The sequence below is a fragment of the Pavona decussata genome, unplaced genomic scaffold (genome assembly GCF_977016875.1).
Source record: "Pavona decussata unplaced genomic scaffold, jaPavDecu1.1 SCAFFOLD_376, whole genome shotgun sequence".
In the NCBI taxonomy this organism is placed as follows: Eukaryota; Metazoa; Cnidaria; class Anthozoa; order Scleractinia; family Agariciidae; genus Pavona; species Pavona decussata.
Window position 1 is genome coordinate 230,714 of NW_028145751.1, and position 143,307 is coordinate 374,020.

General features: G+C 38.6%; 8 protein-coding genes, 3 long non-coding RNA genes and 3 other non-coding genes across 17 annotated transcripts in view; 6 read left to right on the plus strand and 8 right to left on the minus strand.

Annotated features, from left to right (window-relative positions):
* The window catches only part of LOC146452195 (dolichyl pyrophosphate Man9GlcNAc2 alpha-1,3-glucosyltransferase-like), a 20,770-nt gene extending 10,843 nt beyond the window's left edge, over positions 1–9,927 (plus strand). The window contains exons 11-15 of the mRNA XM_085098103.1: positions 1,012–1,096; positions 3,962–4,032; positions 5,458–5,526; positions 6,640–6,763; positions 8,268–9,927. Coding sequence (XP_084954229.1) covers positions 1,012–1,096; positions 3,962–4,032; positions 5,458–5,526; positions 6,640–6,763; positions 8,268–8,474 — 556 coding nt within the window. The 3' untranslated portion in view covers positions 8,475–9,927. The remainder of the gene's footprint in view (positions 1–1,011; positions 1,097–3,961; positions 4,033–5,457; positions 5,527–6,639; positions 6,764–8,267) is intronic.
* Positions 1–18,467, plus strand: part of LOC146452191 (uncharacterized) — a 91,063-nt gene extending 72,596 nt beyond the window's left edge. The window contains exons 2-3 of the long non-coding RNA XR_014859807.1: positions 17,463–17,947; positions 18,352–18,467. This is a non-coding gene — a long non-coding RNA (uncharacterized LOC146452191). The remainder of the gene's footprint in view (positions 1–17,462; positions 17,948–18,351) is intronic.
* Trnaa-cgc (transfer RNA alanine (anticodon CGC)) lies at positions 783–855 on the minus strand. The gene has a single exon. It is a non-coding gene; the product is annotated as a tRNA-Ala (tRNA).
* Positions 8,884–11,236, minus strand: LOC146452197 (uncharacterized). The gene is made up of 3 exons (XR_014859805.1): positions 11,092–11,236; positions 10,376–10,926; positions 8,884–9,600 (listed from the first exon to the last, which is right to left on the minus strand). It is a non-coding gene; the product is annotated as an uncharacterized LOC146452197 (long non-coding RNA).
* Positions 18,468–54,325: 35,858 nt separating the features above from the next.
* Positions 54,326–80,679, minus strand: LOC146452198 (uncharacterized). The gene is made up of 4 exons (XM_085098116.1): positions 80,283–80,679; positions 57,589–57,799; positions 56,695–56,748; positions 54,326–54,464 (listed from the first exon to the last, which is right to left on the minus strand). Exons 2-4 carry the CDS (start codon positions 57,780–57,782, stop codon positions 54,383–54,385), a joined length of 330 nt encoding a protein of 109 aa, XP_084954242.1. The 5' UTR covers positions 57,783–57,799; positions 80,283–80,679; the 3' UTR covers positions 54,326–54,382.
* LOC146452199 (uncharacterized) lies at positions 75,969–82,815 on the minus strand. The gene is made up of 5 exons (XM_085098117.1): positions 82,780–82,815; positions 80,686–80,775; positions 80,051–80,247; positions 77,902–77,957; positions 75,969–76,128 (listed from the first exon to the last, which is right to left on the minus strand). Exons 2-4 carry the CDS (start codon positions 80,768–80,770, stop codon positions 77,913–77,915), a joined length of 327 nt encoding a protein of 108 aa, XP_084954243.1. The 5' UTR covers positions 80,771–80,775; positions 82,780–82,815; the 3' UTR covers positions 75,969–76,128; positions 77,902–77,912.
* Positions 82,816–84,135: 1,320 nt separating this feature from the next.
* On the minus strand, positions 84,136–85,442 carry LOC146452200 (uncharacterized). Its single transcript, XR_014859806.1, has 2 exons — positions 84,281–85,442; positions 84,136–84,166 (listed from the first exon to the last, which is right to left on the minus strand). It is a non-coding gene; the product is annotated as an uncharacterized LOC146452200 (long non-coding RNA).
* A 7,043-nt stretch (positions 85,443–92,485) lies between these two features.
* LOC146452201 (apoptotic protease-activating factor 1-like) lies at positions 92,486–98,206 on the minus strand. 2 transcript variants are annotated; one of them, XM_085098099.1, is made up of 2 exons: positions 94,791–98,206; positions 92,486–94,434 (listed from the first exon to the last, which is right to left on the minus strand). In XM_085098099.1, the coding sequence occupies exon 1, from the start codon at positions 98,054–98,056 to the stop codon at positions 96,698–96,700; it is 1,359 nt and encodes a 452-aa protein (XP_084954225.1). In that variant the 5' UTR covers positions 98,057–98,206; the 3' UTR covers positions 92,486–94,434; positions 94,791–96,697. The 2 variants fall into 2 exon arrangements, with proteins under 2 accessions (XP_084954225.1, XP_084954226.1); XM_085098100.1 differs by having other exon boundaries at positions 92,486–92,730; positions 92,812–98,206.
* A 2,647-nt stretch (positions 98,207–100,853) lies between these two features.
* Positions 100,854–119,106, plus strand: LOC146452202 (uncharacterized). 2 transcript variants are annotated; one of them, XM_085098096.1, is made up of 16 exons: positions 100,854–100,901; positions 101,000–101,038; positions 101,218–101,294; positions 102,733–102,810; positions 104,444–104,516; positions 105,626–105,682; positions 107,831–107,920; positions 108,144–108,233; positions 108,418–108,452; positions 109,184–109,338; positions 110,047–110,110; positions 111,120–111,216; positions 111,850–112,049; positions 113,088–113,211; positions 114,992–115,131; positions 117,222–119,106. In XM_085098096.1, exons 1-16 carry the CDS (start codon positions 100,889–100,891, stop codon positions 117,516–117,518), a joined length of 1,629 nt encoding a protein of 542 aa, XP_084954222.1. In that variant the 5' UTR covers positions 100,854–100,888; the 3' UTR covers positions 117,519–119,106. The 2 variants fall into 2 exon arrangements, with proteins under 2 accessions (XP_084954222.1, XP_084954223.1); XM_085098097.1 differs by having other exon boundaries at positions 100,886–100,901; positions 101,245–101,294.
* A 5,250-nt stretch (positions 119,107–124,356) lies between these two features.
* Positions 124,357–133,979, plus strand: LOC146452203 (retinol dehydrogenase 8-like). 2 transcript variants are annotated; one of them, XM_085098093.1, is made up of 4 exons: positions 124,357–124,497; positions 126,919–127,210; positions 131,453–131,726; positions 133,390–133,979. In XM_085098093.1, the coding sequence occupies exons 2-4, from the start codon at positions 126,946–126,948 to the stop codon at positions 133,742–133,744; spliced, it is 894 nt and encodes a 297-aa protein (XP_084954219.1). In that variant the 5' UTR covers positions 124,357–124,497; positions 126,919–126,945; the 3' UTR covers positions 133,745–133,979. The 2 variants fall into 2 exon arrangements, with proteins under 2 accessions (XP_084954219.1, XP_084954218.1); XM_085098092.1 differs by lacking the exon at positions 124,357–124,497 and having other exon boundaries at positions 126,825–127,210.
* Positions 131,827–131,899, minus strand: Trnap-ggg (transfer RNA proline (anticodon GGG)). Its single transcript has one exon. It is a non-coding gene; the product is annotated as a tRNA-Pro (tRNA).
* Positions 133,980–135,312: 1,333 nt separating the features above from the next.
* LOC146452205 (retinol dehydrogenase 8-like) lies at positions 135,313–141,067 on the plus strand. Its single transcript, XM_085098095.1, has 3 exons — positions 135,313–135,641; positions 138,541–138,814; positions 140,478–141,067. The coding sequence occupies exons 1-3, from the start codon at positions 135,377–135,379 to the stop codon at positions 140,830–140,832; spliced, it is 894 nt and encodes a 297-aa protein (XP_084954221.1). The 5' UTR covers positions 135,313–135,376; the 3' UTR covers positions 140,833–141,067.
* Positions 138,915–138,987, minus strand: Trnap-ggg (transfer RNA proline (anticodon GGG)). The gene has a single exon. It is a non-coding gene; the product is annotated as a tRNA-Pro (tRNA).
* Positions 141,068–142,400: 1,333 nt separating the features above from the next.
* LOC146452207 (retinol dehydrogenase 8-like) overlaps positions 142,401–143,307 on the plus strand; it is a 5,755-nt gene continuing 4,848 nt past the window's right edge. Inside the window, exon 1 of the mRNA XM_085098094.1 lies at positions 142,401–142,729. Within this exon, the coding sequence (XP_084954220.1) occupies positions 142,465–142,729 (265 nt within the window). The 5' untranslated portion in view covers positions 142,401–142,464. The remainder of the gene's footprint in view (positions 142,730–143,307) is intronic.

The following is a 143,307-nucleotide window of genomic DNA, read 5'->3' on the forward strand; positions in this document are numbered from 1 at the left end:
GGGCGGTTGATAATATTGTTAAAACTGCGTAGCGTCTTATTCAGGTGATACAAAAGGTTTTGGTATTTTTGAACGCTATTAAGTTCGGTTTATGTTCACCGACGTTTCGGCAGTGCTGCCTTCTTCAGGGTGGCAAGTTGAAAGTCACTTTCCTATGGGTGGTGCCTACTAATATAGGGATATTTTTGCGCAGTTTAAAACTATTCGGAGAAAACAGAACTTAGCAAGTGCTCTTGGTATCCAAAAAGAAAATTTGGGGTAACCATGCATTTTTCAGAGTTAACAAAGCTTCGATTTGAAAAAAAAAAGTCATACATTGCTTTGTATTTTACTGTTTTTTAGAATAATTGTTACTTCATTATCTCTAAAAAATGCGTGGTTGCCCCCAATTTTCTTTCTGGATTCCAGTAACCCTTTTTAAGATCTGCTTCTTCCGCATAGTCAAATGTTATGCAAAAAGTCTTGATGTTTTGTAAACTAGTAATAATCAAAGATTAGGGAGTGCGTTCGATGATCTCGATCCCAGGCTTTCTCTCCTTTGCCAAGTTGATGATGATGTCATCCGCCCCTGCAAAATCTGCGGGGGATGCCAGATATGTGCCCCAAGATCCATTCATTTGTTGATTGATTGTCTCATTAAATCTCGACTCCAGTCTGTGTTAGGAGTATTAGGAGTGCGTTCTTTCTTCGTCAAATGAAATTATAACTATTAAATAGAGGAAAGATCTTCGCAGTTATTTACGCAACTTAAGCAGTTGCGAAAAGAAAGCCTGAAAAAATTCAGGCTTGAACGGGATTCGATCCCATGACCTCTGCGATGCGGATGCAGTGCTCTACCAACTGAGCTATCAAGCCAACTGGGAGCTGGTCATATTGTGAGTTCGTAATATACCCGTGAAGGATGATATGAATAAATTAATGTGAATATATGAAACACACCCGCAGTTCAAATGTATGTTTCATATATTCACATTAATTTATGCAATGATAACTATTGATTATTCTCCACAGCACCTGGTCGACACTGACTGCTTGTTTACCTTCCTCGCTGAATCTCTTTAAGAATCCATCAAAAGACCGCTTTGTCTTGGCTCTGGTAAGGCAGTAATGTTGACAGGCCTCATGTACCTGTTCTAAGGCTCTAGCCTTCAGCTGCATTATGTTAAGGGGAGGGTTTCACATTTCAGCGCTTGTGCATGAATCATAATGCTTTTTTCTCTTTCTTATCAACTTTATGGCCTTAAAAATCCCACTCACATGTACTTCAGTAATCACATTCTATAATTAATCCAAGCAAAATGACTGATGACCAAAATTCACAGAAAATGCTAGTGGATTGTACTCATATTGTCGATATGGAATTTAGCGTTGACCCGTAGGATTTATTCCACGGTTGATGTGTTTACAGTTATTTGCATGCGAAATAACGCAATCATATGAAAAAATTACCACCCGAGTTACCTATTTCTCTTGCTAAAGGTTCATAAACAACGAATTAAATTAAACAGGCTTGGGTCATAGCGAGCAAAGGCGAAAAAGTGTTTTGATTCATGGACATGCGCAGAATCGTGAACCCCTCCCTTTAAAGGGGCACTGCGATTTTGCCGTATTTTGGTCAAAACTTCTCCACTTTTGACAAAGAACCTTTTTTCTAACGTGAAATTGCTATTAAAGCACCAGGAAGAAAATATTACGGGATTTCTCCAAGGAAGAACAAGCTATAAACAAGTTTTAGCGACTTCTCTACAATGCACAGGAAGAACTTGAAAAAACTGGCCAATTTTTTCAAGTTACAATACATTTCCATCCAAGCCATCCTTAGCCAAACATAATTAATACTAGTTTCTGTGCACCAGTAGGGTTATTGTTAACAAAATTGAACCATTATTTTGACGATTCCATAGATTAAAATATGGTTTTTGGCCATTAAAAGTGACACAAAAAATAGGTGACACTGCCTCTTTAAGAAGTAGGAGCATTTGTTCTATTGTTTGGTCTTTTGTTCTCTCAACCAATTATGTGATGGTGTAGGTCACCCCAGTACTGTGTCTCCTCGATTAATGCCATCCTGGATCTATGGGCGATATCGATACTATTATTCTATTGCCGGTTTTCAATGTCACGCCATTGCCGTGTGCGTGAAAAAAAAATTGAAACCATTCCATGAATGAAGTCAAGAAATTGACATGTTATAGATGATAAGTAAATAAGAAACCTGTCCAAGTGTCAGGTCTGTGCGGTATTCCGTACTCGAGTTATTTGACAAAATGTTTCACACAAATTTATAGAGCTTAGTATGGAGACGCCACATGGCGGCCGGAAATAGGAAAAAACATCTGGAGTTCACTTTTGCCAGAAAAGAGGTTTGCTTTCCCTTGTGAATTTTTCTCCTCAAACTTAAATTGTTTAAAATGCTGAAAATCACCCGAAGAGGCATTTTTAAGTTACGGAACAGCTCTGTCACCGCCGTCCTCTTGATGTCACTCACGATGAAAACTCGGAATTTGAAACTGTTCTATTTTCAAAAGGAAGTACGACATCGGGCTTAGAAATTGTGAAAAGACATATTTTTAGGTAATCTTTCCTTGAATGAAAGTAACAATTTTGTAGGCCTCCCGGTTTTGAATTCTAGAATTTGGTGACGTTACGTGAAAACCAAGAATATTAATGATAGTGAGTCTCCGTGAAAACTATCGATATTCCCGAGAAATATCGTTTTTCTCGATATCTTTCGATACTGATCACATGACACTTGAAGCAAGAAGTGGAGAAATAATGGAGGTATTTTGAAGTGGGTGACACAGGCATACTCGGAAAAGGAAAATCCGAGTTCTCCCAACAGCAGTTGAACCTATAGGCGAATCTTTGTTTACACTTTTTGCCTCATTAACATATGCTTATCACTATCTGATGACGCCAATAAAATAAAAACTCTGAATATTGAAAGGGCATAACAATTTCAGTTTTTTCTGAAAATTTGAGCCTAATACATCGAATGGTTTCGGAGAAATTCTCTTCTAAAATCTCGAAATTTTACAGAGAATGTATGGCTCATTAACTTTTTTGCCACCCAGCAATTTCGCAGTTTTGATGGCTGATATTTCCTTCAATATTGCTTACAAAGAGCTGAAAATTGCACAAATTGCTCAACTTCATCAGCTCTTTCGACTTTTGCATTTAGTACATATATACGGCCACGGCTTCTATGAGTTAAGTCGTAATGCTAATGAGGAAAAATGTAAACAATGACGTCAGCAAAGATTTGCCTATTCCTGACCTTTCCATTAACAGTTCCACAAGTCTCCCATAGCTCAATGGTGGAGCGCACAAACTCTTGCTCCTAGCAGTATGCAGGATGATTGTGACAACCATCCTGCATACTGCCAGTGTTTACCCGATAGTGAAAATCCACCTTTAAGCTGGTTCACACTAGCGACATAATGGTGCGACAGAGAAAGGTACCAAAGTTTACCACGCACGCGCATAGCCAGTGTTTTGCTAATTAAAACTATTGCTTTCTGACGTTCTCGTTGTTTTGTTTTGCTTAAGCAAGAACGACGGCGACGGCAACGACAACGTCGCAAAACAATAGGTTTAATGAGCAAAAACAATCGCTCTGCAAGTGCGTTTTACACTTTTTTACCATTTTTGCAAAAGTTGAGCGAGTTGAAATATTCGCGAAGTAGCACAAATGAAAAAGAGATATCTTTTCGGGTGACGTTTTCGTTGCCGTTGCCGTCGTCGTGGCTTAAGCTCCCTATTATTTCTGCGTAAGGTCCTATTGTAAGAAGACTTTAAAAGGGATTAATGAACTCATTTTTGAATTCTCCATTGTTTTTTTTTTGTTTGGTGCACATGTCAAAACAACGTTCAGGCTTGTGAAGTGCAAGTGTTAAAGTTTTATTTAATTAACTCCTGGCTTAATGACTCAAGTGTTGGTTGTCTTTATGCACAATTTTAGGTCAATTCATCAATGGCTTTCTTCATTTTCTCGTATCAAGTCCACGAAAAGTCAATCCTTTTAGCGGCACTGTAAGTATCACTATGCTGGTTATTTTTTTAATTGTCGTGAATGGGTAACACATCCAGGCCTCGTATCTTAGGTAACGTCCATATTGGTCCAAGACTTTGCCGCTTACCTCTGATTTTTCAGTGTTGCATGAGACGGCACGGAGTATTAAACTTTTCATTTATCCCATGAAGAAAGAAGTCTTCGACATGGTTAAATCCTCCAAAAAGTTCCAGTTATCCAGCATTTGAACATCTGCTTGGTTGTTCGAAACACGGCTAATGTTAATTCCAATGATAGATCAAAATAATAAACTCTTCAGTGTATGTTAAAGTGCTAAAGTGAATCTATGAATTTCCCACCGAGCGTTAGCCTCAGGAAATGGTTTGCCGCAAGCACTATGAATACAAATGATAGATCAGAGAATGAGCTCTGCTGTGTATGTTAAAGCGCTGAAGTGAACCCATGAATTTCCAACTGAACGTTAGCCTTAGTAAGGAAGTGGGAGATTGCAAGAGGTAGAGAAAAAATCTTTGATCTCGCCGGGAATCGAACCTATGGTCTCCATATTGATGATCCGTTTGTCTATCGACTGAGCTACTTGGCGGTAATTACGGCAATGTGAATGTGAAGGTTGCAAATGAATGTTGTGTCGCTAGCTGTAAGGACTCAAATGATAGATAGAGAATTAAGTCTGCAGTATATGTTGAAGCGCTAAAGTTAAGCCATACATTTCGGTGTTTAATTCGAGTTTACACAGTATATACACGGACCCTGTCACTTCTTCCCTTTGAGAAGGGTGGGGTGGGGGGGAGGGGGGAGAATCGTTGGTGGGGAGTTGAGAGGCCTCCGCGTTCCTCTCGTCTCCTTACCCCTCTCCCTTCACCTTGTTGGTATGGGTTTTGACACTCTCACCAAACTAATGGTGTTTAACCTATGAAGTAAAAAACTTCTTGTTCTAATATGATAGTTTATTATTTTCTAATTCTTAAAATGTAGGTTTTAGGCGGTAAAACATTCAGAACGCGAAATAAATCGAACCGAAAGTCTTAAATTTGGCGCCTAAAAGTGTCTCCATCTTGCTCGCGGCCAAAACGATGTATTACAAAGCTGTGACGTAGGAAGTACTTCAGAAGTAAAAAGTAAACAACTCTTCGAGGCATTTGCTACCTTATCAGCATTGTCCTGAGCAAAGACTCGTTCCCAGTCCATGGGATACGATTTAGTGAATTTTGAAGTTCTTTGGAGGGCTAAAAACGTCGGTTTTAGTTGATTTTGTCAAATTTCTTTTGTCATTTCGTAATCAGAACACAACAAGCTTTAAAAAGAGGAAAAAAAATTTTACTTCGTAGGCACTTAAAGTTGTAATCCACAAGCGTTTGCATTTGCCGACTTTACATCCGGCTGGTGTAGATTAACTTCCTTCCTTTACGTTGCTTTTTCTTTAGTCCTGTATGTCTGTTACTTCATTACAAGCCCTTTGAGTGTACGTGGTTCTTAGTTATCTCCACATTCAGGTTTGTTACCTTAGTACGTTAATTTTTGGTTCAATAGTTGCATGAATTAATTAAGGAAGAGAGAAAAGAGGGAGGGAGGTGGTGAAGGAAGGAAGAAAACAAGGAAAAAAAGAGGAAGGGAAGGAAAGAAGGAGGGAGGTAGAGGCAGGGTAGGAAGCAACGAAGCAAGTAAGAAGAAGGTGGGTAGGGAAGGTGGGAAGGAGGAAGGCGGTGAAAGAAGGAAGGAATCAAGGAAGAATGGAGGAAGGGAAGGAAAGAAGGAAGGAGGTAGAGGCAGGGTAAGACACAACGAAGCAAGTAAGAAGAAGGTGGGTAGGGAAGGTAGGAAGGAGGGAGAGAGGTGGAGGAAGGGAATCGAGCTAGCAAGGAAGAAGGGAGGGAAGGAAGGTAAGAAGAATGTAGGGAGGGAGGTGGAGGAAGGGAATCGAGCTAGCAAGGAAGAAGGTAGGGAGGGAAGGTAAGAAGGAAGGAGGGAGGAAGGTGGAGGCATGGAAGGAAGGATGGAGGGAGGTGGAGGCAAGGAATCGAGCAAAACGTTGTTTAGACTGTGTTGCGCACTTGGTGGATAAAAATAGCGGTAAGTTGTATTCTAGCGCAAAATTTAAAATAAAATACCAATTTTATTTTGCGCTAGAATACAACTTACCACTATTTTTAAGGAATCGAGCAAGCAAGGAAGAAGGGAGGGAAGGAAGCAACAAGGAAGGAAGGAGGGAGGTGGAGGCAGTGAAGGAAGAAAGGAAGCAAGCAAGGAAGCAGAGAGGGAAGAAAGAAGGAAGGAGGGAGGGAGGGAGGTGGAGGTAGGGAAGGAAGGAATCAAGCAAGAAAGTCAAGGAAGGTAGCAAGGAAGGAAGGGATGAAGCAAGCAAGGAATGAATCTTTTGGAGTTTAATGTTTGCTTTGTGACTTTCCCGTAGATGATTCAAATATTTTATTCAATTCACTGCCTAGAACTTCAAGTTTAACTCGCTTCAAAACTGGCATCTCAAAGATTACATGCAATGACCAACAGTAGCTGTAAAATTTGTGTAAATCATCTAAAGGGTAGGATTGTTTCCTCGTTTAAGCTTTATCAAATGCGCATTCATTTGATTGACCGTTTATTTTTCTCAGCATGTGGCCTTTACTATTGAAGGATGGTCTGGCTCTGCCTTACGTTTCCTGTATGCTTCTGTTCTATGCTGTTGTTTATCATGTCTTTGAACTGCAGAAGGTCAAGCCGTTGAAGCAGATTTTGGTAATTAAAACGTTTTGTTTGATAGGACGGTTTTCAACTAAGTATTCAAAGTAAATTTCACTCAACGAAAATATATGTTGGCTACTTTACAGCGGTTACCAATAACACGCGACCTACGGCATTTAAAAGAGTCGGATAAAGTTGCGTTTTGGTGGACGTCAATAAAAAAAGCCGTTAAAATTATTTTGATTTCTGACAAGATTTCAAGGTTACCCGGCAAGAAACTAAGAATTTTACCTTGCTAAGAGGAAGTAAACTTTATTTAAATTGATTCTCAAGCCAGATCAATGGAAAATAGAAGGTATTTTTGAATTAACAATTTCAGTTTTCACTGCACGTGATAATTCACTCACTTGCACGCATCGCTGATTTAATTATCAGGTGTAGCGATTTCAAATGTTTCATAAAAAAATACGGCTTCGTCTAAACAATGCCCATTTTTTTTAGATGACCTGGCTTGGAAATGAACTTTCATAAAGTTTACCATCCGTCAGCGGATAAAACTGTCAATTTCTTGGTTCTGTTGCCTTCAAATGGTCTCAGAATTCAAAATAATTTCAACGGCTTTGCTATGATTGACGTCCACCAAAACACAACTTTATCGGAGTCTTTTGAAGGCGATGGTCGCGTGCTATTGGTAACCGCTGTAAAAGACAAGACTCTTAAGTATGACCGTGGTTTTTCATTGCCTGGCCTATACACCCTGATAAAGGAGAATAGGCCGGAACAACAGGCCTTTAGTGTGCTGTCAACTTCCAGCTTATTATAGGAAATTAACAATGCACGTTGACAACGCGAAGAAAATTTTACGTTACACTAAATTAACGCGAATTTTTCAAAAGTTAGGTTAACATGCATTAAATTAACGCGAATTTTTCGATAAGCATTTTGCTTTGTTTACTGCGATTTTCATAATTCTGTAAACTCGCACTTTATATTTCTGAATGCCAAACTGCGTTTTAGCTTCCGTCAAGACAAGTGCACGGATGTTTCTAAGATTTTTGTAAAGAAAGTTTGGTTTTAAAGCCTAACTAGACCCTATCAATTCAAAAGATAGTGACTCTGAAGAGCCAGTAGAGGAGTCATGAACTAATAAGGTTTTGTAATGAAATAAAGGTGCTTTAAAATAACAATGTTGTAAAATAGCGTGCATTAAATTTACATCGACATTATTAAGATACGAATTTTGTAAAATCGCGTTAATAAAGTGCATTGTTAATTTCCTATAACAAGGTAATTAGCTTGTTGCCCGGCAATCCCTGCTCTTTAACCCAAACTCATTCCTATTTTCTCTGTCAATCTTCTCCACGTTCCTCTTGGTCTGTCTTTTCTTCTTTCTGCTGGTGTCCAACACAATTCTATGTTGCTGTCATCTGAGATCTCCTAACATAGAACACATATTTGACGTATTTCGAGCTGTAATATCCATTATTCTGGTGGTTCGTATCTGACTAGGCACCTTTAAAATTACAAATACGCCTTTTTTCTTTTCTCTTTTTTGTAGTTTCTCCTATCACTGCTGGGATGCCTGTGCTTGCACACTAGTTCTGCTGTGGTCCAGCCTCCCAGCCGGTACCCAGACCTCTGGCCGGTATTCATATCACTCTATTCGTGCACGCATTTTTTAGGATTTCTCTGTTACTTTAATTACCTTCAGTTCACCTTGCCATACACTGCAAGGCCTATTGCAGTTAAAGAAAAGAACTCCTGAGTACAAGAAAATTTACGGCAACTGATGAGCAATTTATGTAATATTTAAAACACAAGCAGCAGTGTTTTATCGGGATTTAAAACCACAAAGGCCCGGCCGAGTGGTTTTAGACTCGATAATACACGTGCTGCGAGTTTTTTGAACGGCTTCAAAAACGTTCCTGGAAAAGCGTGTGTCAAGAGAGTTCATAACAATGATGCTTTTGTGAACGTTGAAAATTAGCATACGAGAAAAACATAAACACCGTATACTAATAAGGAGAAGGTTTTATCGGGTTTTAAAACCACTGCACGTGATGTTTTATCGACCATTTGATAGGTCAATAGGCTTATGAATTATTAATGAGTTTTTGAAGAGTTGTTTTGTGCAACGTAGACATTATTGAATTGATCTGAAAAGGGAATTTGGCTTTATTTTGATCCCATCCACACGTATCCCTTTCCGATCGTTTTTATTTGAAAAAAAAAAAAGGACTTTCGTTCAAGGCCAAGCTTTGGTCCACAAGCCATCAACAGAAAACACAGTGGAAAATAGTGTGGAAGAAACACGAACGATAATGTTTGATGTTTGAGACTGCGGTCACGTTCTAGAAGGAGAGCTGAGTTAAGACATCCAATAACACTGTTCTGAAGAAAGCCACACATTGAAACTCCAGTGCATTTACAAATTGTTACAAAACTACTTCAATCACGACTATTAATATTCTTGGTGTTAGAGGAGAATTTCTTGTAGAATAAAAGGTAGTTTAACTTCACCACTTCGTTGACCAGGACTTAAGTCTTTTGGGACAGATTCACTCCATAACTCCAAGAGTATCAAATATTGACAATGACGCTTTGAGGTGAGGTAGAACATCCAAAGATGTTTTCTTTGAGGTCCGTTCGGGATTTGAGGATATAATATGACGTGGTAATTACGTAATGATTGCGAAATGGCGGCCATCTTGCATTTCTGGATTTTCCTTAAACTATAGCAATAAAGACAAATGACTTATAAATTATTAAGGCCCAAATCCAAGGCCTTTTCTTGTGTTTGCTTCCTGTTAGTAATGTTTATAACCAGCTTTAAGGCATCAGGACAAGACAACTCCACTGCAGACGCACGGAAGGCCAAACGACCAATGTTTCTGATTGATATAATACTTTATTGAAGATAATACTTTATTGAACACTCCCCAGAGGGGCTTTTCGGTGATAAATACAACATGTTTAAAATGAAAATAAGGTAAATTAATATATATACATATAAGAACGATACATAAAAGGTAGAAAATTACTAATTAAGTTTATAAATACCTGAGTGTCCCGCAATATATGCTTAAGTTTACGCTTAAAAACCTCATGATTTTCACTAAGTTTAAGATCTTTATCTAAGCTGTTCTATAAACTGACAGCTCTGTACTGGAAGGACCGCTGACCGGTAGCTGTTCTGAATAAAGGGATATTCAACTGTTGTGAATTTCGTGTCACGCGACCGGAAGCTTGGCCCCTGGTAACTAGCTTGGATCTAAGGTAAAAGTTTAACGGGAAAATTTCCGTTAGCTGCGTTGCACTTGTACTTATAGAAAGGGACAGGTAAAATATAGTTCTCGAAGACGAGTGTTCAGTGCCAATATGTAGAAATTATTCCAGACGTTTCGGGCTTAGCCCTTCATCAGTGGAAAAAGATTTACGTTAAAAAGCTGGCTTGCGCTATGAAGTCAAATTTAAAGTTGTAAGGTGCGCGCGCTATGTGGATCTAAGGTAGTCAGGGGCGCAACCCGTCATACATTTGAAAGTAAAAACAGCGTCTCTTAGGTAAAGTTGCTGTGTTACAGTTAGCCAGCGTAACTCCCGTAGCACTGGAGTAATGTGATCGAATTTTCTCTTTCCACTTATTATTTGGGCGGCAAAGTTCTGTACATGTTTGATATCTCACACATTTCCCCTTAACATCCGCAAATATTGAAGCGCGGTGATGCGCGATCCCGTAACGGGCACAATGGTAACCGAAGTTTTTTGCAAACTACCTTGGCAAAAGGTTTCCAATTTTTAAAGATTTTCAAAGCGCGTAGAATTTAATTAATTCGATGGAAAAGATTTTTCACAAATTGCGGGTTTGAACAGATTTTACACACGTAAAGAAACCAATTTTTTCAGGTTTCCATCTTCTGGAGCACGTAACTCTTGTACATTCGTGTAACTGCTTTTTCACAATCCTATTAATTTGCAGATTGAAGTTTCACAAATTGTCTCCTATGGGGGACTCACTAGCCTGCATCGCAGACAAACTGCGACGCTGGCTTGAGCCTTACCAATCTGTCTCAAGCTCTGCATAATTCCTAAGTAAACCGGAATGAAAAATCGTCGCGGGAATTAGTATTCCTATGCGTACCTAAAAAAAGGGTACGATTTGCGTACATGTGGCTAGTGCTGTATGCACGCGCTGCGGGCCTGTTTGTTACCAACACTCACTCACTCACTCACTCACTCACTCACTCACTCACTCACTCACTCACTCACTCACTCACTCACTCACTCACTCACTCACTCACTCACTCACTCACTCACTCACTCACTCACTCACTCACTCACTCACTCACTCACTCACTCACTCACTCACTCACTCACTCACTCACTCAACTCACTCACTCACTCACTCACTGTGAGTGAGTGAAATTAAAATTGGAGCCAAGGAACTGAACTCTCAATAATATTAGATGTCTTACGAAAAGGCAAATTTGGGGTTAAATTTTTTTTACCCCTACCCCCCCCCCCCCCCTCTCTCTCTCTCTCTCCCCCCACTTTTCTTCTCCTGCTACTGTCATTCTGTCCAATTTTTTTTTCGGTTTGGCTTCATTATCATTACTCGTTTTGCAGGACCTTAAGAAACTTGTGCTTTGACGAAGTCAATACGATTTTCATCCACACTGAATACGTGTTTGTTTATAATGCTCTTTATTTTTTATCAGCACATTTCATTCATTAGCATTTGTCATTACTCTAGTCATGCATTGCATTTAACTTTGCTTGTTTATTTTAAACGTGCTGTATCCGTCACAAATGAAAATCGTGGTTTTCTCTTCTTTTGCGAGGATTTCCTGAAAAAAAAAATCAATCACTGCCATCAGCATCACTTTTTGTCAAGCATTTTATCTGAACTCTCCGAGATTACTTAGATGATCAAACCACTGGACTTATACCTCTGAACGCGCAGAATCATGGAATCTATACCGAGCGTCTATTTAATGCGAAAAGTTTTCATTTGATGTTGAGATTGGAAACGAGATTCTTTTTTTTTTTTTATTCGTGTGTCGCTTCGGTCTAGAAAGGTTAAGATCCGTCCCTGCTAATGCATTACATTAGTCTTTGCTTTCTTCATTGGAAACGAGATTTGTCATCCTTCATTGTGTGATTTCGCTTCAGTTTAGAAAGCTTAAGACTTAAAGGTTCGTCTCTGGCTTAAACTTTTGAGGTTACTTTAATCGTTCATTCTTGTCTCTAGCTATCAACAGTCATTTTTATTTGAGGATAGCCCTTTCCTTTTTCCCTTTACATGGAAGCTTCTCAGAAAACAACTAATACATTGTAATATTTAATCCAATTTCTATACCTCATTTCATGCAATCATGAGATGTTTAGTGTATATATTATTGGTTGCATATAGTTTCACCTTGGGTTTATAAAAAAATGTTGAGTAAACAATTTCATTATGACGTCGTGCCTGGATTGCTGTTCATAGAGGTTTTTTTTTTTTAGAATCTTCTTCAAATGAACTAAGAAGCAATTCAAAATCAAATAGATTTTTAGATATGAGCTATAAGATATTTAGTGATATATTGCGATTCCAGTCAATCTACTTCACATGTGACCAGTATTTCCGAGAATAAAATGAACATTTGAATTCCTTTTTGTAATGTCCGACATTAGAATGAAATTGGAACATTTCTATGGATACCTTTCCGAAAAAGACGCATTAACTGCAAAAAAAGGGGGAAAAATTCAAAATACTGGGGATCAATACTTATTTTTAAAATACTTAATGCTGCAATGTAAAGAAAAATTCAGAACTTCATACCATCGATAAACTAGAGAAATTTCTATGGGAATCAATAATAAATAAACTAAACTAAACTAAATCTGTTTATATTAATGAGAACTTAACTAACTATAGGCGTGAACTGTTCGCTAAAGTAAGAAAAGTTAAAAAGATCAACAACTGGCATAGCGCCTGGACCACTGACGGCAAAATTTTCGTCAGGAAGTCCCAAAGCGATCAAGTACATAGAGTATATGAAGTCGAAGATTTGGACAATATTCGTTAGGTTATAATCAAATATTTTTCTTTCCCACCCTCTCCCACATCTGAAATCTCGCTGGCGATGTTCAAAACTGACATGTAAATTTCAAAAGTACGGGTCACGCGGTGTCGTAGATTGACTGTAATTGCTGCCTTAATATACTACATTAATTACCGCATTAGAACTTACAGCTTTAGACCACGAAACGTAAATTTCGTAGTCTTCAGTCCTGTTGCTAATTCCGTTTCGTTGATCACGAGGATATAAATTTCAAGGAAGTTAGCCTGTTAATTCTAATATAAGATAGCTATTGTTTAAAAGTGAGGAAGCCTGACTGTTTTAAGCCTCGTGGTTTCTTTCAGGTTTTCTCGCCATTTATTTTCTTTCGTCAATTTTCATCATTTTTTTTTTCCATATGAAATTGTGGTATATGGCAAAATAAATTTTGTATTGTATTGTATTGTATTGTATTGTATTGTATTGTATTGTAGTAGTTAAACCTCGAGCAAAGTAACTGGACCTACGATCATTACGAACTTACGAACTAACCTGATCCCCGGATCAGCAACAAAAGCGCAAGTAGCTCCTGGCTAACTCAGCCTGGAAAAATCAGAATCGATACCAGATGAATTAAGTTAGCTCACACAATATACAGGTTCCATCCTGAGAAAAAGATACCCACTCACCCTATTTATTCTAGCTATAACGTTAAAACACATTGGGCCAATATTTTTCAAGTTTCAATCCATACCGGCGTACTCTGTCTCTGGCCAGAGGCACTAATCTAATCGACCGTTTTATTGCACTGGGGTGATAATTTATAACAAACTTGACAATTATTTCGTTGTTTCTGCTGACAGACAAACATTTTTTGGTTTTGAAATGACAGCAAATTGTCATGATACTACCCCTTTAAAATTTGCGGGCAGAAAATACCTCCGGCTTCGCAGACTGCAAATTTGAATCAACGAAACACATCCCGTCTAACTCTTTTGCTCACTGGAGGTCAATAATTAATTTAGAACAGTGTTGTTGTTATGATGTAAAGTATATGAAATAATTCATATATGAACTGCGGATATAGATGAAAGTGAGAAGTGATCATCGCAGAGAATTTTCCAATTTATGCAATTGGAAATTGGAAGCCTGAAAAAAATTCAGGCTTCAACGGGATTCGAACCCGTGACCTCCGCGTTACCGGTGCGATGCTCTACCAACTGAGCTATGAAGCCACACATTGGGAGCAAGGTCAATTGTAGGTTCCCATTTTCCCGTGAGAGGAGTGAAACGATGTAAAGTATATGAAATAATTCATATATGAACTGCGGATATAGATGAAAGTGAAAAGTGATCATCGCAGTGAATTTTCCAATTTATGCAATTGGAAATTGGAAGCCTGAAAAAAATTCAGGCTTCAACGGGATTCGAACCCGTGACCTCTGCGTTACCGGTGCGATGCTCTACCAACTGAGCTATGAAGCCACACATTGGGAGCACGGTCAATTGTAGGTTCCCATTTTCCCGTGGGAGGAGTGAAACGATGTAAAGTATATGAAATAATTCATATATGAACTGCGGATATAGAAGTGATCATCGCGATGATCACTGACTTCTCACTTTCATCTATATCCGCAGTTCATATATGAATTATTTCATATACTTTACATCGTTTCACTCCTCCCACGGGAAAATGGGAACCTACAATTGACCTTGCTCCCAATGTGTGGCTTCATAGCTCAGTTGGTAGAGCATCGCACCGGTAACGCTGAGGTCACGGGTTCGAATCCCGTTGAAGCCTGAATTTTTTTCAGGCTTCCAATTTCCAATTGCATAAATTGGAAAATTCACTGCGATGATCACTTCTCACTTTCAGTGTTGTTGTTGTTGGTTTTTTTCTTTTTGGAAATTCACAAGTTTGCTTCTGAATAAGGGATAGGTGTTTGGTATCGTTAAAAAACTGATTAGCTCTCAAACTATTAACTATCGTCACCAAAATTATGATTGACCGCATAAAAACACGCAAATCGTTACTTGAGGATGAAGTTCCCAATCCGTATGTTATTAAAAGGCACAGAAAGGCATGGTGTATACTCAAAAAAATCAACCAGCATTTGACTTTTTATCCTAGTTTTTATAGGCTTTCACTGATTATCAATAGATTGGCGAAGGTACAATGTAATGTTCAATGCTACAAATTTGTATGTTGATACGTACGTGACGTCCACCTTCCGTGTTTTCACTTATAATTTCTTCTTTATTGCATACTTTATGACAGCATTTCTCATCGACGATAGAAGGTAGCATAGCTTTAGCATTGGAGCAATAATCCCTTTTCTTGACCAGGAAGCCGTTGGCATCCTTGCTGTCCAAAAGGTGGTCCTCTGCGCCTGTTTAGACATGCATGTTAATTAATGAACTAAACAGTGAGCTTTTCTCCGTGCTTTACTTTTCTTTTACAAGCAGAAAGCTCACATTTCTCATTTTCTCGCCAACAGTTTTCCCCACATCCATTTGGTCTTGGAGGGAAATGTACGTATTTTTCATGTTAATAGTAACCGCACCATGGCTCCTCAAATGTTGGCATTTCCCGCTTCGTCAGGCTTAATTTCAGCAGGAAAGTTAAAGCTTTATAAGATTTGTTTTTACTGAATCACACTTTTTTTACCTTATTTTGTAATCTCGTGAACGAGAAAGGGACACCATAAAACCGCTCATCAGCCCACCACATTTACAGAAGCAGGTCTAACGTAGAAGTATGCTTCAAATTTCTTTGATATGTGCTCTCTTCCTGTCCATAAACATTTCTTTGCTTACCTTTTTCCTTGTTCATGGCCAAGCAACTGTTGAATACCGCAAAAATCACCAGAATTAAGATCACCATCTTCAGTTTGGATTCCATCAGTCCTAAAAGAAATATCAAAGGAAGCCTGTAAATAATCTTTTGATCAGTTGTGAACAGAGAATACCTTTAAAATTCACAAAAATAAGCTATTTAATTAGTATTCTTATGAAAATTTAGACTGGATTTTGAACTGGTTGTCAAATGTCTTTCAATCAAATCCCTCTTCACGGCTCTCTGGGAACTTAAAGATTAAGATAAAGTAAAAAAGAGAAGACTGAGTAAGATGATATGCATGCATCACGGACGGTGAGTGAACTCGCTCTGTCTCGAAGAATTAAGAGGAAATGTTGGAAACCAAACACCAAAACTGAGTCATCAACCACTTGCTGAATGCCTGGTCCGCTCAGTATCAAAAAAGGTTTCCCTTATTGATTAATGTTCAAGCAATTAAGCATCAACCAGGCGGCTATTTTAAGATAGTTCCCGTTAAAAACGTTAAATATAGTTTTTGTTTGAACCCGATAAGTAATCCCCCAAAATGACAGGTTTTTTCCAGTAATAAATACAGCGACGACTTCAAAGATCATTTTCATCCAAGTGCAGTTAAAAAAAGACAGTTCAGTCTTCTATAGCCTCGAATTTGTTTTATGCTTGTGGTTTATCAAATCAGGTTAGCAAAATGAAGTGTTTTGATGCTATTGAACGCTACGAAACGCCGAAGGGAACTCAAGTCGTATAAGTTTAAAGAAATTGAAACCACTTGGGAAATTTGCATAATCAGAAAAGGTCTTGACACTAATTCAAATTGCTTGACTTCAACTAGAATTTCAAGCCTCTTCCTAAGTGGTTTACGGGAAATTTTAGTCTAGTCGAAAACATTTACTTGACAGAAAATTAAAGAAAATTTTTTACCAACCGTCGATTAGATTACTTCAGAAATGAATAACTTGCCTTGTCGACAACACATAAACATTACACCCTGCTTCTCGAAACTATTCACTATTCGATTTATTGGTGAGCGATGGCATAAAATTAACATTTGTGTATCGAGATAATGTTAAATCACTGTTTTAACTTCTACACTTTTTTAAAGGGTTGAGTTAAGGCAATGTGTATTTGACGGCTCGTGACTGTATTTCTGGGAAAGCGAGAAGCCTTTTCAGTTTTAATAATGCTTTTTAAAATATATCCGAAAGTCTTTAATAATTTTTAAAGATATATCTCATCTAATCTTTTTGGTGAGTGCAAAGTAATGTCCTGTTTTGCTCACAATACAACTTGATAGCTATCAATGAATACACGTTTCAAAGGAAATATATCTACAACCTTAAAAACTAAACCGAGAATACTCAATTGTCTTTTTCTCCTCGTACCACTCGTGACGCATTGATATTCTTTAAAGAAGAAGATTTCTGAGGCAAAGGACAACGAAAGTACTGCTTGCAGTCGGTTTAATTGTGACAAATCGTCCTCAGGTTAGTTTCTCCCTATACCAATTTTGCAAACCCCACACTCTTTGTCTCTTGTTACCAACCAAAGCTTTTTGATTCTACCACTGAGGTACTTTGAGGGAAGCGAAACTTGTTTTATCACTTGAGCTACGTCCTTTGTCCACGTATATGATCTCTTGATACTTGATAAGACGAAGGATAAGACGAAAGGAAATTGCTTGCGCAATTCTCTTTTACTTTTATAATTTATTAAAACAGCATTTAGGTTACTAAATGTGTGACACTCTCACAGATAGCGATGGTTCTTAAAGGGGAAGTATCACAAAAATTTGCTGTCATTTCGAAACCCAAAAATGTTTGACTTTTAGCAGAAACAAGAAAATAATTGTCAAGTTTGTTAAAAATTATCACCTCAGTACAATAAAACTGTCGATTAGTGCCTCTGGCCAGAGACAGGGTAGGCTGCTTTCGATTGAAACTTGAAAAATATTAAGCTAATGTTTTTCAAGTTCTCGCAGTTTTGTTTCCAAAATGCGTTAGAACAGATCACAAGTTGTTTCTTTCAAGAATTGAGTTGATTTCGTTCCTCTCGTCATTCTAGAAATATTTGGCAGGTGATTGAAGGTCTTATTTCATCATTTTTAACAAAAGATACCAAAAACCCCATGATACTTCCCCTTTAAGACGAAACTTTTTTGGCTGAGTAAAGGAAGCCCTCGGTTGCAAAGTTGGTTGCGAGATGGATGATAATTTAACGAGTTTTTATTTCAGCCCTTGTTCCAACTTTTTCCACAGATAGTAATGTCCAGGGAACGACTTAGAATGCACGCTGGCAAGGAGATTGAAATAAACCGCGACTCTCGCAACCCATGTTTCACTTAATAAGTTAAACTACGTTGAAGTGCAAATCTCTTTTTTTCATCAAATGTACGCAAGACCCCAAGAATGCTTCGTTAAGCGTTCTTGCTTCTCTAGTTTTGTGTTGTTTTGTTGGTTTCATCATTTATTAGTCATATCTGGTGGCCGTAAAACAGCATTTCGGCCACAAAATGTATGTGACTCTCACAGAAAGCAATGGCTTTTAAGCTGGAACATATTGTGCTGAGTAAAGGAAGCACTCTGTTTCAAACTAGGTTGCAAGATGGATGATCATTGCAAGATGGATGATCATGATACCTTAAAGAGTTATTATTTCAGCTCTTGCTCAAACCTAATTCACAGATAGCAATGTCCAGGGAACGACTTAGAATGCACGCTAGCAAGGAGATTGAAATAGACCGCGACTCTCGAAACCCATGTTTCAAGTGCTTACGTAACTGATATTAAAAGTAAACTCACGTGAAAAAGACTATCTTCTTAAATCCGTTCTCTTTCCCGATTAGACAAAATATATTGCACAACTGCTCGATTGTTAGACATTATTTTTTTTATAGTAACTTACCTTTTTGTCCGTCCTTTCTCCTCAAGGTATTCGCGATCAATGGTATAATTTCACGAAAACAAACTATAAAATTTGTTAACGTGTGATAATGGAAACTGGATTTCAAAAACTGATAACGAGGTTGTCAAAAACCTTTCAATCAGGTTCTTTTTATTGAGTTCAAAAGAGGAATAAATTTAAAATAGAATCGTTTGCCGAAAAATATGTCCACGAGAGGAAAACTTCCCTTCGATGCAACAAATAACCCCGCTTTGTGAAAAGGCTGTTAAATCCCCTTAAACAAGTTAACAGGATAAGTCAAAAACTAAAAAATTTGTTGTAAACGTGTGATAATTCTGGATTTCAAAAACTGATAACGATGGTGATAAAATACCTTTCAATCTAGCTCTTTTTGTGAGTTCAAAGTAGGAATAAATTTAAAAAAGAATCGCTTGCCGAAAAAAATGTCCGCAAGAGGAAAGCTTCCACTTTGATGCAGCAAATAATCTGGCTTTGTGAAAAGGCTGTTAAATCCCCTTAAACAAGTTAACAGGATAAGTTAAAAACGTTACAAAAACTATAATTCGATGGATTTAACTGTGCGCAACAATTAATGTTCTGTTTTCCTCACAATACAATTTGATAGCTATCAATGAATACATATTTCAAAAAAAAAAAAAAGAAGGTTGCTTGGCTTTTTTGAAGACTGTTAAGAGGTGCAGCGTATTTGCTTATTTAAAAAACAAACCGCGGTAGATATCTCTACAACTTTGAAAACTAGACCGAGAATGTTCAATTGGCTTTTATTCTTGGTACCACTCATGACTCATTAATATTCTGTAAAGCATGAAGGGGATTTTCTGCAGCAAAGGACAACGAAAGTGCTTGCAGTCGATTAAATTGTGACAAATAGCTTCCCCCAGTTTAGTGTCTAGCTGTACCAAATTTTCAACGCCACACTTTTTGTCTCGTTACCAACCAAAGCTTTTTGATGCTACCATTGAGGTGCGTTTTCGAGAAGCGGAACTTGTTGTATCACTTGTGCTACGTTTATGGTACACGTTTAAGATCCCCTGATACTTGATAACACAAATGGAAATTGCTCGCGCAATTTTTTTTTGTCATCAAATGTACCCAAGATCGTAAGAATGCTTTGTTAAGCGTTCTTACTTCTCTAGTTTTGTGTTGTTTTGGAGGTTTCATAATTTATTAGTCAAATTTTGTCGCGGTAAAACAGCATTTAGGTCACAAAATGTGTGAGACTCTCACAGATTGGGATGGCTCTTAACCTGGAACGTATTTGGCTGAGTAAAGGAAGCACTCGGTTGCAAACGAGGTTGCAAGATGGATGATACCTTAACGACTTTTTGCCTTTTTCAAACCTTATTCACAGATAGCAATGCCCAGGGAACGACTTAGAATGCACGCTAGAAAAGAGATTGTAATAAACTGCGACTTTCGAAACCCATGTTTCACTTAATAAGTTAAAATTCGTTAAGGTGCCTGTCTAACTTGTATCAAAAGTATACTCACGTGAAAAAGATTACTTCCTTAAATCCGTTCTCTTTCCCGATAAGAGAAAGTAAATTGCACAACTGCTTGATTGGTAGAGAATATTTTTTCATAGTAACTTACCCTCTTGTCCTTCCTTTCTCTTCAAGGTATTGGTAATCAATGGTATAATTTCATGAAAACAAGCTATTAAACTGGATTTTAAAAAGTGATAACGAGGTTGTCAAAAAAACCTTTCAATCAAGTTCTTTTTATTGAGTTCAAAATAGGAATAAATTTAAAATAAAACAGTTTGCCGAAAAATATGTTCACGAGAAGAAAACTTCCCTTTGGGATAGCAAATCACCCCGCTTTCTGAAAAGGCTGCTAAATTCTCTTCAACAAGTTAACATCATCAGTTAAAAACGTTGCAAAAGCTATAACCTATGGATTAAACTGTGCGCAACAATTAATGTCCTGTTTTCCTCACAATACAACGTGATAGCTATCAATGAATACACGTTAAAAAATAAAAATAATTAAATAGTTGCTTGATCTTTTTTGAAGTCTTTTTAGAGTTGCAGCATATTTGCTTATGTAAAGAAAAAACCGCGATAGATATCCTTACAACCTTAAAAACTAAACCGAGAATGCTAATTTGGCTTTTACTCCTCGTACCACTTACGATGCATTGATCTTTTGTATAGAATAAAACGGATTTTTTGCAGCAAAGGACAACAAAAGTGCTTGCAGTCGGTTTAATTGCGACCAATCGTTTCTCTCAGTTTAGTGTCTAGCTATACCAACTTTTCAAACGCCACACTTTTTGTCTCTTGTTACCAACCAAAGCTTTTTGATGCTACCACTGAGGTGAGTTTTCGAGAAGCGGAACTTGTTTTATCACTGGTGCTACGTTCATTGTACACGTATACGATCTCTTGATACTTGAAACACAAATGGAAATTGCTCGCACGATTCGAATTCTCTTTTTGTCATCAAATGTACGCAAGATCGCAAGAATGCTTTGTGAAGCGTTCTTAATTCTCTAGTTTTGGAGGTTTCATAATTTATTAGTCATATTTTGTCGAAGTAAAACGGCATTTAGGTCACAAAATGTATGTGACTCTTACAGAAAGGGATGGCTCTTAAGCTGGAACGTCTTAAATTTTTGGCTGAGCAAAAGAAGCACTCTGTTGCAAACTAGGTTGCAAGGTGGATGATACCTTAAAGATATTTTATTTCAGCCCTTGTTCAAACTTTATTTACAGACAGTAATGTCCAGGGAACGACTTAAAATGCTCGCTAGCAAGGAGATTGAAATAAACTGCGACTCTCAAAACCCATGCTTCACTTAAGAAGTTAAAATACGTTAAAGTGCTTACCTAACTGGTATCAAAAGTAAACTCACGTGAAAAAGACTATCTTCTTAAATCCGTTCTCTTTCCCGATTAGACAAAATATATTGCACAACTGATCGATTGTTAGACAATATTTTTTTATAGCAACTTACCTTCTTGTCCGTCCTTTCTCTTCAACGTATTGGCGATCAATGGTATAATTTCACGAAAACAAACTATAAATTTCTTAACGTGTGATAATTGAAACTGGATTTCAAAAACTGATAACGAGGTTGTCAAAAAACTTTTCAATCAGGTTGTTTTTATTGAGTTCAAAACAGGAATAAATTTAAAATAGAATCGTTTGCCGAAAAATATGTCCATGAGAGAAAATCTCGCCTTTGATGCAGCAACTGACCCAGCTTTGTGAAAAGGCCGTTAAATCGCCGTTAAACAAGTTAACAGCGTCAGTTAAAAAGCGTTACAAAAACTACAATTCTATGGATTTAACTGGCGCAACAATTAACGTCCATTTTTCTCACAATACAACTTGATAGCTATTAATGAATACACGTTTCAAAAAAAACTAAATGATTGCTTGAATTTTTTCGAAGACTTTTCAAAGGTGCAGCATATTTGCCTATTTAAAGAACAAACCGCAGTAGATATCTCTACAACCTTGAAAACTAAACCGAAAATGCTAAATTGGCTTTTTCTCCTCGCACCATTCACGACGTATTGATATTTTTTAAAGAATAAAACGGATCTTCTTCAACAAAGGACAACGAAAGTGCTTGCAGTTAGTTTAATTGTGATAAATCGCTTCTCTCAGTTTAGTGTCTAGCTATACCAAATTTTCTCTCTTATTTTGTCTCTTATTGTGTACCAAAGCTTTTTGATGCTACCACTGAGGTGAATTCCGAGAAACGAAACTTGTTTTATCACTTGCGCTACGTTCATTGTAGACGTATAAGATCCTATGATACTTGATAACACAAATGGAAATTGCTCGCGCAATTCTCTTTTTTTCATCAAATGTACGCAAGATCGCAAGAATGCTTTGTTAAGCGTCCTTACTTCTCTAGTTTTCTGTTGTTTTGGAGGTTTCATAATTTATTAGTCATATATTGTTGAAGTAAAACAGCATTTAGGGCACAAAATGTATGAGATTCGCACAGATAGCGATGGCTCTTAAGCTGGAACGTCTTTGGCTGAGTAAAAGAAACACTCTGTTGCAAACTAAGTTGCAAGATGGATGATATCTTAACGAGTTTTTATTTCAGCCCTTGTTCAAACTTAATTTATTTACAGATAGTAATGTCCAGGGAACGACTTAGAATGCACGCTAGCAAGGACATTGAAATAAACCGCGACTTTTAAAACCCATGTTTCACTTAAGAAGTTAAAATACGTTTAAGTGCTTATCTAACTTATATCAAGAGTAAACTCACCTAAAAAAGCTACTTTCTTAAATCTGTTCTCTTTCCCGATGAGAAAAAATAAATTGCACAACTGCTCGATTGTTAGAGAATATTTTTTCTTAGTAATTTACCTTTTTGTCCGTCGTTTCTCTTCAAGGTATTTGTTATCAATAGTATAATTTCATGAAAACAAACTATTAAATTTGTTGTGGTGTGATAATTTAAACTGATAACGAGGTTGTCAAAATACCTTTCAATCAAGTTCTTTTTGGTGAGTTGAAAACAGGAATAACTTTAAAATAACTTGTTTGCCGAAAAATATGTCCACGAGAAGAAACAAAGTGTTAAATTGGTTGACGTGCGATGATTTAAACTGGATTTCAATGGTTTCAATGATTTCTGGTTTTCCTCTCAATCAAACGGATTTAACTGTGCGCAACCGGCAATTAATGTCCTGTTTTCCTTGCAATACAACTTAAGAGCGCCTGTCCGTAAAAATCAAACATATCGCGGCTAACTTTAACGGCTGCCCGCAGTGCAAGATAGACTAAGAGCATGTGAAAGCGCCGACATTTTTTGTCATTCTAGCAGCGATCAGATGTAATATTTTCTTGCACTGTAAACCAAGAAATACTTCACAAATGACTTAGCCGTCAAAGAAGATGCCGTCTTGATGAAATGCGCCGAAAGTTGATCAAAGATTTGTATTCGACTAGTGTCATTGGGTTGCGTGGTGTACATCGGACAAACAGCCTGCTCAAACTTATGCGACGAACGACCAGAGAATGGTGCTAAAATGGCCTTTGGACCTGTCTTTTACAACATATTTGAAGGTTAGAACATTTCGAAATGTTTTTCTATGTGCTTATTTTAAGCCAATATAGGTCAAGACATGTGCACGGACTAACATGATGTCTGACCCGCAACTTCAAAGTTTACCGCGAAGGGTCAAATATTTGCATTTTTTACGGACTTTGAAAAGCTCTCAATCCGCTCTTAATCATTTGTCCAAAGAACCACCAGAAGCTTAATCGATTCGAAGCTTTCGCACATGGTGAAAATTAATTTTATTCACGAAGTACTTTTACTGCAGTGAATTGTATGCCTTCGAAATTAAATTATTTCATATACACCGAACGACGCAATATTTCCTAAAATCATTTCAACAGATATTTAAAGATTGGAAAAAAAAAATATTTGAGTGTTTTGAAAGCAGTGGAATGATTTGTTTTCGCACGCGAGGCTCTCAAACCACTGTAATTATTTAGTGCCTCAAATGACGAATTTCACGGATTTTCGTTATTTGCATTTTTCTTTGAAATAAAAGGATATTTGCTTCTTTTAAGAAGAAACCGCGGTAGATTTATCAACAGAAAACTGAATCGAGAATGTTCAATTGGCTTTGTTTCCTCGTACCACTCATGACGCACTGATATTCTTTAAAGCATGAAGAGGATATTCTGCGGCAAAGGACAACGAAAATGCTTGCAGTCGGTTTAATTGTGACAAAGCACCTTCCTCACTTTAGTGTTAAGCTATACAGATTTTGCAAATGCCACACTTTTTGTCTCTTGTTACCAACCAAAGCTTTTTGATGCTGCTACTGAGGTGAGTTTGAGGGAAGCGAGGCTTGTTTTACCACTTGTGCAACGTTCATTGTACACGTATAAGATTCTTGATAAGACGAATAGAAATTGCTCGAGCAATTCTCTTTTTTTTATCAAATGTACGCAAGATCGCAAGAATGCTTTGCTAAGCGTTCTGACTTGTCTAGTTTTGTGTTGTTTTGGAGGTTTCATAATTTATTAGTCATATTTTGTTGCAGTAAAACAGCATTTAGGTCACAAGATGTATTAGAGTCTCACAGATAGCGATGGTTGTTAAGCCGGAACGTCTTTGACTGAGTAAAGGAAACACTAGGTTGCAAACTAGGTTGCAGGATGGATGACAATTTAACGACTTTATTTCAGCCCTTGTTCAAACTTTATTCACAGATAGTAATGTCCAGGGAACGACTCAGAATGCACGCTAGCAAGGAGATTAAAATAAACCGCGACTCTCGATACCAATGTTTCACTAAATAAGTTAAAATACGTTGAAGTGCTTATCTAACTTATATCAAGAGTAAACTCACCTAAAAAAGCTACCTTCTTAAATCTGTTCTCTTTCCCGATTGGACAAAATGAATTGCACAACTACTCAACTGTTAGAGAATATTTTTTTATAGCAACTTATCTTCTTGTCCGTTGCTTCTCTTCAGTGTACTCGTGATCAATGGTGTAATTTCATGAAAACAAACTTCAATTTGTTAACGTGTAATAATTAAAACTGGATTTCAAAAACTGATAACGTGGTTGTCAAAATACCTGTCAATCAAGTTCTCTTTCTTGAGTTCAAAATAGGAATAAATTTAAAATAGAATAGTGTGCCGAAAAATATGTCCACGAGAGGAAAAACTTCCTTTTGATACAGCAAATGACCTCGCTTTATGAAAAGGCTGTTAAATCCCCTTAAACAAGTAAACAGCATCAGTTAAAAACGTTGCAAAACCTGAAATTCCGGGGATCTATGGATTTAACTGTGCGCACCGAATGAATTAATGTGCTGTTTTCCTCACAATACAATTTGATAGCTATCAATGACTACACGTTTCAAAAAAATAAAAAATAAAAATAAATGGCTGCTTGCATTTTTTTCGAAGTCTTTTCAGAGGTTCAGCATATTTGCGGTAGATTTATCTACAACCTTGAAATCTAAATGGAGAATGCTCATCTGGCTTTTTTTTTCGTACCACTCATGCCGCATTGATGTTCTATAAAGCATGAAGAGGATTTTCTTCTGCAAAGGACAAAGAAAGTGCTTGCAGTCCGTTTAATTGTGACAAAGCACCTCCCTCAGTTTAGTGTTAAGCTATACCAATTTTGCAAACGCCACACTTTTTTAAATCAATGGTATAATTTCACGAAAACAAACTATTCTATTTGTTAACGTGTGATAATTTAAACTGGATTTCAAAACCTGATAACGTGGTTGTCAAAATACCTTTCAATCAAGTTCTCTTTGTTGAGTTAAAAAAGGAATAAATTTAAAATAGAATAGTTTGCCGAAAATGTCAACGAGAGGAAAACTTCCCTTTGATACAGCAAATGACCCCGCTTTATGAAAAGGCTGCCAAATCCCCTTAAACGTCTATCAGTATCCTATTGGCTGGCTGTCTCTGGCTGGCTGGCTGGATGGATGGATCTGAGTGAGGCTGTTTAGGCCTCTAGCAAATACGTGCTAATATGCAGGGAAAGAAACCAAAAAAATATGTCTATATGTAATTAAGTGAAAGAGTTGACCAAACTTGCTGATTGCCTGGTCCGCTCAGTATCAGAAGAAATTTTACTTATAAATTAGATGGTCGCGCATTCAAGTATCAACGAGGCGGCTCTTTTTGTTGGGATATTCCCGTTGAACACCTTTAGTATAAAGTGTTGTGTGTCAAAATGACAGCTGTTAAGTGGAAGTAAATACAGCGACGGCTCACAAAATGGCCAACTGCCCTCATTTAGCTCCTAATGTAGATAAAAAAAAACTCAGTGTCCTTTAGCCACGAATCTGTTTAATGCTTGTGTGTTATCATACCAGTTTAGCAAAATGAGAAGGGTCTTTTGGCTATTCAGTGCTACAAAATGCCGAAGGCAAGTGTGAGTTTCAAGAAATTTAAACCACGTGGAAAATTTGCATCATCTGAGAAGTGCCTAGCACGAATTCACTTATGCTTGACGTGAGCCTCCACCCGACGTAGTGTACAGAATATTGTGTCTAGTCGAAGACATTTCTTCTGTCTAGACCAAGATGATGCGTTTCATCGACGGTTGATCTAGCTGAGTTTCTGAATTATGTGAAGTTTCAAATGTCGGCACTGTCATATTCGGGACATAGGAGTAGATAGGAATTAGGGGTTGAGCGTACGGGAGGTAAGGGAGGTATGACGTCACAATAGCCCAGGAGGGTGACATCATCCCAAAACAATGGTATAACGGGAGGTAAGGGAGGTATGACGTCACAATAGCCCAGGAGGGTGACATCATCCCAAAACAATGGTATAACGGGAGGTTAGGGAGGTAGGACGTCACAATAGCCCCCGGGTTGACATCATCAAAAAGCGATGACATCATCTAAAAATAGTATAGTGACATTATTGGGGTGGAGGAGTATTTTGCTCTCATTATAAAACGATGATCTCATGGTTTAAAAATAGAATAGTCATAAAATAGTTATTAAAACTTTCCCGCTATGAAGTAGGAAACACAAACTATAATGGCTTCCAAGCAGTTATTTACCATCAGTGAGTTTAAATCATTCGCTAAGCCTCGGTCACTGGTGGTTTGAAATTTTTTTGCTCCACGGAAGATGAATGCCCTTTGGCCTTGCGTAAGCCTACACTTGGGTAGTGTGAGGTCATTATTTTGCCTGGTGTTCCTTTGGTGAATTTTTGAACGGTGTTGAAATCGTTTTTTAAAGATAACCGGGAGTTAGGTTGTTCATTCATTTGTATACAGTAGTCTATTTTCATTGTCCGTAAGCGTATGAAAAAGCGATTACTGCCAAGCACATAATTCACGAATTGTGAGTTTCAGTAGTAATCATACATTTTCAGTGATTCTATTTTGGATGAATTTGATCGAGATTATGTGATTTTGTTGGTTATAAAAGATGAAATCATACCTCAGACATCGGACGCGTGTTACGATTCACGCACCGTTACTTAAGCTATTATGTTAATTAAGTTGAGCTTTGTCGAGGATTAAACAGTAAAAACAGTCTTTTGTTGTCTTTGTTTATGAATAAGAATATTACGGTTGATCGATTCCTGGCTGCTTAAATTAATTTGCATGTTATGTTTGGCGCGCACTGAAAAAAACACACGCTCAGAATTTACTGAAAATTCTTTATTTAAATCGTTCAACAATTCAAGTACAAAGCAAAGTTCTTATGACAGCGTTAATCATCTTTATCCTCTTCATCGCTAGGGGGATAGAATGTCATTTTTGATGTCCTTTCATCCTTGTGTGTGATCGCTCCACAATCATAACATCGACGGAGAGATTCCTTGGCGTGCTTTCGTTCAAGAGGAATCTTGTAATCACATATTGGGCAAACTTTACAGTTATCTTCCCAAAAGTACTTAGGACATTTCATGACTACGGTATCATATCCATGTGAACTGTTGCAGTGTCGGCACGGATCATGAACTTTTGCCTGAGCTATCGTTGAATTTTCAATTGAGTCGCTACTATTCTCGGCCTCTTCTTCTTCCCAATCACTTTCCAGGCCGCTGTTATGAGACTGTTCAGGTTGGCTATTTTCAGAACTGGTTTCCTCTTCTTCACTGATGTCCGACAAGTTTTCATCATTAGCCTCATTACCTGATTCGTCCTCTTTATCCTGGTATCCTCTTTCTTTTTCTAACAAATCGCTTAGAAGTTTTTTATTTTTGATCAGTCGCTTATTCACTCCGAGCTCTGCCAGTCCATCTAGGAAAGTATTGAGCGCACGGGGTTTGGCGACATCTTCGTTATGAGGGAGTAAAACATACTCGACCAGCTCTGAGATGTTTGTTACTGGTATTGCGCGCTGGTTTCGGAGTAACAGTCCACTAGGTGTCCAGAACAAGATATTTTTAGAAGTAGCCATACTATGCAATAGCTCAGAAGCGTGCTTTCTGGAAACGGCATTGGAAAGGTCGTTCAAGACATCTTTTATCCGGGGTTCTTCATGGTCACTTTCCTCATCAGAGGTTGAGTAATCCTCCATTTCACTTTCCTTCTCTTTATCCCAATCCATCTTTCTCTTCATATTGACCAGCATTCGTTTAAAGAGAGACACAAATGACCAAATTTCAGAATCCACGGTCTCTTTTATAACATAAGATACCCCAAGCTACTAATTGCAGGGGTCAGTAATTCTTGAATAAACCCACTGCCCTCTTGCACAAAGATGCGTTTCTTTGTCTTGTAAGGAACATTTCGCTGAGCAAGATTTAGAAGAGCATCCTTATGCGAACGCAATATGGCCCTAACTTCTTCAGACACTGGTATGTTTTCTGTAAGTACATTATAAATAACTTGCAATAACGCATGCAACTGTTGTGGAGTAGCTGTTGTCAAGAGAAAATGACGCTGCTTGGAAGGGCAATCAGAAAGGAGCTGAAGGAAACCCCGGTTGTTCTTTACAACGCGAGACATGATCATGGAATGAGTTTAAGAAAGTAAGTTCCCCTTTTATTGTGTAGGATGTGGGGGAAGTAATAGACTTGAGGAGAAGGAGGAGGTGCTGGAGGGAAAACAATAGAAATGAGGTGGTGGAGTTAAAACAATAGAAACGTGGTGGTGGAGGTGGGGGCGGTGGTGGTGGTGGAGGGAAAACAATAGAAACGTGGTGGTGGTGGTGGTGGAGTTAAAACAATAGAAATGTGAAAGTGGTGGTGGAGGAGTTAAAACAATAGCAACGTGGTGGTGGAGGTGGGGGCGGTGGCGGTGGTGGAGGGAAAACAATAGAAATGTGGTGGTGGTGGTGGTGGAGTTAAAACAATAAAAACGTGGTGATGGAGGAGGGGCGGTGGCGGTGGTGGAGGAAAACAATAGAAATGTGGTGGTGGAGGTGGGGGTGGTGGCGAAAACAATAGGGGTTAATTCTATATAAATGTGACGCATTCGACGTTTTTTCAATTTACGTTAAGTCTTTGCCAAAATGACATGAGTTGGTTCTGTTCCTTCTGCGAAAAATCCTTTAGTAGAAAAGATAGTATGCAAAGACACGTGATGTCTAAACACCGCAATGCTGGTTTCACTCCTTTCAGAGCTATGCCGTTTTCTGTAGAAAGTGTCAGCGGTTTCAATTTGTACATCCGTTTACTTGTATGGTTGCTGGGATGACCGGATCAGGAAAGACTGTCTGGGTAAAATCTTTGTTGCCACAGGCTCAAAGAGCAATCAACCTACCACCAGAGAGAATTGTTTGGTGCTATTCGCAGTGGCAGCCCGCTTATCTACAATTGATGGCAATAATGCCAAACATAGAATTTATCAGAGGTATTCCTTCCAATCTAGAGCATGACTCCTATTTTGACATCCACCAACGCAACTTAATGGTGATCGATGATCAGATGGCTGATGCCGGTGAAGACAAGCGAATCGTCAACCTGTTTACAAGAGGATCCCATCATCGCAACCTAAGCATAATTTACATCGTGCAGAACTTATTTCATCAAGGAAAAGGCAGTCGAAGTATCAGCTTAAACAGTCACTACTTAGTCCTTTTCAAGAACCCCCGGGATAAACTTCAAGTTCTGACCCTGGCTAGGCAAATGTATCCCAGGCACACCGATTTCTTTATTAATCACTATGAGCAGGCCGTACAGAGACACTTTGGTTATCTCCTAGTAGATCTTAAAACCACCACTCAAGACAACTGCAGATTGCGAACGAACGTTCTACCTGGCGAAGAACGATTTGATAACGTAGCGGTACCGGACAATATCTCGCAGGAACTACCGCAGTACCTCAAACAACAGAACGTAATGACTCCCCCAGTAGTTCCAGTAATGCAGAAATTACAAGATTCAATGGATGGTCTTCTCTCACGATCAGACCTTGGAGATGACAAAAGAGCAAAGCATTACATGCAGCTGCAAAACAAGTATTTGACGTTTAAACAACAGTTGAATTCCAGACTCAAAGAATCAAATCCACGCTACTCTGAAGAACAGAGACAAATTTCTAGCAATCTTATGCCAGATCAAGAACCAGTGACTGCACAGGCAGCCGCTGTCCAAACATGCAAATTAATTTAAGCAGCCAGGAATCGATCAACAGTAATATTCTTATTCATAAACAAAGACAACAAAAGACTGTTTTTACTGTTTAATCCTCGACAAAGCTCAACTTAATTAACATAAGAGCTTAAGTAACGGTGCGTGAATCGTAACACGCGTCCGATGTCTGAGGTATGATTTCATCTTTTATAACCAACAAAATCACATAATCTCGATCAAATTCATCCAAAATAGAATCACTGAAAATGTATGATTACTACTGAAACTCACAATTCGTGAATTATGTGCTTGGCAGTAATCGCTTTTTCATACGCTTACGGACAATGAAAATAGACTACTGTATACAAATGAATGAACAACCTAACTCCCGGTTATCTTTAAAAAACGATTTCAACACCGTTCAAAAATTCACCAAAGGAACACCAGGCAAAATTAATGACCTCACACTACCCAAGTGTAGGCTTGCGAAAGGCCAAAGGGCATTCATCTTCCGTGGAGCAAAAAAATTTCAAACCACCAGTGACCGAGGCTTAGCGAATGATTTAAACTCACTGATGGTAAATAACTGCTTGGAAGCCATTATAGTTTGTGTTTCCTACTTCATAGCGGGAAAGTTTTAATAACTATTTTATGACTATTCTATTTTTAAACCATGAGATCATCGTTTTATAATGAGAGCAAAATACTCCTCCACCCCAATGATGTCACTATACTATTTTTAGATGATGTCATCGCTTTTTGATGATGTCAACCCGGGGGCTATTGTGACGTCCTACCTCCCTAACCTCCCGTTATACCATTGTTTTGGGATGATGTCACCCTCCTGGGCTATTGTGACGTCATACCTCCCTTACCTCCCGTTATACCATTGTTTTCGGATGATGTCACCCTCCTGGGCTATTGTGACGTCATACCTCCCTTACCTCCCGTACGCTCAACTCCTAATTCCTATCTACTCATAGGTTAGAAGTATTTTCATTTTGGAAAAGCACATTGTTTTGCTTCGTTCATAACAATATCTTTGGGACTTTTTTCGCCTATGGTGCTGGGGGGAGGGAGTGAAACAGGTGGCCTTAGGTGATTGTCAAGAATTGAATTATCGCCCTCTTGGTTTGTAATGGAGAGAGAAATCTGGAGAGAGTGCTAAAACTACCGAGGGGTTCCTTGTCAGGGTAGTTATATCACCAAGATGGCTGTAGTTCGATCGAAATATACGTCTCTGTACATCAAACGAGTAAATAGGGGACTGTAAACAGTCTATTCTACAGCGTCGCTCTTTCTTCTCTTTCTTTCATTTTTATTTTTTGTTGGGTTACGTTTCTATAATTTTTTTCTTTACTTTTGTGTTCAAAACGAGCGTAATATTAAGTGGCAGTCTTCCTAAGTTCCTCATAACCCAAATTAGTCCCAAAATAGATATGCTTTGAATCTTGCATGTGAATTACATTTACCCAGTTACTTGAAAAACCCTTCTCGTTTGGGCTCTAAATGTATTCTTCCTAAGTTTCCAGGGATCTCTTAGTGGGCCAAAAAAAAGTGGGACATGTTCCTCCGAATTAAGATTGTCAAAAGGTGCAGAGAGGAGAATTGATCTTTTCCGATTAGAGTTGTTCATTTACCCCTCTGAATTTTATACAACATTGCTTTTTTACTGCAATATTGTACAAAAATTAAGCAGTAGCCACATGCAGTCATAGACTGCCTGTTAATCCATTCGGTTTCATAATTATTACACGTTTTGCGGGACCTTTAGAAGCTTGTTCTTTGACAAATTCAAGACGATTTTCATTCACACTGAATAATGCGCTACCCTTTTTATCAGTACTTTTCATTTTTTTTCATTTGTCATTACTTCAGTTATGCATTTCATTTCATTTTGCTTGTTTATTTTCAATTTGCTGTAGCCTTCAGAAATGAGAAACGTGGTTTGTTCTTCTTTTGGCAGGATTTCCTGCAAAAAAGTAATAATAAATGCCATCAGCATCTAGTAGGGCAAAGCAGTTTATCTGGACTCTCCGAGTTACTAATACCGCACGATATCATAATCTGATCAAACTAATAGACTTCTACCTCTGAACGCGCAGCATCATAGGATCTATTGAAGCCCCTAATTGCCGGAAGTAATGTACCGAGCGTTGATTTGTTTTCCTTTATTCGTGTGTCGCTTCAGTTTATAAAGGTAAAGATTTTAAGGTTCGTCTCGAAAGCTCTGGCTTAAACTTTTGAAGTTAACTTGACCGCTCATTCTTGCATGCCCCTAGCAATCAACAGTCGCTTTTATGTAAGGATAACCCTTTCTTTTTCCCATTAAGTAACATTTTGACGTGGAAACTTCTCGAGAAACATGAGAGCACTGGAATTTTTAATACAATTTATCATCCATTGATGAGACATTTAGTGGATATCTTATGGGTTGTGTAGTTTCACCTTGGTTTGGATTTGCCGTGTCTTGCTAACCGCACGACTTTAACACCTGCACAGATTGCGGACCTCTTGGATTTCGTTCTAAGATCCACATACTTCCAGTGTGATGGATTAATTTATGAGCAACAAGAGGGAGCAGCCATGGGTAGCCCAGTATCAGCTGTCATAGCTAACCTCTACATGGAGGATTTTGAAGAACAAGCTTTGCCTTCTACGCCTTGTGTGCCTAAGATTTGGAAACGCTATGTGGATGACACCTTTACCATCTTGAGTCGAGACAAAGTTGACATTTTCTTGCAACACTTCAATAGTCAACAACCAACGATCCGCTTCACTATGGAAACTAAGACCAACAACACCATACCCTTTCTTGACACGTTGGTAACTAGAGATTGGGATGGCTACCTCTCTACCAGTGTTTACAGAAAGCCTACACACACTGACCAATACCTAGCGTATGATTCACACCACCCGCAATATGTAAAACGCAGTATTGTCAAGTGCCTGTACGATAGATCGAAACACCTCATAACTAAACCATCAGTTATCTGGCAAGAAAAGAAACACCTCTCATCAGTTCTTGTTTCTAACGGTTATCCGTTTTCGTTTGTGAAAAACATTACGAAAACAAACAAACAAACAGCCACAAAAGAACCTGCGCCTGAAATTTAATCTACTGCGGTGCTACCATACGTCAAAGGGTTATCAGAGGCTCTTCGCCGTTGCCTACAACAGCAAGGTATACGGACAGTTTTCAGATCTGACACAACACTTAGATCACACCTAGTGCGACCTAAGGACACTGTCGACCCTGCAAAACAAGACGGAGTATTCTACAAGATTCCCTGTGAGTGTGGCAAGGTCTATATTGGAGAGACGGGAGGATCTATGCATGAAAGGATTAAGGAACACGATAGAGACATACGGCTTCCTCGAACCCAATCCTCCGCCGTTTCAGAACACAGCAATGCGACGGGCCACTATCCGCTCTGGGATGAGGTTAAGTTTATTGACCGAGACCCACATTGGTACACCCGTAGGGTTAAAGAGGCTATTCACATTAGACTTCACCCTGACAACATCAATAGGGATAATGGAATTGAAATTCCGGAAGCGTGGATGCCAACGATCAAACAACACAGCAGCCGATCGGTACCGAGGCGGACGGCCGAGGGAACAATTTTTAGTCTGAACGACAAGGATCGAAATCCTCCAATCAACAACAGCCTAAGAGAAGATCGAAACGCACCAATCAACACAAACTAAGTCGCCTGATGAAGACCAGCAGTATAGCGGTCGAAACGTCGCGATCCACATGTTTGTGACTCAATCGTGAGACAAACAATTAACTCATCTATCGTTTTAAACCACGATGACAAACACCTTTCATAATAATAATCATGATAATAATAATAATAATAATAATGATGATGATGATGATGATGATGGTGATGATGATGATGATGATGATGATGATGATGATGATAATAATAATAATGAGCTCCGGCATTAAAATAGACTTTTTTTAAGAGAGCCGCACTTTGAAACTCCAGGGCATTTACAAAATGTTACAAAACCACTTCAATCATGACTGTTAATACTCTTGGTGTTAGAGAAGAATGTCTTGTAGAACAAAAGGTAGTTTAATTTCACCACTTCGTTGACCAGAACTTAAGTCTTTTGGGACAAATACACTCCATATCTCCAAGAGTATCAAATGTTGACAATGACGCTTTGGGGTGAGGTAGTACATCCAAAGATGTTTCCTTTGAGGTTCGTTTGGGATTTAAGAACATTATATGATGTGGTAATTACGTCATGATTGCGAAACGACGGCCATCTTGGATTTCTGGATTTCTCCTAAACTTTAGCAATAAAGACAAATGACTTATAAGTTATTAAGGCCCAAATCCAAGGCCTCTTCTAATGTGTTGCTTCCTGTTAATAACATTTATAACCAGCTTTAAGGCATCAGTAGAAGACAACTCCACTGCAGACGCACGGAAGGCCAAATGACCAATATTTCTGATTGATATCTCACACATTACCCCTTAACGCCCGCAAATATTGACGCTGCGGTATTACGAACGCTCATGCGCAAGCCCGTGACCGGCACAGTGGCAACCGAAGTAGTTGTAAACTACCTTGGAAAAAGGATTCCAATTTTGAAAGATTTTCAATGCGCGTAGAATTTACTTAATTCGATGAAACAGATTTTTAAAAAACTGGGGGTTTGAACAGATTTTACACACGTAAAGAAACCAATTTTTTCAGGTTTCCATCACCTGGAGCACGTAACTCCTGCAGATTCGTGTTTTCAGAGACCTATTGATTTGCAGACTGAGGTTCCAACAAATTGTCTCATGCTTGACTCTTAGTTGCCTGCGTCGTAGACGGACTTTAACCCCCAGTAATAACCGGTTATTGCCGGGAGTTATTGTCTGTCTGCAACAAGGCTTACGCCTTGCCAGCCTGTCTTAAGCTCTACGCAATTCCTTTGTGAACCAGAATGAAAATTTTTGCAGAAGTAGTATTCCTACACGTATCTAAAAAAAGGGTACGCATTGCGTACATGTGGGTAGTGCTGTATGCACGCGCTGCGGACCTTTTTGTTTACCAACACTCAAGGGGTGTTTACATGTGAAAACTCGCCCCGGTGCGAGTTTGATACCGATATGACATTTTGATTTTATACTGACTGTTTACATGAATGGACACTTCATTTCGACTGACGGGATTAAGACGCCCAGGTGACGCCATATTGGATTGGATGTCGAAGACTGCGCATGTGCTACCCGTTCCAGACTCCCAGGAGAGTGATTTCATGACGGAGCAAACAGCCGTACCGCGTTTATATGACATCGGAACGAGTTTTCATACTGGAATGAAAATGTCGCCCCGGTACAGTTACCGGGGTGAACTCGCACCGGTATGACTCGCTTCGCTATGAGATTTTGTGCTGGTATCATGTAAACGAATACAGAGCCACAAGAGGGAACTGGAGTGAACTCGCACCGGAATGAAAGTCATGTAAACACTCACTCACTCACTCACTCACTCACTCACTCACTTACTCACGCACTAAGAGTGAGTAAAATTGAAATTGGGGCCAAGGAGCTGAACTCTCAATAATATTACATGTCTTTCGAAAAGGCAAATTTTGGGTACAAAAACATAATTTTACCCCTAACCCTTAAACCCCGCCCCCGCCCCCTCCTCCCCGCTATTCTTCTCCTGCTACTGTGCTTCAGTGCAATGTTTTTTTTTTCTTGGATTTAGCTTTATTATTATTACTCGTTTTGCGGGACCTTAAGAAACTTGTGCTTTGATGAAGTCAATACGATTTTCATTCACACTGAATACGTGTTCATTTATAATGCACTTTATTTTTAATCAGCACTTTTCATTTATTAGCATTTGTCATTACTCCGGTTATGCATTACATTTATCTTTGCTTGATTATTTTAAACGGGCTGTAGCTGTCACAAATGAGGATCGTGGTTTTCTCTTCTTTTGCGAGGATTTTCCTAAAAAAAAAATCAATAACTGTCATCAGCATCACTTTTTGTAAAGCATTTTATCTGGAGTCTCCGAGTTTACTTAGATGATCAAACGACTGGACTTCTACCTCTGAACGCGCAGAATCATGGAATCAATACCGAGCGTCTATTTAAGGCGAAAAGTTTTCATTTGATGACGAGATTGGAAACGAGATTCTTCTTTTTTTTATTCGTGTGTCGCTTCAGTTTAGAAAGGTTAAGATCCGTCTCTGACTAATGCATTTTACTTCGCTTGCATCATTGGAAACGAGATTTGTCATCCGTCATTGTGTGATTTCGCTTCAGTTTAGAAAGGTTAAGATTTTAAGGTTTGTCTCTGGCTTAAACTTTTGAGGTTACTTTAACCGTTCATTCTTGTCTCTAGCTATTAACAGTCGCTTTTATGTGAAGATTACCTCTTCTTTTTCCCTTTATATGGAAGCTTCTCGGAAAACAACTGCAGCGTTGTAATATTTGATCCAATATATACATCATTTCGTCCATTCATGAGATGTTTAGTGTATTGAATATGGGTTGCATAGTTTCACCTTGGATTCCACTTAAAAAAAATGTTGCGTAAACAATTTCATGATGACGTTGTGCCTGGATTGTTGTTCATAGAGTTTTTTGTTCAGAATCTTCTTCAGCTGAACTTAGAAGCATTTCAAAATCGAACAGACTTTTTGATATGAGCTGTAAGATATTTAGTGATATATTGCGATTCCAGTCAATCTACTTCACACGTGACCAGTATTTCTGAGAATGAAATGAACATTTGAATTCCTCTTTGTAATGTCCGACATTAGAATGAAATTGGAACATTTCTCTGGAAATCTTTAAAAAAGAAAAAAAAAATCAAAATACTAGAAGCAATATTTATTTTTGAAATACTTAATGCTGCAATGTAAAGAAAAATTCATAACTTCATACCATCAATAAACTAGAGAAATTTCTAAGGGAACTCTGAAATCTCGATGGGGATGTTCAAAACTGACATGTAAATTTCAAAAATACCGGTCACGCGGGGACGTAGATTGACTGTAATTGCTGCCTTAATATAATACATTAATTACCACATTAGAACAGCTTTAGACCACGAAACATGAATTTCGTGGTCCTAAGTCCTGTTGCTAATTTCGTTTCGTTAATGACGAGGATATCAATTTTCGAGACAGTTAGCCTGTTAATATTTGGACATGCAATAGTTAAACCGCGAGCAAAGTAACTGGACCTACGATCATTACGAACTTACGAACTAACCTGATCCCAGGCTCAGCAACATTCGCGCATGAACTTGTTGTAAACGTCAACAGCCTGGAATAATCAGAAGCAATACCTGATTAATTTAAGTGTGCTCACACAATATACAGGTTCCATCTTGAGATGATACCTTAAGTTGGATACCCTTTCCCCTCCCTTCCCTTTCTCTTCCTCCTTTTCTAGCAGTCTGTAGTAGTGAAATAGGTCTTATCACGGTTTTCGACGCCATTTTGACGAGTAGGCAAACAGGCTTGAAATAACAGTGTTTGTATGGAAATCCGATGTCAAATAATTTTCATAAAACATCGCTTCTGAAAAAATCATGAATTGGAAACTTTTGGCACTAGGAAAAGAATTTTAAGGAAAAAATTGGAGGGATGTATCTTTGCCAGAAAGCGTCCAGTCGTGTTTTGAATTTTCCATATACTTCTCTATGTTTTTTTTCCCGCGAACTATTTTTAGAAGCAGTTCACGGCTGGTCGGCTATACAGACAAATGCATGGAAAGTTCAAGACGCGACTGGACGCTTTCTGGCACAGCTACATCCTTTTAATTTTTTTCTTAAAATCCTTTTCCTAGCGCCAAAAGTTTCCAATTCATGAATTTTTCAGAAGCGATGTTTTATGAAAATTATTTGACATCGGATTTCCATACAAACACTATTATTTCAAGCCTGTTCGCCTACTCGTCAAAATGGCGTCGAAAACCGTGATAAGGCCTATCGTGGGATAAATAAGAGACTAAGTGACTGGAGAGCATAGAACTTGTCTAAAAGTTTGCCGTGTTAAAGGATAAGTTCTTGTCTTTCTATGAAACAATGTTTCTTTTTGTTTGACCGGAGTGCATTTAAAAGTCTTCTCCTAAACTCACACGCAAACAGATGGTATCAATAAATTCAACTTACAGTCTTCTGAGTCTCGGTATAATAACCCCGGTTAAAAATTCCCATGCGGCCATTTAAGTTGGCTAAATATAAATTTGGTGCACGCCTCAACACATTCTATTTATACTCGACGCATATTTCTTCGTCACCACCGGTGTTTCAGTAACAAAAGCCTTTTCATGCTAGAAGCATGAAACTAGTCTTAGTTTATTATGAGAAAGTTCCTTTAATACATATTTTGCACACACTTTCGCATTAGCAAACCAGGATAAAAGGACGGTGGGGTAGTCATAGGGAAGGCAGGAATAATATTTTACAGTCGAAAAAGCGCGAAGACATGGAAGAGGCAAAGTCAACAAAAGGGGAGGTAGTGTTGGAATAAAAGGTAATGAAATGCGGTAAATTTAGGCACCCCTCCCCCCTCCTTCTTATCATCCGCTCTCCCCCCAGTCCCTCGGAAATGTCTTTGGTATCAAATTTACCTATTAAGGTGTCCGAAAATGGTCCATTTGTGGTTAAATAGTGGATGTTCGATAAAAATGACGTCAGTGTAATATTTTCATGTTATTCTCACTCGTGGTCACTCGTGGTCATTCGGGGTCACTCGTGTGTACTTTTAGACACGATCAAACATTCAATGTGCGGGACGCGCGTATAAAAAATGAGCGTTGATAAGTAACAGTTCTACTTCGCTTAGGCATATAAGTAATAGCATTGCTGCTCTATGACCTAGTAGATCTCGTTAATTGTCTGGTCACAGGCAGAACTTCACTGCCAATGAAAACTAATTAAATTATTAACAGCTTTGTAGAAGAAAAGACTAAATCTAAAAATTCATGCCTGTTCGTGTGCTGTGATTGGCGGATTTCGATCTAGTTTGTCGGTTTCTGCATTTTTGTGCTCAGTCGGTTGTCGCCGTACTATATGATTGACGGCCGTAAAACACGCAATTTGTTACTTGAGGATGAAGTTCCCAATCCGTTTGTTATTGAAAGGCACAGTAAAGCATGGTGAATACTCAGAAAAATCAAACCAGCATTTGACTTTCTATCCTAGTTTGTATAGGCTTTCACTGATCATCAATAGATTATCTAAGGTACAATGTAATGTTAAAGGCTACAAATATGTATGTTGATACGTACAGTACTATCACCAGTACCCGAGTATTCACCAATTTCTTCAACATCGCATCCTTCAATACAGCATTCCTCAGTGATGTCATATCGTAGAGAAATCCCACGAAGAGTAGAACAAAAAAAACTGTCAGTTTTCTTGACCAGGAAGCCGTTGGCCTGCTTGTTGTCCAAAAGGTGGTCCTCCGCGCCTGTTTAGACATGCATGTTAATTAATGAACTAAAGAGAGAGCTTTTCTCCGTGCTTTTCTTTTCTTAGCAGAAAGCTCACATTTCTCATTTTCTCGCCAACAGTATTCCCCACACTCATTTGGGTTTGGAGGGAAATGTACGTATTTTCCATGTAAATAGTAACCGCACCATGGTTCCTCAAACGTAGACATTTCCCACTTGATCAGGCTTAATTTCAGCAGGAAAGTTAAAGCTTTATAAGATTTGTTTTTGCTAAATCACACTTCTTTCACCTTATTTTGTAATCTCGTAAACTAGAAAGGGACACCATAAAACCGCTCATCAGCCCACCACATTTACAGAAGCAGGTCTGAAATTGAAAACTATGCCTTAAATTTCTTTGATATGTACTGTCTTCCTGTCCATAAACATTTCTTTGCTTACCTTTTTCCTTGTTCATGGCCCAGCAACTGTTGAATACCGCAAAAATCACCAGAATTAAGATCACCATCTTCAGTTTGGATTCCATCAGTCTTAAAGAAATATTAAAGGGAGCCTGTAAATAATCTTTCGATCAGTTGTGAACAGAGAATACCTTTAAAATTAAAAAAAAAGAAAAGAAATAAGCTATTTAATTAGTATCCTTATGAAAATTTGGACTGGATTTTGAACTGATAACGAGGCTGTCAACTGTCTTTCAATTAAACCCCTCTCCATGGCTTTCTGGGAACTTAAAGATAAAGTAAGAAAAAGAAGACTGAGGCAGATGATATGCATGCATCACGGACGGCGTTTGAACTCGCTCCGTCTCAAAGAAGAGGAAATGCTCTAAACCAAACACCACAACTGAGGCGGCGACAAATGCCTGTTTCGCTCAGTATCAAAACAGGTTTACTTATCAATAAACGTTCAAGCAATAAAGCATCAACCAGGCGGCTATTTTGGGATAGTTCCCGTTAAAAACGTTAAATATAGGTTTTGTGTGGACCCGATAAGTAATCCCCCAAAATGACAGGTTTCTACAATAATAAATACAGCGACGACTTCAAAGATCATTTTCTTCCCAGTGTTGTTACAAAAAGACGTTTTAGTCTTCTTTAGCCTCGAATTTGTTTAATGCTTGTGATTTACCAAATCAGGTTAGCAAAATGAATGGTTTTGGTGTTATTGAACGCTACGAAACGCCGAAGGGAACTCAGTAAGTTTTAAGAAATTGAAACCACGTTGAAAATTTGCATAATTTGAAAAGGGCTTGACACTAATTCAAATTACTTGATTTAAACTACAGAATTTCAAGCTTCTTCCTAAATGGTTTACGGGAAATTTTAGTCTAGTCGAAGACATTTACTTGACAGAAAATTAAAGAAAATTTTGTGCCGACCGTCGATAAGATTACTTCAGAAATAAAAAAACTTACCTTGTCGACAAAACATAAACATTACACCCTGCTTGTCGAAACTGATGATTATATTCATTCCATTTATTGGTGAGCGATGGCATAAAATTAACATTTGTGTATCGAGATAATGTTAAATCACTGTTTTAACTTCTACACTTTTTTAAAGGGTTGAGTTAAGGCAATGTGTATTTGACGGCTCGTGACTGTATTTCTGGAAGAGCGAGAACGCTTTTTCAGTTTTAATAATGCTTTTTAAAATATATCGCAAAGTCTTTAATAATTTTTAAAGATATATCTCATCTAATCTTTTAAGTGAGTTCAAAAAAATGTCCTGTTTTTCGCACAATACAACTTGATAGCTATCAATGAATACACGTTTCAAAGGAAATATATCTACAACCTTAATTAAAAAGTAAACCAAGAATGCTCAATTGTCTTTTTCTCCTCATACCATTCATGACGCATTGATATTCTTTAAAGAAAAAGATTTCTGAAGCAAAGGACAACGAAAGTGCTTGCAGTCGGTTTAATTGTGACAAATCGTCCTCAGTTTAGTGTCTCCCTATACCAATTTTGCAAACCCCACACTCTTTGTCTCTTGTTACCAACCAAAGCTTTTTGATTCTACCACTGAGGTAGTTTGAGGCCGGAAGCGAAACTTGTTTTATCACTTGAGCTACGTCCTTTGTCCACGTATATGATCTCTTGATACTTGATAAGACGAAGGATAAGACGAAAGGAAAATGCTTGCGCAATTCTCTTTTACTTTTATAATTTATTAGTCATATTTTGACGCGGTAAAACAACATTTAGGTTACTAAATGAGTGACACTCTCACAGATAGCGATGGTTCTTAAAGGGGAAGTATCACGAAAATTTGCTGTCATTTCAAAACCCAAAAATGTTTGACTGTTAGCAGAAACAAGAAAATAATTGTCAAGTTTGTTAAAAAATTATCACCTGAGAACAATAAAACTGTCGATTAGTGCATCTGGCCAGAGACAGGGTAGGCTACTTTCGATTGAAACTTGAAAAATATTATGCAAATGTTTTTCAAGTTCTCGCAGTTTTGTTTCCAAAATGCGTTAGAACAGATCACAAGTTGTTCCTTTCAAGAATTGAGTTGATTTCGTTCCTTTCGTCATTCTAGAAATATTTGGCAGGTGATTGAAGGTCTTATTTCATCATTTTTAACAAAAGATACCTAAAACCCCATGATACTTCCCCTTTAAGACGAAACTTTTTTGGCTGAGTAAAGGAAGCCCTCGGTTGCAAAGTTGGTTGCGAGATGGATGATAATTTAACGAGTTTTTATTTCAGCCCTTGTTCAAACTTTTTCCACAGATAGTAATGTCCAGGGAACGACTTAGAATGCACGCTAGCAAGGAGATTGAAATAAACCGCGACTCTCGGAACCCATGTTTCACTTAATAATTTAAAATACGTTGAAGATGCAAGACCGCAAGACCGCAAGAATGCTTTGTTAAGCGTTCTTACTTCTCTAGTTTTGTGTTGTTTTGTTGGTTTCATCATTTATTAGTCATATCTGGTGGCCGTAAAACAGCATTCCGGTCACAAAATGTATGTGACTCTCACAGAAAGCAATGGCTCTTAAGCTGGAAGGTATTTTGCTGAGTAAAGGAAGCACTCTGTTGCAAACTAGGTTGCAAGATGGATGATCATTGCATGATGGATGATCATGATACCTTAAAGAGTTTTTATTTTAGCTCTTGTTCAAACCTTATTCACAGATAGCCTATGTCCAGGGAAGACTTAGAATGCACGCTAGCAAGAAGATTAAAATAAACCGCGACTCTCAAAACCCACGTTTCACTTAATAAGTTAAAATACGTTGAAGTGCTTACCTAACTGGTATTAAAACTAAACTCACGTGAAAAAGACTATCTTCTTTAAATCCGTTCTGTTTCCCGATTAGACAAAATATATTGCACAACTGCTCAAATTTTTCACAGTGACTTACCTTCTTGCCCGTCGTTTCCCTTAAAGGAATTCGTGATCAATGGTATAATTGCACGAAAACAAACTATAAAATTTGTTAACGTGTGATAATTTTAACTGGATTTCAAAAACTGATAACGAGGTTGTCAAAAACCTTTCAATCAGTTTCTTTTAATTGAGTTCAAAACAGGAATAAATTTAAAATAGAATCGTTTGCAGAAAAATATGTCCACGAGAGGAAAACTTCCCTCCGATGCAACAAATAACCCCGCTTTGTGAAAAGGCTGTTAAATCCCCTTAAACAAGTTAACAGGATAAGTCAAAAACTATAAAAATTGTTGTAAACGTGTGATAATTCTGGATTTCAAAAACTGATAACGATGGTGATAAAATACCTTTCAATCTAGCTCTTTTTTGTGAGTTAGAAGTAGGAATAAATTTAAAAAAAGAATCGCTTGCCAATAAAAATGTCCACAAGAGGAAAACTTCCACTTTGATGCAGCAAATAATCCGGCTTCGTGAAAAGGCTGTTAAATCCCCTTAAACAAGTTAACAGGATAAGTTAAAAACGTTACAAAAACTATAATTCGATGGATTTAACTGTGCGCAACAATTAATGTTCTGTTTTCCTCACAATACAATTTGATAGCTATCAATGAATACATATTTCAAAAAAAAGGAAGGTTGCTTGGCTTTTTTGAAGACTGTTAAGAGGTGCAGCGTATTTGCTTATTTAAAAAACAAACAGCGGTAGATATCTCTACAACTTTGAAAACTAGACCGAGAATGTTCAATTGGCTTTTTTTCTTGGTACCACTCATGACTCATTAATATTCTGTAAAGCATGAAGGGGATTTTCTGCAGCAAAGGACAACGAAAGTGCTTGCAGTCGGTTAAATTGTGACAAATTGTTTCCCCCAGTTTAGTGTTTAGCTGTACCAAATTTTCAAACGCCACACTTTTTGTCTCTTGTTACCAACCAAAGCTTTTTAATGCTACCACTGATTTGCGTTTTCGAGAAGCGGAACTTGTTTTATCACTTGTGCTACGTTAATGGTACACGTATAAGATCCCCTGATACTTGATAACACAAATGGAAATTGCTCGCGCAATTTTTGTTTTGTCATCAAATGTACGCAAGATCGCAAGAATGCTTTGTTAGGCGTTCTTACTTCTCTAGTTTTGTGTTGTTTTGGAAGTTTCATAATTTATTAGTCAAATTTTGTCGCGGTAAAACAGCATTTAGGTCACAAAATTTGTGAGACTCTCACAGATAGCGACGGCTCTTAACCTGGAACGTATTTGGCTGAGTACAGGAAGCACTCGGTTGCAAACTGGGTTGCAAGATGGATGATACCATAACGAGTTTTTATTTCAGCTCTTGTTCAAGCCTTATTCACAGTTGGTAATGTCCCGGGATCGACTTAGAATGCACGCTGGTAAGAAGATTGAAATAAACCGCGACTCTCGAAACCCATGTTTCACTTAATAAGTTAAAATACGTTTAAGTGCTTTTATAAAATATTTGAGATAGTACGCGCGCTCTCATTGGTCGATAGGTGTGTTTAGATGAGAGTATGTAAACACGGTTGTGACGTCGCGCTTTCTGTGTCTCCCGGCACAATTTGAAAACATTTCAAAGCTTTCGCAAGACTCGCAAAGTAATTTCAAGTACAACTGTTAAGGAAATGGTGAAAAATTTCCCAAAATTTTGATCGGGGTTTGCCTATCTCCTCCCCCCTGAACCCGAAGGAAAAAAAGCAAAAGAAAGAAGAACCACAGCGCTTTGCCTGCCTCGCTAGACGACCTCGTCGAGGGAGCTCAAGTGAAGACGACAAAATATGCAACAAATACGCAGTAAACGTTTTTCAAGGTAATTTTTGCATCTGAGTACCACAATAAAATTCCTTAAAAGACATTCTTTATTCAGAACATGTACACGAAAACGAACACAAAACTATATGCTACAGACTATAAATGTTTCAAATCAAACTTTGTACGGCCGGTTGCGGTGTCTTGGCTGTCAAATTTGTATAAAATCTATTTTCTCTGAGACTTTCTCAGCGTAATAATCTACTGTTACGATTACTATTACCAGCAACAACTTCACAGTCTGGATCCGCTGCTTGTGCTATGATTCCTAAACAGCAAAACTTCACAAGGCACGATGAGCGACTCGACTTCTCGGCCATCTCAGGCTGCCACATCGGGCAAGTTCACGTAACTTTCAAGAGCGACCATGCACAGTGACATTCATTTTCAGCTTAAATAAACTCCTCATCTTGAAGTTCTTTCCTTACAGAATCGTATATTTTGAACATTTCTTCTAGTTTTCACCGAATGTTCGGTATTTTTCTGTAAGATTTACGAGAATTCAAAGCTGAAATCGCCGTCATCCACACGGGGCTCGCTGACGTTTGCCACAAATTTCTGCTTGATTTTGACTTTTATAACGCAAATTTTGATTGGTTCATGTGTTGTCGGATGCGCGTTTTCATTGGCTAGTAGCAAAAATGATTGTCCAGAGCCTGTACTGAGAACATCTATTTCAACCAAGAAATAAATAAACAAAATTTCCCTCCCTCGTGTTTAGATAAGGCTATGTAAACACGGAAAAAGTCCTCTATTGCTTAAATATCAAGAGTAAACTCACCTAAAAAAGCTACTTTCTTAAATCTGTTCTCGTTCCCGATAAGAAAAAAAAAATTCACAACTGCTTGATTGTTAGAGAATATTTTTTCTTAATAACTTACCTTTTGTCCGTCGTTTCTCTTCAAGGTATTTGTTATCAATAGTATAATTTCATGAAAACAAGCTATTAAATTTGTTGTGGTGTGATAATTTAAACTGATAACGAGGTTGTCAAAATACCTTTCAATCAAGTTCTTTTTGGTGAGTTGAAAACAGGAATAAATTTAAAATAGACTTGTTTGCCGAAAAATATGTCCACGAGAGGAAACAAAGTGTTAAATTTGTTGACGTGTGATGATTTAAACTGGATTTCAATGGTTGCAATGATTTCTGGTTTTCCTCTCAATCAAACGGATTTAACTGTGCGCAACCAACAATTAATGTCCTGTTTTCCTTGGAATACAACTTAAGAGCGCCTGTCCGTAAAAATCAAACATATCGCGGCTAACTTTAACGGCTGCCCGCAATGCAAGATAGACTAAGAGCATTTGAAAGCGCCGACATTTTTTGTCATTTTAGCAGCGATCAGATGTAATATTTTCTTGCACTGTAAACCAAGAAATACTTCACAAATGACTTAGCCGTCGAAGAAGATGCCGTCTTGATGAAATGCGCCGAAAGTTGATCAAAGATTTGTATTCGACTAGTGTTATTAGTTTGCGTGGTGTACATCGGACAATCAGCCGGATCAAACTTATGCGACGAACGACCAGAGAATGGTGCTAAAATGGCCTTTGGACCTGTCTTTTACAACATATTTGAAGGTTAGAACATTTCGAAATGTTTTTCTATGTGCTTATTTCAAGGCAATATATTTCAAGACATGTGCACGGACTAACATGATGTCTGACCCGCAACTTCAAAGTTTACCGCGAAGGGTCAAATATTTGCATTTTTTACGGACTTTGAAAAGCATTCAATCCGCTCTTAATCATTTGTCCAAAGAAATTTTTTACAGGAATCTATAGACCATCCTTCTAACGTTCAACCACCAGAAGCTTAATCGATTTGAAGGTTTCGCACATGGCGAAAATTAATTTTATTTACGAAGCACTTTTACTGCAGTGAATTGTATGCCTTCGAAATTAAATTATTTCATATAAACAGAACGACGCAATATTTCGAAAATCATTCCAACAGATATTTAAAGATTGTAAAAAAAAATATTTGAATGTTTTAAAAGCGGTGGAATGATTTGTTTTCGCACGCGAGGCTCTCAAACCAGTGTAATAATTTAGTGGCTCAAATGACGAATTTCACGGATTTTCGTTGTTTGCATTTTTCTTTGAAATAAAAGGATATTTCACCGAAAAAAACTATACAATAAAAAATAAAGAATTGGCTGCTTGGATTTTTTTAAAATTCTTTTCAGAGGTGCAGAATATTTGCTTCTTTTAAGAAAAAACCGCGGTAGATTTATCTACAGCTTTGAAAACTGAATCGAGAATGCTCAATTGGCTTTGTTTCCTCGTACCACTCACGACGCACTGATATTCTTTAAAGCATGAACAGGATATTCTGCAGCAAAGGACAACGAAAATGCTTGCAGTCCGTTTAATTGTGACAAAGTACCTCCCTCAGTTTAGTGTTAAGCTATACCAATTTTGCAAATGCCACACTTTTTGTCTCTTGTTACCAACCAAAGCTTTTTGATGCTGCTACTGAGGTGAGTTTGAGGGAAGCGAGACTTGTTTTATCACTTGTGCAACGTTCATTGTACACGTATAAGATTCTTGGTAAGACGAATGGAAATTGCTTGCGCAATTCTCTTTTTTTCGTCAAATGTACGCAAGATCGCAAGAATGCTTTGCTAAGCGTTCTGACTTGTCTAGTTTTGTGTTGTTTTGGAGGTTTCATAATTTATTAGTCATATTTTGTTGCAGTAAAACAGCATTTAGGTCACAAAATATATTAGTCTCACAGTTAGCGATGGTTGTTAAGCTGGAACGTCTTTGGCTGAGTAAAGGAAACACTAGGTTGCAAACTAGGTTGCAGGATGGATGGTAATTTAACGACTTTATTTCAGCCCTTGTTTAAACTTTATTCACAGATAGTAATATCTAGGGAACGACTTAGAATGCACGCTAGCAAGGAGATTAAAATAAACCGCGACTCTCGATACCAATGTTTCACTAAATAAGTTAAAATACGTTGAAGTGCTTATCTAACTTATATCAAGAGTAAACTCACCTAAAAAAGCTACCTTCTTAAATCCGTTCTCTTTCCCGATTGGACAAAATGAATTGCACAACTGCTCAACTGTTAGAGAATGTTTTTTATAGTAACTTACCTTCTTGTCCGTTGCTTCTCTTCAATGTACTCGTGATCAATGGTGTAATTTCATGAAAACAAACTTCAATTTGTTAACGTGTGATAATTTAATCTGGATTTCAAAAACTGATAACGTGGTTGTCAAAATACCTTTCAATCAAGTTTTCTTTGTTGAGTTCAAAATAGGAATAAATTTAAAATAGAATAGTTTGCGAAAAATATGTCCACGAGAGGAAAACTTCCCTTTGATACAGCAAATGACCCCGCTTTATGAAAAGGCCGTTAAATCCCCTTAAACATGTAAGCAGTATCAGTTAAAAACGTTTCAAAACCTGTAATTCCGGGGATCCATGGATTTAACTGTGCGCACCGAATGAATTAATGTGCTGTTTTCCTCACAATACAATTTGATAGCTATCAATGAATACACGCTTCAAAAAAATAAAAAATAAAAATAAATGGCTGCTTGGATTTTTTTCGAAGTCTTTTCAGAGGTTCAGCATATTTGCGGTAGATTTATCTACAACCTTGAAATCTAAATGGAGAATGCTCATCTGACTTTTTTCCTCGTACCACTCATGCCGCATTGATGTTCTATAAAGCATGAAGAGGATTTTCTTCTGCAAAGGACTAAGAAAGTGCTTGCAGTCCGTTTAATCGTGACAAAGCACCTCCCTCAGTTTAGTGTTAAGCTATACCAATTTTGCAAACGCCACACTTTTTTAAATCAATGGTATAATTTCACGAAAACAAACTATTCAATTTGTTAAGGTGTGATAATTTAAACTGGATTTCAAAAACTGATAACGTGGTTGTCAAAATACCTTTCAATCAAGTTCTCTTTGTTGAGTTCAAGAAAGGAATAAATTTAAAATAGAATAGTTTGCCGAAAATGTCCACGAGAGGAAAACTTCCCTTTGATACAGCAAATGACCCCGCTTTATGAAAAGGCTGCTAAATCCCGTTAAACGTCTATCAGTATCCTATTGGCTGGCTGTCTCTGGCTGGCTGGATGGATGGATGGATCTGAGTGACGCTGTTTAGGCCTTTAGCAAAATACGTCCTAATGTGCAGAGAAAGAAACAAAAAAAATATGTCTATATGTAATTAAGTGAAAGAGTTGACCAAACTTGCTGATTGCCTGGTCCGCTCAGTATCAGAAGAAATTTTACTTATAAATTAGATGGTCGCGCATTCAAGTATCAACGAGGCAGCTCTTTTTGTTGCGATATTCTCGTTGAACACGTTTAGTATAAAGTGTTGTGTGTCAAAATGACAGCTGTTAAGTGAAGGTAAATACAGCGACGGCTCACAAAATGGCCAACTGCCCTCATTTAGCTCCTAATGTAGACAAAAAAACTCAGTGTCCTTTAGCCACGAATTTGTTTAATGCTTGTGTGTTATCATACCAGTTTAGCAAAATGAGAAGGGTCTTTGGGCTATTCAGTGCTACAAAATGCCGAAGGCAACTGTGAGTTTCAAGAAATTGAAACCACGTGGAAAATTTGCATCATCTGAGAAGTGCCTGGCACGAATTCACTTATGCTTGACGTGAGCTCGGATATGATCCTCCACCCGACGTAGTGTACAGAATATTGTGTCTAGTCGAAGACATTTCTTCTGTCTAGACCAAGATGATGCGTTTCATCGACGGTTGATCTAGCTGAGTTTCTGAATTATGTGAAGTTTCAAATGTCGGCACTGCTATATTCGGGACATAGGTTAGAAGTATTTTCATTTTGGAAAAGCACATTGTTTTGCTTCGTTCATAACAATATCTTTGGGACTTTTTTCGCCTTTGGTGCTGGGGGGAGGGAGTGGAACAGGTGGCCTTAGGTGATTGTCAAGAATTGAATTATTGCCCTCTTGGTTTGTAATGGAGAGAGAAATCTGGAGAGAGTGCTAAAACTACCGAGGGGGCCCTTGTCAGGGTAGTTATATCACCAAGATGGCTGTAGTTCGATCGAAATGTACGTCTCTGTACATCAAACGAGTAAAAAGGGGACTGTAAACAGTCTATTCTACAGCGTCGCTATTTCTTCTCTTTCTTTCTTTTAATTTTTTTCTTCACTTTTGTGTTCAAAACGAGCGTAATATTAAGTGGCAGTCTTCCTAAGTTCCTCATAACCCAAATTAGTCCCAAAATAGATATGCTTCGAATCTTGCATGTGAATTACACTTTACCCAGTTACTTCAAAAACCCTTCTCGTTTGGGTTCTAAATGTATTCTTCCTAAGTTTCCAGGGGTCTCTTAGTGGGCCAAAAAAAGTGGGACATTTTCCTCCGAATTAAGATTGGCAAAAGGTGCAGAGAGGAGAATTGATCTTTTCCAATTAGAGTTGTTCATTTACCCCTATGAATTTTATACAACATTGCCTTTTTACTGCTATATTGTACAAAAATTAAGCAGTAGCCACATGCAGTCATAGACTAGCTTTTATTCCATTCAGTTTCATAATTATTACACGTTTTGCGGGACCTTTAGAAGCTTGTTCTTTGACAAATTCAAGACGATTTTCATTTACACTGAATAATGGGCTACCCTTTTTATCAGTACTTTTCATTTTTTTCATTTGTCATTACTTCAGTTATGCATTTCATTTCATTTTGCTTGTTTATTTTCAATTTGCTGTAGCCTACAGAAATGAGAAGCGTGGTTTGTTCTTCTTTTGGCAGGATTTCCTGCAAAAAAGTAATAATAAATGCCACCAGCATCTAGTAAGGCAAAGTAGTTTATCTGGATTCTCCGAGTTACTAATACCGCACGATATCATAATCTGATCAAACCAATAGACTTCTACCTCTGAACGCGCAGCATCATAGGATCTATTGAAGCCCCTAATTGCCGGAAGTAATATACCGAGCGTTGATTTGTTTTCCTTTATTTGTGTGTCGCTTCAGTTTATAAAGGTAAAGATTTTAAGGTTCGTCTCGAAAACTCTGGCTTAGACTTTTGAAGTTAACTTGACCGCTCATTCTTGCATGCCCCTAGCTATCAACAGTCGCTTTTATGTAAGGATAACCCTTTCTTTTTCCCATTAAGTAACATTGTGACGTGGAAACTTCTCGAGAAACATGAGAGCACTGGAATTTTTAATACAATTTATCATCCATTGATGAGACATTTAGTGGATATCTTATGGGTTGTGTAGTTTCGCCTTGGTTTGGATTTGGGCCTTAAGGCTGACCCGTGTCTTGCTAACCGCACGACTTTAACACCTGGATAGATTGCAGGACCTCTTGGATTTCGTTCTAAGATCCACATACTTCCAGTATGATGGATTAATTTATGAGCAACAAGAGGGAGCAGCCATGGGTAGCCCAGTATCCGCTGTCATTGCTAACCTCTACATGGAGGATTTTGAAGAACAAGCTTTGACTTCTACGCCTTGTATGCCTAAGATTTGGAAACACTATGTGGATGACACCTTTACCATCTCTACAACAGCAAGGCAAGACGGAGTAGTCTACAAGATTCCCAGTGAGTGTGGCAAGGTCTATATTGGAGAGACGGGAAGATCTATGCATAAAAGGATTAAGGAACACGATAGAGACATACGGCTTGCTCGAACCCAATCCTCCGCCGTTTCAGAACACAGCAATGGGACGGGCCACTATCCGCTCTGGGATGAGGTTAAGTTTATTGACCGAGACCCACATTGGTACACCCGTAGGGTTAAAGATGCTATTCACATTAGACTTCACCCTGACAACATCAATAGGGATAATAGAATTGAAATTCCGGAAGCGTGGATGCGGACGATCAAACAACACAGCAGCCGATCGGTACCAAGGTGGACGGCCGAGGGAACAATTTCTAGTCTGAACGACGAGGATCGCAATCCTCCAATCAACAACAGCCTAAAAGTAGATCGAAACGCACCAATCAACACAAACCAAGGTGCTACTTATACTGTCACGCATACAGTCGACACCATCGCCTGATGAGGACCAGCAGTATAGCGGTCGAAACGTCGCGATCCACATCTTTGTGACTCAATCGTGAGAAAAACGATGAACTCATCTATCGTTTTAAACCACGATGACAAACACCTTTCATAATAATAAAAATGATAATAATAATAATAATAATAATAATAATAATAATAATAATAATAATAATAATAATAATAATAATAATGAGTTCCGGCATTAAATGAGACTTTTTTTTAAGAGAGCTGCACTTTGAAACTCCAGGGCATTTACAAAATGTTACAAAACTACTTCAATCATAACTGTTAATACTCTTGGTGTTAGAGAAGAATTTCTTGTAGAACAAAAGGTAGTTTAATTTCACCATTTCGTTGACCAGAACTTAAGTCTTTTGGGACAAATCAACTCCATATCTCCAAGAGGATCAAATATTGACAATGACGCTTTGGGGTGAGGTAGTACATCCAAAGATGTTTCCTTTGAGGTTCGTTTGGGATTTGAGGACGTTATATGATGTTGTAATTACGTCATGATTGCAAAACGACGGCCATCTTGGATTTCTGGGTTCCCCCTAAACTTTAGCAATAAAGACAAATGACTTATAAACTATTAAGGCTCAAATCCAAGGCCTCTTCTTGTGTTGCTTCCTGTTAATAACATTTATAACCAGCTTTAAGGCATCAGGAGAAGACAACTCCACTGCAGACGCACGGAAGGCCAAATGACCAATATTTCTGATTGATATCTCACACATTACCCCTTAACGTTAACGCCCACAAATATTGACGCGCGGTATTACGAGAACGCTTACGCGCATGCCCGTAACCGGCACAGTGGCAACCGAAGTAGTTGCAAACTACCTTGGAAAAAGGATTCCAATTTTGAAAGATTTTCAAAGCGCGTAGAATTTACTTAATTCGATGGAAAAGATTTTTCAAAAACTGGGGATTTAAACAGATTTTACACACGTACAGAAACCAATTTTTTCAGGTTTCCATCACCTGGAGCACGTAACTGCTGCAAATTCGTGTAACGGCGTTTTCGGAGACCTATTAATTTGCAGATTGAAGTTCCAACAAATTGTCTCATACGGGACTCTTAGTTGCCTGCGTCGCAGACGGACTTTAACCCCCAGTAATAACCGGTTATTGCCGGGAGTCATTGTCTGTCTGCGACAAGGCTTACGCCTTGCCAGCCTGTCTTAAGCTCTACGCAATTCCTATGTGAACCAGAATGAAAATTTTTGCAGAAGTAGTATTCCTACTCGTATCTAAAAAAAAGGGTACGCATTGCGTACATGTGGGTAGTGCTGTATGCACACGCTGCGGACCTATTTGTTTACCAACACCCAAGGGGTGTTTACATGTGAAAACTCGCCCCGGTGCGAGTTTGATACTGATATGACATTTTGATTTCATACCGACTGTTTACATGAATGGACACTTCCTTTCGACTGACGTGATTGTGACGCCCAGGTGACGCCATATTGGATTGGATGTCGAAGACTGCGCATGCGCTACACGTTCCAGACTCCCAGGAGAGTGATTTCATGACGATTCGAACAGCCGTACCGCGTTTATATGACATCGGAACGAGTTTTCATACTGGAATGAAAATGTCGCCCCGGTAAAGTTACCGGAGTGAACTCGCACCGGTATGACTCGCTCCGGTATGAGATTTTGTGCTGGTATTATGTAAACGAATACAGAGCCACAAGAGGGAACTAGAGTGAGCTCGCACCGGAATGAAAGTCGCGCCGGTATCATGTAAACACCCCCTCACTCACTCACTCACTCACTCACTTACTCACGCACTACCAGTGAGTAAAATTGAAATCGGAGCCGAGGAACTGAGCCCTCAATAATATTAAATGTCTTTCGAAAAGGCAAATTTTGGGTACAAAAACATAATTTTACCCCTAGTCCTTAAACCCCGCCCCCGCCCCCGCCCCCTCCTCCCCGCTATTTATCTTCTGCTACTGTGCTTCAGTGCAATGTTTTTTTTTTCTTGGATTTGGCTTTATTATGATTACTCGTTTTGGAGGACCTGAAGAAACTTGTGCTTTGATGAAGTCAATACGATTTTCATTCACACTGAACACGTGTTCATTTATAATGCACTTTAATTTTATCAGCACATTTTATTTATTAGCATTTGTCATTACTCTAGTCATGCATTACATTTAACTTTGCTTGTTTATTTTAAACGTGCTGTATCCGTCACAAATGAAAATCGTGGTTTTCTCTTCTTTTGCGAGGATTTTCCTGAAAAAAAAAAATCAATAACTGTCATCAGCATCACTTTTTGTAAAGCTTTTTATCTGAACTCTCCGAGATTACTTAGATGATCAAACCACTGGATTTCTACCTCTGAACGCGAAGAATTATGGAATCTATACCGAGCGTCTATTTAAAGCGAAAAGTTTTCATTTGATGATAAGATTGGAAACGAAACTCTTCTTCTTTTAAGTCGAACTTAATTACATCTCAAGTAAGAAAGTAGATTTTCGTGGTCAACGGCTGTTGTTTTTACTCAACAAGATTCAAAATGGTGGGAAAGATGAATTCTGACATGGAAGAGCTTGTTTGGTAAAATAATGAAGACAGGCCAAACACGGCTCCTATTGGTCGAGATGGGAAGAATATGACCTTCAAAGCTAATTTGCTCTCACGAGTACGTCTTTCAAAGATCCCCCTTTTCTGTACGAAAGTAGGGAAAGGTCATTGTAGCTCTCTCTTAGCAGAGGCTGATTTTCTATCAAGTGCCATTTACTCATCTGAATTGTTTTAGGTTAGTCACAGAAGGGCGATATTCCGTAACAAACGGCAAAATGTCTTTGCGCGTTTTTGTTTTTGTTTTTGTTTTTGTTTTGTAGTGCCGACATTCTTTCGCGGAAGTGGACTTCTGAAAGAGTTTTATCAAGAGACTATGTTTGGTTTTATCTATAAGGTTATCGGGGTAATCTCTGTTGCGTAATCTCTGTTTGAATAGAGTAATGTTTTCTTCAAATGTTGTTTTTGAAGATTTTGTTCTGAGAAGTCTTAAGGCTTCGCCTTAGTTATAGCCTGTATAAGAAAGTTTCTGTCGGTTTGAAGTGCGTGTGCACATCAAGATTAGGTTCTTTTTTATTATAACCTTTCGCATCTCAGACGGGTATATTTAGTTGTTTCGCAACAAGAAGAACAAGCACATTCCTCTTTTCCCGCCAACTTGTTCAGAATGAAGTCCTTTGCACATGCCAAGTCGATGGAACGCTCAGACCTCTGGGATAGATATGATTTATATAATTTATACGTAACGTATGCATTTTGTTCGGCACATGTAAAAGTTCGATTAAAATCGAAGTCGAACTTTTGCCGTTCTATTCGACTGGTGCAGTCGAATAGAACGGCGGGTCGATCCTAATTGATCCATACATCGATCTTTACATGCGCCGAACCAAATGATTAGGTTCGGCTCATGTAAAGTTCGACGTACGAACTGGGCCTAAGGTGTATTAAATATGGGTTGCATAGTTTCACCCTGGATTCCACTTTTAAAAAAAATGTTGCGTAAACAATTTTATGATGACGTTGTGCCTGGATTGTTGTTCATAGAGTTGTTTGTTCAGAATCTTCTTCAGCTGAACTTAGAAGCATTTCAAAATCGAACAGACTTTTTGATATGAGCCGTAAGATATTTAGTGATATATTGCGATTCCAGTCAATCTACTTCACACGTGACCAGTATTTCTGAGAATGAAATGAACATTTGAATTCCTCTTTGTAATGTCCGACATTAGAATGAAATTGGAACATTTCTCAGGAAATCTTAACAAAAAAAAAATTAAATTACTGGGAGCAATATTTATTTTTGAAATACTTAATGCTGCAATGTAAAGAAAAATTCGTAACTTCATACCATCAATAAACTAGAGAAATTTCTACGGGAACTCTGAAATCTCGCTGGCGATGTTCAAAACTGACATGTAAACTTCAAAAATACCGGTCACGCGGTGACGTAGATTGACTGTAATTGCTGCCTTGATATACTACATTATATAAGTACGTAAATTATGATCATCCGGGTGAGTGTAGTCCTGAGAAGGACTGTTTGTGGTGACTTTGACTGACGTTTCGACAACCTGAGCGGAAGTCATCTTCAGAGTCAAGTGAATTGTGGAACGTCAGTAGGTGGTATATACGTCTCTGGTTGTTAACCTGATTGGTCAACGAAGTCCAGATGTTATTGGTCGTTTGTCAGTAAGCCGTGATGTTATTGGCTGTGAAGACAGTAAAAAGTGATTAATTAAGTGATACATTAATTACCACATTAGAACAGCTTTAGACGACGAAACATGAATTTCGTGGTCTTAAGTCCTGTTGCTAATTTCGTTTCGTTGATGACGAGGATATCAATTTTCGAGACAGTTAGCCTGTTAATATTTGGACATGTAATAGTTAAACCTCGAGCAAAGTAACTGGACCTACAATCATTACGAACTTACGAACTAACCTGATCCCAGGCTCAGCAACATTCGCGCATAAACTTGTTGTAAAAGTCAACAGCCTGGAATAATCAGAAGCAATACCTGATGAATTAAATGTGCTCACACAATATACAGGTTCCGTCTTGTAAAGTTTAAAAAAGAAAAACCCACTCCCCCCCCCTTTCCCTTTCTCTTCTTCCTGTTCTAGCAGTCTGTAGTAGTGAAATCGTGGGAAAAATAAGAGACCAAGTAACTGGAGAGCATAAAACTTGTCTAAAAGTGGATGTTTGATAAAAATGACGTCATTATGACGTCAGTATAATATTTTCATGTTATTCTCACTCGTGGTCATTCGTGGTCACTCGCGGTCATTCGTGGTCACTCGTGTGTACTTTTAGACACGATCAAATATTCAATGTGAGGGACGCGCGTATGAAAAATGAGCGTTGATAAGTAACAGTTCTACTTCGCTTAGGAATATAAGTAATAGCATTGCTGTTCTATGACCTAGTAGATCTCGTTAATTGTCTGGTCACAGGCAGATCTTCACTATCAATGAAAACTAATTAAATTATTAACAGCTTTGTAGACGAAAAGACTAAATCCAAAAATTCATGCCAGTTCGTGTGCTGTGATTGGGGGAATTCGATCTAGTTTGTCGGTTTTTGTATTTTTGTTCTCAGTCGGTTGTCGCCGTATCATATGATTGACGGCAGTAAAACACGCAAATCGGTACTTGAGGATGAAGTTCCCAATCTGTATGTTATTGAAAGGCACAGTAAGGCATGGTGAATACTCAAAAAAATCAAACTAGCATTTGACTTTCTATCCTAGTTTGTATAGGCTTTCACTGATAATCAATAGATTAGCTAAGGTACAATGTAATGTTAAAGGCTACAAATATGTATGTTGATACGTACAAGACTACCCCTAGTACTCGAGTCTTCAGCCATTTCCTCAACATCGCATCCTTCAATACAACATTCCTCAGTGATGCTATATTGTACAGAACGCCCACGAATACGGTAACAAAAAACAGTTTGAGTTTTCTTGACCAGGAAGCCGTTGGCCTGCTTGTTGTCCAAAAGGTGGTCCTCCGCGCCTGTTTAGACATGCATGTTAGTTAATGAACTAAAGAGAGAGCTTTTCTCCGTGCTTTTCTTTTCTTAGCAGAAAGCTCACATTTCTCATTTTCTCGCCAACAGTATTCCCCACACCCATTTGGGTTTGGAGGGAAATGTACGCATTTTCCATGTAAATAGTAACCGCACCATGGTTCCTCAAATGTAGACATATCCCACTTGATCAGACTTAATTTCAGCAAAGTTAAAGCTTTATAAGATTTGTTTTCGCTGAATCACACTTCTTTCTCCCAATTTTGTAATCTCGTAAACTAGAAAGGGACACCATAAAACCGCTCATCAGCCCACCACATTTACAGAAGCAGGTCTGAAATTGAAAACTATGTTTTAGATTTCTTTGATATGTACTGTCTTCCTGTCCATAAACATTTCTTTGCTTACCTTTTTCCTTGTTCATGGCCCAGCAACTGTTGAATACCACAAAAATCACCAGAATTAAGATCACCATCTTCAGTTTGGATTCCATCAGTCTTAAAGAAATATTAAAGGGAGCCTGTAAATAATCTTTTGATCAGTTGTGAACAGAGAATACCTTTAAAATTAAAAAAAAAGAAAAGAAATAAGCTATTTAATTAGTATCCTTATGAAAATTTGGACTGGATTTTGAACTGATAACGAGGCTGTCAAATGTCTTTCAATCAAACCCCTCTTCATGGCTTTCTGGGAACTTAAAGATAAACTAAGAAAAAGAAGACTGAGGCAGATGATATGCATGCATCACGGACGGCGATTGAACTCGCTCCGTCTCGAAGAAGAGGAAATGGTCTAAACCAAACACCACAACTGAGTCATAAATGCCTGTTTCGCTCAGTATCAAAAAAGGTTTTACTTATCAATAAACGTTCAAGCAATAAAGCATCAACCAGGCGGCTATTTTGGGATAGTTCCCGTTAAAAACGTTAAATATAGGTTTTGTGTGGACCCCCCAAAATGACAGCTTTCTACAATAATAAATACAGCGACGACTTCAAAGATCATTTTCTTCCCAGTGTTGTTACAAAAAGAGGTTTTAGTCTTCTTTAGCCTCGAATTTGTTTAATGCTTGTGATTTACCAAATCAGGTTAGCAAAATGAATGGTTTTGGTGTAATTGAACGCTACGAAACGCCGAAGGGAACTCAGTAAGTTTTAAGAAATTGAAACCACGTTGAACATTTGCATAATTTGAAAAGGGCTTGACACTAATTCAAATTACTTGATTTAAACTACAGAATTTCAAGCTTCTTCCTAAATGGTTTACGGGAAATTTTAGTCTAGTCGAAGACATTTACTTGACAGAAAATTAAAGAAAATTTTGTGCCTACCGTCGATAAGATTACTTCAGAAATAAAAAAAACTTACCTTGTCGACAAAACATAAACATTACACCCTGCTTGTCGAAATTGATGATTATATTCATTCCATTTATTGGTGAGCGATGGCATAAAATTAACATTTGTGTATCGAGATAATGTTAAGTCACTGTTTTAACTTCTACACTTTTTTAAAGGGTTGAGTTAAGGCAATGTGTATTTGACGTTTCGTGACTGTTTTTCTGGAAGAGCGAGAACGCTTTTTCAGTCTTAATAATGCTTTTTAAAATATATCGGAAAGTCTTTAATAATTTTTAAAGATATATCTCATCTAATCTTTTAAGTGAGTTCAAAAAAAATGTCCTGTTTTTCTCATAATACAACTTGATAGCTATCAATGAATACACGTTTCAAAGGAAATGTATCTAAAACCTTAATTAAAAACTAAACCGAGAATGCTCAATTGTCTTTTTCTCCTCGTACCATTCATTACGCATTGATATTCTTTAAAGAAGAAGATTTCTAAAGCAAAGGACAACGAAAGTTCTTGCAGTCGGTTTAATCGTGACAAATCGTCCTCAGTTTAGTGTCTCCCTATACCAATTTTGCAAACCCCCACTCTTTGTCTCTTGTTACCAACCAAAGCTTTTTAATTCTACCACTGAGGTAGTTTGAGGCCGGAAGCGAAACTTGTTTTATCACTTGAGCTACGTCCTTTGTCCACGTTTATGATCTCTTGATACTTGATAAGACCAAGGATAAGACGAAAGGAAATTGCTTGCGCAATTCTCTTTTACTTTTATAATTTATTAGTCATATTTTGACGCGGTAAAACAACATTTAGGTTACTAAATGTGTGACACTCTCACAGATAGCGATGGTTCTTAAAGGGGAAGTATCACAAAAATTTGCTGTCATTTCAAAACCCAAAAATGTTTGACTGTTAGCAGAAACAAGAAAATAATTGTCAAGTTTGTAAAAAAATTATCACCTGAGTACAATAAAACTGTCGATTAGTGCCTCTGGCCAGAGACAGGGTAGGCTACTTTCGATTGAAACTTGAAAAATATTATGCAAATGTTTTTCAAGTTCTCGCAGTTTTGTTTCCAAAATGCGTTAGAACAGATCACAAGTTGTTTCTTTCAAGAATTGAGTTGATTTCGTTCCTCTCGTCATTCTAGAAATATTTGGCAGGTGATTGAAGGTCTTATTTCATCATTTTTAACAAAAGATACCAAAAACCCCATCATACTTCCCCTTTAAGACGAAACTTTTTTGGCTGAGTAAAGGAAGCCCTCGGTTGCAAAGTACGTTGCGAGATGGATGATAATTAAACGAGTTTTTATTTCAGCCCTTGTTCAAACTTTTTCCACAGATAGTAATGTCCAGGGAACGACTTAGAATGCACGCTAGCAAGGAGATTGAAATAAACCGCGACTCTCGCAACCCATGTTTCACTTAATAAGTTAAAATACGTTGAAGTGCAATTCTCTTTTTTTCATCAAATGTACGCAAGACCGCAAGAATGCTTTGTTAAGCGTTCTTACTTCTCTAGTTTTGTGTTGTTTTGTTGATTTCATCATTTATTAGTCATATCTGGTGGCCGTAAAACAGCATTTCGGTCACAAAATGTATGTGACTCTCACAGAAAGCAATGGCTCTTAAGCTGGAAGGTATTTTGCTGAGTAAAGGAAGCACTCTGTTGCAAACTAGGTTGCAAGATGGATGATCATTGCATGATGGATGATCATGATACCTTAAAGAGTTTTTATTTTAGCTCTTGTTCAAACCTTATTCACAGATAGCCTATGTCCAGGGGACGACTTAGAATGCACGCTAGCAAGAAGATTAAAATAAACCGCGACTCTCGAAACCCACGTTTCACTTAATAAGTTAAAATACGTTGAAGTGCTTACCTAACTGGTATTAAAAGTAAACTCACGTGAAAAAGACTATCTTCTTAAATCCGTTCTCTTTCCCGAATAGACAAAATATATTGCACAACTGCTCAAATTTTTCACAGTGACTTACCTTGTTGCCCGTCGTTTCCCTTCAAGGAATTCGCGATCAATGGTATAATTTCACGAAAACAAACTATAAAATTTGTTAACGTGTGATAATTTTAACTGGATTTCAAAAACTGATAACGAGGTTGTCAAAAACCTTTCAATCAGGTTCTTTTAATTGAGTTCAAAACAGGAATAAATTTAAAATAGAATCGTTTGCCGAAAAATATGTCCACGAGAGGAAAACTTCCCTTCGATGCAACAAATAACCCCGCTTTGTGAAAAGGCTGTTAAATCCCCTTAAACAAGTTAACAGGATAAGTCAAAAACTATAAAAATTGTTGTAAACGTGTGATAATTCTGGATTTCAAAAACTGATAACGATGGTGATAAAATACCTTTCAATCTAGCTCTTTTTTGTGAGTTCACAGTAGGAATAAATTTAAAAAAGAATCGCTTGCCAATAAAAACTTCCACTTTGATGCAGCAAATAATCCGGCTTTGTGAAAAGGCTGTTAAATCCCCTTAAACAAGTTAACAGGATAAGTTAAAAACGTTACAAAAACTATATAATTCGATGGATTTAACTGTGCGCAACAATTAATGTTCTGTTTTCCTCACAATACAATTTGATAGCTATCAATGAATACATATTTCAAAAAAAAAAGAAGGTTGCTTGGCTATTTTGAAGACTGTTAAGAGGTGCAGCGTATTTGCTTATTTAAAAAACAAACCGCGGTAGATATCTCTACAACTTTGAAAACTAGACTGAGAATGCTCAATTGGCTTTTATTCTTGGTACCACTCATGACGCATTAATATTCTGTAAAGCATGAAGGGGATTTTCTGCAGCAAAGGACAACGAAAGTGCTTGCAGTCGGTTAAATTATGACAAATTGTTTCCCCCATTTTAGTGTTTAGCTGTACCAAATTTTCAAACGCCACACTTTTTGTCTCTTGTTACCAACCAAAGCTTTTTTTATGCTACCACTGAGGTGCGTTTTCGAGAAGCGGAACTTGTTTTATCACTTGTGCTACGTTAATGGTACACGTATAAGATCCCCTGATACTTGATAACACAAATGGAAATTGCTCGCGCAATTTTTTTTTGTCATCAAATGTACCCAAGATCGCAAGAATGCTTTGTTAAGCGTTCTTACTTCTCTAGTTTTGTGTTGTTTTGGAAGTTTCATAATTTATTAGTCAAATTTTGTCGCGGTAAAACAGCATTTAGGTCACAAAATTTGTGAGACTCTCACAGATAGCGATGGCTCTTAAGCAGGAACGTATTTGGCTGAGTAAAGGAAGCACTCGGTTGCAAACGAGGTTGCAAGATGGATGATACCTTAACGACTTTTTGCCTTGTTCAAACCTTATTCACAGATAGCAATGCCCAGGGAACGACTTAGAGTGCACGCTAGGAAAGAGATTGAATAAACTGCGACTTTCGAAACCCAAGTTTCACTTAATAAGTTAAAATTCGTTAAGGTGCCTATCTAACTTGTATCAAAAGTATACTCACGTTAAAAAGATTACTTTCTTGAATCCGCTCCCTTTCCCGATTAAAGAAAGTAAATTGCACAACTGCTTGATTGGTAGAGAATATTTTTTCATAGTAACTTACCTTCTTGTCCTTCGTTTCTCTTCAAGGTATTTGTAATCAATGGTATAATTTCATGAAAACAAGCTATTAAACTGGATTTTAAAACGTGATAACGAGGTTGTCAAAAAACCTTTCAATCAAGTTCTTTTTATTGAGTTCAAAATAGGAATAAATTCAAAATAAAACAGTTTGCCGAAAAATATGTCCACGAGAGGAAAACTTCCCTTTGGTACAGCAAATCACCCTGCTTTCTGAAAAGGCTGCTAAATCCCCTTCAACAAGTTAAGATCATCAGTTAAAAACGTTGCAAAAACTATAACCTATGGATTTAACTGTGCGCAACAATTAATGTCCTGTTTTCCTCACAATACAACGTGATAGCTTTCAATGAATACACGTTTAAAAATAAAAATAATTAAATGGTTGCTTGGATCTTCTTTGAAGTCTTTTTAGAGTTACAGCATATTCGCTTATTTAATGAAAAAACCGCGATAGATATCCTTACAACCTTAAAAACTAAACCGAGAATGCTAATTTGGCTTTTACTCCTCGTACCACTTACGATGCATTGATCTTTTGTATAGAATAAAACGGATTTTTCGCAGCAAAGGTCAACAAAAGTGCCAGCAGTCGGTTTAATTGTGACCAATCGCTTCTCCCACTTTAGTGTCTAGCTATACCAACTTTTCAAACGCCACACTTTTTGTCTCTTGTTACCAACCAAAGCTTTTTGATGCTACCACTGAGGTGAGTTTTCGAGAAGCGGAACTTGTTTTATCACAGGTGCTACGTTCATTGTACACGTATACGATCTCTTGATACTTGAAACACAAATGGAAATTGCTCGCCCGATTCGAACTCTCTTTTTGTCATCAAATGTACGCAAGATCGCAAGAATGCTTTGTGAAGCGTTCTTAATTCTCAAGTTTGTGTTGCTTTTGAGGTTTCATAATTTATTAGTCATATTTTGTTGCAGTAAAACAGCATTTAGGTCACAAAATGTATTAGAGTCTCACAGATAGCGATGGTTGTTAAGCCGGAACGTCTTTGGCTGAGTAAAGGAAAAACTAGGTTGCAAACTAGGTTGCAGGATGGATGATAATCTAACGACTTTATTTCAGCCATTGCTCAAACTTTATTCACAGATAGTAATGTCCAGGAAACGACTTAGAATGCACGCTAGCAAGAAAATTGAAATAAACCGCGACTCTCCTTAAAATACGTTGAAGTGCTTACCTAACTGGTATTAAAAGTAAACTCACGTGAAAAAGACTATCTTCTTAAATCCGTTCTCTTTCCCGATTAGACAAAATATATTGCACAACTGCTCGATTGTTAGACAATATTTTTTTTTATAGTAACTTACCTTCTTGTCCGTCGTTTCTCTTCAAGGTATTCGGGATCAATGGTATAATTTCCCAAAGACAAACTATAAATTTGTTAACGTGTGATAATTTAAACTTGATTTCAAAAACTGATAACGAGGTTGTCAAAAAACCTTTCAATCAGGTTCTTGTTGTTGAGTTCAAAACAGGAATAAATTTAAAATAGAATCGTTTGCCGAAAAATAAGTCCACGAGAGAAAATCTCGCTTTTGATGCAGTAACTGACCCCGCTTTGTGAAAAGGCTGTTAAATCGCCTTTCAACAAGTTAACAGCGTCAGTTAAAAAGCGTTACAAAAACTATAGTTCTATGGATTTAACTGTGCGCAACAATTAACGTCCTGTTTTCTCACAATACAACTTGATAGCTGTTAATGAATACACGTTTCAAAAAAAAAATAAATAAAAGATTGCTTGAATTTTTTCGAAGACTTTTCAAAGGTGCACCATATTTGCTTATTTAAAGAACAAACCGCGGAAGATATCTCTACAACCTTGAAAACTAAACCGAAAATGCTAATTAAAATTGGCTTTTTCTCCTCGTACCACTCACGACGTATTGATATTTTTTAAAGAATAAATAGAAATTTCCGTAACAAAGGACAACGAAAAAGGTTGCAGTCGGTTTAATTGTGACAAATCGCTTCCCTCAGTTTAGTGTCTAGCTATACCAATTTTTCAAACGCCACACTTTTTGTCTCTTCTTATTAACCAAAGCTTTTTCATGCTACCACTAAGGTGAATTTCCTTGAAGCGAAACTTGTTTCATCACTTGAGCTACGTTCATTGTAGACGTATAAGATCCTCTGATACTTGATAACACAAACGGAAATTGCTCGCACAATTCTCTTTTTTTTTCATCAAGTGTACGCAAGATCGCAAGAATGCTTTTTTAAGCGTTCTTCAGTTACTTCTCTAGTTTTCTGTTGCTTTGGAGGTTTTATAATTTATTAGGTCACAAAATGTGTGAGACTCTCACAAATAGCGATGGCTCTTAAGCTGAAACGTATTTGGCTGAGTACAGGAAGCACTCGGTTGCAAACTTGGTTGCAAGATGGATGATACCTTAACGAGTTTTTATTTCAGCTCTTGTTGAAACCTTATTCACAGATAGCAATGTCCAGGGATCGACTTAGAATGCACGGTAGCAAGAAGATTGAAATAAACCGCGACTCTTGAAACCCATATTTCACTTAATAAGTTAAAATACGTTAAAGTGTTTATATCAAGAGTAAACTCACCTAAAAAAGCTACTTTCTTAAATCTGTTCTCTTTCCCGATAAGAAAAAATAAATTGCACAACTGCTCGATTGTTAGAGAATATTTTTTCTTAGTAACTAACCTTTTTGTCCGTCGTTTCTCTTCAAGGTATTTGTTATCAATAGTATAATTTCATGAAAACAAGCTATGAAATTTGTTGTGGTGTGATAATTTAAACTGATAACGAGGTCGTCAAAATACCTTCCAATCAAGTTCTTTTTGGTGAGTTGAAAACAGGAATAAATTTAAAATAGACTTGTTTGCCGAAAAATATGTCCACGAGAGGAAACAAAGTGTTAAATTTGTTGACGTGGGATAATTTAAACTGGATTTCAATGGTTTCAATGATTTCTGGTTTTCCTCTCAATCAAACGGATTTAACTGTGCGCAACCGGCAATTAATGTCCTGTTTTTCTTGCAATACAACTTAAGAGCGCCTGTCCGTAAAAATCAAACATATCGCGGCTAACTTTAACGGCTGCCCGCAATGCAAGATAGACTAAGAGCATGTGAAAGCGCCGACATGTTTTGTCATTCTAGCAGCGATCAGATGTAATATTTTCTTGCACTGTAAACCAAGAAATAATTCACAAATGACTTAGCCGTCGAAGAAGATGCCGTCTTGATGAAATGCGCCGAAAGTTGATCAAAGATTTGTATTCGACTAGTGTCATTCGTTTGCGTGGTGTACATCGGACCAACAGCCGGCTCAAACTTATGCGACGAACGACCAGAGAATGGTGCTAAAATGGCCTTTGGACCTGTCTTTTACAACATATTATAAGGTTAGAACATTTCGAAATGTTTTTCTATGTGCTTATTTTAAGCCAATATAAGTCAAGACATGTGCACGGACTGACATGATGTCTGACCCGCAACTTCAAAGTTTACCGCGAAGGGTCAAATATTTGCATGTTTTACGGACTTTGAAAAGCTCTCAATCCGCTTTTGATCATTTGTCAAAAGAAATTTTTATAGGAATCTATAGACCATCCTTCTAACATTCAACCACCAGAAGCTTAATCGATTTGAAGGTTTCGCACATGGTGAAAATTAATTTTATTCACGAAGTACTTTTGCTGCAGTGAATTGTATGCCTTCGAAATTAAATTATTTCATATACACAGAACGACGCAATATTTCCTAAAATCATTCCAACAGATATTTAAAGATTGTAAAAAAAATATATTTGAGTGTTTTAAAAGCGGTGGAATGATTTGTTTTCGCACGCGAGGCTCTCAAACCAGTGTAATAATTTAGTGCCTCAAATGACGATTTTCACGGATTTTCGTTATTTTCATTTTTCTTTGAAATAAAAGGATATTTCACCGAAAAAACTATACAATAAAAAATAAAGAAATGGCTGCTTGGATTTTTTTAAAGTCTTTTCAGAGGTGCAGAATATTTGCTTCTTGTAAGAAAAAACCGCGGTAGATTTATCTACAGCCTTGAAAACTGAATCGAGAATGCTCAATTGGCTTTGTTTCCTCGTACCACTCATGACGCACTGATATTCTTTAAAGCATGAAGAGGATATTCTGCGGCAAAGGACAACGAAAATGCTTGCAGTCCGTTTAATTGTGACAAAGCACCTCCCTCAGTTTAGTGTTAAGCTATACCAATTTTGCAAATGCCACACCTTTTGTCTCTTGTTACCAACCAAACCTTTTTGATGCTGCTACTGAGGTGAGTTTGAGGGAAGCGAGACTTGTTTTATCACTTGTGCAACGTTCATTGTACACGTATAAGATTCTTGGGAAGACGAATGGAAATTGCTTGCGCATTTCTCTTTTTTTCGTCAAATGTACGCAAGATCGCAAGAATGCTTTGCAAAGCGTTCTGACTTGTCTAGTTTTGTGTTGTTTTGGAGGTTTCATAATTTATTAGTCATATTTTGTTGCAGTAAAACAGCATTTAGGTCACAAAATGTATTAGAGTCTCACAGATAGCGATGGCTGTTAAGCCGGAACGTCTTTGGCTGAGTAAAGGAAAAACTAGGTTGCAAACTAGGTTGCAGGATGGATGATAATTTAACGACTTTATTTCAGCCCTTGTTCAAACTTTATTCACAGATAGTAATGTCCAGGGAACGACTTAGAATGCACGCTAGCAAGGAGATTAAAATAAACCGCGACTCTCGATACCAATGTTTTACTAAATAAGTTAAAATACGTTGAAGTGCTTATCTAACTTATATCAAGAGTAAACTCACCTAAAAAAGCTACCTTCTTAAATCCGTTCTCTTTCCCGATTGGACAAAATGAATTGCACAACTGCTCAACTGTTAGAGAATATTTTTTTTATAGCAACTTACCTTCTTGTCCGTTGCTTCTGTTCAATGTACTCGTGATCAATGGTGCAATTTCATGAAAACAATTTTCAATTTGTTAACGTGTGATAATTTAAACTGGATTTCAAAAACTGATAACGTGGTTGTCAAAATACCTGTCAATCAAGTTCTCTTTGTTGAGTTCAAAATAGGAATAAATTTAAAATAGAATAGTTTGCCGAAAAATATGTCCACGAGAGGAAAACTTCCCTTTGATACAGCAAATGACCCCACTTTATGAAAAGGCTGTTAAATCCCCTTAAACAAGTAAACAGCATCAGTTAAAACCGTTGCAAAACCTGAAATTCCGAGGATCCATGGATTGAACTGTGCGCACCGAATGAATTAATGTGCTGTTTTCCTCACAATACAATTTGATAGCTATCAATGAATACACGCTTCAAAAAAAATAAAATAAAAATAAATGGCTGCTTGGATTTTTTGCGAAGTCTTTTTAGAGGTTCAGCATATTTGCGGTAGATTTATCTACAACCTTGAAATCTTAATCGAGAATGCTCATCTGGCTTTTTTCCTCGTACCACTCATGCCGCATTGATGTTCTATAAAGCATGAAGAGGATTTTCTTCTGTAAAGGACAAAGAAAGTGCTTGCAGTCCGTTTAATTGTGACAAAGCACCTCCCTCAGTTTAGTGTTAAGCTATACCAATTTTGCAAACGCCACACTTTTTTAAATCAACGGTATAATTTCACGAAAACAAACTATTCAATTTGTTAACGTGTGATAATTTAAACTGGATTTAAAAAACTGATAACGTGGTTGTCAAAATACCTTTCAATCAAGTTCTCTTTGTTGAGTTCAAAAAAGGAATAAATTTAAAATAGAATAGTTTGCCGAAAATGTCCACGAGAGGAAAACTTCCCTTTGATACAGCAAATGACCCCGCTTTATGAAAAGGCTGCTAAATCCCCTTAAATCCCCGCTACTCCACGCGTCCAGGCCCTCCACGCCATCACATCTCTCCCCCATTTGCGGATAAAGTTCAAGGGTGCATTAGTCTATGTGGTGCAAAATACAACAAAATAAACGAATAAATATTTTTATTCACAGACAAAGTTTTTGTATCTAGTGTCTGTTGTAGACGTTATTTTCCTCCTGGGCCTGTCACGGGCTGCATGTCTTTGCTCACGGTCACTATCATGGTCTGATCGAGGATGGGCTCTGGGCTGCTGGTGTCCATGCTGAGGTTCGCGTATTCTATCCGTTGGCACCGCGTTTTCACCGCGGTCTGTTCCGGGCTGCTCCTAACCTGCTCTATCCATGGTAACAGCGTCCGGCTCAAATGCGTCTTCACTGTCGTAGTCGTCACACTGAACCGATTCTCTACACCCGTTGTTAAGCAGTTTCCAATCCGCGTAGTTCCTGGTACGAATTTTCACATCGTTCTTGGCTGTGATCATGCTTCCCTTGACACCAATAACCACCATTGGGTCCGGGTCATACAGCGGCGTTAAGCTGTGTTTCCGTTCTTGTTTGCACAATACCGTGTCTCCAACTTTGATTTTCATTACAGCTGTGTGTCTTCTCTTATCCGCGTACTGCTTCATTTTCAGTTTCCGTTTTTTGTCGTTGTGGCGGATCACCGTGTCGTCCGGATGTTTAGGTTGTCGCTTGACCTCTGGGAATTTTCCCCGTAGTTCCCTTCCGAACATAAGTTTGTTCGGGCTGACTCCGGTGGTTGCATGTTCAGTTGCTCTGTATGCTCTGACTCCCCTGCCCACTTCATCCCTCACCGGTTTGCCTTCCAATGCAGCGATCCGTGCAGTCTTCTTTATTCTCTGCATAAACCTTTCGACGTCGCCGTTGGCTTCTGCCCACCCTGGTGTGACTTTCCGGTGCTTGAACCCTTCTTCTTGTGAGAATTCTTCAAATTTATGGCTGTTGAAAGGTGGACCGTTATCCGATTTGATCTCCTCTGGTACTCGATATGTGTCAAACACCCTCTTGAACACCGGGATGGTTGCCTTTTCACTAGTGGATCCCACGAATTCGACCACTGGTTATCTGGAATATTGGCAGTAGAATACGAGGGCGAGGTCTCCATTAGCCATAGGCCCGCAAAAATCCACGCTGACCTTATCCCACGGTCCCCCAGGTAGTTCAGTCATCTTCAGTGGCTCGCGATGTGTTTGGGGTGTGTTAGATTGGCAGGCGATGCAAGTGGACACAAACATGTCACATTGGGAGTCCATTCCCGGAAACCATACATGTGCTCTCAGGAGCGGTTTTGTCCGTACAAACCCTTGATGCCCCTCATGCGCTATCTCTACCATCCTCTGTCTAAGTTTTGCCGGTACGACAATCCTATCCCCTCTCAAGACCATCCCGTCTACTATGGTGAGTTCATGGAAAACGTGCCTGTATCCCTGTATGCTTAAAACCTTTGTGTCTATCCAGCCTTGGTTGATACACTTCTTCAATTCAACTAGTACCGGGTCTTCATCAGTAGCTTCCTTCACTTGGTCTCTGGTGACAGCTTTGGGCGTGTTGCACGTCACAACGTAATTTACATAATAGCGTACCTCCTTAGTCGTTCTCATTTCGAACTTGGAACACTCGAGGAGTGACACAGGGTGCCGTGAAGTGTAGTCAGATATGTTTTCCTTTCCCGGGCGGTACTCGACCACAAAGTCATAGTCCATCATACGGTTGACGATCCTTTGGACACGGATCGAGGTCGTGTGGGTGGGTTTGTTGAACACACTTTCCAGAGGTTTGTGGTCTGTCACAATCTTAAAGGGTCTCCCGAACAGGAACAGATGAAATTTCTTGCAACCGAAATCACCGGCCAAAGCTTCTAACTCGATCTGGCTGTACCGTTTCTCCGGGTCTGTGAGGCTCCGGCTAGCAAACTGCGCGACTCGCCAACACTGCTCCCCCGATTTCCTCTGCGTGAGGGTTGCGGCCAGCCCCACAGGGCATCCATCGATGTGGAGCTCGTGTTCCGCCTGGGAATCAAAGTATGCTTGGACCGTATCGCTTCTAAGCATGTCCTTGAGTTCTTCGAATGCTTCAGAGTGTTCTTGCTTCCACTCGAATTTTCCCGTAACTGGTTCACCGAGTTTCGGGCAGCCCTCTGATGCCGGCTGGCTTCCGTGAATCGTGAACTATATCTGACTGTGCAGAGGAATGAGTTAAGTTCCGTGGCATTTCTAGGGCGTTCCGCCGACTTAATGGCTTTCACCTTGCACGGATCTGGCGATACTCTATCTTTCGAGAACATCAAGCCATAGTAAACCACGCGATCTTTGTTAAATTCACATTTCGCTTCGTTGAATGTCACATTCCTTTCGTGACTCTTCTCGAGGAGCGCTTTCAGGTTTGCATCGTGTTCTTTTGTGTCACGCCCATGTACAATGATGTCATCACTAATGTTAAAGACTCCAGAGAGGAGAATTGATCTTTCCGATTAGAGTTGTTCATTTACCCCTCTGAATTTTATACAACACTGCTTTTTTACTGCAATATTGTACAAAAATTAAGCAGTAGACACATGCAGTCATAGACTGCCTTTTATTCCATTCGGTTTCATAATTATTACACGTTTTGCGGGACTTTTAGAAGCTTGTTCTTTGACAAATTCAAGACGATTTTCATTTACACTGAATAATGGGCTACCCTTTTTATCAGTACTTTTCATTTTTTTCATTTGTCATCACTTCAGTTATGCATTTCATTGCATTTTGCTTGTTTATTTTCAATTTGCTATAGCCTTCAGAAATGAGAAGCGTGGTTTGTTCTTCTTTTGGCAGGATTTCCTGCAAAAAAGTAATAATAAATGCCATCAGCATCTAGTAAGGCAAAGCAGTTTATCTGGACTCTCCGAGTTACTAATACCGCACGATATCATAATCTGATCAAACCAATAGACTTCTACCTCTGAACGCACAGCATCATAGGATCTATAAAAGCCCCTAATTGCCGGAAGTAATGTTCCGAGCGTTGATTTGTTTTCCTTTATTTTTGTGTCGTTTCAGTTTATAAAGGTAAAGATTTTAGGTTCGTCTCGAAAACTCTGGCTTAGACTTTTGAAGTTAACTTGGCCGCTCATTCTTGCATGCCCCTAGCTATCAACAGTCACTTTTATGTAAGGATAACCCTTTCTTTCTCCCATTAAGTAACATTGTGACGTGGAAACTTCTCGAGAAACATGAGAGCACTGGAATTTTTAAAACAATTTAACATCCATTGATGAGACATTTAGTGGATATCTTATGGGTTGTGTAGTTTCACCTTGGTTTGGATTTGGGCCTTAAGGCTGACCCGTGTCTTGCTAAAACCGCACGACTTCAACACCTGCACAGATTGCGGACCTCTTGGATTTCGTTCTAAGATCCACATACTTCCAGTATGATGGATTAATTTATGAGCAACAAGAGGGAGCAGCCATGGGTAGCCCAGTATCCGCTGTCATAGCTAACCTCTACATGGAGGATTTTGAAGAACAAGCTTTGACGTCTACGCCTTGTATGCCTAAGATTTGGAAACGCTATGTGGATGACACCTTTACCATCTTGAGTCGAGACAAAGTTGACATTTTCTTGCAACACCTCAATAGTCAACAACCAACGATCCGCTTCACTATGAAAACTAAGACCAACAACACCATACCCTTTCTTGACACGTTGGTAACTAGAGATTCGGATGGCTACCTCTCTACCAGTGTTTGCAGAAAGCCTAGACACACTGACCAATACCTAGCGTATGATTCACATCACCCGCAATCTGTAAAACGCGGCATTGTCAAGTGCCTGTATGATAGATCGAAACACCTCGTAACTAAACCATCAGTTATCTCGCAAGAAAAGAAAAACCTCTCATCAGTTCTTGTTTTTAACGGTTATCCGTTTTCGTTTGTGAAAAACATTACGAAAACAAAGAAACAAACAGCCACAAAAGAACCTGCGTCTGAAATTAAATCTACTGCGGTGCTACCATACGTCAAAGGGTTATCAGAGGCTCTTCGCCGTTGCCTACAACAGCAAGGCATACGGACAGTTTTCAGATCTGACACAACACTTAGATCACACCTAGTGCGACCTAAGGACACTGTCGACCCTGCAAAACAAGACGGAGTAGTCTACAAGATTCCCTGTGAGTGTGGCAAGGTCTATATTGGAGAGACGGGAAGATCTATGCATGAAAGGATTAAGGAACACGATAGAGACATACGGCTTGTTCGAACCCAATCCTCCGCCGTTTCAGAACACAGCAATGCGACGGGCCACTATCCGCTCTGGGATGAGGTTAAGTTTATTGACCGAGACCCACATTGGTACACCCGTAGGGTTAAAGAGGCTATTCACATTAGACTTCACCCTGACAACATCAATAGGGATAATGGAATTGAAATTCCGGAAGCGTGGATGCCCACGATCAAACAACACAGCAGCCGATCGGTACCAAGGCGGACAGCCGAGTGAACAATTTCTAGTCTGAACGACGAGGATCGAAATCCTCCAATCAACAACAGCCTAAGAGAAGATCGAAACGCACCAATCAACACAAACCAAGGTGCCACTTATACTGTCACGCATACAGTCGACACCATCGCCTGATGAAGACCAGCAGTATAGCGGTCGAAACGTCGCGATCCACATCTTTGTGACTCAATCGTGAGACAAACGATTAACTCATCTATCGTTTTAAACCACGATGACAAACACCTTTCGATATAATAATAATAATAATAATAATAATAATAATAATAATAATCCGGCATTAAATGAGACTTTTTTTTAAGAGAGCCGCACATTGAAACTCCAGGGCATTTACAAAATGTTACAAAACTACTTCAATCATGACTGTTAATACTCTTGGTGTTAGAGAAGAATTTCTTGTAGAACAAAAGGTAGTTTAATTTCACCACTTCGTTGACCAGAACTTAAGTCTTTTGGGACAAATCAACTCCATATCTCCAAGAGTATCAAATATTGACAATGAAGCTTTGGGGTGAAGTAGTACATCCGAAGATGTTTCCTTTGAGGTTCGTTTGGGATTTGAGAACATTATATGATGTGGTAATTACGTCATGATTGCGAAACGACGGCCATCTTGGATTTCTGGATTTCCTCTAAACTTTAGCAATAACGACAAATGACTTATAAATAATTAAGGCCCAAATCCAAGGCCTCTTCTTGTGTTGCTTCCTGTTAATAACATTTATAAACAGCTTTAAGGCATCAGGAGAAGACAACTCCACTGCAGACGCACGGAAGGCCAAATGACCAATATTTCTGATTGATATCTTACACATTACCCCTTAACGCCCACAAATATTGACGCGCGGTATTACGAGAACGCTCATGCGCAAGCCTGTAACCGGCACAGTGGCAACCGAAGTAGTTGCAAACTACCTTGGAAAAAGGATTCCAATTTTGAAAGATTTTCAAAGCGCGTAGAATTTACTTAATTCGATGGAAAAGATTTTTCAAAAACTGGGGGTTTGAACAGATTTTACACACGTAAAGAAACCAATTTTTTCAGGTTTCCATCACCTGGAGCACGTAACTCCTGCAGATTCGTGTAACGGCGTTTTCAGAGACCTATTAATTTGCAGATTGAAGCTCCAACAAATTGTCTCATACTTGACTCTTAGTTGCCTGCGTCGCAGACGGACTTTAACCCCCAGTAATAACCGGTTATTACCGGGAGTTATTGTCTTTCTGCGACATGGCTTACGCCTTGCCAGCCTGTCTCAAGCTCTACACAATTCCTATGTGAACCAGAATGAAATTTTTTTGCAGAAGTAGTTTTCCTTCACGTATCTAAAAAAAGATGAAACGCGCCCTATCAAATCTAACCTGACCTGTGAAACTAAAAATATAATCTACATGATCCAATGTAACCGCTGTAATTTACAATACATAGAAGAGACTAAAGGACGCTTAAAAGACCGCTTTAATGAACACCTCCGCACCATAGATAACCCTAACACTAAATCTAAACCCACCACAGCCGCAGAACACTTCCTCACCGCTCCTAACCACACCGCTAACGACATGCAATTAATCCCCATAGAAAAAGTCTACTCTAACCGAGACTCAATCCGTAAGGCCAGGAAAGCCTTTTTAATCTCAAAATGCAGAACACGTTTTCCACATGGCCTTAATATTCGCGAAGAAATGTACTAGCTTTTTTCCTTTTATTATTTTTTTATTTTTTGTTATTATTATTTCATTTGCTTCATATTTTATACTGTCAATCAATTTAGTTTAATGTAGTTCCGCTATTGCGCAAATATTTGTCAGCTATATAAGCGTATGTCTCAATGTAAATTTTCATTATACCTGAAGAAGGCTGGTTTGGCCAGCCGAAATATAGTTACCTTTAAACCGCAATTCTACGTTGTATCGGTCTCTGCTTTTTTTATCATTTTTATTTGTTAGGCCGATCAGATCAACAATTGATCCAACGTATACCAGCAGGATTACCGTCCACGGTTGTTGCTTGGACTTGACTAAAAAAAGGGTACGCATTGCGTACATGTGGGTAGTGCTGTATGCACGCGCTGCGGACCTGTTTGTGGGGTGTTTACATGTGAAAACTCGCCCCGGTGCGAGTTTGATACCGGTATGACCTTTTGATTTCATTCCGTGTTTACATGAATGGACACTTCATTTTGACCGACGTGATTGTGACGCCCAGGTGACGCCATATTGTATTGGATGTCGAAGACTGCGCATGTGCTAACCGTACCAGACTCCCAGGAGAGTGATTTCATGATGGAGCGAACAGCCGTACCGCGTTTATATGACATCGGAGTGAGTTTTCGTACCGGAATGAAAATCTCGCCCCGGTACAGTTACCGGGGTGAACTCGCACCGGTATGGCTCGCTCCGGTATGAGATTTTGTGCTGGTATCATGTAAACGAATACAGAGCCACAAGAGGGAACTGGAGTGAACTTGCACCGGAATGAAAGTCGCGCCGGTATCATGTAAACACCCCCTCACTCACAAACTCACTCACTTACTCACGCACTAAGAGTGAGTAAAATTGAAATTGGAGCCAAGGAGCTGAACCCTCAATAATATTACATGTCTTTCGAAAAGGCAAATTTTGGGTACAAAAACACAATTTTACACCTAACCCTTAAACCCCGCCCCCGCCTCCTACTCCCCGCTATTCTTCTCCTGCTACTGTGCTTCTGTGCGATGTTTTTTTTTTTTTTTGATTTGGCTTTATTAGTATTACTCGTTTTGCGGGAGCTTAAGAAACTTGTGCTTTTACGAAGTCAATACGATTTTCATTCACACTGAATACGTGTTCATTTATAATGCACTTTATTTTTAATCAGCACTTTTCATTTATTAGCATTTGCCATTACTCCAGTTATGCATTACATTTATCTTTGCTTGATTATTTTAAACATGCTGTTGCCGTCACAAATGAGAATCGTGGTTTTCTCTTCTTTTGCGAGGATTTCCTGAAAAAAAAAAAATCGATAACTGCCATCAGCATCACTTTTTGTAAAGCATTTTATCTGGACTTTCCGAGATTACTTAGATGATCAAACCACTGGACTTCTACCTCTGAACGCGCAGAATCATGGAATCTATACCGAGCGTCTTTTTAATGCGAAAGGTTTTCATTTGATGATAAGATTGGAAACGAAATTCGTCTCTTTTTATTCGTGTGTCGCTTCGGTTTAGAAATGTTAAGATTCGTCTCTGGAAACGAGATTTGCCATCCTTCACATGTGGTTATCGGTTCACTTTAGAAACCTTAAGATTTTAAGGTTCGTCTTTAGCTTAAACTTTGTAGGTTACTTCAACCGCTCATTCTTGCCTCTAGCTAACAACAGTCGCTTTTATGTAAGGATAGTCCGTTCTTTTTCCCTTTAAATGGAAGCTTCTCGGAAAACAACTGCAGCGTTTTAATATTGAATCCAATTTCTATACCTCATTCCATCCATTCATAAGATTTTTTGTGTATTAAATAAGGGTTGCATAGTTTCACCTTGGATTCTACTTTAAAAAATTTTCATGATGACGTTGTGCCTGGATTGCTGTTCATAAAGTTTTTTTGTTCAGAATCTTCTTCAGCTGAACTTAGAAGCATTTCAAAATCGAATAGATTTTTAGATATGAGCTGTAAGATATTTAGTGATATATTGCCATTGCAGTCAATCTACTTCACGCGTGACCATTATTTCCGAGAATGAAATGAACATTCGAATTTCTCTTTGTAATGTCCTACATTAGAATGGAATTGAAACGTTTCTCTGGAAATCTTACCGAAAAAGACGCATTAACTGCAAAAATCAAACACAAAAAAAAAAATAAAAAATGAAAAACCAAAAAAAAATTAAACTACTGGGTTACAATAGCTATTTTTGAAATACTTGATGCTCTAATGTAAAGAAAAAATTCAGAACTTCATACCATGAATAAACTAGAGAAATGTATACGAAACTCTGAAATCTCGCCGGCCATGTTCAAAACTGACATGCAATATGCGGTGACGTAGATTTACTGTAATTGCTGTCTTGATTTACAACATTAATTACCACATTAGAACAGCTTTAGACCACGAAACATGAATTTCGTGGTCCTAAGTCCTGTTGCTAACTTCGTTTCGTTGATGGCTACTATCTGAGGCAACTGCATTGGTTCATTTTGGTTTTCAATGTCGCCAACTAAATATAGCTCACCAATTTTAAGCAATAAGATTTTCAAAATTATTAAACAGATCAGGGGGAGAATTGGGAGAATTATACCAAGTGCTTACAAGGAAAGATTTGGAGTGAGTTTTCTTTTTTTATTTCCACCATTAAGCATTCTATCAATCGTGAGATCCTCGCGCGCGGTGTAATTAAGATTATTACGAAGTAAAAACAAACCCTGCTTCTCCTTCCACCGTTAACTTGTCCATCTTTTTGAACGACTTTAAAACACGAAACATTAATTTCTGGGTCTTGAGTCGTGTTGCCTAATTTCGCTTCGCTGATGGCGAGGACATCAGTTTTCGAGACTCTCACAAAAACTCTATAAGTTGGTCAAATTACAGTTAAATTTAGCGGAAAAACTAACGCGGAGAGATTTCGACGTTTCGATGACATCCTGTCATTATTATCAAGAAAATGAAGAAAATTTATACGTATCTTATACGTAAATTGCAGTTAGCTTGTTATTATTTAGAGATGCAATAGCTGAACCGCGCGCAAGGTAACTGGACCTACCATTATTACGAAACTTACGAACTATCCAATCACCAACAGCAATTATCCATGTAGTCCTCACGAGCGTCCTCAGCCTGCAATAATTAGAGTAGATACCTGATTAAGTGCATTCACACAATATACAGGTTGCGTCTTGAGATGTTACCTAAAGTTAAAAAGACTATCCCCCCCCCCCCCTCCCCCCTTCCCCTCCTCCTCCTCCTCTAACAGTCTATAGTTGTAAAAACGAGGGGTGAACAAGAGATCAAGTGACTGGAGAGCATTGAATTCGCCGGCTATGTCAAAGAACAAGGCCTTGCCTCTCTGTGAAACGCTGCTTGTCTTTGTTTGACCGGAATACATTTAAAAGTCGCACGTAAACAGATGTTCTCAATACCTTCAACAACAGGTGAAGTTCTGATAGAGGTAAAGGTAACAGGTAAAGTTCTGATAGAATTATTTGCAGATGATTCATGCCAGGGATGGGGATGGCCAGTGGGAGGTTGAGTAGTAGAAAAGAATAGCTAAGATTTGGGGCCCAAGGTTTGGTAGCCTGCATCGGTAGCGGAATGTTAGGCAGCCGTGAGGGGCTTGGGGAAAGGCTTAGACCGCCCCTTGCTACTCACGGCGGCTCTGCTGTCATAACTTAAAATCAGTTGATTATATATTTAACCACCCGATTCGACTTTTTCACTGAACCAGCAGTCGAACTTTGGATTAAATAAGTCGTTAACCTTTTGTTGTAATTCTATCGCTTTGGACCGTACAAAACTAACTATATAGCGCTAAACGGGAACAATCTCCAACGCCGCTAATTCGAGGGATAGAAATCTTTTACATCAGAGACAAGCTGTTTGCCAGGTTAAATTATCTTTGAAAAATCCGTTATTGAGCCTCCCGAAATTATTTGCCAGCCGTTTCTATGTCAAGAACTGACTAAGGACCGTATTGTAGTCAAGCCTGTAGGCAGGTTTTTTTGCGGGAGGGTGCGATCCAAAGAGGAGAAGGACCAAAGGAGCGCCGGAGGAGCTAGCGTTTAGGGGTGTCCAGGAGCATGCTCCCACGTGAAATTTTGAAAATTAGGTTGTCTGAGACTGCATTTCGTGCGTTTTGAAGGCAGTGTGATATGAAAACAGGCAGCCAAAAGAGAACTTAAAAACGTGGATATTACTCAAACTTTTAAACCTCAAAATTAAATTTTGTTTTTGGCGCAGAGACTACTTTTCGTATGTATTTTACAGTTTTAGAGAATAACGTCACTATTTAAAAAGAACAAAAATACAAATAAAGTTGAAAATCCGTATTATTCACTGGGTTTGCTGCAGCTAACCATGGTGATCAGCGGTGCTGATAATCATGATCTTTCAGTTGTTAGATGAAGATACATTAATATATGACGGTGTATTACACAGCAACGACCGTACGTGTGAACTTCACAGTTTAACACTTGAAACGCACACGTTTGACATCACTTCCAAACATGTTTTGTGCGCCAGTGTGTTCGCAGGTAGATGCAATCGACGGTTTATATATTTTTTGCTTATTTACTTCCTTTTTACTGTACCAACAGTGAATCAGAACAGAACTAGAACTATACTATCTATATTTTTATCAATTCACTTTTTTTTAAATCGTTCGTCAAGAAAAAAGTGGACCTCCGCAGCCTATGGAGGAGGGGGGGGGGGGGGGGGATGATTTAGGCACGAACGGCTCGCTGCAAGCGGTATTCCTCGTCACATATGGATTAGGAAAAGGGTTAGGATTTTCTATAAAGATAAAAAGGTTTGATTATACACTTTGAAGTAAAGGATTAGTTTAGCGATAGACAAGGTCCAAAACTGCGGGAGATCAACCTGACATGGCAGCCTATATGCAAGAACCTCGGAGGATCTGTGGCGATCGAGTTGCATGTCACATGCTTTGGCCTGGTGCTGAAAGGCACGTAGTTACGGTGAGTTATCAGTCAGCCTATTTTAACTTTTTTTTAAAAAAACTTAAATTGAAAGTGGCGTTATTCCAAACTGAACCTAAGCACAGATCAGTGAGGCATCAAGGCGTGGTGAATACTTTACAAATCAGCAAGCATTTGTTTCACTAGTTAGTGTAGGCTCTTGCTGATTATTAAGAGATTGGCTTTGGTGCAATGTAATGTTCAAGGCTTAAGATTAAAATATATGTTGGTACGTACCACAACTCCTGTCGACAGCTCCGCGCTTTCCCTTAATTCTTCAGTATCGCATCCTTCATTACAGCATTCCTCATGCACGCTTTGTGGGAATGTGTATTCCTCATTAACATGTTCTTGAAATTCAGCGCACATGGTTTGCCTTTTGTGCAACAGGAAGTGCTTGGCATCATTGTTGCCCAGTAGGTGGGCCGCTGCGCCTGTTAAGACATACATGATAATTAATGAACTACACATAAGCAGTAAAATTTTTTCCACACTTTTCTGTTCTTTTCTAAGCAGAAAACTTTACTCATATTCTCGGCAACATACTTTCCCACGCAGATCCATTTGATTTTTGATGGAAATAGTTGCGCATTTTCCATGTGTATGGCAAACACACCCTGATTCCTGAAATGTAGTCATTTCTCACCTGATCAGGCTTATTTTCAGCAAAGTAAAAGCTTGACAAGGTTTTTTTTTCGCTGAATCACACTTCTTTCACCATATTTTGTAATCACGTAAACTAGAAAGAGACACCATAAAACCGCTCATCAGCCCACCACATTTACAGAAGCAGGTCTGAAATTGAAAACTATGCTTTAAATTTATTTGATTCAGTGTACTGTCTTACTTTCCATAAAAATTTCTTTGCTAACCTTTTCCCTTCTCCATGGCCCAGCAACTGTCAAATACCGCAAAAATCACCAGAATTAAGATCACCATCTTCAGTTTGGATTCCATCAGTCCTAAAAGAAATATGAAAGGGAGCCTGTAAATAATATTTTGATCAGTTGTGAACAGAGAATAACTTTATAATTCACAAAACAAGCTATTTTAAAATGAGTTTCATAAGCTTATGAAACGAGGTTGTCAAAGGTCCTTTAATAAATGTAAACCTTCATCACTGCTTTCTGGGAACTTTAAAAAGATTAAGTAGGAAAGATAAGACTGAGTCTGAATGTTGGAAAACACAACTGAGTCATAAACCAAACTTGCTAAATGCCTGTTCCGCTGAGTATCAATAAAGTTTTTACTTGTAAATTAATGTTCCCATGATACCCCGCGCGTCTCAATCCATCCTCGTATCCAATCTTCTCACCCCACAAAACACGTAAATAGCGACTGGGTACGCGTCTGACAGAAAATTAAAGAAATTTTGCGCGCGTGCGACCATCGCTTAGAATACTCCTTTTCAGAAATGAACAACTTACGTTGTTGTCTTTTGTCTTTTCGACAAAACTATTCTTTAAAACAACACACTCTGATAGTCGAAAATTATGGTAATGTTCATACAATTTATTGGTGAGCAATGGAATAAAATTGGATGTTTTGTGTGTCAAGATAATGCCAAATCACTGTTTTTAATTTCTACACTTTTCTAAAGGGTTGAGTTAAGGCTATGTGTATTTGATGTTTCGTGACTGTATTTCTGGGAGACTGGGTCTTTATTAATGCTTTCAAATCAGTATTTTAAAGTTTAATAATGCTTTATGATATATCGCATCTAATCTTTTTGGTGAGTTCAAAGTAGGAATAAATTTAAAATTGAATCGTTTGCCGAAAAATATGTCCACGAGAGGAAAACTTCCCTTCGATGTGACAAATGACCCCGCTTTGTGAAAAGGCTGTTAAATCCAATTAAACAAGTTAACAGCATCAGTTTTAAAAGCGGTGGAAAAACTATAATTCCATGGATTTAACTGTGCGCAATAATTAATGTCCGGTTTTCCTCACAATACAACTTGATAGCTATCAATGGATACACCTTTAAAAAAAATAAAATAAATGGTTTCTTGGATTTTTTTTGAAGTGTTCTCATAGGTGCAGCATATCTGCTTATTTAGAGAAGAAACTGCGGTAGATATCTCTACAACCTTGAAACCTAAACCGCGAGAATGCTCAATTGGCTTTTCCTCCTCGTACCACTCATGACGCATTGATATTCTTTCAAGCATAAAGGGGATTTTTTGCAGCAAAGGACAACGAAAGTGCTTACAGTCGGTTTAATCATGACAAATCGCCTCCCTCAGTTTAGTGTTAAGCTATACCAATTTTTCAAACGGCAAACTTTTTGTCTCTTGTTAACAACCAAAGCTCTTTGATGCTACCACCGAGGTCAGGAGTTTCCAAGAAGCGAAACTTGTTATATCACTTGTGCTGCATTTATTCTAGATACCCCAATATCTGATAAGACGAATGGAAATTTCTTCCGCAATTCTTTTCTTTTTTTCATCAAATGTAGGCAAGATCGCAAGAATGCTTTGTTAAGCGTTCTTACTTCTCTAGTTTTGTGTTGCCTTGGAGGTTTCATAGTTTATTAGTCAAATTTTATCGCAGTAAAACAGCATTTAAGTCACAAAATGTGTGAGACGCTCACAGATAGCGATTGCTCTTAAGCTCGAACGTCGTTGGCTGAGTAAAGGAAGCCCTCGGTTGCAAAGTAGGTCGCAAGATGGATGATAATTTAACGAGTTTTTATTTCAGCCCTTATTCAAACTTTCCTCCCAGATAGTAATGTCCAAGGAACGACTTAAAACGCACGCTAGCAATGAGAAATAAATACAACGCGACTCTTGAAACCCATGTTTCACTTAATAAGTTAAAGTACGTTGAAGTGCTTATCTAACTTGCATCAAAAAAATACTCACGTGAAAAAGACTACCTTCTTTAATCCGTTCTCTTTCCGGATTAGACAAAATAAATTGCAATACTGCTCGATTGTTAGACAGTATTTCTTCGTAGTAACTTACCTTCTTGTCCATCATTTCTCTTCAAGGTATTCGTGATCAATGGTATAATTTCATGAAAACAAACTATTAAATTTGTTAACAAAATGTTAATTTGAACTGGATTTCAAAAACTGATAACGAGGTTGTCAAAATACCTTTCAATCAAGTTCTTTTGGTGAGTTTAAAATAGGAATAATTTTAAAATAGAATAGTTTGGCGAAAAATATGTCCACGAGGGGACCTCGCTTTGTGAAAAGGCTGTTAAATCCCTTTAAACAATTAAACAGTATCAGTTAAAAACGACTTGCAAGACCTATAATTCCATAGATTAAACACTGCGCAGCGATTAATATCCTGTTTTCCTCACAATAAAACTTAATAGCTATCTTTAAATACACGTTTCAAAAAAATAAATAAATAAATAAATAAATGGTTGCTTTTTTTTTTTTTCGAAGTCTTCTCATAGGTGCAGCATATTTGCTTATTTACAGAAGAAACCGCGGTAGATATCTCTACAACCTTAAAAACTAAACCGAGAATGCTCAATTGGTTTTTCCTCCTCGCACCACTTATGACGCATTGATATTCTGTAAAGTATGAAGAGGATTTTCTACAGCAAAGGACAACGATAGTGCTTGCAGTCGGTTTGATTGTGAACACTCGCTTCTCTCAGTTCAGTGTCTACCTGTACCAATTTTTCAAACGCCACGCTTTTTGTCTCTTGCTACCAACCAAAGCTTTATGATGCTACCACTGAAGTGAGTTTCCGAAAAGCGCAACTTGTTTCATGACTTGTGCTACGTTCGTTGTACACATATAAGATCCCCTGATACTTGATAACACAAATGGAAATTGCTCGCGCAATTCTCTTTTTTTCATCAAATGTATGCAAGATCGCAAGAATGCTTTGCTAGAATTCTTGCTTTTCTAGTTTTGTTTTGTTTTGGAGGTTTTATAATTTATTAGACATATTTTCACCCACTAAAACAGCATTTAGGTCACAAAATGTGTGAGAGTCTCACAGATAGCGATAGCTCTTAAGCTGGAACGTATTTGGCTGAGTAAAGGAAGCACTCTGTTGCAAACTTGGGTACAAGATGGATGATACCTTAACGAGTTTTTATTTCAGCACTTGTTCAAACCTTATTCAGAGATAGTAATGTCCAGGGAACGACTTAGAATGCACGTTAGCAAGGAGATTCAAGTAAACCGCGACTCGCGAAACCCGTGTTTCAATAAATAAGTTAAAATACGTTGAAGTGCTTACCTAACTTATATCAAAAGTAAACTCACCGATCACGTGAAAAGAATACTTTCTTAATTCCATTCTTTTTCCCGATAAGACAAAAAAAAGCACAACTGCTCGCTTGTTAGAGAATAGCAACTTACCTTCTCGTCCGTCGTTTCTCTTCAAGGTATTTGTGATCAATGGTATAATTTCATGATAACAAACTATTAAATTTGTTAACGTGTGATAATTTGAACTGGATTTCAAAAACTGATAACGAGGTTGTCAAAATACCTTTCAATCAAGTTCTTTTTGGTGAGTTCAAAATAGGAATAAATTTAAAATAGAATTGTTTCTCGAAAAATATGTCCACGAAAGACGAACTTCCTTCGATGCAGCAAATCACCCAGCTATGTGAAAAGGCTGTTAAATCCTCTTAAACAATAAACGGTATCGGCTAAAAACGTGGCATAAACTATAATTCCATGCATGGATGTAACTGTGCGCAACAATTAATGTCCTGTTTTCCTCACAATACAACTTGATAGCTATCAATGAATACATGCTACAACAAAAAAAAAATAATAATAAAAAAAAATTTAAAATAATAAAAAAAAATTGCTGCTTGGATTTTCTTTGAAGTCGTTTCAGAGGTGCAGAATATTTGTCTCTTTTAAGAACAAGCCGCGGTATAATTATCTACAACCTTTAAAACTAAATGGAGAATGCTCAATTGGCTTTGTTTCCTCGAACCAATTACGCATTGATACTTTTTAAAGCATGAAGGGGATTTTTTTCTGCAAAGGACAAGGAAAGTGTTTGCAGTCGGTTTAATTGTGACAAAGCACCTCCCTCAGTTTAGTGTTAAGCTATACCAAGTTTGCAAATGCCACACTTTTTGTCTCTTGTTAACAACCAAAGCTTTTTGATACTGCCACTGAGGTGAGTTTTTATGGGAAACCGAACCTTTCTTTATCACTTGACTGTGCATCTTTCATTGTACACGCACAAGATTCTTGATAAGACGAATGAAAATTGCTCGCGCAATTCTCTTTTTTTCATCAAATGTACGCAAGATCGCAAGAATCTTTTGTTAAGCATTCTTCCTTCTCTAGTTTTGTGTTGCTTTGGAGGTTTCATAATTTATTAGTCACATTTTGTTGCAGTAAAACAGCCTTTAGGTCACGAAATGAATGAGACTCTCACAGATAGGTATGGTTTTTGAGCTGGAACGTATTTGGCTGAGTAAAGGAAGCACTCTGAGGCAAACTTGATTACAAGATGGATGATACCTTAACGAGTTTTTATTTCAGAACTTGTTCAAACCTTATTCACAGATAGTTATGTCCAGGGAACGACTTAGAATGCACGCTAGCAAGGAAATTGAAATAAACCGCGACTCTCAAAACCCATCTTTCACTAAATAAGTTAAAATACGTTAAAGTGCTTGCCCAACTGATATCAAAAGTAAACTCACGTGAAAAAGACTTCCTTCTAAAGTCCGTTCTCTTTCCCGATTAGACAAAATATATTGCACAACTGGTAGATTGTCAGGGAATATTTTCTTTATAGTGACTTACCTTCTTGTCCGTCGTTTCTCTTCAAGGTATTCGCGATCAATGGTATAATTTCACGAAAACAAACTATATTTTTGTTAACGTGTGATAATTTAAACTGGATTTCAGAAACTGATAGCGAAGCGTTGTCAAAAAACCTGTCAATCAGGATCTTTTTATTGAGTTCAAAACAGGAATTAATTTGAAATAGAATACTTTGCCGAAAAATAGATCTACAAGAGGAAAACTTGCCCTTTAATACAGCAAATCACCCCGCTTTCTGAAAAAGCTGCTAGATCACCTTAAAGAAGTAAACAGCATCAGCTAAAAACGTTGTAAAAACTATAATCCAATGGATTTAACTGTGCGCAACAATTAATGTCCTATTTCCCTTGCAATACAACGTGATAGCTACCAATGAATACACGTTTCAAAAAAAGTAAATGGTTGCTCGGATTTTTTCTTAGTCTCTTCAGAGGTGAGGCATATTTGCTTATTTAAAGAAAAAACCGCGATAGATATCTCTACACCTTGAAAGCTAAACCGAAAATGCTAAATTGGCTTTTACTTCTCGTACCACTCACGACGCATTGATATTTTTTAAAGAATAAAACGGATTTTCCGCAACAAAGGACAATAAAAGTGCTTGCAGTCGGTTTAATGGTGATAAATCGCTTCTCTCAGTTTAGTGTCTAGCTCTACCAATTTTTCAAACGCCACACCTTTTGTCTCTTGTTACCAATCAAAGCTTTTTGATCCTACCCCTGAGGTGAGTTTCCGAGAAGCGAAACTTGTTTTATCACTTGAGCTACGTTCATTGTACACCTGTAAGATCCTCTGATACTTGATAACACAAATGGAAATTACTCGCGCAATTCTCTTTTTTTCATCAAATGTACGCAAGATCGCAAGAATGCTTTGTTAAGCGTTCTTATTTCTCTAGCTTTATGCTTCTTTGGAGGTTTCATAAGTTATTAGTCATATTTTGTTGCAGTAAAACAGCCTTTAGGTCACAAAATGAATGAGACTCTCACAGATAGCGATGGTTTTTAAGCTGGAACGTATTTGGCTGATGAGTAAAGGAAGCACTCTGTTGCAAACTTGGTTGCAAGATGGATGATACCTTAACGAGTGTTTGTTTCAGCCCTTGTTCAAACCTTATTCACAGATAGTTATGTCCAGGGAACGACTTAGAACGCACGTTAGCAAGGAGATTGAAATGAACCGCGACTCGCGAAACCCATGTTTCACTTAATAAGTTAAAATACGTTGAAGTGCTTATCTAACCTGTATCAAAAGCAAACTCACGTGAAAAAGACTACTTTCTTAAATCTGTTCTCTTTCCCGATTAGAGAAAATAAATTTTACAACCGCTCGATTGTTAGAAAATATTTTTTGTTATAGTTACTTACCTTATTGTCCGCTGTTTCTCTTCAAAGATTTCGTGATCAATGGTATCATTTCAGAAAAACAAACTATTAAATCTATTGACGTATGATAATTTAAACTGGACTGATTTCGAAAACTGATAGCGAGTTGTCAAAATATATACCTTTCAATCAAGTTCCTTTTGTTGAGTTTGAAACACGATGAAATTTAAAATAGAATATTTTGTTGAAAGATATGTCCACGAGAGGAAAACTTTGCTTTGATACAGCAAATCAGCCCGCTTTCTGAAAATGCTGCTAAATCCCCTTAACAAGTTAACAGCATAATCCAATGCATACATTTAACTGTGCGCAACAATTAATGTCCTGTTTTCCTCACAATACAACTTGATAGCTATCAATGAATAAACGCTCCAAAAAAAAAATAAAATAAAAAAATAATTAAAAAGAAAAAAAGTAGAGAAATGGCTGCTTAGATTGTTTTAAAGTCTTTTCAGATGGGCAGAATATTTGCTTCTTTTAACAAGAAACCGCGGTAGATTTATCTACAACCTTGAAAACTGAATCGAGAATGCTCAATTGGCTTTGTTTCCTCGTACCACTTATTACGCATTGGTATTCTTTAAAGCATGAAGAGGATTTTCTTCTGGAAAAAGGACAACGAAATTGCCTTCAGTCCGTTTAATTGTGACAAAGCACCTCCGGCCGTCAGTTTAGTGTCTAGCTATACCAATTTTGCAAACGCCACACTTTTCGTCTCTTGTTACCAACCAAAGCTTTTTGATACTGCCACTGAATGAATTTTCCGAGAAGCAAAACTTGTTTTATCACTTGTGCAACGTTCATTGTACACGAATAAGATTCTTGATAAAGCGAATGAAAATTGTTCGCGTAATTCTCTTTTTTTTTTTTTCATCAAATGAACGCAAGATCGCAAGAATGCTTTGTTAAGCATTCTTACTTCTCTAGCTTTATGCTTCTTTGGAGGGTTCATAATTTATTAGTCATATTTTGTCCCAGTAAAACAGCCTTTAGGTCACAAAATGATTGAGACTCTCACAGATAGCGATGGCTCTTAACCTGGAACGTATTTGGCTGAGTAAAGTAAGCACTCGGTTGCAAATTAGGTTGCAAGATGAATGATACCTTAAAGAGTTTTTATTTCAGATCTTGTTCAAACCTTATTATAAGGTAGTTATTTCCAGGGAACGACTTATAATGCACGCTAGCAAGGAGATTGAAATAAACCGCGACTCCCGAAACCCACGTTTCACTTAATAAGTTAAAATACGTTTAAGTGCTTATCTAACTTGTATCAAAAGTTTACTCACGTGAAAAAGACACCTTCTTAAATCCGTTCTCTTTCCCGATTAGACAAAATATATTGCACAACTGCTCGATTGTTAGGGAATATTTTCCTCATAGTGACTTACCTTCTTGTCCGTCGTTTCTCTTCAAGGTATTCACGATCAATGGTATAATTTCACGAAAACAAACTATAAATCTGTTAACGTGTGATAATTTAAACTGGATTTCAGAAACTGATAACGAAGCGTTGCCAAAAAACCTGTCAATCAGGATCTTTTTATTGAGTTCAAAACAGGAATTAATTTGAAATAGAATACTTTGCCGAAAAAATAGGTCTACGAGAGGAAAACTTGCCCTTTAATACAGCAAATCACCCCGCTTTCTGAAAAAGCTGCTAGATCACCTTAAAGAAGTAAACAGCATCAGCTAAAAACGTTGTAAAAACTATAATCCAATGGATTTAACTGTGCGCAACAATTAATGTCCTATTTCCCTTGCAATACAACGTGATAGCTACCAATGAATACACGTTTCAAAAAAAGTAAATGGTTGCTCGGATTTTTTCTTAGTCTCTTCAGAGGTGAGGCATATTTGCTTATTTAAAGAAAAAACCGCGATAGATATCTCTACACCTTGAAAGCTAAACCGAAAATGCTAAATTGGCTTTTACTTCTCGTACCACTCACGACGCATTGATATTTTTTAAAGAATAAAACGGATTTTCCGCAACAAAGGACAATAAAAGTGCTTGCAGTCGGTTTAATGGTGATAAATCGCTTCTCTCAGTTTAGTGTCTAGCTCTACCAATTTTTCAAACGCCACACCTTTTGTCTCTTGTTACCAATCAAAGCTTTTTGATCCTACCCCTGAGGTGAGTTTCCGAGAAGCGAAACTTGTTTTATTACTTGAGCTACGTTCATTGTACACCTTTAAGGTCTTCTGATACTTGATAACACAAATGGAAATTGCTTGCGCAATTCTCTTTTTTTCATCAAATGTACGCAAGATCGCAAGACTGCTTTGCTAAGCGTTCTGGATTCTTTAGTTTTGTGTCGTTTTGGAGGTTTCATAATTTATTAGTCATATTTTGTCGCAGTAAAACAGCATTTAGGTCTCACAATGTTTGAGACTCTCACAGATAGGACTGGCTCTTAACCTGGAACGTCTTTGGGTGAGTAAAGGAAGCACTCGGCTGCCAAGTAGGTTGTAAGATGGATCATAACTTAACGAGTTTTTATTTCAGCCTTTGTTCATAACTTTTCCACAGATGGTAATGTTTAGGGAACGGCTTAGAATGCACGCTAGCAAGGAGATTCAAATACACCGCGACCCTCAAAACCCGTGTTTCAATTAACTCAAAATACGTTGAAGTGCTTACCTAACTGGTATCAAAAGTGAACTCACGTGAGAAAGACTACCTTCTTAAATCCGTTCTCTTTCCCGATTAGACAAAATAAATTGCACAACTGCTTCATTGTTAGACAATATTTTTTCGTAGTAACTTACCCTCTTGTCCGTCGTTTCTCTTCAATGTTTTCGTGATCAATGGTATAATTTCACGAAAACAAACGTGTGATAATTTAAACTGGATTTCAAAAACTGATAACGAGGTTGTCAAAATGTCTTTCAATCAAGTTCTTTTTGGTGACTTCAAAGTAGGAATATATTTAAAATAGCATAGTTTGCCGAAAAATATGTCCACGAGAGGAAAACTTCCCTTCGATGCAGCAAGTGACCACGCTTTGTGAAAAGGCTGTTAAATCCTCATAAAATTAAACAAGTTAACAGCATTAGTTAGAAATATAGAAACGTTGCAAAACTATAATTGCATGGATTTAACTGTGCGCAACAATTTATGTCCTGTTTTCCTCACAATACAACTTGATAACTATCAGTGAATACACGTTTCAAGAAAAATAAATGATTGCTTTGATTTTATTTCGAAGTCTTCTTATGAGGCGCAGCATATTTGCTTATTTAGAGAACTAACCGCGGTAGATATCTCTACAACCTTGAAAACTAAACCGAGAATGCTCGGTTGGCTTTTTGTTCTCGTACCACGCATGGCGCATTGATATTCTTTAAAGAAGGGGATTTTCTGCATCACGCAGGTTGTGTTTACCATTTACATTGAAGTCTGGGGAAGTATGTTGTCAAGAAAATGAGTAAAGTGAGCTTTCTGGTTAGAAAACAACAGAAAAGCGTGGGGAAAAGCTCTTTGTTTAGTTCATTAATTAAGATGCATGTCTAAACAGGCGCAGGCGGACCACCTTTTGGGCAACGAGCATGCCGACGGCACGTATCAACATACATATTAATATATAGTTCATCCTCTCTTGTATATAGCCTTGAACATTACAATGTACGACTCAGCCAACCTACTCACAATCTGTGAAAGCCTATACAAGCCAAGTTTTCACCACGCTTTAATGCCTCACTTTCAATAATCCGGCAGCCTAATAGGCTGACTGATAACCGCAAGTATAAACCACGCGCTTTTCAGCACCAAGCCAAAGAACGTGACAGGCAACTCGATCGCTACAGACCCTCCAAGGTTCTTCCATATAGTCTCTCATGTCAGGTTGATCTCCCCCAAGTTAGGAACTCGTCTATCGCTAAACTAATTCCCTCACTTGAAGAATATAATCAAACCTTTATCTCTTTATACAAAAGCCTAACTCTTTTCCCAACGCATATACTACACTAGTCCTCCATGCCTAAAATACACTGCCACGACTCTCATTTATTTGTGACGGCTACAGTACGTACAGTACGTACGTTTAGGCCATCCCAATAAAATGTTTCGTTTCTCATCGCCCGACCGACCCATTTTTTTTCGAAAAAAGAAAAAAAAATTCCAGATTCACTAGTCAAAGAAGCAAATATTTAATTTACAAGCAGACAATCTTGTTTTATTAAAGAGGGGGGTGAATAGGGGCAGGTAAATCCGCTGATCCGCTAAAATCCGTCGATCCGCTCAAAAAATCAACTTAATCGGAATCCGCAAATTGTTCGCCGCGTTAGATGATACGCGAGATACAAAGTGACTTCAGTTGGTGGAGTTGCCTTGCGTGATATTGTGTTTTAGCGTTGAGGATGACTATCAAGGAAATATTTATTTAACCAACGTCTGTATCGAAACAAAATCTTGCAGATACGAGAAAAAAGAGCAAACTTGAACTTCCTAACAACCAAAATCCAAAATCCGGGCCCCAAAACTGGATAAAACCGCGATCCGCTGTGATCATAGGATCCGCAGATCCGTTAAAATTTCGCTCTGAATCCAGAATCCGGGCTAAAATATTTACCAAATCCGCCGATCCGTAGACCTATTCACCCCCCTCATTAAACAACAATTGGTATGATGTGATGTCCTTGTCTTTAATTAACATCGATACCACGAATAACGAACGAAAAGACCTAACATTGTAACCAGGCTTTCTAACTTAGCAGCCTGGCCTTCTCTAGAACCCAGACCCCTTCAAGCGTTCATTCTCTGTTTTTTTTTTTGGCCCGACTGACCGACCCACCATCACAAGAGACGGGACGATGCGAAACGAAACATTTTGTTGGGATGGCCTTAAAATAAACAAGCAAAGACAAATGTAATGCGTAACTGAAGTAATGACAATCACCTAATCAAATCAGTTGATAAAGCATTTGGTTTCAATCTCCCATCAATGCAGCCCAGGGGGGGGGGGGGGGTACTTCCTTATTAGAGGCTAATGGGGATGTGCCGCTGGATGGGGTCGCATTTTTACGACTGGATTGACTAGAAGAGGGTCGCACATTTTCGGATTTTTGGGGTAAGAAAAATTCTCTTAAGTAGGGATTCAAAATGGTCTCGGTTAAAAAGTTCAGAAAGTTGTTGTTTATTAAATGTAACAATCACCCCGCATTACTTTCCGTTCTTGAAAGTAGATGCATTTATAGAAAGTGACTTAGCTGGGATCGCGAAAACTACATTTTCCAAAAAGCGACTAAGATGGGGTCTATAACTGGCCACAAAATAGACTATAATGAGGTAGGGGCTCTGAGAGGCCAGCGGCACATACCCAGCAAAACTGAACCCAAGTACCCCCCCCCCCCCCCGGATAATAACCCCCTAATTCTGAACTATATAATAATGTTACGTTAGCATAGATTGTTAATATAAAGTTCAACAAGACTGTGTCCCCCAATCCACCCTCAACAGTTTCACATTAATCCCATTTTAAAATACGTTTAAAACAGTTTATTTACTCACATCAAATTTCAAAAAGGTATTTATTAATTTTCATTATCAACATACATACATTCATGTAATCTGGAATAAACTGCACCATCCATATTTTCCAGCACAGCCATGAAATGAATATTTCTGTTTTGCCCTCTTTGGCTTGTGGTTGCCTTTAATCACCTTAAATCCTCTATTAAGCCCCTGAGGGGCTTATTTTTGTCAAGCCGTTTGAGGGGGGAGGGGTTAATAGAGTGGGAGGCTTATAATGCTGCCCTCTAGCCCCCCTCCCCCCCAAATTAAATTTTAATTTGGCAAAATGCAGTACAATACCTATCAAAATAGGAGGAAACAGACTAGAGTTATGGTAAAATAAAAGTAGTGCACATGTTGAATTTTGAGTGAAGGCAATTTGCCACATTTCCAAAGTTCAAGAACAATTATTACTAGGTGGGCCAGTGTTCCAAATTTCAGCGTGGGAATGAACCCTACTTTATTAAGTGCATGGTGTTACATTCAGGGATTAATTACCATAATACCATCTGTCTTTTATTAATTTGACTATGATGGAGGGGGAGGGGGGTGCAGAGCAGGGGGCTTAAAAGAGAGAAGGGGGGGGGGGGGGCTTTATGGAGGATTTACCGTAATTATTTACTGGGTAATAAAGTTTTCATCTGATTGCTCTAGGGAATACAGGATTCCACAAAATTAAGGCAGTTTCTAATAATTATCAATGGTGCTTCTTAATCTTACTTTGTTTGGAAATGTAGACAAGTGTGACAGGAGAAGAAAGCAACTCTTTTCCTTTTACTACTAATAATTAAATACTATAAATTGATAAATATCTTCCATACGAAAAACACATGTATTGACTTTTAACACATTTGTACAACTCCATTAAACTGAACCATTAAATACCAACTGTATAATTGGTTATTAATTTAAATTGCTATAGGGGATCAACATTCTGATTTAACTACGAGTGCGAGTTTTCAAAGCTAGCTTACTTGGTTAAGATAACTGCATGCTTGTCACCCCAATGTTGTTGCTAGGGTCCCCTTATCTGCGAGTACAGTTTGTGTAAACAACGGGAAGGAGCTAAGGTTCTAGTGATGCGACTGATTTGAAATTTGAAAGTCGCATTCATACTAGTCTTCTTCGCACCTGTCATTTGAGCTTGTCACACAACGTGCTTCCTTGCATGACGAGCCCAAATGACAGCTGCATAGACTACAAGTCATACTCTGTCTCATACACTGATCTGAAGGTTCCTGTTAACCGTAAGAGAACACTACTCATCCCTGCACTCAGCTGAACCATCAGAAGCACCCAATGGTTCAATCCTGAGGGGGGGGGGGGTACTCCCAAAATGTTTAGCTGAGGGTGTGCCGCTCAGGGACTCTGAAAACCTTGACCTATACTAGACCATGTTCACCTTTATTTTGCAGCCCTATTCTAGAGTAAACACCGAAAATCCCTACCCTATCTTAGACCTATTTCCGATTTTTCAATGTCATTTACCGGGAAACTTTCTCAGACTAAATTCTTCAAGTAACTGATTAGTTTCGCAGAAAAATGATACCCTATTCTAGGCCAAAACTCTCTGTTTTCTATACCCTATTCGAGAGTAAACTTGCTGAAAACCATACCCTTCGCAGTGGCACATACCTATATAGCTCATATATGGGAGTACCCCCTCCCCACCCCGGGGGGTTTAATTCGGTGGATATCTGTTCGGCAGGGCTTAACCAACTGGAAAAGTCAGATTTAGTTGTAAAGAATTAAAATCTAAAGTTTTCTTTGGAAAAAAGGTGAGCTCACAATTTTGCAACAATAGAAAAATCCATTCCTTTTTATTTTTAAAGGGGCAAATACATGTCGTTAAAAATTATGCGAAAAAGGTCAGCTGGCATTTTCGTAAAACCAACAACAGCTAGGAAATTCGGAGAATAAAATTCCATTTCCTAAAATTTTCTGCAACTTAAATTTTAATTACAGTCAACCCAGGTCACGCGTGAACAGTATTTCCAAGAATGAAATGAACATTTGAATTTCTCTTTGTAATGTCCGACGTGTGAATGGCATGTTGGATATTTCTCTGGAAATCGTTCTGAAAAAGACGCATTAACTGAAAAAAAAGATTCAAAATACTTGGGAAACAATTGTTATTCTTGAAATATTCAATTTTGCAAAGTAAAGAAAAATTTATAACTTTATACCGTCAATAAGCTAGGGAAATTTATACTGGAACTCTGAAATCTCGTTGGCCAATTTCAAAACTGACATGTAAATTTCAAAACTCCGTTCAAATTTCAAAAATATCGTTCACACGTGACCTGGGTTGACTGTAAGCATCTGAACAGATTTGTATTTAAACTTACACATTTATGCCTTCGACCCCTTAAGCTCTAACAGTGATCAGCATCAAATTTCTCCTTGTGATATCAATGCTTATTCAACCCCTGAGGTCATGAGAATTACGGATATGATCACCCAAGGTGAATTTTCTTGATATTTCACATAACTTCTTCCCAGCACTTTTATACGAAAAGTATGGGGACAAGATAGGAGAATTTGTTCTTTGATATTTGGGGTTAAAGGGTTAAAAGGCAACACAAAAGACAACACTTTTAGTATTTTGCTGATCATTGGGTGCCCCTGGCTGAACCATCAAGGAGGACCACGTTGTGCTGAAAAAGCTCTGCTCATGGCATGTAGAGCTGTGTGGCAAGATCAAGTTTGATTATAAGTGAGTTTTGCTTTGCTTTTTAACAACCCCAGGAAATAGATCAGCTTTGCAAATAATATTCAATTGTCTGTAAAAAAATACATGTATTTTCTGCTTATCTCTGAAATCACCAGTTCCAGTTGCTTTAAAATTGTGTACACTGTAGCTCCAAAAAAAAAAAAAAAAAAAAAAAAAAAATCTCCACTTAAGGGATTAGAAATTCAAGTGGGGTGGGGTGATCCTCAAACCCCAAACATTTAATGAAAAGTATGAAGCTATAAAATTTAAATTTTTAGAATTGGAGGGGGTGGGGGGGGGGGGGAGGTAGAGATATTCTCTGAAACTGGAAGTTGTTTCCAAATGTCACCAAATGGAAAATCAAGCCAACTTCAAAAACACTCATTGCTAATTGCCACTGACATTAGCAAGACCGTTTTGCTTTCTCTGTTTACAAAAATTACAGTTATAACAGTTGCTGTGATTTCAAAATTTAGGGCCACTTGGTTAGATTAAAAACAATTAACATTGAAAAGTTCCAGAAAATATCCATGCCCCTCCCCCCAGACATGGAAGGGATATTTTCTAAGGCCCCTAACTCCCTGCAAATTTGAATTTAGATTAAGAATTCCTTTACATTTTTTTGTTTCTTCATCTCTGAATTATCTTCATTCCAACAAACGTTAATTCTAGGCAAAGTAATTCTCAGATAAGTCTCATCATCCCAATAGAGTCCTAAAGTGTGATATCACAAATATTTGAATGTTTGAAATTATGGGATTTGTAAGTACACTTGGAAAGAGCACAATGAAAAATGCCTACTTGCCAAAAATCAGCATCTTATTGCTATTTGGGGGTGAGATATTAGCTCTGTTATGCTCCAACGACTCCATACAAATCCTTCTAATTTTGTCTCAGTTCCTCACGTAAGAAATGAGACAAAATTAGAAGGATTTGTATGGAGTCATCACGGCATAACAGAGCTAATATCTCGCCCCCAAATCGCAATAAGATGCTGAGTTTTGGCAAGTAGGCATTTTTCATCATGCTCTTTCTGAGTATACTTACAAATCCCATAATTTCATAGATTTAGTTTTTATGATGTCATCACTTTAGGACTCTATTATCATTAATTCTGTGGGTCTTGGTAAAGCGTACTCACACAGTGCATCAAATAGCTCACCCAGTATATACACAGTGTTGACATGCTGGGCTATACTGGTGGCTTGCCACAGGTACCATTTCATTTTTGTCCTTCTTAGATACATGTATGGTTCATCACAATCACAAATGCATTGTTTCTGCGGACTGATGAACTTAACATCGAATGCGACATGAGCTGTCAGGTGAAAATCGTGAGGCTGTCCATTGGCCCATGGTAGATTAATGCTGGCCTATGAGACTGACAACATTGCAAAATGCCCCAAATGCCCCTTTAGGGGTGGTGCGATGGAGGGGGGGGGGGAAGGGGGTGAGGAGAATGGGGCTGCAAGAATTGACTGTTGTATGATTGGTAAATTAGAATTGTTTAAGAGGGGAGAATAAAAGATACCTGATCAAATGTGCCGGAAGTGGCAACTGAGGAATTTCACGTGCAGGAACGTGGTTAATTACGACCAATCTGCAAATGTGTTGAAGATTTAAAATCAAAGGCAACTGCCAAACTCTAACACGCCCATCCTTATAACCAGCGGCAACCTGCTGGCATGTGCGTGTAAAGGCCAGACAGGAAACTTCAGTGTTCTGGTACCAAGTTCTTAATCCATCTGGTTGAAGGTGCGCATTGAGTACAAAAAGGACTTGCAAGCTCTCTGAATTCAAGGCCAAAACTTTGGAATCTGATGTGCCAACAGCTAACATTGTACCATCAGGTGAGAAGGTAGCAGATCGGATCTTCTGCCAAGGCGTTTGCAGCGCATATGCGAACTGAATGCAAGTAAGGCCAGGTTCGTCAGCAGCTAGAGACCATGTCTGTATGGTGCCATCTTCAAGGCACGAAGTTAAGTACTTGTGACCATACCGAGGGTCAAACAAATACCAGCATTGCATGTGCGAGTTAAGTGACCGTCGACTCGGGTGACGAAATGGAAGACACAAACACGTGGAGGAGTTCGATGTGTCCAAGTCCAGGCTACTGTGAATATGAAAGTCTTGAGTGTCAAAAACGACTAGTTGTCCAGAGGTACAAGACACAGCTAAGAACAAGCCATCGGGAGAAAATACACAAGACCGCGCATTCCCGCGAATTTTCGAGGTGGAGTTTGTGGCTGAAGTTATCTTCCTCACCATTTTCTTGGTTGCGATGTCAATAATACAGATATGATTTAGATCTCCGGTTAATTTAGATGCCACGACAAGAGATCGCCCATCTGGTGAAAACGAACAACACATTAAAACCCCCCTTCTCTTTCGCCAAAATCTTCGCATGTGTACAACCTCAGCGCTGGTCGTTTTCCAGGAACGCATTCGCACCAAGGCGAGTGACTCCTCGCTAAAAATGCACACTACCAATTGACCGTCAGGCGAAAAATCGCATGATTTGAACGAGCGTGGAAAATCCGCCAAAAATCCAGTGTTGATTTGTCGGCGATTTAAGTCCCATAATCGTATAGACGAAAATTCACGATTGTGCCGCAAAAATGTCGTTTGTTCTACTTTGGACGCCGTTAAAAGGACGCTGTCATCGTCACTTGGAAAGAAGCACGAATAAATATCCTTGTCCTCGTGTTTTAACTGAATGACAACGTCGAAAAGATGATCATGGCGATTTTCGGTGGGTAAAGAACGATGTGATCTTCCCGACAATCTAGGCACAGCTGTCCGATTCGACAGAGAAAAATCCTCGGTGGGTCGTAAACTAGACGCATTGGTTCCCATTTCGATTAAAATTCTCTGAGATTATCGAATTTTTCTCCCCCTCGTTTTTTTCATCCTACGCAATGTTCGATCGCTTTCACTAATAAAGACAACTTGGTGTTTTAACAAGAGCGAATTATTCAACAGTCGACGAAGAAAAACTTTGTTCTTGTTTTCATACTCCGGCCGAGTAACCTGGCCTCTGTCTTTCTACCAAGGCAATTAGAGCCTCTCTGGGGTGGTGCCAGTAGGCAGGCACGATGAATTCCTTCCGCTTATCGGCTTGAAACTGTAAAACTCTTTGAATAAGCGTCCCCAGGCCTTCCTATAAGAAAAATTTGAAATAAGTGCCCCCGTGCCCTTAAGATGTGTATTTTTTAGGGGGTAGGGGTGGGGGTGGGGAGGTTACGGATGGAGTACTGAGAAATACTAAAAAAGGAATGCTGGTGGATCATGCGATTCGCAGATATCAGATAATGACTTTGTTGAAGGCAGGCTGGGAACAATCTCATATCAACCAGTTGTTTGGCATTACTGGGCCCCAAAACATCCAGGAAAAAAATTGGCTGATTTTAATTTTCATGAACAAACAGTCTGTTGGTCGATAATTGTCCGAGTTGGTGGAGTTTGATAAAAAAGTGTGTAGTTTCTTTTATATGAAGGATTGGGCAGTCTGCAGCATAGTTTAAGGTGGTGGTCTACAAATTGTGAGATGCGTTCTGTAAGGTGAGGAAACATTTTTCTAACCCTCTTTTACAGTACACCTCTGTGCTTTAGCTCTTATTCAAACCCAGACCTGGTGCCGACAGTGTTTCGTATGTGACTTAGCAAAAAGTCGCGTAAAGCAAATAAAACTATAGCTTATTTGCATGTGAAAAGCTGTAGATCAGGCCTCGCTTTGATAACGAGGCACATGCAAACTCAGGAATGGCTGGAAAATTATAGGCTCGATTTCCGCCGCTCCGAACCCGAGTGAGCGGCGCCGAAACGAGCCTAAAAAAATACTACAAAGTAAAAATTAAAGAGATAGACCACTTCCTTTCTCAGTCGTGAAAATTTGGAAGCACTTAGTCTCGTAACAGCAAATGTTCGGTATTTGCTTGAGTTTCTTTACTTAAAAAACAAAAGAAAAGAAAAGAAGGAAAACAAACTAACAAACATCCAACTATCTGAGGTAAAAAGAATACCAATCGGTCGCGATTAACACATCAATTACAAAATCGGCAATTATTTTAAGCCGATGGAAAATGCTTTCATTGCTGTGCTTGAAGAGCTCGTAGGGGAATGAAATCATAATCAAGGGATAGAATTTTAACTGTAACGAAATTAAATCCTTTACTTACTTTTTGAATACTTACTGATTGTGACTTGTGTGGCTTATGTTGTCAGGCTACAGTCTCCCAATCAAATAGCGATGCTGTGCCGTTCTTGAGGCTCTTGAAAGTCCCCTTATAAATCAACTTTAGTTTCGGATTCAAAACTGACAAGTATTTTTTAATATATAGTTTTCATTCAGTGTTATAACTCGACCCCCAGGAGACCATTTTTCTGAAAATCTTATATTTAAACAAAAAATATTTGAATGTGATCTAAGAGATTCGAGTGCTGACGTTTCAAGCGTTAGCCCCTCGTCAGAGCGAAGGGCTAACGAGCCTTTCTGACGTCCTCTGATGACTAGAGGGTTGATGAAATGGATAACTTGAACAGAGCACGCCTTCAATTTAATAAGTAGAAATTGAAAAATAAATAAATAAATAAATAAAACACCGACGTTTGGACATTGCTGTCTTCTTCACGGTATAAAAAACTTACACAGTTGACTTCGTTATTTGTAGTCACCGGCAAATAAAAGGTATTTGCGCTTGCCTAGATAGGAAAGTGTGCACGGTTCCGCCACGGGGAGTGCACGGGCTTGAAGATCGACCAACTACAGCAAACCAAAATCGCGGCTGATACCAAGAGGGAGAGGGGTGCGAAAATGGAAAGTGTAACACATCTCTTCGCCCTGTCGGGACTCTTTCACTGTTACACCCTCTTTAACGGTCACTTGCATGGCTTTGATTAAGTGACTTTTGCACTGTGAAATGTTGTGCGACAGGCAGCTATCTCTTTTTTTTTATGGCGTAGATTATGGCATCGAGGGGAATGGAATGCATTACCACCTGACATCGTCAAGTCTGGCTCCTACTCGGAATTTATTAGTTCTTTATATGTTCTGCATGTATAATTTAACCTATTGTGCGTCCGCTGGCCGCTCCATTGCCGGATTAGCTTTGCTAATGGCAATTATGCTAATTAAAGATTAAAGATGAAGCGGTCGGCCAATCTGCGTCCTGTCTCTCGTATAGCACTTCAGGGCATTTATGGTACAAGATACGCTAGATTAGGGCTGAGCAGTGCACGTAAAATGCCTTGTGAATTCCTTCATGTCCTTCATGTTATGACATTGAGGTGGGCGGATTGATGAACGTACATTAACGGCAGATGGTTAGCCTGCAGGGAAAAGTACCCACTAACGGCGTAGATGGTCGGTCGGTTGATCGGACAACAAGCCCCTCAGAGTTTTGGCTTGTTTCAGTGAAAGCCTCTCCAGCTCCAACTCAATCGATTAAACCACATACAGCAAAAATTCATTAGTTCGTGTAGTTTAGTTTTTAATTATTTTTGAACGGAGTGGTTACACAAGTACAGATGAAGTGATTAATTTAGTTTAGAATTTTTTTTCTTTTTTCGTTTAGAATCTATTTGTTTCATTCATTCCTCCGTTTTATTTCCTTCATCCCATTTTGAATGTTGAGAGAGCACTGGATCGAAACTTCCAGCGCAGGCGCACAATCGCTGGCCACAACGAAAATGGCGGAAAGTGGTAAGCTTTTTGAAGTTTGATATTTTTAACAGCAGGAATCTTTCGCACTGTGGTTGCTAGCGTTATGAGAAAGCTTATTTGTGTTGTTTTCTTTCTAGTGCCTCCTGCTATAGCCGCTGAAAATGAGGATTCTCTAGGTAAACGAAAAAAACTCGAACTTGGCACGTTCTCAGATTGTCGATCACGATACACACTGGTCTTGTCAGTTTGCCAGACTTGAATTTATACCACTTTGCTTGCCTGTGGATTGCTTATAACGAAATTCTTAAGGCTTTGCTGATTCAATCTATCTTTTTTTCTATTTCTTGTGTTGAAGTAACCAGCGGTTCTGTGCGAATTCTAGCTCCACCGAAGTTTACGCTGCAGCGGCAAGACATGTCTGGAAAAGTGGCGGTAAGCCCTTGTGTTTGTTTGAAAATATTGCACTTTGATATGACATTGTCATTATTTGAAACAGAAAGGTTATCGCTTATTGTCGTGTTTGAAATCAATATTATCTGTTCCGTTTGCATTGCAGTTAATAGTTTGTCCTTTTTTGTACAAACCGGAACTTTGCTGCTATGAAATGCAGTTATTTATTTAACTTAAACACGTATTGGAAATTTTTGTCTGCTTTTGCAGTAAAAAATACATAATTCCTCAGGGAATATAGCTTTGTTGAGCAAAGTCACCCTATAGACTACATGTAAATCCAGGCACAACCCAGAGTGCATTTCATGTACATCCCATGCCGAACATAGGCCAAGAGTTTCCAAGTTCTACGCCAAGTGGTTGCCAAGGCACCTGTTATGCCAACTGCCTGTAGACTAATTCCTACACCGGGAGAGAAATCCTGGAAATTTTTGGATAAAAACAGTTTGTTTGAATGAAGGACGTTTTCAAAAGCCTAGGTAACTTTTTGTTACGCCATTACGCCTACAGTATGAGGTAATCTAAAGCACAGCACAGACATTGCCTCTGTGTTACGCTGCTTTTCACCAAAGACCACGATCCTGCACCAGTATGCCAAGAGATTTGGAAACCCACCCCAAAGTTATTTGGCATAACCTACATAAAATGTAGCCTGGGGAAAAAACCACCTGAATAGATCCATATTTACATATGGAGACAAACTTAGAGAATGTGAAAGAAATGTGCTATGATGTTTTAAGCCTTGTGAATAAAATGATCGAGGTATTTTTCAGTCAATGGCACAGGCATTTTCGTAAAAGAACATCTGAGTAATCGAACCTCTGATCTTCCTCCTGTTGGTAGAGCTTGGATTTCTTTTTTCCGAGCATGCCTGCACCACTGACTAAAAATATTCCTACATGTATAATTATAGTAATACACTGTAGTTTATTAAACTCTCTTCCAGTAACTTACTGAATTAACGAGTTATATCAAACTGAAAACTAAATCAAGCTTTCCGGAGTGCTTTCATGCCATTTTGACTTTCAACCTCAATGACTCTTTTCAATGTTTACTTCCAAGTTTTATACATGTACTGTATGTAGATCACAATGACAATGCCAGTAGTGCGAGTTTCATTCTAGAGTGGTTTGATTCAAAGGTGTGCTTCAGAGAAGATGTATTACCTATTACGCTAGTGTGATCATCACCATCTACTGTACTGCTCACAGGATGAACTTTCATGGCTAGTCAAGTGTTAGTAAAATGTACTTGACTTTGTTTAATGAGATTTTGTTCAATTTCATGTGGGTCTGGATGCTTAAGACAAGTTTCCATCAAAGTATTTTAATCTTACAAAGTTAACATTCTTTCTCAGCAATATAATTATAATGGTCATGGGAATTTAGCATTTCATTGTTTTGGTTTAATTTTACTCCAGAATGCTATCTCAGAAGATGATGCAGAGAAATCTGTGGTCGTAAACGAGGATTTACATCCACGTGAAGCTTCATTTAAGGTATAGCAATAATCGAACAGTGATAGCATTGTTTCTTTCTCCTTTTTTTTTAGAGAGGATGGGATGGGGGTGGGTGGACAAGTGCATGTGTGTTGTCAAACAATTTCTTTTTGACACAAGGAAATTCATCTGCTTCTGATTCATTTTCAGATTTTTCTGGAGATTACCAAAAGTCTGCAAATTCTTCTCAAAGAGATTTGTCATAAGCCCATGAAAATTGCTGAAAACTTGTAAAGAGCAACCAAGAAGGAGCCAAAAAATACTTTTAATTAGCTTGAAATTGCCACGTGAAATTACTTTCAAAACAATGCTGAGTTGGAAAAACAATTTAAAGTGCCCCTAACCCTTCAATTTGTTTTCTTTTAGTAGATTTCTATATCTGTGAAGACCTCATTTTCGAAAATTTTTTTTTGAAATATTGAATCATTTTTATTTTACGAGCGCTAAAAGTTACTGAAATTTTTAAATTTTTGCGCCCTTTAAGCCCCGCTGGACAAATTTTTGTCTCGTGGGCTCATTAGGAACGAGCCAATGAGAAGCGTCCGATATTTGACACTTTCTTAGCTGTGACGTAAGAAAAGGACACCAGAAGGATTCAGAAGGAATCTTATGCATGCTGATTCCTTTCTCTACATTTCGAGAGTTGCTGCATCCAAAAACCACACATTTTTCAACCATTTTCTCTGTTTACAATTGAAGCATTACTGCGAATCTTTGGATATTTTTGCACGATGTCCTTTTCTTACGTCACGCTCCACATTTGGCCGAGTGGGGGACTAATGCGAACGAAAGGTGAAAATATCGACAAGACTGCCTTCACTTCTAGCTCCGTGAAAAAAAAAGGATTCAATATTTCCCAAAATTTTTTTCGAAAATGAGTTCTTGAATGATATGGAAATCTACGAAAAGAAAACAAATTGAAGGGTTAGGGGCACTTTAAGTTTTCATGTTTTGTTGGTTCATATATCAAGTCGTGTACTTCTATGCACTGAGAACATGACACTGCCTTTGCCTTTCCACTACATTAATTTTTGATGTTTGATTTTTTTTTATTTTTGATGTTTAGATTTTGTGTACCAGTGTAACATTACAGGAATCCCTCAATGTCACACTCACTACATGTACAGTCAACTCACTTTATTGCGGACACCCTCAGGACCGCGAGCTAGTGTTAATAGCGAGAGTCCTTAATAGTGGGAATTTTTTCAGTCAAACGTCTGTAATTTATTTTTGCCGGGGATAGAGATGCTCTCCATATTATCGGGGTGTCTGTTATAGCGAGGTGTCCATTTGGCGAGGGTTGACTTTATATGTTATGGTTGAATTTTTTTTTTTTGGGGGGGGGGGTGGGGGGGGGGAGGTTTTAGTAAAAGGTTTCAAACCAGTTTAATTTCTATTTTCCTTTGTGCAGTATTCATTACCATAATCTGAGACAAAGGAAAATAAAAATCAAACTGGTTTGAAAATTTTTTTAACCCCCAAAAATTTGAACCATAACTTAATTATATGATACATTGTGTGTGAGATAATAATTTACTGTACATGCTCAGCTCTATGTGTACGTTTGAGATTTTGACATCACAGAGTCTAGCCATGAATATGCAAGAAGCTAAAGTTGTCCTTTACACCCCAGAGATCAGCGGAACAGGAGGAGAAAGATGAGGATGATGATGAGGATGATGATGATGACTCTGAACCAGAGGAAGGTACACTGTGGGAGTATTACCACATTGCAGTTATGTTAAGCACAGTTGGAGTAAAATGGGATTGTTAGGCTTTTAAATATTACTACAGGCCATTTCAGAGTTGGCTTAATTGTGTATAGTTTTTATTGCAAAAATTAGTGTCCATTCATATTCAAACAGGACTAATTTTCATACATGTATGAAAAGCTTTACATGAAGCCTCGCTTTCTTAATGAGGTTTGAAGCAACTCCGAAGTGGCCTATTGCTGCAGTTTTAATGCCAATCTATGTAACAGTTACTGTATCTTTGGTTAATAAAAGGGAAGCAACACAAATGAGCTTTTATTGTTTGCTATGTATATCTATTTGCTCGAACAATCTGAGTCGTTAGCATCTTAGAACATAATGGAAATCCACAGCATAAAGTTCAGAAAAAAAAAAATTGAACAAATTAAATGTGCATGTTAATGTGCAAATCTCTTGGTGGACTCCCTCCCCACAATACCTTCTGTTTCCAGCTTAACATTGGAACACTGTACATTCAGTGAAGGTACATGTACGAATAAAGTTGACGTCTGACTGGTCGTACATTTGACCAATTTTCAGATGCCCCCTTAGAGTATGGTACATGTAGGTTTATAGAACCATGTTATACTGTAGAAATTATATTGTACATACTGAAGATTAGTTTTGTCCTTTTGCTAAAGAGCCAGGCATTATCTTGAGGCATTGTAATCTTAAATGTGCATGACTCTAACTTGTAAAAAATGTTAAAAAGGAAATGTTTATCAAAAACTTAGCAAGACGTTTTGGCCGAAAATCTTCGGCCTTTGTTGGTCAAAAAATGACAAATAAGCAAACACTTAGCTAACAGTTGACAGTTTGAATGTGCTGCAATCTTGACGCGTAACAAATGATCACCATGCGAGGGAATAAATCACGTGAGTGAGCCATAAATTTGTGGAACGTCAGCATGTTCATTGCCGAAATGTTTTGATAAACGTTTTGTTTTTAACGTTTTTTACAACTCAGAGTCATACACATTTTAGATTACATTATGTCCATGCCTGACTGCAATTTCAGTATTTTTTATTATCTGGAGTTAATTTATCATTTTGTTTTATTAACAGCCAGTTGTTTATCGCCAGTAAAGAAGGCGCCCAAGCTGGAAGAAAAAAATAATGAAGGTAACAAACAAACCTGTGTATTTAATAGTTAACAACTGCGTTGCTAAGTGGAGGTTGGGTGCCTGTGATACCTAGGAGCTTCCACTATTGGCAGCCAGCTCCTAGATGGAGACCGCTCCCATGGCTGGGAAATCCTGGCAACCCAGCCATGAGCCCCCATGCGGCAGGGAAGAAAGCAGGCACCCGTCACACTGAGAACATAAGTGGAAAAGGGGGAGGGAAGGGGGAGGGAAGAAACCGCTATAAACTGAGTCACAATGTTGTGAAACGCCCACGTTGAAAAGCACGCTAAAAAGTACTAAATGTACTAGACCACGCTAAGATGCATGCTGGTCCCAGAGCATGACGGGTCTTGGTACATGCGCATCTCGCAAACGCCGCTGGCCAACAGGATGGAACAGGCGCTCCTTGTTGTTAACTCCGTTAAATTGCATTTAACTGCATTTAAAAGGTTTCTTTCCGAAGGCACAAGGCACATTGTTCAACACCATCTTAGTCCCTGTCATTAATCACTAGCATCTATTGGTAGGAAATGGTTAGAATGAATTTTATACTTCACGATAATTAAGGACAGTGCCTACTTTTGTTACTGCGCATACGTTCCGCGCATCTCGAGATGCTCGGGTTTCCAATGGGTGGTGCCTACTAATACAGGGATATTTATGAACGGTTTCAAACTATACGGAGAAAGCAGAACTTAGCAAGTGCTCTTGGTATCCAAAAAGAAAATTTGGGGTAACTATGCATTTTCAGCAATACTGTAATAAACTTCAATTTGGGAAAAAATACCATACATTGCTTTGTACTTTAGTGCATTTGAAAAGTATTGTTGCTTAATAGCCCTTTTCACGGTTGATCTTTCTCATTTGCATTACAATGTTGTCCAACGTGTATGCGGGGCAATTTCGGGCTAAAACTGCAAAATAGCCCGAACTATTCCAAACTTTTGGTCTTGTTCTAGTTCTAGTACATTCAGGATACATGTGGTAAAGTTTGCCTTCCTGAACTTCCAAAAATAAAAATTTGGGGTAAAAAGACAACAATAATTGTTGTCTTTTTTGTTTAATTATTATTGCAGCTTGGTACATTTTTTTTTTTGAAATAAATATTCACTTTTCCATGGCAATTGATTATGCATCAAGTGTAATTAATTAATTATCACATCAAGAAGGGAGCATTCTTTTGGGATAATTCTGACTCTTCTTACCGGTATTTTCAAGTTTATTCAAGTTTATTCAAAAATCCAACAAGAAAAAAACAGCAAAAGAGACTGGTCCACAGGTAGCAAGAGCTACTGTAATCTAGGCAGGCCAGACTTACAACTATTAGTAGGGACTTTTAGCAACAATGACGGTGACAGCAACGTAAACCATATTTTAAAATATAACTTCATTTTGTTTGTGCTACTTCACGAATATCTCAACTTGTCCAACTTGCACAGAAACAGCGAACTACCCTGGAACCAAATTGGTAGATGTGGCGTTTGAGTTAAGAAAGAGAATGAAAAATTCATTGTCGTGTACTCACGTTCTTCACAAAACCATGAATTTGATCTATTCACTTTGTTGTTTTGCAGAGGACGACAGAGAAATGTACCAAAATTCAAAAGGCATGCACAGAACGATTGTTTTTCCTCATTAAACCTATAGTTTTGTGGCGTTGTTGTTGCCGTCATCGTCGTTGTTGTTAAAGCTCCCTATTATTCTGGTTCAGGAAGAACAGAAAAAAAAACCCCTCAGTTCCCCCCCCCCCCCCCCCCCAAAAAAAAAAAAAAACAACAGAATTTCACTTAGTCTGAGTGAACGGTATTCAGTTCATTTGCTGTTAGGGGCAAATTAAACTTCAGGAATACTATTCACTGGTCATTTCGAAAACAGATTACATGTACATGTCAATCCCAAAAAAGCATGAATACCTTCTATGTTGTGTATTCCTATTCTGGAATAGTCGACCAAAAGAAGGCGAAATTATGAGATGAAATGTCTCAATGTTAAAAACATCCACCCAACTACTCTGTACATATATGGAGAACAGTACTTAAGAGATTTGTGTAACTATATTAATACAGTAGTTGGGCTTAAATAGTGGCGCAGTTTGTTATTTACTAGTTTTAATTAAATTTACTGTTGCTGTTGTATTAATTTTTAGAATCAGAGGAAGTTAATCCCCAGAAGCTAATTTTCAAGCGATCTGTACTCTTTGATGTGGCGAAAAACCTGGATACTTCATCTTCCAAAAGTAAAGTTATTAAAATATCATATGTTGATTCTAAACATGTTGCACTTTTGTTTGTAGAACTCATCACTTTTATGACACATCTTCCAGTACTCTACTTATTTCAGAGTTTTAATAAACTTTCTCAAAGTCCGTTTTGTGGGATTCCACTCTTGTGGTGCGTAAGAAGACGACTTGTGGCAAGTCTATGTGTTAATTTACAGTTGCTGTTCTATTGATTTTTTAGAATCCGAGGAAGTCAAATCCCAGAAGCTCATTTTCAAGCCATCCATGCTCTCTGATGTGGCAAAAAACCTGGCTACTTCATCTTCCAAAAGTAAAGTTTTTAATACTAAAATCATTTATTGATTCTAAACCTGCCGCACTTTACTTCTAGTGCTCATGACTTTTATTACACAACTTTGACTGTACCTGGTTTTGGTTAGGGTACGCATAATTCATCTTAGAGTGCATGTAGCATCTGTGACTGTGTCAGTTAATTTCTTTCCTTTAAATTTCAGTTGATAGAAATGCCACAACTTCTCCAGTTCCAAAGGTATGTTAAATTGGCAGCTCTTGACCTATTTTCTTTTCAGCGAGTGTCTGTGGTCATAGAGAAGTCAGTGTTAAAATCCTACCAAATAGAAGTCCTCTCAGATACAAGCCCATGGGCTGTTTCGGTTAGCTGTTTCAAGCTGTCTTTGTTGCCAAACGTAATAACCCCCCCCCCCCCCCCCGTCCCCACAGTTTATATTAAACCTTCCCCAAAATTGTCCACCAAAAAGTCCTCTGAGAAAAATAATATAAGCCCTTCTAAGGCTGATATATATTTTTTGGAGTTTCCTGGTTTGTTATTTTGAGTTCCTGAAGGCAGTTCTCAGTCTACCTTATTCTCAGTGAAATAATCAGGGTTACACGGTAAGGGAAAGTGAGGGAAAAACAGATTTTTTTTCAAGGTCAGGGAAAAATCAAGGAATTCTGTATCAAGTCAGAGAAATACTAAATTCTACCCCAAAGGCAGTGAAAATTCAGGGAATTTCTTTTTTAGCCTAGCCACTCAGTTTGGGACAGGGTTTCCTCGCTGGCAATTAGGTAATGTTGTATGAAAAGGCAGCTATGAAGAAAATTAATGTCTGTAGCTTATCGCTGGCTTTCTTGGGAAAAATATTGTTTTCTGCAGTCAATGAAAACTGGTTTTTGGTCAGGGAACAATCAAGGAATTTTTATTATTTATTATATTTTTGATAAGTGGCAACCCTGATAATGTTACTTGTGATTTTTATCCAGACATTAGGGATTTCAAGCAGTGATTCCTCATCAGCAGAGCACAGCACAGATGCTTCACAACGCTCACATGAGTCTGCGCCTGGAGAGAAGGAAGAAGGGATAATTGGTGCATCATCCAAGAACTACTTTGATTTATTTCTTTCTCGTGGAAAGGAGTAAGTGAATATTCAGTTCTAATTACAGTACCGTGCAAAAGTAAGTTGACAGACTTGACTGGAAACTCGATCCTCAAAGTTATCCAGAATCGACTATCGAAGATCAAGGCTCGAGTTTCGAGTATCGAGTATCTCGTTGAAAAGAGTAAGTTGATATTCAGTTTTAATTACACTATGATGCCAAAGTAAGTTGACAGTCTCCACTAGAAACTCGATCCTCAAAGTTATCCAGAATCGACTATCGAAGATCAAGGCTCGAGTTTCGAGTATCGAGTATCTCGTTGAAAAGAGTAAGTTGATATTCAGTTTTAATTACACTATGATGCAAAAGTAAGTTGACAGTCTTGACTCAAAACACAATGCTCGATTCTCAAAGTTATCCAGAATTGACTAGAAGTTGATATTCAGTTTTAATTACAGTAGTTTCTCTTCTCTGAATTTGCGTAAATAATTTTCATTTTTGTTTGACCTGGCAGTGCTTTACAAATTTTCTTTTACTAGCCAAAATGGCTAGTGAAAGAGTAAAACTTGTATACATTACAGCTTACTAGCCAAAACTGAATTTTTACTATTTACTTGAGCCCTGGATATTTGTTTGACTCCAACAATTATTGGTAAAATCCAAGTTTAGTTTCATCCCATTTTGATTGGAGTGTTCAGTCAGTACTTTGTAGCAATAATGGGTTAAAGTTTTCACATTTTTTTCAGATCTTCTATCAAACCATCAAGTGGTTCATTTGTATTTGGACAAAACATGAGTGATAGAGTTATGGTGAGAATAATAATTATTAATAGGGTAGTAAATTATTATTATGCCTAAAATAATGACATATTTTTTACCATTTTATTTTGTTGGTAAGCCATAACCTTAAATTTTGTGGAGCATATACCGTTAAAGCTTAAAATAATCTGGTATTCATTAACCCTTTAACCCCTAATATCGAAGAACAAATTCTCCTGTCTTGTCCCCATACTTTTCTTTTGAAAGTACTGGGGAGACGTTATTAAAATATCAAGGAAATTCACCTTGGGTGATCACATCCTTAAAAATTCTCATGACCTCAGGCGTTGAATAAGCATTGATATTACAAGGAGGAATTTGATGCTGATCACTGTTAGGGCTTTTAAAAAGGGTAAATACAAAACAAAACCTGTACATCATAACAAAAGTAGGACCCCGTTATCTTGATGTCCCTAGGGAAATAAAAAATTATTTGGGATGGCAGGGGTTCCAAATAACGGGGTAGGCATTTTCTTCATTGATTTAGAATTATGTTTACACCTTAATTGAAAACAGCAGAAAATATTAATGAGTACATGACCATATCTATCCTACGTTTGCCCTAGGATAAATATGATAGGAACAATGCTCCTAGCTTCCCTCGCAGATGCTCTTGGCTCGTCATGCAATCTTTCCTCCCCAAAGATTGCGTGACGACAATGGAAAACAGCAGAAAATATTAATGATCACATGACTATATCTATCCTATGTTTGTGGTAGGATAAATATGATAGGAACAATGCTCCTAGCCTCCCTTGCAGGCGCTCTTTTGGCTCGTCACGCAATCTTTCCTCCTCCAAGATTGCTTGACAAGCCAAAAGAGCATCTGCGAGGGAGATTACAATGCTCCCAACCCTATAGAACAATGCAGCTGCTGGTAGTTAGGGACCAGTGAAAATAGAGCTTTTGAATTGTGCAGGTCTGCTGAATGTGGCACCCCAGGGTTCTTTCAATCGCCTTGGTCAATTATTTTGTACTTATAATTAATTTTCCATGTTAGTTCTCTGTGGACAGCAGTACACCGGATGAAGGCAGCAGTGAAAAAGCAGAGGAGAAGCCAGCAGTGACTAACAATGCTACCAGGAACAACCATTCAGGTAGTTAATAGGGGCCTTTAGATCAGAGTACGAGTACGAGATTGAGTACGAGTATGACTGTCAAATTTCAAATCAGTCAAATCCCCAGAACTCTCGCTCTTTGCCATTGTTTACCAGCAGATAAGGAGACTCTAGAAACAAGATTGGTGTGACAAGCGGTTATCTAAACCACACAAACTAGATTTGAAAAGTTGTACTCGTACTCAATCTTGTACTCCTTGTCAAATCTGAGGGTCGCTAATATTAGGATAGCTGGGATGGCGCAGTGGTGAGATTATACTTCTCATTGCGCATATGCCACACATTGACATTCCAATCCTAGCAGTATGTAGGATGTTTGTCCCATGAACCTTGTTTAATGGCCTTAGCTTTCACGAGTCTCCTGTAGCTCAGTGGTAGAGCATCCGAACTAGTAATCGGAAGGTCTTAGGTTCGACTCCTGATAGGAGCACTTGGATTTTTTTTTAGTATGACTGTGTCATTTACTGATTAATACATCATTCTCATTTATTCACCAAGCTTAACATAATTTTCTCCATCACATTATTTTCATTGCGCATATTATAAAAGTTAAAAACGTGTACAAACGATTTTTAAAAAAACTTCTTCAATGGTGTAATTGTTTGTTTGCAGGTGAGGAGCCTAAAACTCTTGCTGATGTGGCGCACTTATGTGCAGATGCTCCAGGCCCGAGCTCACCCACCAGCGAGAAACCCCACAAGTCACTTGCTGAGGCCGCCATGGAGTATCAAGAACACATGAGTCCTCCGAAAGTACAGCCTGCACGGGTTACTGTGGTCACTGGTGAAGAGGAGGAACGAAATGTGCTTCAGGTAGTTAGTCAGGCGATTATTGATAGTTTCCACTTCAACTCGCCAAAGTGCAAGAACAGGGCCTTTGTACAAAAAAGCTAGGCGAGCCTAAAGCCGTTGACACACTACGTGAATTTATACGGCGGTCACCGCGATCGGCGAAAATCGCCAGTTGTGCCCGGTGCAGCGATTGCGATTTTCGTCGATCGCCGCGATTGGCGTATAAAATTGCCGATATCTGGTATGTCAGGAATTGGCGATTAAATTCGCCGGCATTCGTCTAGTTTGCCCGTTCCGGCGATTTTCTGCGCTCCTCGCTGCGAATCGCCAGTAAAGTCAACCAATCAGGTTGGGCGATTTATCACATGGCTTTTTCAAAACGCCCCTCGATGGAGCCCGGGAACGAGGTTGAAGTGCCGCATCATTTGATCGGGGAAAAAACGCCAAGTGTGTCCGCATCAATCGGTCGCGAAAATCGCTTGCGATGAAATTCACCGCGATCTCGCCGCTTGACCCGGCTTCGGCAGTATGAAGCAACAAGGAATATTGATACTCCCCCCTCTCTCCGTTTCAACAATTTACGGCAACATAAACATTACCCACAGTAAGGTACTGTTTGATACGGTGTGTATTGAACATACCATAGCAATCTTCATTTGAGTGGTCGCAGGCTATCAATACTTATTATTCAACACATTGTAACACTGCCCAAATACGGTCACGGTGCACTCAATATTCGCCGTTCGTACACAACAGGTGTCCGGCGATATACGTTATTTCGTTTGTCGAATAGAAAAATAGAGAAATAGAGATAGTCTCCAGCTCTTCCGCAATAAAACTGTGGTTTGTTATCAATGCGTTGAACAATAAAACAGTAAATTGTCATCCTGTTCAATATTGCGGAATATCTCCCAACTTTAGCCACCTCGGCCTACGGCCTCGTCAGCTAAGTATCAGGCGATATTCCGCGCAATTTAGCGGGATAATTGTTAAATAGTTTTCCTGGTACACTTACATGTATACATCCAACACACATAAATTATATGATTTCCATTGCAGAGCAACTGTCGCTTATTTGTGTTTGATACGGTAACACATTCATGGAGAGAAAAAGGCAGGGGAGTTCTCAGATTGAATGACATGTGTCAATCAATGACCGAGGGCATCTTCCAGTCGAGACTTGGTGAGGTTTTACAGTTGCATTTCTGTTGAAAGAGCCATGTTATAGTTTGCTCGTTTTGAAAATTTAGGCTAATGTTTACAAGTTCAATGTTCCTTCAATGAACCAAAATTCTCGAAGAGTCCTGCACACATTTTAGTTTTTTATCTGGAAGATTTTGGACGAAAACGGACGAAAAACTGTCTTCGAATGGTCATACTTTAGGATTTCATCCACAGACTCAAAAGTAGAACCACCTTGTAGAGCATAATAAACAGCACCACAGGAAAGTACTGCTCAGTAGCTTTCATTTGAATGGTCACAATTTAGGATTTCATCCACAGGACTCAAAAGTTAGAACCACCTTTTACAACATAATAAACAGCACCACAGGAAAGTACTGCTCAGTAGCTTTCGATTGAATGGTGACACTTAAGATCACTTTAGGAGTCATGTGTTGTTTGGAATTTTATAATTTCTTCTTGGAGGTTAAAAGGGGCGGCGTCACCTATTTAAGTGCCGCTTTGAATGGCCAAAAAACATATTTGAATCAATGGAATCGTTAAAATAATGGTTCAGTTTTGTTAAAAATAGCCCTACTAGTGCACAGAAACTAGTATTAACTATTTTTGGCTGGGGATTGTTAGGATGGAAATAAATTGCAACTTGAAAAAATTTCAACTTCTGATAGTGTATTTTAGAGAAGTCGCTAAAACCTGATGGTAGCTCAGTGGTAGAGCATCCAAACTAGTAATTGGAAGGTCTTAGGTTCGACTCCTGATAGGAGCACTCGGATTTCCTTTTTCCGAGTATGCCTGTGTCACTTACTGAATAATACACCATTCTCAACCTGATTATAGTTAGTTCTTCCTTGGAGAAATCCCTTAATATTTTCTTCTCGGTGTTGTAAGCGCAGTTTCATGTTAACACAGCGGTTTTTCGTCAAATATTTGAGCAGTTTTGACCAAAATACAGGAAAGTCGACATGAGAGTGCACCTTTAAGGTCTAAATAGTAACTTGAGACCCAAACTTGAGACCCAAAAGTCTCAAACTTGTGTTTTTTTTGCCGCAGTAGCACTTTAAGTTTAAAGGGTTAGTTGAGGGATTACGGACTGATCCCTTTGAATTCCTTGAAAATTGAGGCGACCTGCACCATTTGTAGCCTCCCACGCAGTCGTTTTTTTGTTTTTTGTTTTTGTTTTTTTTTTTTTTACCTCCAGGCGGTAATACGAGTCCCCTAAAAACGACTGCGTGGGAGGCTACACCATCTGCAACGTCTTACATGAATGACCGAGAGGAGAAAAGAACGAACAACAGAACAATAGAGTTCTAAAGTGATGACGTCACAAAAACTAAATTTATGAAATTATGGGATTTGTTAGTATATTCGGAAAGAGCATGATGAAAAATGCCTACTTGACAAAAATCAGCATCTTATGGCAATTTGGGGGCGAGATATTAGCTCTGTTATGCCCTGGTGACTCCATACAAATCCTTCTAATTTTGTCTCAGTTCGAACTGCAATAAGATGCTGATTTTTGACAAGTAGGCATTTTTCATCATGCTCTTTTCGAATATACTAACAAATCCCACAATTTCAACAAATTCAAATATTTGTGACGTCACACTTTAGAACTCTGTGTTCCCAACCCTAAAAAACAATGCAGCAACAGGTTATCAGGGTGCAGTGAAAATAGAGCTTTTGAAGGGTGCAAGTCTACTGTGAAAATTGTCTTGAATCTTTGATGCAAAGAAGGTAGGATCCCTGGATTCGTCTTGTAAATCCTTTCCATCTTTTGACAGTGATGCGTACACAGGGAAGTCTTCGTGTCGTCCTCAACACCAAACTGTGGCCAAGTATGACACTGGAAAAAGGAAACGAGAAGAGTTTACGGATCACTGCCATGGACAGTGATAAAGATATCAAAATTTACCTTATAATGGTGAGTAGGATTTGGCGTTGGCAGGTTCCTTTGAGATCTTTTAGAGCGGCTTTCAATTGAGTGTCGAAAGTGATTTCGCGCTTGCTTTGATTTTGCATTACTACGCTCTGTGATTGGCTAACAAATTTCGCGTCACTTTTTCAACCAATGGGAATTCAAACCAAAACCAATCGTGTTTTGGCCGCACGCGTTTTCCCGCGCTTGGCGCCAGTTACATGCATTTGCTTCGAATTCTGATTGGCTTGTTGTGTTGTTTACATCTGTTGCGATTAGCCAGAGTAATTACTTTGGTTTTGGTTTTACGACACTCAATTGGAAACCGCTATATGTAGTAATTAAAGTAAAGTATTCTCGGGAGGGGGAGGGGTGGTACTTCCCAATATAATTTCAGTTTCAGTTTATTTTTTGCCATTATTCTTGCACATCGTTACAAGATAAATATATATTAAAATATAAAAGATAAATAAATAACAAAAGAGAGAGAAACATATGGCGAAGATGCCCACAGAGAAACCATTGGGGCTTATACGAGCGACTGGCTCCTCAAAAAAATTACAACTTTGAAATCAGGATTTTAGACGTAGCTTATTTAATTTATCAATACATTCAGGTTAAAAAGCAAGTACACAATCAAACACACACACAGCAAAACATAAAACAGCACGTTCAAAACAGGATTAGTCCATTTAGGAGAAGTGATCTTAAGAGAAATACTCTCAGCATTTTGAATTTCTGAATTTAAAAAATATAAACAGTTTAGTTACTTGATAACTTATATAAGCTATCTTTTGAGCCGTTTTGGACTGAAATAGGGTATATATTTTAATCATTTTGGTCAGAAAACGGGTATGGGTTTACAGAAACTAGTCTGGATTCTAGAAACCAAGTCTGAAAGTGACTTGGATTTTTAGAGGCCAAGGGCCCGTTTCTCGAAAGTCCCGGTAACTTACTGGGCCCGATAAGTGATTTTGGTGATGTATTCCTTAACAGAATTCAATTTGTGTTAGCTTTGAATACTGAACTTTTAGAATCTTATAATTCTACAAAAACATTGGCCAAGTACCATGTTTGTAATCATTCTGTAATCGGCGAAAAAACATTTAAGAGTATACTTTTATATCGGGCCCGATAAGTTACCGGGACTTTCGAGAAACGGGCCCCAGGTTTGAAAAAGGGAATTGTAAATGGCCATTCTTATGGTTCTCATTCACCAAATGCGCTTTCCATTTGTCCGAACTTATCGGCCAGACCGTTCAATTCGTAAACGGAATGTTCACATTTGAAGGATACGTTTTGTCGCAGTCCTTCGAATTTCTTCAAAACAGCGTGTACCATCTTCGCAGTGATTATTTTTTAAGATTTTGTAAAAATATTTATTCAAAGTTAAAGCATTCGACTTACAGACTGGCCGGCCAGTTCTGATAAACGGCAAGTTTCCTAAGTTAAGTACGGTGCCTACTTTTGTTACTGCGCATACGTTCTGCGCATCTCGAGATACTCGGGTTTCCTATGTGTGGTGCCTACTAATACAGGGATATTTTTGCGCGGTTTAAAACTATACGGAGAAAGCAGAACTTACCAAATGCTCATGGTATCCAAAAAGAAAATTTGGGGTAACCATGCATTTTTCAGAGATAATAAAGCTTCAATTTTGGGAAAGAAAAAGCCATACATTGCTTTCTATTTTACTGTTTTTTGAGAATAATTGTTGCTTTATTATCTCTAAACAATGCGTGGTTACCCCCAATTTTCTTTTTGGAAGCCGATAGCTCTTGCTAAGATCTGCTCTCCCCGCAAAGTCATAAACCACACCAAAGATGCTTCCTTATTAGTAGGCACCGTCCTTAATTAAAATAAGAACCGGCCGTGCAACTCAAGTTAAAAGATTCCTAGCGGTGAATTGGGAGTTAACTTGTCTTGTTACTCAGTCCACCAGGGCCCAGTTGCTCGAAGCATGGTAAGCGCTAACCCGGGTTAAATACCATGACAACCTATAGGTTTTACTACTACTTAACCAATGGTTAGCACTAACCATGCTTCGAGCAACTCAGCCCAGTACGTTAGTGATCGAGCTCGTGTTTCTTTTCCAGGCCGCACCCAACGATATTCAGCGACTCTGGACCGCCATTGATCGTCGTATTCAGGCCCTTAAGCGCGGTCAAGATGGCAGCCCTCAAGAGAAAACCGCTGACCAAGACCACACTGCAGATGACGAGGACGAGAACAAGACCGAGCAGGATGATGAGCTCAAGGGGACTGAGGCCGAGGATGATGACGATTCGGTTAAAGATCGATGCGAGGTCCCGGATGAGAGCAGCAGTAACGATTCTTGCCCGACAGGGGAGGGGAGGGGGAAGGAAACAGCTGCTGATGCAGATGATGATTAATTAACTGCAGGCGCACAATTGACACACTTCAGTCGCTTTGTTTTCTGCGAGGTTGTTTTCATCTTGGAAGACATGCTGTAGCCAGCGGCGCAAATTATCACAGTACTAACACTGTACATTGGTCAAGTTTTCAAATCAGTGTATATCAATCAAAACAAGTTTTATTCGAACTTGGATTTCTGTGGTCCCGTAATTCTTATTTTATGCCTCGTCCCTTTTTCCTTCATGTGTTTAAGATGGTGTTTGGGTACTCCCGTGTGTTGAGTACCCCCATGTACTTTACTCGCATTATGAAACATTTGAATGCAGGGGACAACACGATGCATTAATAAACTGTTCTGAATACGTTTCGTTGCCGGATCTCTTGTAGTAGAAATGCACGTGCCAGACGCGTATTTCGCATTGCATTCGGCGAAATGGGGTACCTTTTTCCCCAGTATTCAAGTCCCTAGTTTTTTAGGTACCCCCTCCAAGAAGCAAGTGGTGTTTGAGAAGTTGATAGTAGATAGTTTTTAGTTGGACACTTCTGCAATAGAGAGATTTAGCATCGCGTATTTGTGAAACGCGAACGGCAAAAACGACCACGTGACCACGATTTTCCCGCCATTTTTCGCGTTTGCCGGTTGCCGGTTGCCGTTTCTTCGTGAAAACAGGCTATTTCGCGTTTAATGTCTACGTGAGAACTACGTAAGTATTTCTTTTGTTTTTTTCTTATAATATAAGTAGTTAATTGTTGAAAACAAATACCCCAATAATTTTTTTTCCGGCAAGTCATACTAGGGCAAAATTAATTTAGTTTCATTTTTAAGGACGGTGACTACTAATGCAGGGGTATTTTTGCGCGGTTTATGACTGTGCGGGAAAAGCAGATCTTAGCAAGGGCTATTGGAATCCAAAAGAAAATTGGGGTTAACCACGTATTTCTTAGAGATAGTTAAGAAACAATAATTCTAAAAAGTGCGAAAACACAAAGCAATGTGTGGCATTTTTATCAAATTTAATATCTCTGAAAAATGCATGGTTACCCCCAATCTAATTTTTAACTGAATACCAAGAGCACTTGATAAGTTCTGCTTTCTCTGATTTGTTTAAAACCGCGCAAAAATATCCTTGTATTAGTAGGCACCACCCATAGGAAACCCGAGTCTCTCGAGATGCGCAGAGCGTATGTGCAGTAACAAAAGTAGGCACTGTCCTTTAAAATCCGTCACAACTCATTCCTTACTGCACTTTTCTTCATGAACTCACCACAGTGAGTCGCAAAACAGCTTCATCGAAACTCACAAAATCAGACAAGTAAGCGAAGCTAAAGTCAAAAGGTTCACGCTATTTTATATGAAACGTGAAACGGCAAGGTGGCGTTTCCCGTTGTGTGGCACACAAACGCGATGCTAAATCTCTCTTATATCGAGTTGATACATGAAGCGGCACGAATTTAAAATATCACCGATGAAGAACTTACGTTTTTGCTTGCTGCGTTGTAAAAGATGCATCCGAGTCAAAGATAGGTTTTGAGGCTGATGAAAAAGTGAAATGTAGGATGCCACTCTGCACTCTATCCAAAAATAAAGCAAGTAATTTCACGTGGCTTCTGCTGTTTTCGCGTCTTCGTTTGTCTCTTCAGATAAAATAAGGAACACTCTTTTCCATATCTCAAACTGGCTTTGTTTATCTTCAACGGTGAGGTTTACACAATGGCCGTTTTTATACTAGAGGACGCATTATCCGTCTGGACGAGCTTTGTTGTTTGTCTGGTTATTCGCCTCTAGTGTAAAGACGGGCACAAGACGGATTATCCGTCTGGACGAACTATTTTCCGTTCTGCGTCGTTCAAGACGAACAATAGAAGATAATCCGGATTCCGCCTAGACGGATAATCCGTCTTGTGCCCGTCTTTATACTAGAGCCGAATAACCAGACGAACAACATGTTTGCCCAAGTTCGTCCAGACGGATAATGCGTCCTCTAGTAAACACTAGTAATAGCTTTCACTAGAGCTGCCCCCGCTTTTGAAGATCTGTTTAACACCTGTATATGGTTTTTACTGGATATAAATACTGTGCATACGAATGTTAAAAAAGAAACGTTTGAATGTTTATTGAAGCTAACATCCATGTAACTGGTTAGCATATTTCTCTGTAAATTTGACATTGAAATCTATTACAGTCATACCGTTTTGTTTTCTGAAACAGCAACGTACTGTATGTATAATTATGTGAACTCGTGGTTTGAAAGGCTTCTAAAGATGCAGAAGATGGCGAAACGTGACTTCGTGGTTACAAGACCTTGACACTCTGCTAGAAGATGGCAAAACGCGAACTCGTGGTTGAAATGCTGCTAAATGATGGCAAAATGCGAACTCGTGGTTGCAAGACCTTGAAACACTGCTAGAAAGAACTTGAAATGCTGCTAGAGGACGACGAAACGCAAACTCTTGCTCGCAAGACCGTCAATCGCTGCTCGAAGACCTCGTGGTTGCAGAATGACAGCTACCCGACAGCATGCTGAAATATTACCCGAGACCACCGTGCGCACCTAGTTTGATCAAATCGAGATTTTTTCGCATACTGACAAATTTACTTACAGTACTTACTTTCTTATATTTTGAAATTCCTTATATGTATACACGCGGGGAATCCTAGGGTGCCTCCTCGGGCTTTGGCCTCTGGGCCAAAACCCTGCGGGGTAAAAAACCGGCCATTTTTCGTTGTCGTCATGAAATACTTAACGTACACGAGAACAGAAGCTTGATTTCTAGGCAGAGAACTGAGTGAAAAGTGCGCAAATTTGGCCAGGAACAGCATTTTGCAATTGGGAGAACTTAGGGGGAAATGCGCAAGTTCGGCAAGGAACAGCATTTTGGGGTTAATATTTAAGGTTAAGCACTGATTTGGAAACGGTTAGTTTTTATTTATTATGACAGATAAATGTATGAATAAGTGAATGATCATCGCAGTGAAATGAGCAACAGTTGCGAAAAGAAGGCACTGCACTCTCTCCTCCGCAGAGGTTCGATGGGGTGTTATGTGTATCCGCTGAACGAAGTGAGTGCAGGCGCAAAAGCTGAGCGGGTTGACCTCTGCCAGAAGCATGTCGTTTTCCAGTACATCCTTGTCGTTTTCTTGTACATCGATAGATTTCTCGCTCATCTCTAAATTTGACAGTTTCATTCTTGGCGGAAGTCAGCATTTACTTTGTCTCTACAGTTTGTGGTCGTTAATTTTAAGGTGAGATCTCACAATTTCTAGAAAAAAGCAAAATCGTTTGTATTCGAAGCCCCCCTTGAAACCCGTGGAGAGTGGACTTAGTACATTTCGCTTCGTAAAAGTCAACAATAGTCACGAACAAATAATGGCTTTTTCTGGGCTTGAAAGGCCTTTTAGCTTTTTATAATCTTATTATAAAAGACAGTTGTTTCATCACAGTAAATAACAAGCTTCCCGTGAGAACTAAATGCTTGTTAAATCACCGAAAGATCATTATAATTTCTTCTGATTAAACTTGTTTACAAGGTAAAAATATCAAGGTTGGTCGTTTTGGAGTATAGAAAAAAATACGCTTTGATTAAAACATTAAGCAAACTTGCTCTAGTCTCTTTTAAGACTGAATTGACAGTTTTTGTTTGGTCTCAGCTGGCAGACGTTTCCTCAATAAATCATTCCTTTGCATGCACTCTTTTACCTCCACACGATCGCCGCTCGTGTAACTTGAATTTCATTATTGTAGTGATGATTCAAGGCATCACAGCAAAATAAAAGCGTTTTCTAAACAGTCATCATGAAAGGAACAAACTTTCCCCGATTTCAGTCTAAGCATGTAGGTAAGTTTTCGTGAGTAAATCTCCACATCGCGCGACATGACAATTTCACAAACACCCGCCATTTTTATGACATAAGTACGCACACCACCCTATTTACAAAATGACTCCCCCGGATCGCAGCCTTATTGGGCGTGGTTTCTGGCAGAGGCTCCCGCCGTCGCCTTCCACGGAATTTTACGCCTGCACTCACTTTTCTCAGCGGAGCCTCTGCGGAGGAGAGAGGGCACTGCACCGGTATCGCAGAGTTCATGGTTCGAATCCCGTTCAATCCTGAATTTTTTTTTCAGGTTTTCTTTTCGCAACTGCTTATGTTGCGCATATAACTCGATGATAATTTACTTATTCATTCTTTCATCCGAAGAACAAATTTGAGTTTGAGATATGGAATGAGTGTTAAAGCTAGAAGGCTAGCTTTTATTCTTGGTTTTCACATGACGTCATAAAAAACTGAAATTCATAACTAAACACAATTTTGGGTTTTTACCTTCATCACATATAAGAAAATCTAAATTTCCCTCGGCTTGCTTGTTTTCAGCAGGATAGCATTCTTTGTTTTGAAAAAAGAGCAGTTTGAATTTTAGACTTTTGCGCAGTGCGTGACAGAAGGATTGCTGCTCTAAACATGTCACGTACATGAAAACATCGATTCGCCTCGTGTTTTTTTTAGGACATGTAATAGAAGCGTTAATGTCAATGTGTGAAAGTTCAGCAGAGAGAAGAAAGGCTTTGAAATAGCCAAGGCAAACTCCAGATGTTTTTGCTGGTTTCCGGCCGCCATGTTGGTGCCCATCAGACGGGGCACCAACATGGCGTCCCATACTAAACTCTGTAATTTTCCGTGGTACATTTTCTCGAATAACTCGATTAGGAGATATCGCACAGCCCTGTGGCTTTCACACGTTGTTTATGTATCACTCTTCTACAACATATCAATTTCTTGACTTTATCTCTTGAATGGTTGAGGATTTTATTTTTTCACTTGCGTGACGATGTGTGAGGTGAAAACCACCTATTTATTTATTATTTATTTATTTATTGCGCATGTCAGTAGCTTGTGTGTAGTTGAGGCGTCTAAATTGGTCATTTCCGAGAGTTGCTTTGAACCTCGATATGCAAGCGAGGCTTCGGGTTCCTCGTTTGAAATACTGTTTTCCACCTACTGAGGAAAGGAAAGTGCTTTCTGGGTGGTCCGGCGCCATTCTTCTCACTATGGATGTCTCTTCTCCACACTAAAACCTCATAACGAAGGCATTAACGCATGTCGACACTTCCTCCATACACACTTCTACCATTAGGGAAGTGTTCAAAACTACTCCACTCAAACAGGACCCACCAAACCACAAATTAGGTGATGGTCTCTGACTGCATCCCTCTTCCTCAACCTCAAAAGAAGGTTTCTTTACTACATAGCCACCCCTCTATTCAGCAGTAAAAAATTGACAATGAGATTCAAACCTCACTTTTCTTTAGTTATCAAGCAATGTTGACTCTTCCCGGCTGAATATTTTTTGTATAAATACAAATTTTAAAGTCAATAAAATTTTGTTGGTAATGTTCATGAGATAGGTAGTGTCTTCGATGGCCCTCAAAACCCCACCCCAACAAAGGTGGGTCCTCTTCGAACAAATTTGTAATGACGCGTTCCCTTAGTACCGAAACTCTACGTGACCTCATACCCATGTTCCTTACTATGAACAATTTTATTTATAGTAAAGTGTATCACATATAAGAAAGATGATTAATCACTTGCAAGGTAAAACGAAGCTTCAGACAAGCAGGAATGCTATAAATTGTAAGAAGGAGATATGTATATATAGAGCCGGAGAGGGAAGGATGAAAATCAGCCTTGTAACCAAATTCCCCACGGTTACGATCGAGTGAAATCTTGTTGCGCGTGAAAATTAGATGATATAAGGGACCTTGAGTAACGACGGCGGCAACGGTAACGAGAACTGTACATGTCCTGAAAAAACAACAGGCCAAAACAGCAACTCCGCAAGTGAACTACGCTTCTTTTGGTACATTTGTTTGTCGTCACTGCACGACTTGGACCTGAAGTTTCCTGATGGGACGTTTTATGGAGGACGTACTGACGCGAAGCGAATTTTTCTTTCTCTTAGCTATAGCTTAAGTTGGCTGTGATCTCCTTGGAAGAATTCAACTCCAGGAAATTTCACCTACATTTGACATTTAGAGCGGTTTCCAATCGAGTGTCGTAAAACCAAAACCAAAGTAATTACTCTGGCCAATCGCAACAGATGTAAACAACACAACAAGCTAATCAGAATTCAAAGCAAATACATGTAACTGGCGCCAAGCGCGGGAAAACGCGTGCAACCAAAACACGATTGGTTTTGGTTTGGATTCCCATTGGTTGAGAAAGTGGCGGGAGGCTTGTTAACCAATCACAGAGCGTAGTAAAGCAAGACCAAAGTGAACGCGAAATTGCTTTCGACACTCAATTGAAAACCGCTCTAAAACGAGTTGGAACAATCACGACGACGTATGAAAAAACGTGAATTCGTTTTTAAAAGTGACGTTTTCTTTGCCTTCGCCGTCATCGTTGCTAAAGCTCGCTGATATGCCTGAGCGCGGGTTGTGCTCTATTTTCGGTAGAGAGAAAGTGAGATTCCAATTTCTGCAAGGTTGAGTCATTTATATTTTTGAGATCTTTAACAGATCCTGCGTATACCTGCAGCATTTTTGTTGTGCGGTTCCTTGCTTATTGCTTACTCAGATTTCGTTCCCTAAAATTTAAGGCAAGTTTAATTTTCAGTTAAAGAATCCGATCCAATCAATTAAACTGTGCAACTTTACGGAGACTCCTATTAAAAGGCCATAAAATGGTGTGTTAATGCTTTCTTGCGGGTGAGAAGTTGTGTTTATTTAAATTCACACATTATCGCATTAAAAATGAATTACAATGTGGTTACAAATGACGACAAAAATGTTTACATATTAGTATATACCACACAAGAGAATAGTACTTTTGGCGCAAGCTGATTGGCTAGCTCTGTCACCTCCGAGCAGCCGAAGAGAAACAAGATGGCTTCCCGTTTCGCCACGGTTACTTACGGAGGAATTTATTTCGATAAACGAGGCGGCTGTTAAAAAAAAATACATAAATGGCAACAAAGTTTGGTTTGACGGCATTAAATGGTAAGTTAGTTAACCTTTTCAACTTCATATTCTAAGGCGAAAAATGAAAATACAATCCCTTGTTTACGAAAAATGCCGAGCACTAAAATTACAATGAAAACAATGAAACATCTATTATTTTTTAGCATGGTTTCAACAACAAGACGAGTTTCACAGAAAAATTGAAGAAATGGTGCACTGTAGGAACTAAACAGGTGTCTCCAAAAGTTTTATTTGTCTGCAAGAAAGCGAGACGGAACTCTCTACAATAAGAAACTCGCTTACCGCGCGCGAGATTTTATAATTTCTCAGTCGGTGAAAGTGATGGATATTTACCTCGGCTCGTAAATATCCATCACTATTCACCTTCACCTCGGTGAATAATTGTTAAATATTATCAAAATTGACCTTGAAGGATGGGACATTCCGTCCAGAGTAGCCCGCGAAGAACCGTAAATTGATTAGCGCGTGAGAGCGCGGCGCGGACGCGCATGATAGCGCGGGTGCGCGTGATAGCGCAGGCGCTGGCGGGACTTACAGTATCAGGAAGCGGGACATTGGTCAGCCATCGCACGGTTCAACTCGTGTAAATTAATGCACTAGTCAATTGAAACCCCCACCCCCCCGACCCGGGACAGATAGGGGGATAATAGGGGCATATCAGCACTTTTGATCAGAGATCTGTCCCCTGGGGGTGGTAGATAAGATGTGTTTTGCTTCTTTACAGTGTCCCCACCTCGGGGAATCAGGGAGATTTGACTGTGGTTAACTGGTACCGAAGTTCGTCGCGAAGTCAATCGACTGCACGTTGTCATTTTCGCGCCATCCATATTGGCTGATTATTGGCAAAATGCTTCGCAAAATTCGGTTTAAAGACAATTCAAAAGAAAGAAGAAAATTTATTCCAGCTCTATGGAAAACTCTGCCTATAAACTCATGGTGCAGCCATGGGTACAAAAATGGCAGTCGCCTCTTAGTATATAGACGACATATTTTCCCTCTGGACTTTAAGGAGAGGAGATGATGCAGTTCATTGAGCAAGCAAACAAACACCACCCCTGAAATTTCAGAAACAGAAACATTTCTGGATACAAACATTTATAAAGGTGTAAGATTCAGAAGCAATTCAGTTCTTGATGTGCGTAAGCACTTCAAACCTACTGAAACATTTCAATATACGCACTTCTCTTCGTGCCACCCACCAGGGGTCAAAAAAGGCTTCATCAAAGGCGAAGCACTGAGACTTCTCATAACAAACTTTTCTAAAAACATATTTGAAGAGTAAATTCAAAATCCTCTGAATCACGGCTACAGGAAAGAGGTTATCCCGAGAACTTAAACTTAAAACAAATTCTCATGAAAGCCTGGCATTTAATAGAGCAACAACCATTGCTCAAAGAAATCTACAAAGACCTTCCCCTCATATGTTACACTGAGAGGGCAGTCATTCAAAGATACACCCGTGAGAGCCAAATTATAAAAAAGGCTTAAACACGCGCTAGGAAGCAGTGCAGGCCTGTTACTCTTGTACCCAATGTGATTACTTGTGATAATCCTGGCTGCCCTATAGAGTTGTTCCATTTCGAATGCATGGGACTTGAGGATGCACCGAGTCGAAAGCGGCTTTACACTGAATGTGCTGTTTAACATTTTCAAAGCTACCACTGTTCAGAAATGCTCTGTTGTAATGTGAAATTCATATTCTTGCAAAATTTAATAATCCACAACAAGTTTTGTTTAATAAAATGTATTAAAAGAAAACTATTGCCTTATTAAAGAATACTTTGCTCCAGATTAATTCAGTGTGAACGGTTTCTTTTGTCTTGTTTTGTTTGGTTTGGGTTTTTTTTAACCCCTTGCCAATTTGTTCCCAGGGGGAGGGGAATTTGATCTCAAGATTTTCCCCAGGGGCTGGAGGTTTTGGTATGATTTGATCAGGGCCTTTGTCAAATCCCCCTACCTGTCCCGGGTCCGGGGGGGTGGGGGTTTCAATTGACTAGTGCATAACCGAAGGGTCAAACGTTTTCTTTTTATTTTAATAAAATAATAAACATTCTTTGTTTAAATAGAGTTACAGCTTTGTATGCCCACAGATTTATTTCAAATCATTTTTGATTGTTGGAGTAAGAGAATGATTTGAATATTCAGCCCTTTTAAAGTTATCGGAGGATAAAAATAAACAGGATCAACGGAATTTTAAATGGTATTCAATTCAATATAAAGCTATTGACAGCGCAATTAGCACTCTTTGTTTGAAACGATTCAGATCATCGGCTGCCAATTTTAATTTCCGCACCACACGACCAAAAAAATTTGCATACCGAACCAAAATTTTTGATTAGGCTCTGTTTTACATTAGCTATCAACGAGCTTTCAAAGCCGGTGTTATTTTAGTGAACTGATATACTAATCGATCGATCTTTATCATACCTTCCTTTACAGATGACCACACAGACTGAACGCTAAAACATGGCTCCCCAAATCGTGTTGATCTCCGGTTGTTCGAGCGGCATAGGACTCGCTACTGCTGTGCTTCTCGCTAAAGATGCTGAGAAACGCTTCAAGGTTTACGCCACCATGAGAAATCTGGCGAAGAAAGGACAACTGGAGGAAGAAGGAAAGGAATATCTTGGAGACACGTTGATTATCAAACAGATGGATGTGAGCAGTGATGAATCAGTCAAAAACGCAGTGCAAGAAGTGCTTGATACTGAAGGAAGAATTGATGTGTTGTGTAAGTTCAATTGTTATTTTCTGTTCTCTGAATGCTCATTCAAATCGGTTATTCTTCGCTAATTTTACCTTGCTTAAGCTGTTAAACAGAGTCGCTTCGATCTTTCCTGGGTTAATTTTCCTCCTCGTTCAAACATATTTATTTTCTTTAGTCTAAAATCTGATCTTTCGTTCATTTTTTTAGAACGTAAATCTAGGACACGCATTTGTTTTGACATACAAAGCGAGTACAATAGTTGGAGGTTGTTTTTAAAACGCTCTTATTTTAATCACTCACAGTAAAATACATTGTGGAATGTTATCAGGACGAGCATAAAATATCGCTGGCGTCAGGTTAAGGCTATTCATTTGGAATTCATTATTAAAAACCAACACCTCACACCTCCTTGAAGTACAAGTATAAAGTACTGCACTGAAAAGCGTTCATTGTAAATGGATGATCCCAAGGGAACGTACCCATTGATAAAGCATTTTATCCTCACATCTTATCGTTGACCGAAATCACCATATGTGAAACTGATAATATAATGAACGTATCCCCAGGCAGCCGATGTAGTATTGTTTATTTAGTCAAATTCAGTCAGGTTTGAGATAAGCCCAAATGTAGAGCAGCACTGAAAGCCGGAGTCCGGAAAAGAAAAACCGGAAACCGGAACCGGAATTCCGGATTATCCGAAACTACAATGCGGAGAGGGAAATATTTAATGGTGAAATATATGACCTGGGGTAAAAAAAACGGAATAAAAAACTGAAATCACTCGTTGGCATAAAAGAAAACGTTGTTTATAAATGAAGCAGTGTCTTACGGGACAGAGAGAAACAACGTACAGGTGAGATCGAGAGACAACTTGGATTGCTTCAGACCGTACAGATGGCGGACTCTCCAATTAAGCGGTAACTTACCTGAGTGCATACTTTCTTCCTCTTTTGTTTCATCCATTTTCCAGGTACCCCGTTTCGACTTGTTTTGAAAAAAGGCTGTTAATTTTTTCGGAAGGTAGCGAAGTGAAACTACAGGTAGAGTGAGGGAAAGTTCCAGGTAGGTCGGCAAATCGGAACCGAAGCGTGCTAAAGGAGCGAAGTCAAGTCTGACGAAAATCATTTGGTGGATTTACTGATTTTGTTCCGGGTCGTAATTTATTTATTCATTCTATATGATTTACTCACAAATACTGAATAATTGTCGAACTACCGAGTTTGTGATGTTGCCTTATTATATGGCTGGCTCCGCGAGCGGGCAAGATGAGTCAAATCCTGCGCTGTGATTGGCTACCCGAGCGGGCAAGATGGAGCTATCTTGCCCGCTCGGGATTACCCGTTGCCCGTCCGCTTGGCATCGAAAGTTTAATCCCAACAACAATGCGGGTTTTCTTCGATTTTCTCGTTGTTTTGGGGGAAAACGCTCACTAAAAAGTTCGGTAAACTCTCAACATTTGCCTAAAGGAAAGGAAAGAGAATGGAATCGTCCTGGTGTAGTGAAAACTTTGTTTCAGCTACAATGAATGTGAGTTGAATCGGTGAGTTGCTCTGCGTGTAGTATTTTAGATAGAATTGATTTTGAAAAACTTATCGTCTCAAGTCGAGTGCTAAATTGATAAGTTCTCTAGGTTTGCAATGACTGTATTTAAATAATAGCGTAGTGGAAGTTGCGGTTAGTGTTTACAGCAGTTCAGAAAAGTATTTTTTTTAAGTTCGCCGAAGAAGCTCACGTTTTTAATTTAGCCGCGTCTTGCTTGTTGTAAACAACAAAATCTTGTCAAAGTTTCGCCCAGTTTTCTGATTTATCTGCTCTTTTTTTCGGCTTATGTTTGCATATAATCTCAAAATCTATTGTTTCATTCAAGAATTAATGATTGGAAGCCGAAAACTGTGTAAAAATTTTTATTATTTACGCCACCGCGCGATCGGCTGAAAATGGCGAGTTTGCCGGATTCTATTCAAATCTTCCCGCTCATGCGAAAATCTAAATTTTTCGTTCTCAATAATTGTATACTCCCTTTAAGCCATTATAAAGTTAGAACCCTAAGATAATTTAGGATTCCTTGTTTTCCACGATTACATGCTAATCCAAAAATGCACTGAAAATAAATCTTGCACCGGCCGGCTAATGAAGAATTTCTTTCCGAGTAGAGCAGTTTCATGTCGTGTTTTGTTTTGTTGTTGTAGTTTTAACTTGATGGTAAAGCCATATAATAAATCCTTTATTGACCAAGCTTGTTCGGTCAAGATGGATGGATATTGGCCTCGTTCTTTTTTTGCGTTTTTATGGACCTCGACTTCGTCTCGGTCCATAAAAACGCAAAAAAAGAACTTGGCCAATATCCAGCCATCTTGACCTCACGCTTGGTCAATAACGCATATGTATTAAAGATGTTCGTTATCGCGGGTGTTTTGCTGCGTAATCAATCACTGAAGCTGCAAACTGAAAACAGATAATTTGCTGGCCATGCAAAATGAAATCTTGCGAACGCAGTTTACTGTAGGTGATATTTGTGGTCTCCTGAAATCTTAATACAGTTTCAAAGCAAAACATAGAGACTATCAAATTAATTTTCTTTACTTCGTGGGCGATCATTTTTAAACCGTAGGACACTCATTTTTCATTGGCGGGAAATAATGGCTTTAATTAATTAGATTTTTTCTCTGGTGTTACGTATCGAAAAATGTAAAATTTGCGTTTGACAAGAACGTCACTTCATTCCACTAATAAGCGTTCAACTCTTTCCCAAGCAGTTAATGTTTAGTTTCCGTATTGTAGTTTCCGATTCCGGAATCCGGACTCCGGCTGTTAGTGCTGGTCTTAAATTAAATTAAACCACCTCAGTTCATGTTTTATTATGAATTTCTCCCAGTTTTAAGACAGCTTTCACCCGCTGTACTAACAAACCAAGCATACAAAAAAGCCTGCGTTATTATACAAACTTAGTCTCCTACGCAGCCGTTCTTAATGTCGTCACGCGTCACGCAACGCTCCTCCTCGAGTTGCGTGACCCGTGACGACACTAAGAACGGCTGCGTAGGAGACTAATAGAAACTCGCCTGCAGATTGAATTCACAGAGACCGAGACCTATAAACGTTTTGGCTTACCCTTAAAATTTTGCCGAGTCTTATTGTTTCAAATTGATCAGATGAAGCACGGATAGTTTTTAGTAGCGGAGAGCGGACTATTTAAAAAATAGAGTGTTTCTGTCTCGGGACTATCGCCTGATAGTTGCCCTGTGAAAATTGGTTGTCCTTAAACAAATATTTGCTAGAGAGACAAAGCTTCGAGGGCTTATCAGATGCTAGTTTTAAGAACATCACTAATTATGAATTTCCAAGCAGGTGGGGGGGGGGGGGGGGGGGGACTGTCAGACTAATAGTCTCGAGACTATTAGTTTTTATTGTTCACCTCATTAAAACTAGCATATATGCCCTCGGAGCTTCGTTTCTCGGGTAAATATTTGTTTTAAGAAATCATATCTTCTCGTTGTAACTATGAGCCAAATTAGCAACAAAATTAATACTATCCAGAACTGGGATTGCTAGTAAGTCACTAATCTGCCTTTTTTTTTTTTTTAATTAGAATATTTTATTAGAGTTAGTATTTACAAGAAACAGTAACAGTAAACTATACAAAGTACATATAAACAGTAGCGTTTTACAAGATATTCTGAAGTATATACGTAAGTTACGATAGATTTTATGTACGGTACATATGTATATTATCATACCTACAAGGGAAAGAAAAAAAACAGGTAACGACAAAAATAAAGTGTTTAAAGAAAAAAAAATAATTACAAAAAAATTCCATATATTTCAGTGAATTTAGTACGTTTGTTGTTTTGAATAGCAATTTCTCTTTGTATATTTACTTTTTCCATTAAGAGTGACAGAAAACTGTCGAAACATAGTTTTTCATCGTGTAAGCATTTGCAATATATGGAGAATTTCGCGATAAGGAGTGTGTAGTTTAAAGCGTACATGTGCATCTTATTGTCAAAAATTCCATATAAAATCATGCTGTTTGATAATATGATATTTCTGAACTAATCTGCCTTGCTTTAACCCGTCAGACAAGTACACTACAGGCCAACAATACTGCAGTCGTGACATAGCATATTTTGTATGCTGTGTTGACAGAGGTAATATGGAAGAACGACTGAATGGTCTTATAATGACGGAATGAATGAAAGAACGAACGAAACTGACAAATGGAGGAATGGATGGAGGAATGATTGTTAGTTTGTTTTCATCCAACAGTTAACAATGCTGGAATCGGCGTATGGTCAGTATTGGAATGCACACCTATCAACATGGCAAAAGACCTGTTCGAGGTGAACTACTTTGGCGCCCTGAGGCTGATTCAAGCTGTGTTGCCAAGTATGAAAGCAAGGCAAAGCGGTCATATCATCAACAACAGCAGCCATCTTGGGATTGTTGGAACACCTTTCAATGCACTGTATTGCTCAACGAAGTTCGCCTTGGAGGGACTCACTGAAGCTATAGCTCCAACATTGCTGCATTTTAATATCAGGTAATGGTCATTTTTCTTACTTTATAACTGAGAACAAAGACCCGCGCAGTTATTAACGTAACTTAAGCAGTTGCAAAAAGAAAGCCTGAAAACCATATTCAGGCTTGAACGGGATTCAAACTCATGACCTCGGCAATCCCGGTGCAGTGCTCTACCAACTGAGCTATCAAACCAACTGGGAGCTGGTCATTTTGTGAGTTCGTAATATACCCGTGAAGGATGAATAAATTAATGCCGAAAATATATGAAACATATATTTAAACTGCGGATGAACAATTAAATAGAAGAAAGACCCCCGCAGTTATTTCCGCAACTTAAGCAGTTGCAAAAAGAAAGCCTGTCAACAAAATTTTCTTACTTGTGAAAGCTATGACAAATTTGAAACCAAATAAAAAGAACAATACCACCAGAAAAGAATAAAGAGTGTATTTCTGTGGTGCTGTTTTAAATTATCGTGCTGTGAAGGGATTAATGTTGTAGTCTGTGCATTAAACCCTTAAGTGTAGTACGTTTCTGTTGTGAAAATAAAATTTAAAATATCAAAAAAGAAAAGAAAAAAAGAAATATAAATCAATGAATGTATCGTTTGGGTCAAGGGTTGAACGTACACTGCAGTACAAATTGAGGGCACTGCAAATCACTAAAAGAAGTAAAACAGACCTGATGCAACACGTTTAAAATCCCAAGGTTGGGAAGCTGACCATTTGGCTCAATTTACAAGCGAGCTGAAGAATTGAAGAATGTATTGAAGTTGTTTTTAGTGAGAGAAAGGACTTGGTTATGGTTATGAATTAATACACCACGTGCACATTTTTACATGGTCTCATGGCGATTTACAATTCTAGCTTCTGTAGCGTGAGGTCCGACGTCAGCATGTGAAGCAACCGCAGGCAGCCGCTATCAGTCCATATTTTGAGCTCAACCCCCCGTCCCCGACCCACGCATGAACGAGAAAGACAGATGAAATCACAGATAGAGATAGACCACCACGCCGGGGATTACGTCCCTTACTCCTTTTGAACAGTGTTTGGGTTCTTTAACGTCCTACAAATTATTAGGAACAAGTGTTGTGAGACAAGACCTACGGTTTATCGTCCTTATCCGAGAAGACTAGAAAGTCTAACCGTTTGCAGATATCATTACAAAGGCAACACTTTTTCTTAAGTTATTTAAAGATCCAGAGTGTTGGTCCGGACGGGGTTTGAACCCCCAACCTTCCGCACGATAGTCCGGTGCTCAACCAACTAAGCTAACCAGTTCGCGGTTGAACAAGGGGCCTCTGAATTTCAAGTGCGCGCCGATGAGCACTCAGCTACGCTGTCTTCCTGGTGCTGTTTATTAGCTGTACAAGGTCGCTCTAACTATTTACTTAAGGAATAAATTACAATTCAAAATTACACCTTCGAACGTTAAAAGAATACTCTCATTTCCATTTGCCTGTGACCAAGAGGCCACGCTATCTCTCTGGCGCCGTTTACTATGGTGTACAAGATCGCCCTAACTTTAAGTTTAGGAATAAATTACAATTCAAATGACCGTAGTACAACTTCAGAGTGGTAAAAGTACTTTCATTTCAATTTGCCTGTTTTTAAATTTTCTCACGAAATCGATTTAAATTTGAGCGTTTAATTCACCAGGGTGATAGTTTTTCTTTGCTATGTAGGTGTACATTGGTCGAGGAAGGCCCAGTACAGACAGCCGCGATGGAAAATTCCAGAAACTGGGCTGGGAATTTTGATATGTTAGCCGCTGACCAAAAGACTCAGGAACTATTTGGACGGTTTGCCGGCAGGATGCAGCAGCGCTTCCTCAACACAATCCAAACTTCAAACGAGATCGCAGAAATTGTGAAAAGCGTTATCCTTAGTGAGAAACCTAATGTACGCTATCAGACGAATGAGAAGTATAACCCGCAAGAAGTGAAGGCAAAACTTACTGATCCAACTGGGAATTCTTCGGTGGAAATGGTGAAAAAGGCTTTCCTCGATGAAGAAGAAAAAGAAGAAGACACACTTTGAATAAATGTGTTCAAGTTAAACCTGCGATAATAGATTCTTTTCTTTTTTAAAGCATGGAAAGGTGTTGAAAGATCAATTCAATGTAGAAACGATCCATTTGCCCATGAATTAATATGACTATGAGTATGGTTATGCCAATGTCAATGACTTTGACTATGACAACTGTTTCTTAAAATGTGGTTCCTGTCCTAAGACAATAAACACGTTTGAGCCAAGCAGTCTTTTTCCCCTCTCAGCCTCTGCTTCAACTGATTTATGTCTTCAGTTTTTAACTTTTCCGAAGCAAATGGTAGCCATTTTAGTATGCGCTTTGGAGCATGTGTGTAAAAATGCTCTTTTTTACGAAAAACTTTTTCTTGAATTTGTTGGCAACTCATAGTGACAGCAGGTGACTATATAATAAAACAATATGCAGTTCCGCACAAGTATTAGGCTGATTTAGCAACAGAACGGGAAGGTCAGTTGGGACAACGGCGCGCTCATCAAGAATGCCCATATATAGTCGAAATAGACTCGTGTCCAGACTATTCCGCAAGCTCTCACGTCCTCAAATGACGTTCCCGTTCTGTTGCTAAATCAGCCCACTATTTACCTCTCCCAGGCCTCTCTATCAACGAATCCTCCTCGGTAATCTTGACCTCATTACGACGTCAGATTTTTTTTACCATGCCTCCTCCTTCGCCTTTCGTATAATGTGTACTAATGGTTGAAACTGATCAGCCAGTTTGTCTAACGTAAAAGGTGGTCTGCAATAAACAGAAGGACTATTATGCTAAGGTAAGTAGTTGTGATAAATAATAATTAATAATAATTAATATTTGTATGGCGCAAATTAACATATACACAAAGCTTAGACCGCCACACCGGGGACTACCTCCCCTACTTTTTTTTTGAACAGTGTGTGGGTTCTTTTACGTCCCGCAGATTATTAGGAACAAGTGTTGTGAGACGGGACCTACGGTGTATCGTGCTTATCCGTGAACAGTAGAAACTCTTCACGGATAAGCACGATAAACCGTAGGTCCCTTCTCACAACACTTGTTCCTAATAATCTGCGGGACGTAAAAGAACCCACACACTGTTAAAAAAAAAAAGTAGGGGAGGTAGTCCCCGGTGTGGCGTTTGCAGATGTCATTACAAAGGCAACACTTTCTCCTAAGTTATTTAAATACCCTTGCCAAACCCATTGCTGATGTTTCTCAATTAGTTGTGTCAAAAAAAAAAAAAAAAAAAAAAAAAAACGATTTATTTTCGTGAATATCTGTTTATGGGTGAAATGTCACCTCAACATTTCTTAATATTGACAATAACTAAATTAATTTTGCTTTACGAAGGGGAAATGTGTCGTTTCAAGAGCTACAGGCAATTACAAGAGGACTTGCGACAACACTCAGTACAAAAAGCGGCTTTTTCCAATTTATTTCATTCAAGCTCGCACATTAGTTACACTCAGTCTTTGTTCGCCTTCGCGATCTAGTCATGACATCTCTGATTATCAGCAGCCAATCGCGTAACGAACCTGTGAAAAGATGATTGACAGGATCTTGATGTGGACCACGCCCACTTTTCCCTTATTTCTTACCATGCAATCGTGACTCGGCTTTATTTCTCATTGAGGCCACTGCTCGAAACATGTCTCCTAAAATCGTGTTGATCTCCGGTTGCTCTAGCGGCATCGGACTCGCTACTGCTGTGCTTCTCGCTAAAGATGCTGAGAAACGCTTCAAGGTTTACGCCACCATGAGAAATCTGGCGAAGAAAGGACAACTGGAGGAAGAAGGAAAGGAATATCTTGGAGACACATTGATTATCAAGCAGATGGATGTGAGCAGTGATGAGTCAGTCAAAAACGCAGTGCAGGAAGTGCTTGATACTGAAGGAAGAATTGACATATTGTGTAAGTACATAGTATTTTTTGGGAATAGTTTTATCCCCCATGTATCGGCATCTCGATCATTCCATGAAATCAATATGTCCCTTTTTCTTGTCTCCTAGCATGTTAATTAGATTAAATGTCTTGTTTTCCTACATGCTGCCAGTGGATCTCTTGTTCAGTTACACAATGAACACTCAAACAATATCTTAACGATGACAGAACTATTTTTGATACATTAATTAACATAGTTATTATTGTACCAAAGTTCATGCATCAATCACCAGAAAATTTAGTCTTTTTCATCACCAGACAAGACCGTACAGCTTGTTTCAACAAGCTACAGTGTCTATTAAATGATTTATGTACTAATAGGTTTCTATTTATTTGTGAAGGAGAATAACACAAAAGAAACTTTGTCTCTCAATCACGGCAAAAGCAATGAGCCAGTGTGAGATATCAGCTTCGTGTCAGAGGAGGTGAATTAATTAAGTAACTTACTTAATTAATTCGCCTCCTCTGACACGAAGCTGATATCTCACACTAAGCATAATATCCGTTACGGCCACATTGAGCGCACGATATTCGGTGATACTCCATTTCAATCTTCCACAATTCTATCTAAGCTTCACGCAAAATAATATACTCTTGCCATACGTTTAACTTTTCCTAAGCTGATCTGTTTTCAAAATTCTGTATAATTCAGCAAATAAACCAATTAAATGACTAGGCAAATTACACTCTTAAAGGGAGGGGTTCACGGTTCTCCGCATGTCAATGAATCAGAATACTTTTTTGCCTTCGCTCGCTATGACCCAAGCCTGTTTAATTTAATTCGTTGTTTATGGATTATTCGGAAGGGGATAGGTAACTCAGGTGGTAATTTTTTTCATATGATTGCGTTAGTTCGCATGCAAAAAACTGTAAACACATCAACCGTTAAAGAAATGCTACGGGTCAACGCTAAATTCCAGTTTATTTTTGTTTCTCTGTTCTCTGAATGCTCATTACAATTCAAATCGGTTATTCTTAGCCAATCTTACCTTGCTTAAGCTGTTAAACAGAGTCGCTTTGATCTTTCCTGGGCAAATTTTCCTCCTCGTTCAGACATATTTATTTTCCTTAGTTTAAAATCTGATCTTTCTTGACATTTGTAGAACGTAGATCTAGGACACGAGCATTTATTTTGACATACAAAGCGGGCACAATAGTTGGTGGCTGTTTAACGCTTTTATTTTAATCACTTCACAGTAAGATACATTGTGGAATGTTATCGGACAGGACGAGCATAAAATATCGCTGGCTTAGGTCTAGGCAGAGGCTAAGTACTCTCACAGAGTCCCCGACATTTGCAATTAATGATTTTCAAGTTAGCCAGGTCACTACTGCAAAATCACTTGGAGTGACCATCGATGACAGACTTGATTGGAGTGGCCATATATATCGAGAAAGTAACAAAGAAAGTCGCTTCTGGTATTGGCGCCATAAAACAAATAAGGCACCTTGTCCCTCAGGCGACCTTACAACTAATATATCAAGCTTTAATACAGCCCTACTTTGATTATTGCAACATTGTTTGGGGAAACTGTGGGATAACCTTACGTAATAAGGTTCAAAAGCTACAAAACAGAGCAGCCCGTGTTTTGACCTACTCAAGCTATGACGTAGATGCCGGTCACCTTTTCAAACTTCTAGGGTGGAAAAACCTAGCTTGCCAGCAACAATTTCAAAGAGCTACGATGGTTTACAGGTCTCTGCACGGGTTGGCTTTAAACTATCCTAGTTCTAAATTTGAAAGGCAAGAAGTGGCATATAACCTAAGAGACTCTGAAAATAAACTCAACGTTCTATTACCGCGCACAAACTGTTACAAAAACAGCTTCAGCTATAGTGGCGCCATTCTCTGGAACAGTCTTCCTTGTAACTTAAGGGAAGCAGAGTCCCTTGGGCAATTTAAACGATTACTCAAAGAACTGTAAGGCACGGCATTCGTGGAAAGCAGCTTTTTTATTTAAATTGTACCGTGGATAAATAAAGATTATCATATCATATCATATCATATCATATCATATCATATCATATCACATCACATCACATCACATCACATCACATCACATCACATCACATCACATCACATCACATCACATCACATCACATCACATCACATCACATCACATCATATCATATCATATCATATCATACCATATCATATCATATTACATATGATATCATATCATATCATATATCATATCATGTCATATCATATCATCATATCATATCATATCATATCATATCATATCATATCATATCATATCATATCATATCATATCATATCATATCATATCATATCATATCATATCATATCATATCAAGGCCATTCATTCGGAATTCATTATTAAAAACCAACACCACACCTCCTTGAAATACTGCACTGAAAAGCGTTCATTGTAAAATGGTGACACGATGATTGACCATGATCCGAGTGATCTTGGATCATTGATCCTGATCTGGATCATCCCAAGGGAACGTACCCATCGACAAAGCACTGACTTTATCCAATGTCAGCCTAATAGTCTGGAGACTATTAGTTTTTTATTTACCTAATTAAAACTAGCATATATGCCCTCGAAGCTTCGTTTGTCGGGTATATATTTGTTTTAAGAACATCATATCTTCTCGTTGTACATAACTATTATCCGAAATTAGCACCAAAATTAATACTATTCAGAACTCGGATTGCTAGTAATCTGCCTTGCTTAAACCGTCAGACAGGTACACTACAGGCCAACAATCGGTGCAGTCATAACAAAATATGTTGTGTGCAGTATTGACTTAATATGGAACTGTGACGAAATGAATGAAGAAACGAACGAAACGGAGGGATGGATGGAGGAATGATTGTAAGTTTACTTTCATCCAACAGTTAACAATGCTGGGATCGGGGTATTTTCTGTATTGGAGTGCACACCTATCAACATGGCAAAAGACCTGTTCGAGGTGAACTACTTTGGCGCCCTGAGGCTTATTCAAGCTGTGTTGCCAAGTATGAAAGCAAAGCAAAGCGGTCATATCATCAACAACAGCAGCCATCTTGGGATTGTTGGAGCACCTTTCAATGCACTGTATTGCTCAACGAAGTTCGCCTTGGAGGGACTCACTGAAGCTATAGCTCCAACATTGCTGCATTTTAATATCAGGTAATGGTCATTTTTCTTACTTTATAACTGAGAACAAAGACCCGCGCAGTTATTAACGTAACTTAAGCAGTTGCAAAAAGAAAGCCTGAAAACCATATTCAGGCTTGAACGGGATTCAAACTCATGACCTCGGCAATCCCGGTGCAGTGCTCTACCAACTGAGCTATCAAACCAACTGGGAGCTGGTCATTTTGTGAGTTCGTAATATACCCGTGAAGGATGAATAAATTAATGCCGAAAATATATGAAACATATATTTAAACTGCGGATGAACAATTAAATAGAAGAAAGACCCCCGCAGTTATTTCCGCAACTTAAGCAGTTGCAAAAAGAAAGCCTGTCAACAAAATTTTCTTACTTGTGAAAGCTATGACAAATTTGAAACCAAATAAAAAGAACAATACCACCAGAAAAGAATAAAGAGTGTATTTCTGTGGTGCTGTTTTAAATTATCGTGCTGTGAAGGGATTAATGTTGTAGTCTGTGCATTAAACCCTTAAGTGTAGTACGTTTCTGTTGTGAAAATAAAATTTAAAATATCAAAAAAGAAAAGAAAAAAAGAAATATAAATCAATGAATGTATCGTTTGGGTCAAGGGTTGAACGTACACTGCAGTACAAATTGAGGGCACTGCAAATCACTAAAAGAAGTAAAACAGACCTGATGCAACACGTTTAAAATCCCAAGGTTGGGAAGCTGACCATTTGGCTCAATTTACAAGCGAGCTGAAGAATTGAAGAATGTATTGAAGTTGTTTTTAGTGAGAGAAAGGACTTGGTTATGGTTATGAATTAATACACCACGTGCACATTTTTACATGGTCTCATGGCGATTTACAATTCTAGCTTCTGTAGCGTGAGGTCCGACGTCAGCATGTGAAGCAACCGCAGGCAGCCGCTATCAGTCCATATTTTGAGCTCAACCCCCCGTCCCCGACCCACGCATGAACGAGAAAGACAGATGAAATCACAGATAGAGATAGACCACCACGCCGGGGATTACGTCCCTTACTCCTTTTGAACAGTGTTTGGGTTCTTTAACGTCCTACAAATTATTAGGAACAAGTGTTGTGAGACAAGACCTACGGTTTATCGTCCTTATCCGAGAAGACTAGAAAGTCTAACCGTTTGCAGATATCATTACAAAGGCAACACTTTTTCTTAAGTTATTTAAAGATCCAGAGTGTTGGTCCGGACGGGGTTTGAACCCCCAACCTTCCGCACGATAGTCCGGTGCTCAACCAACTAAGCTAACCAGTTCGCGGTTGAACAAGGGGCCTCTGAATTTCAAGTGCGCGCCGATGAGCACTCAGCTACGCTGTCTTCCTGGTGCTGTTTATTAGCTGTACAAGGTCGCTCTAACTATTTACTTAAGGAATAAATTACAATTCAAAATTACACCTTCGAACGTTAAAAGAATACTCTCATTTCCATTTGCCTGTGACCAAGAGGCCACGCTATCTCTCTGGCGCCGTTTACTATGGTGTACAAGATCGCCCTAACTTTAAGTTTAGGAATAAATTACAATTCAAATGACCGTAGTACAACTTCAGAGTGGTAAAAGTACTTTCATTTCAATTTGCCTGTTTTTAAATTTTCTCACGAAATCGATTTAAATTTGAGCGTTTAATTCACCAGGGTGATAGTTTTTCTTTGCTATGTAGGTGTACATTGGTCGAGGAAGGCCCAGTACAGACAGCCGCGATGGAAAATTCCAGAAACTGGGCTGGGAATTTTGATATGTTAGCCGCTGACCAAAAGACTCAGGAACTATTTGGACGGTTTGCCGGCAGGATGCAGCAGCGCTTCCTCAACACAATCCAAACTTCAAACGAGATCGCAGAAATTGTGAAAAGCGTTATCCTTAGTGAGAAACCTAATGTACGCTATCAGACGAATGAGAAGTATAACCCGCAAGAAGTGAAGGCAAAACTTACTGATCCAACTGGGAATTCTTCGGTGGAAATGGTGAAAAAGGCTTTCCTCGATGAAGAAGAAAAAGAAGAAGACACACTTTGAATAAATGTGTTCAAGTTAAACCTGCGATAATAGATTCTTTTCTTTTTTAAAGCATGGAAAGGTGTTGAAAGATCAATTCAATGTAGAAACGATCCATTTGCCCATGAATTAATATGACTATGAGTATGGTTATGCCAATGTCAATGACTTTGACTATGACAACTGTTTCTTAAAATGTGGTTCCTGTCCTAAGACAATAAACACGTTTGAGCCAAGCAGTCTTTTTCCCCTCTCAGCCTCTGCTTCAACTGATTTATGTCTTCAGTTTTTAACTTTTCCGAAGCAAATGGTAGCCATTTTAGTATGCGCTTTGGAGCATGTGTGTAAAAATGCTCTTTTTTACGAAAAACTTTTTCTTGAATTTGTTGGCAACTCATAGTGACAGCAGGTGACTATATAATAAAACAATATGCAGTTCCGCACAAGTATTAGGCTGATTTAGCAACAGAACGGGAAGGTCAGTTGGGACAACGGCGCGCTCATCAAGAATGCCCATATATAGTCGAAATAGACTCGTGTCCAGACTATTCCGCAAGCTCTCACGTCCTCAAATGACGTTCCCGTTCTGTTGCTAAATCAGCCCACTATTTACCTCTCCCAGGCCTCTCTATCAACGAATCCTCCTCGGTAATCTTGACCTCATTACGACGTCAGATTTTTTTTACCATGCCTCCTCCTTCGCCTTTCGTATAATGTGTACTAATGGTTGAAACTGATCAGCCAGTTTGTCTAACGTAAAAGGTGGTCTGCAATAAACAGAAGGACTATTATGCTAAGGTAAGTAGTTGTGATAAATAATAATTAATAATAATTAATATTTGTATGGCGCAAATTAACATATACACAAAGCTTAGACCGCCACACCGGGGACTACCTCCCCTACTTTTTTTTTGAACAGTGTGTGGGTTCTTTTACGTCCCGCAGATTATTAGGAACAAGTGTTGTGAGACGGGACCTACGGTGTATCGTGCTTATCCGTGAACAGTAGAAACTCTTCACGGATAAGCACGATAAACCGTAGGTCCCTTCTCACAACACTTGTTCCTAATAATCTGCGGGACGTAAAAGAACCCACACACTGTTAAAAAAAAAAAGTAGGGGAGGTAGTCCCCGGTGTGGCGTTTGCAGATGTCATTACAAAGGCAACACTTTCTCCTAAGTTATTTAAATACCCTTGCCAAACCCATTGCTGATGTTTCTCAATTAGTTGTGTCAAAAAAAAAAAAAAAAAAAAAAAAAAACGATTTATTTTCGTGAATATCTGTTTATGGGTGAAATGTCACCTCAACATTTCTTAATATTGACAATAACTAAATTAATTTTGCTTTACGAAGGGGAAATGTGTCGTTTCAAGAGCTACAGGCAATTACAAGAGGACTTGCGACAACACTCAGTACAAAAAGCGGCTTTTTCCAATTTATTTCATTCAAGCTCGCACATTAGTTACACTCAGTCTTTGTTCGCCTTCGCGATCTAGTCATGACATCTCTGATTATCAGCAGCCAATCGCGTAACGAACCTGTGAAAAGATGATTGACAGGATCTTGATGTGGACCACGCCCACTTTTCCCTTATTTCTTACCATGCAATCGTGACTCGGCTTTATTTCTCATTGAGGCCACTGCTCGAAACATGTCTCCTAAAATCGTGTTGATCTCCGGTTGCTCTAGCGGCATCGGACTCGCTACTGCTGTGCTTCTCGCTAAAGATGCTGAGAAACGCTTCAAGGTTTACGCCACCATGAGAAATCTGGCGAAGAAAGGACAACTGGAGGAAGAAGGAAAGGAATATCTTGGAGACACATTGATTATCAAGCAGATGGATGTGAGCAGTGATGAGTCAGTCAAAAACGCAGTGCAGGAAGTGCTTGATACTGAAGGAAGAATTGACATATTGTGTAAGTACATAGTATTTTTTGGGAATAGTTTTATCCCCCATGTATCGGCATCTCGATCATTCCATGAAATCAATATGTCCCTTTTTCTTGTCTCCTAGCATGTTAATTAGATTAAATGTCTTGTTTTCCTACATGCTGCCAGTGGATCTCTTGTTCAGTTACACAATGAACACTCAAACAATATCTTAACGATGACAGAACTATTTTTGATACATTAATTAACATAGTTATTATTGTACCAAAGTTCATGCATCAATCACCAGAAAATTTAGTCTTTTTCATCACCAGACAAGACCGTACAGCTTGTTTCAACAAGCTACAGTGTCTATTAAATGATTTATGTACTAATAGGTTTCTATTTATTTGTGAAGGAGAATAACACAAAAGAAACTTTGTCTCTCAATCACGGCAAAAGCAATGAGCCAGTGTGAGATATCAGCTTCGTGTCAGAGGAGGTGAATTAATTAAGTAACTTACTTAATTAATTCGCCTCCTCTGACACGAAGCTGATATCTCACACTAAGCATAATATCCGTTACGGCCACATTGAGCGCACGATATTCGGTGATACTCCATTT

Excerpts from the sequence above, each read along its gene's own strand:
- LOC146452202 (XM_085098096.1), top strand. Across the intron at positions 108,234-108,417 it reads GGCTACTTCATCTTCCAAAA|TTGATAGAAATGCCACAACT; the intron begins GTAAAGTTTTTA and ends TTTAAATTTCAG. Across the intron at positions 110,111-111,119 it reads ACATGAGTGATAGAGTTATG|TTCTCTGTGGACAGCAGTAC; the intron begins GTGAGAATAATA and ends TTTCCATGTTAG.
- LOC146452203 (XM_085098093.1), top strand. The coding sequence starts at position 126,946 with ATGGCTCCCCAAATCGTGTTGATCTCCGGTTGTTCGAGCGGCATAGGA. Across the intron at positions 127,211-131,452 it reads AGGAAGAATTGATGTGTTGT|TTAACAATGCTGGAATCGGC; the intron begins GTAAGTTCAATT and ends TTCATCCAACAG. Across the intron at positions 131,727-133,389 it reads TTGCTGCATTTTAATATCAG|GTGTACATTGGTCGAGGAAG; the intron begins GTAATGGTCATT and ends TTTGCTATGTAG.
- LOC146452199 (XM_085098117.1), bottom strand. The coding sequence starts at position 80,770 with ATGGAATCCAAACTGAAGATGGTGATCTTAATTCTGGTGATTTTTGCG. Across the intron at positions 80,248-80,685 it reads GGCCATGGAGAAGGGAAAAG|GCGCAGCGGCCCACCTACTG; the intron begins GTTAGCAAAGAA and ends ATGTCTTAACAG. Across the intron at positions 77,958-80,050 it reads AGCTGTCGACAGGAGTTGTG|GCTGAGGACGCTCGTGAGGA; the intron begins GTACGTACCAAC and ends TAATTATTGCAG.
- LOC146452205 (XM_085098095.1), top strand. The coding sequence starts at position 135,377 with ATGTCTCCTAAAATCGTGTTGATCTCCGGTTGCTCTAGCGGCATCGGA. Across the intron at positions 135,642-138,540 it reads AGGAAGAATTGACATATTGT|TTAACAATGCTGGGATCGGG; the intron begins GTAAGTACATAG and ends TTCATCCAACAG. Across the intron at positions 138,815-140,477 it reads TTGCTGCATTTTAATATCAG|GTGTACATTGGTCGAGGAAG; the intron begins GTAATGGTCATT and ends TTTGCTATGTAG.
- LOC146452201 (XM_085098099.1), bottom strand. The coding sequence starts at position 98,056 with ATGGGAACCAATGCGTCTAGTTTACGACCCACCGAGGATTTTTCTCTG.
- LOC146452198 (XM_085098116.1), bottom strand. The coding sequence starts at position 57,782 with ATGTCTAAACAGGCGCGGAGGACCACCTTTTGGACAACAAGCAGGCCA. Across the intron at positions 56,749-57,588 it reads CGAGTACTAGGGGTAGTCTT|GCTGTTGACTTTTACAACAA; the intron begins GTACGTATCAAC and ends TGATTATTCCAG. Across the intron at positions 54,465-56,694 it reads GTTGCTGAGCCTGGGATCAG|GAAAATCCTCGCAAAAGAAG; the intron begins GTTAGTTCGTAA and ends TTTTTTTTTCAG.